This window comes from Sebastes umbrosus, chromosome 13 (assembly GCF_015220745.1).
Source record: "Sebastes umbrosus isolate fSebUmb1 chromosome 13, fSebUmb1.pri, whole genome shotgun sequence".
In the NCBI taxonomy this organism is placed as follows: Eukaryota; Metazoa; Chordata; class Actinopteri; order Perciformes; family Sebastidae; genus Sebastes; species Sebastes umbrosus.
This window is the reverse complement of record NC_051281.1, coordinates 29,165,731-29,268,279: the sequence shown is the minus strand read 5'-3', so window position 1 is coordinate 29,268,279 and position 102,549 is coordinate 29,165,731. Positions and strand designations below refer to the sequence as shown.

Genomic DNA, 102,549 nt, shown 5'->3' with positions numbered 1-102,549 from the left:
TAAAAATGAAAATGTAAACAAAAAACAGTTATTCATTTCCATTTTTAAAAATCCACAGGGAGCCACTGGAGAGGGGCTAAAGAGCTGCATGAACCTCCGGAGCCGCAGGTTGCAGACCCCTGCCTGAGACACATACAAAAAAAGAGAAAACGAGCCACCCTGTCCTGACCTCTCCCGTCACTGGGAGTTTGTTTACATACTTTGACCACGCGGCGGGCATGGCCGCTCTTCCCGAATGCAGGCGTGTAGCGGTGATCCAAAGTATTTATTCCCCTTTTAGCGCAGTCAGTATGCTGATGGAAGCAAAGATCAGGCATAATGTGAAACCTGTGCACCGAGAGTATTGTAGCGACAGAGACAGTCCACATTTCCCCTCGTTTATTTGAACCCAAACATGATCTGTTCCTAAACCTAAATAAGTACGTTTGTTGCCAAAACCTAGGAAGATTTCTGACCAGAAAGCCCTGAAGGCAAACTTCTCCCACGTGCATGCTGCACTGAGTAGTTTGGCACGTTTGTTGTTTTATGTTCCAAAATGTAAACGTTACATTTTGTTAAAGGGCCCATATCGTGCTCATTTTCAGGTTCATACTTGTATTTTGTGTTTCTACTAGAACATGTTTACATGCTGTAATGTTCAAAAAACACATTATTTCCCTCATACTGTCTGCCTGAATATACCAGTATTTACCCTCTGTCTGAAGTGCTCCGTTTTAGCGCATTTCAATGGAATTGCAATGGAATTGCGTTGCTAGGCAACAGTTTGGGTCCATGTTTACTTCCTGTCAGCTGATGTTATTTACATACACTGCAACAGGAAATAAACTGGGACACATTTAGAATGTTTACGTTTAAAACCGTGTAATGGTCTATATATTGTACATTTGTGACATCACAAATGGACAGAAATCCTAACGGCTTGTTTCAAACGTGCAATTTCTGAATACGGGCTGTGTGTATTTCTCTGTATATTGAGCGTTTTGATAGTTTAACAGTATTTATATAGCACTTCAACCTGCTTTATAATATAAAAGACATGAAAATCATTTTTTTTTACAATATGGGACATTTATTGTTGGTTTTTACTATATATTGTGGCTGTAATGTGGCTCTTCAGAACATGGTTATGTTGGTAATTGTCATTTTCGTGCTGGTTTATAGTTATGAGTGAGGTGTCTGTTACATTTCTTACTTCAGCTGTATTTTGAAATACGGTTTTTACACTTATGTTAAATGGCATTGGACTGATACAGACATCTGCTGCTTCTTTACCATATAGCAAGCACAGCTTACCTAAACATTGTTAGTCAGAGCAGAGTGTTCTCTGCTGGACAAACTATGTGAGGACACCAGTTTGATACAGATTCTTTAAAGAGTAACTACACTACCAAACAACTTTTTTTCTGAGGTGAAAACCAACGTGACATTTGAATGCAAAGTATATGAATTCTACATATTCTGTGTGTTCTGAGTGTGAATGCAGCCTTATGTTTGATTTCCGACTATTCATTCTGCTTCAGCGTTTTCATCTCTTAACTACTGATTCATACCTGAAACCTTAAAATGTTCCATATCTTGCATACATTATGAGTTTTATACAACTTTTAAACAGTATTATTCAACTTTTAAAGCCAGCAACGCAGTTTAGCGTCAGCTTTTCAACAAACCTTGAAATATTCCATATATTTCATACATTATTGGTATTATTCAACTTTAAAATCCCATGCATACTAATTAAACCATTTCCCCACTTTTCCAAATCATTCATAATAATAATAATAATAATAATAATATATTGGATTTATATAGCGCTTTACAGTAGTCTCAAAGACGCTTTAACATAGTCGGGGGGAAAACGGTGTGAGACAGACAGACAGGAGACGAACGACAAAAAGCGACATACACAGGAACAATCACATACATACACATGGACTGATGGGTAGGGGGAAGGAGGGGGCTACGGGTAAGCAGATGAGAAAAGATGTGTTTTGAGGCGGGACTGGAATGTGGTGAGGGAATCGGAGTCTCTGATGAGATTGGGGAGTGAGTTCCAGAGCTTGGGAGCTGCCCTGGAGAATGCTCTGTCCCCAAAGCTGCGGAGTTTGGACGTGGGGGTGGAGAGTAAACCAGCCGAGGTGGATCTGAGGGACCGTTGAGGTTGGTAGGGGGAGAGGAGTTCAGAGAGATAGGGGAGTGCAAGTTGGTGGAGGGCTTTGTAGGTGAGGGTCAGGATTTTGTAGGAGATCCGGTGGGAGATGGGGAGCCAATAATCCTTCAACTGAAGGAAATTGAAAAGTAGAAAAATGATATTGCACAGTGAGAATGAAATTCCACCAGAAAGCATTGCACAGTATGAATTACACCTGAGTAGTATATCTTACAGAATATATATTTTTTTTCTTCCCTCTCTCATGACTTTACATCCTCACCTGCTCACAATCCTGCGTTTGGGCGCCATCTGGTGGTTAATAGTTGTATCTTAGTGAACTCGTTGAGCGTCAATGAAGGCAGGTTGGTGAGAACATTTCAATCTGATGATAACCTTGGATCAATAAGGCGAGTCTGGGGGGCAAATCCACCATCAAGAAAGCCAAACCAATTATCATCTGAATAACCCATAAAACTGATAAAAGTAGGACGTTGTCACAGGATAATATTCTACTTTAAACGTTGCTTGATAATAACTGCTATCTAAAACCCATTAAAGTTCTGTTTCATAGATGTCTCTGATTATTTCATGTAGTGGCCTGGATGAGAAAGAGGTGCTGAGTTCTGAGAGAGAGGAGGAGAGAAGGAGGAAAGGGGAGGAGGAAAAAAAAAGCAACTTGCTGGCACCGCCTGCCAGATCCACAACAGATCTCAGCAGTTTATCGCCTCGGCGCATCTAACCCTGTAAACTGTGTTTAAACTGCTCCGGCTGCGTTTACACTGGAGCTGCAGATCTGTTGAGTTCACTTACTCACTCACACAGAGACAGAGGGAGTTGTCTCGCTGCTGATGCTGAGGAGATCAGTCCTTTATCTCCCATCTTCTTCTCTTATCGCCATCTCTTCTTCTCTCCCCCCCTCCCCTCTGCGGATCTGAGTCAACACAGACAGACCGACCGACCGACCGACCGGTGGCAGACTGGACGCGCTGGATGGCTGGAGCACTTAGAGGACCGGCGTGAATCTTTTTTTTCTTTTTATCATCATCACCATCATCATCTTCTTTCTCTGCCTTTGAAAACAAAACAGCAACAGCAACAACAATGACAGACCCGGTCAGCCAAGAGTCCTACCCTGTCCCGGACCCGACTATAGTGGATCCGTGCCCGGCTCCGCTGCGGAACGGCCAGTGCGCCCCAGATGGCTTCACCAACAACCATCACCAGCAAGCCAAAACACCCGGCCAGACCGAGACCTTCACCACGGGCCAGGAGATGAAAATCACAGACAGTGTGGAGGGAGAAGGTAGAACTTCATTCATCTCTTGTCATGATCTGTTTTTTTAAAAAGTTATGGATGGGTGTTGGGTACGTGGATATGTGTTAACTGGGGGGGCACCCTGGGGAGATGGGAGAGGTATTTTTATCCATGCGAGGTATTTTTAGTCCGCTGTCATTTGAATAATTTATCATAGCCCTACATCAGCAGGATTATTATTCAGAGTGAAGCACAAGTTGACTTCATAGCTTAAAACATTTTTTTAAACAATATTTTTTATTGAATTTGACATATATACATACATATGTACACAAACACAGACAGACTAACAATATTAATAATTCAATTATACAATGAAATGTTTAGTCCAAATTTCCACAGTAATCAAAGAAAGAGAGACATGACGTTTCATATATTTCACAGATCTAGCAAAGAAAACAAATCAAATAAAAGATAAGACAATATAAATAGCTTAAAACATTGTCAAATGGATCCAGCCATTCATTCATTAATTCTTTCAGTTTTTGCATATTGCATTGCCTCTGGGGATAAAGTTGCCTGTGAGAATTCAATTGTTCCTTAAAACATGCTTCCCCCGAGGCACACAGACTATGTCTGCTTTAAAACATTCTCATACTGGTCACATGCAAGTGTGCATTTGCTTGAGTGTGTCTGTGTGTTAGTAACCACTATTTTAATCCCTTTCATCTTCTAATATGCATAAAACCTGTGAAACATTCCACAGTGGATAATAAGAGGGCCTCAGTTAGCCTTTACAATAAACCCTCAGCCTGTTGCATATATAGTTTACATATTCACTTCATGTTAACTGGATCTCATTTCCGTGGGTAATTGACGTGTTAATTATAGCATTCAGTAGCCTAATGATACGAATATAATTGATCTCGAGTAATCAATTATTAAAATAAATGTGAAACGGTTATTATATTTAGAGTTGCGACAGCTATGTTGATTGGATTTGGCTTATTTCTAAGAGCTGGAATCACAATACAGTATATCCACATTGTATCAACCCCCAGGAAAAGATAAAGAAAAGGTCAGAATGAAGGATGATAGAAGAAAAGATGCATTTAAGTCTTTGTGTCTGCTTGTTAAATGGCTTTAAGAGACTGGTCAGCTGACAGATTTGAACTCTTAGGAAGAAGATTGAACACTTAAAGGGGTTCTCCAGTGACTTTTAGAGTTGTACTTCCATAAACTCTGGGAACTTGTGAGAGACGGAGTATAAAAAAAATGGTTGAAAATCAAAGCAGCAGAAGCTGAGATATCCGGACTTTTTCGTCCCTTGTATGGGTCAAGCTATGAAGAGGACTGGATACAGCGTTGGAGGCGGGGCCATATTCATTCCTATGAAAGTTGCTCGGTTGGCACGTGAAGACAAAATGGCTCAACTGCCGGATATAAAATTACATGGATCTTCAGCATCCATTGGGCTCGTAGAGCAGGCGCAGTACCGTTTCCTTTAACTCCACCTCCCAGCCCTCGGTCCAGCCTCGGTCTGGGTCTCATTCACATGAACGGAGGAAGGAAAATAACTCTGGATTCAGCTATTAGTGCATTTTACAACTTTTAGGACCTAATGATTTAAATAAGGGCTATTCAATGGTTCGCACTGAGAAGTTGATTTATCTCAAAAGAAAAAAAAAAAGATGTGCTGATTTACAGACGTCTCTTTCCCAATGTAAGTCTATAGGAAAAAGTATTTTTGGGCCCAATGGCATCACGTGACGTTGTAATCCAACGGTTTGGCCACTACCAAAATTGTCTTTAAAGCCTGGCGCTCTTGGGCTTGGGGGTCAAGCTCTAAAAGCACTGGATCCTACATTTCCCATAATGCAACTTCCTAGTTTGTAATGCAGAACTCTCTGTTAAAAAGTTGTAGTCTCTAAACCCAACCAAAGATAACCCTGATGATGACATCACAATGACTTAACCATAGACCGTATGTTTGAAGTGGACGTAGTCATCGTGACATCACCCAGCCTCGAGTTCGGCATTTCGTCCGTCGCCATCTTCGTTTTTGGCAACCAGAAGTGACACGAGAGGGTGGAGCTAACGCTGAATAAGACATATTTAGGCGACGGAAATGTTACAATTAACTTTCATGAACTGAAAACACATTGTGAAAGGGTTAAAGACGAAAAAAGCAGACAACTCCCAGACTGGACAGCGCCGTGGTAGCGACCTTGTCAATCACAAGGTAGCCCCACCCTAAAGCATCCCCTGCTTTATGGTCTATCTGACTCTAAATGGGACCATAATTTACTAAATGAACATCATGCTGTATTGAAGAAGACTTGAAACTAGTGATTGAGACCATAAACTCATGTTTACAATGTTTACTGAGGTAATAAATCAAGAGAGAAGTAGTCTCATTTTCTCATAGACTTCTATACAATCAGACTTCTTTTTGCAACCAGAGGATTCGCCCCCTGCTGGATATTAAAAGAACTGCAATTTTAAGGCACTTCAGGATTGGCCTCACTTTTCAGACCCGGAGGTTGCCCACTGGGTTCAACAAATCACTAGTAAAGTGATTTTTATGTGTAAAATCAGTGGAGTCTTCCTTTGAATGTAACGGCTTGAATTAATGAGGAGTCGCTCACAGAAATATTAAAGGTGACATGAGCAAGCATCAAGGAAGAAACTTTATTAGTCAAGCAATTTAAATAGCTGTTCACACACATTACTGTATATTTCTCACATTCACAGCCTCCGTGTCTACCTTCCTCCCCTGCTTTCCTCATCTCTCTCCTATTTGCATAAATGCCCCTGCTGCCATTGTTGTTAGGAAAATGCTGCCGTCTTCTTAACATGCTTATCCATGCCAGTGGATAACATTACAGTAAGACAGGTAGTGAAGGTAAGGGCCAGGCTTTCAGATTATTTAGAAAAGTAATGCAGTGATCTCTTTCAGGTCACATTCCTCTGGGATATCATCTGTTTCCTAGCAAATGTGTATGGGAAATGTGTTATGAGCCTTTTGAGCTACATCACCGATGTTAATTATTTTTAGAGAAGAAAGGTGTCACAGACAAGTGTTGAGACACACACACACACACACACACACACAAACTTGTGTGTGTGTGTGTCACGTCGAGATGCATGAGGAGACGTTGAGCACATGCCCTCGGTCTGATCCCCCAGCCGGGGATCATGTGAGCAAAGTGATTTAACCATGCTGTCTCACTTCCCCCTCTATGCCACACGCATGCAGACACAGACACATGCTCACTCATGCTGGTTTGGCTGAAATGGTCAGTTTTTCATCCAAGTATAAAACTTGGACACCCTAGTATACATATAGCTATTTTTATAGTTTTTTTTTGAGTAGCTTCTATTGGGCACTGCATGTGCAGTTTAATGAACTGTATCTGCAGCTATACATAAAAAGGTAATCTTGAATAGTGCGATCAATATTCGGATTGTGAACAACCCTGTTGAGTGTTTGTGGGAATGTTCCACTCACTTAAAGCTTCACTTGTGATCCATTTCTGGGCTGAAAACAATGCTAACATCCATAGATAATCACTAATAGTGTTATCAGAGCATGTCAAGTCAGAGGTTATAATAATAAGTAATACACAATAATGTGTTTTTTGCAGTCAGCTACACACTTTTAGTTCAGCATGCATGCTTTTGAAGTGAAAATTGAAATACAGAAAAGAAGCGATCTTATGATTGGAAGTGCGTAATTATAGCTCTAAATGCTGCGCCATGTGACTCTCACCCTCACATATACAGTATACTGTAGGCTATACACCACATGCACAATACGTGGCACACACCTTTATACTTTTATGCATGCAGTGGGACTCAAAGTAGCTTCTGACAGTTATAGATACAAATTGCCTGAACTAAATTAAAGTCAGTTGAAGTGGAACATTGCGTGGAGTGCAAGGGGTCTGGCTGTCCATCAGAAACAGTTGGCAGGGTTCACTGGTGGGAAGCTGATAAGGGATAGTATTCCTATAGCGGCACCAACTCCCTCTGGACACTGTCTGCAATGTCTCCTTCTGTCTACACCCACACACACACATACACAACAGTGGGAGTTAACAACAACACGGACTGTATGTTTGGTGAACTGGCCATCCCAGAGAAATGCAGAGATGAAAAAGAAAAAAAAACAATCACATACAGATATGAAATGGTACAAAATGTACTTAGATAAGTAGACTACATTATAACAGGGTGTACTGTACTGTACTTATCTAATTACAAGTACATTTTGTTCCGCTACAGGTACAGGTACTGCAAGCTTTTCAATACTGTGAAAACATGTCATTGATATTGAGGGTGATTTTTCAAACGTAATGCTACGATGAGTCATTTTGTGTTGATTTTGGCGGTCCCTGTGGACAAAAGCGGTAGTGGTTTCCGAGCACCAGAGTCCCTTTAGAAAACCTCTCATTTTACCGCAGCAGGGTCTGACAGTCTGCCCCGCGTAGTTCTGGTTCTCCCGTGCTTCTCCCTTCCCTCCAGCAGTGTGGTGTCGGCTCCCAGCGGGGACCGGTGGAGCAGCGAGGCGAACATCTGCTCCTGGCCAGAGGTGGAACCGCTGCTGCCGGGCGCGGAGCTCGCTTCCTCCAGCGAGGCCGGATCTGGGGGTCTGTCCGCGGTGGGCGCGTCTGAGCATGCCACAAGGAAGACCCCCGGGCTTCTAAAGCAAATTTTTTTTTTTTTCCCATAGACTTACATTGGAAAAGAGACGTCTGTAACTCAGCGGATATTTTTTTTAACGTAAATCAACTTCCCAGTACGAACACTGTAATAGCCCTTATTTAAATCATTAGGTCCTAAAAGTTGTGAAATGCACTAATAGCCGAATCCAGAATTATTTCTCTTCTTCCCTTCATGTTAATGAGACCCAGACCGAGGCTGGAGCGAGGGCTGGGAGGCGGAGCTAAAGGAAACGCTACTGCGCCTGCTCTACGGGCCCAATGGATGCGTAAGATCACCGGAAGATCTGGGTACTTCATCACTCGGCAGTCGAGCCATTTTGTCTTCACGCACCACTGAGTAACTCTCATAGGAGAAACGCTATATCCGGTTCTCTTTATACATCCATGGGTCTGAGCAGGAGTTTCTGGTGAACCTGCATGCAGTAAACCGTTCCGTCTGATTTCGCGGACAAGACGTCAAGCATTAAGAATAACTATAAAGATGTAGCCATTCTCGCCGACAGTCTCGTTTATTTATGAAGGTCATATAGAGGGATCAGCATTAAGAATGTTTTATAGCCAGTTAAAAGTTCCTCACAGTAACTTTAAAGGGGAACTCCACTGATTTTACACATAAAGGTCAGTTCTCAAGGGAGTACTCGGCTACTCAGCACAGTTGTATAATGTCTTCTGTGGCTCGGAGCTTTGTCTGAGAAAAAAAGAATTTCACAGTCAAATAAACTAAACTCAGCACAGCTTCGGCTTCCTAACAGAAAGCCTGCATAACAAACCGGACTTGTAGAGTTTGAGAGATGTGGGCATGTACCAGACAGGAAGGGACAAACGAAAATATCTGATTAATTGCATCGTGTAGACATTTTTAGACATTTTTGGAGCTCTGCCCATAAAGTCAGGATAAAATCAGCCCCTGCTGCTTTGATTTCTACCGTTCTTTAAAAATCTGTCTTTTGTGGGTTTCCCAAATTTATGGAAGTGCAATACTAAAACACCGTAGTTCTCCTTTAATTCTTAAAAAGTTTCATGTAGATGGAGTGACGTGGCACCCTGACAAATATCTACAATGAAATTTTTACAACAAAAATGATTTTGTGTCACCTTGGAGAAAGAAAATGTGGAGGTTTCTGCAACATTCAAAGAAATTCAGTTTTTTTTTTTTTAAAGGAGGGAGCAGAGAAGAGGCGAAGGTCTGCTTTGTGGAAGCTTTTTCAAGCTTTTGTGCACAATCTTGTATAATAACTCCCACTGCGATGACACCTTATCCATGCTGAAGCTTTGTTTGTCTGTGCCAGTGAGAGAAAACAGTTTGAGGGGACGACTTTATACAGTTCACGTCCTCTGTAGCTGTGAGCGCTCAGCGTGGTGGATGCTCTTGGAGTTCTATTTAACTCTGTGAAGGTCAGTAAAGAAAGTAAAACTTGACAAGCTGTCCCTGAGCAATGTTTCTCCCATGACAGAGATTTCGGATTGAGAGGACGCTGGCGTGTTTGTCGCCGCTTCTCAGTTCCGTAGCAAAACTTCGCTTTTTGTTTAAATCTGTGCCTACATTTACTGCATGTAGGAATAAGTTATCACTATAAATTATATTTACACTTCACTGTCTGGTGCTGCTAACTGTCAGAAGATTGTGCACATTTGGCTCTGTGATCAGCTGTTAGCTGTTAGCCGCCGGTCAGCTGTTAGCTCCGCCGACCAAGCGGCGCTATCAATTTACTGTGGATTATCCAACGTCACTCCGCTGCTCACGTTTGGACATCTCCATGCCACGACTCCAGGACTATCCACCTTGTGTTCTGGCTACACTGTTTGCTGCTGCTGTTCTGGCTACATTCCCTGCTGCTGCTGCGGTCCGAGGCTGGGAGCCTCCTCCACGGATTGCGGCTCCAGGATTTAGCCGGCGCTCCACTGCTGCAAACATGGTGTTCATCAAATACTCAACAACGCAACTCCTGGACCTCTTCTGTCACTTCATTCCAAACTGCATCGCTGACATTAAATCCCTCGGACTCCTACGTCGCCCCCGTTATGTCCATAGAGCCTCCCGGTGCAAGTTTGTTTACGCTGATCATGGTATTCCCTCAGTACTGTCTGATAAGCGCTCCAACACGCAGCTACGACGTCATCACAACAAACCACACGTGTGCACCCTGAACAATCTGAGGTCCCTGGTCTGTGTTGACAGTGTCGTTCCCTCTACACCGCCTGCCCCAGCATTCATTAACAACAGTGCAACATTTATGCTGCAGAATGCTCGCTCAATCAACAATAAAGCTCTACTCATCCATGATATTATCACTGACAGGAAAATTGACTTTCTCTGTCTAACAGAGACTTGGCAAAATCAGCAGGATTTCATGGCACTTAATCAAGCCACTCCCCCTGGATATGTCTACATACAAAAGCCTCGCTCCATGGGTCGTGGCGGCGGGCTGGCTGTTATACATCGAGCTGACATCCTGGTCAAAGACCTCCCAGTACCCAATGTCACCTCGTTTGAGTGTGTCATTTTCTCCCTGGTTGGGTCTACACAGCTCCAGGTTGTCCTCATCTACCGCCCCCCTAAAGCCTCCACCACCTTCATGTCTGAGCTGTCTGAGCTTCTCACCTCTGTCTGCTCCATGTCTCCATCTACACTCCTGCTTGGTGACTTTAATATTCATGTGGACTCCACCAGCTGCTCGTTTGCCACTGAATTCCTGTCACTGTTGGACTGTTTCAACTTCACACAGCACGTTAAAAGTCCCACCCACACTAAAGGCCACACGCTGGATCTGGTGTGCTCCACTGGCACAACTCCCTCCCATCTGCAGTGCCTGGACCTCGCGGCTTCAGACCATCTCGCTGTTCTCTGCACTGTTCCTGTCACCCTGCCCAGGCAGCGCACAAAACGTACCATCCAATACAGGAACATCAAGACAGTGAGTACACCAGCTCTGAACGACCTGATAGCGACCCATCTGGCCTCAGATCCACACGACAGCTCTGCTGATGGGCTGGTTGCCCACTACAACGCCACTTTATCCGGCAGCCTTGACTCCCTTGCCCCCCTCAAAACCCGGACTGTCTCCTATACCCGTCCCGCCCCCTGGTTCACCACTGAACTCCGCACCCAGAAGTCCACCGGCCGTCAACTGGAGAGGCGCTACAAAAGATCTGGCCTCACTGTCCACCTTGAGGTTTATAAAGAGCATGTGAGGGCCTACAAAGTAGCTCTCTCCCAGGCCAAAACACAGTACTACTCCACCCTCATTACCAACCAACAAAACCACCCCAGACTGCTGTTCTCCACCATCAACCGGCTCCTTCGCCCCCTCGACCCCCCCCTCCCCTCAGGTGCCCCCGACCTCTGCACTAAGTTCCTGGACTTTTTCCAGGACAAAGTCGAGTCCATCCATCAGCAGCTCCTGGTGCCTGCCCACCTCCCTCCACACACACCTCAGCCACTGGGCGTGGCTCCCTTGGATGTTCGCCTGCCTCAGTGCTCCCTCTCCTTCTTCTCCCCTGTATGTGCTCCTCAGGTCGCAAAGTTGGTCACTAAGGCCAAAGCCTCCACCTGTTCTCTGGACCCCATGCCCACAGCCTTGGTCAAGGCGTGCCTACCTGCCCTGTGCCCCATTATGGTGAACATCATCAACTCCTCCTTGGCATCTGGTCTTGTACCCGACAGCCTCAAGATGGCATCAGTCACTCCCATCCTCAAAAAGCCAGGTCTGGACCGGGATGACAGCAACAACTACCGACCGATCTCCAACCTTCCTTTCCTGAGCAAAATTCTGGAAAGAGCAGTGGCCGCCCAACTCCATCAACATATGGCCAACCATGAGCTCTACGAAACGTTTCAATCTGGCTTCAGACCACACCACAGCACAGAGACCACCCTCATCAAAATCACAAATGACCTCCTCATCGCTGCAGATTCTGGTCACATCAGCATCCTCGTCCTCCTGGACCTCTCAGCTGCCTTCGACACAGTCTCCCACACTATCCTCCTCACCCGCCTATCTGACTACCTTGGCCTCACCGGTTCAGCTCTCTCCTGGTTTCAGTCCTACCTCACAAACAGAAAACAGTTTGTCACCATCAGAGACTCCAGTTCCACCCCGGCCCCAGTCAACCATGGCGTACCTCAAGGCTCTGTGCTGGGACCCCTCCTCTTCACCATCTACATGCTCCCCCTTGGTCAGATCATCCGCCACCACGGTCTCAGCTTTCATTCATATGCTGACGACACACAACTATATCTCAGCACCAAACCATCCACCCAGCTACCCCCACAGTCACTTGTAAACTGCCTACATGCAATAAAAATCTGGATGTCATCTAACTTCCTAAAACTCAACAGCAACAAAACCGAGCTCATGGTTGTGGCTCCCAAGGCCCTGCTCCGGAAGGTTGGAGATCTCCACCTGGACGTTGACGGGTGTTCCTTCTCCCCATCCTCGGAAGTCCGCAACCTGGGTGTCATCCTGGACCCAACACTATCATTCCAGTCTCATATCAGGTTCATCACCAAATCCGCCTTCTTCCACCTCAAAAACATCTCACGTCTCCGGCAATCACTCTCTGACTCTGTGGCAGACTATTGCAATGGAGTTCTGTCCGGGGTTCCCAACAAAGCCCTGGACAGGCTCCAGTATGTGCAAAACTCGGCTGCCAGGGTTCTCACCCGCACCAAGCCCTGGCAGCACATCACCCCCACCCTCATCCACCTCCACTGGCTCCCGGTCAAGTCCCGCATCACCTACAAAATCCTCCTCCTCACCTACAAATCCCTCAATGCCCTGGCTCCTCAGTATTTATCTAACCTCCTCCACCCATACACACAGCCCCGGAACCTTAGATCCTCAGGCACGGGTCAGCTCTCCATCCCTCACACAAGAATGCAAACTTTTGGGGACAGAGCCTTCAGTGTGACAGCCCCCACACTTTGGAACTCTCTCCCCATAGAGCTCCGCAACGCACCATCTCTGGACACCTTCAAAAGACTCCTCAAAACCCACCTCTTCACCAAGGCCTATGGCCCCTAGCTTCTGTTACATTTGTTGTGTTTATTTATGTCTTTGTTAAGCGTCCTTGGGTTTCATGAAAGGCGCTATATAAATCCAAGCTATTATTATTATTATTATGACCTGTAATCCACAGTATAAAAAGAGTTCTCAGGCATTGTGTCTTGCGTCCCTCTGTGTACGTCCCAGATGGTCTGGTGCTCTCCTGGAGGGTGTGGAGAATTATCTGACAGGAAGGATGCATGGAGGGTGGAAGAAACAGCTCCATTCATGCTCGAAGCAGTTATGAATACCCATCTAGACGTCTGTTTGGCCTCTTGTAGTGGATTGATTATAGCTAGTGGTACAACAACAAAACTTTTCTATTATCTCTGCTAGAGCAGGACTTCAGACCTCACTTTGGACTGAGGATAATTGAGAGAATTTAACGTTAAATAGACTGGAAGACGGGGACCAGTCGCTGGTTCCAACAGGGTCAATACCCTTTTGAAACTTTGAACCACAACCTAAATGTTATCAGTTGCTGTAAGCGTAGTAGTTTTTATCATCTATTCACACAGGCGATCACCGTAAGAAGGAATAAAAGAAGAGGACAGCGACCTCTAGTAACCGTAGTAATTATGACAGGAGCAGAAGCGGAAGTCGGGCGCTATACAGTATATAGAGAGTGTGAAACTCCATATGGGCTGAAGGTCGGGGATGATGGATGGGACACAAAACTCAGGGTTTTCACCCAGGGGACCGGAGTTTGTATCCCGTGTGAAACCAACAATGTGTATTTGTCTTTGTGATGGTAGTTATTTGAAGCCTAAACACAATGTTTTTCCCTCAACTTAACTTTTTTTTTTTTTTTTGCCTAAACCTGAAGAAGTTGACGTTTTGTTGCCTAAACCTAAGGAAACCTTTTTGTTTGTGTTGAAAATGTAATGTTTCAGGGCGCCTGGGTTAGCTCAGTTGGTAGAGCGGGCGTCCATGTATCAAGGCTTGGTCCTGACCGCGGCGGCCCGGGTTCGAATCCGGCCTGTGGCCCTTTCCGCATCCACTCTCTCTCTCCCCCCTTTCCAAGACTCTATCCACTGTCCTCTCAATAAAATGGAAAATGCCCCCAAAAAAATAACTTAAAAAAAAAAAATGTAATGTTTCATTAAGTTTTACATGTTTGAACGTGTTGCTTTTAAGTTTCACCTTCACTTTTACAACGTAGTAGGTCCCTTTAGACCCGCCTCTATGGTGCTTACAGCGACTGATAACGCCTATTTAATGGCTAGATAACAGTCGAATCAGGTGCTCAAATGATGCTTTAACTAGAAACTATTAGCCTCGTTAGCTTGTCTTGCACATTGAAAGCTTTGCCATTATAGTCATTACCGAAACAATACACTATTGTTGTGTTGAATTTATCCAAAATCCTGAATTTAAAGGGCCAGTGTGTAGCATTTTGGTGTGATCTATTGTCCAAAATGGAATATAATATTAATAAGTATGTTTTCTTTAGTGTATAATCACCTGAAAATAAGAATCGTTGTGTTTTCTTTAGCTTAGAATGAGCCGTTTCTACATGGGTCCTCTTCAGGGAGCCGTCCGCCATGTTCCTACAGTAGCCCAGAATGGACAAACCAAACACTGGTTTTAGATAGGGACATTTGTGGTTTTGCGTCAGCCACCGTAGTTTTCCTACACGCTTGGCACACGGGAGAAGTTTCAGTTGGTTGCAATCTGCAACCTCATCACTAGATGCCGCCAAATCCTACACACCGCACCTTTAATTACTGATAAGAAATTTAAACAGCTTTTAGCATAATGAGCAGAATACTACAGAAACTACCTCTGTCTGCCATGTCTCAAGGAATTGTCCTCGTAACAGAGTTTTATGTGTCTCCCTGCAGGTCTCCTCGAGAGCAGCATGCGCCTGAAGCCCCACGAGGCTCAGAGCTACAGGAAGAAGGCACTCTATGTCTCCTGGGTCTCCATCGTGGTCACGCTCATACTGGCCGTGGCAGCTTTCAGTAAGCATTTAAAATACTTATTTATTAGGCATGCAAATGTGCTAAAGGACGATATATAGTAACTTGTTAACGGTGTATGTGTAGTAACAAGACTTACTGTGGCAGTTTGTTTCTCACTTCCCTGTTGACTAAGAGGAGATGTTGTCATTCTAAATGTCTGTTCTAGTAATGGTGCAAACCTCTGTCTTACAATGTGAGGTTGGAAAAAAACACAGTTGGCCTGACTTGCATTGTTTTACAAAAGTGTATAGTTTGCGTTCATACTATCTCTATGGTTGAGGTCAAAGGTCACAACTTTTTATTCGAACAAAACTAACCATAAATTCAAATGAAATATACACTTTCACCTGCAGGATAAAAACAGATATTTGTTAGATTGAAGGTTTTAGCACAATATTTGCTAATTTTAAATGCTATTATTTATTTGAATTTAGTGATATTCTTTTTTTTTATATACTTAATTTTTTCGAGGTTGTTTTCGTATATGCAATTTACAGTTCGTAATTACAATAGTTTATAAACCAATTTTGAAGTAGTTGAGCTTAGAGACGAGCACAATAAGTACGCTAGAGAAAACATCAGCATTCAAAATTGAAATAAAAATTAAAAAATGAATAGAATAAATAAAAATTAAAAAAATAATAATAATAATACAAAGAGAAAAAAGTAATAATAATAATAATAATAATAATAATAAATTAAATAAACAAATAAGTTAATAGAAAAAAGGGGGGAGGGGTGCAGAGATATAGCAATATCATTTACATGGGCACACACATGCGTCCGCCTTCGCATGTAAGGTCACCTCCAGGCATACTGTTTTTACTGAATTTAGTGATATTCTGAGCTTTATTTGAAGTGCAAAGACGGCCAGTGAACACGTCCAGGATATCAAACGTGTGTGTTACTAATGTAAAACCGCTGATGGAAACACACCGATCTAATTGATTCAACGGCTTACAGTGTAGTATTGTTAAAAAGAAGTCTGTCACTAATTTCAAATGTTCATTATCGTAACATGTTTTCGCACAGTTATGATGACAAAGAGCATGTGGCTTTTACCCACATGATGAAGGTCAACCGTCCAGCAAAGCAAATTAATGAATCACTGAAAAAAAAATAATTGTGAAAGCAGAGAATTTAAATCAACAGCAGCTCTACTGTTCCCTGGTGGAGCGGGGCTGCATTTCATACTTTTTTATTCCGAAAATGTGGTTTGGCGCATTTACATCTTGTGATACAAAGACGCACCATCAGTTGTGTTTGATGGAGCAATTCAAAACTATTTTAGCAAGATATAAAACTTTGCACAGTGGAGGAGCATGGGAGACACATTTCTTGTCCGTAAGTGTCAGCAAACAACAAGAGATGCTGTGAAATTGTATTGTTTACTGTCAGGAAGAGGCTTAATCACATGAGCAATAACTAACAGTAAGCCTCACAATGTGCTGCCTTAGGCTCATCATTTTAGTCACAGTCACGTCGTTGCAGCTAATTCATCCACCTCCTTAATTATTTGACTGATGATCCAACAACACCCAGGTTTATGAACCATTCTTCCCGCTCTAAAAGGTGATGGATCCATTCCTAAAATGTTCATACTTCCATCTTGAAAATGTCAAGGCTCCCTGCCATTCACGTGGCAATAACATAGAAGATAGTCTTAAGTTTGTGAGGATTCACCGGAGGAGGGCAAAGATATGTATTAAAGGGGAACTACGCAAATGTTCAAAATGCATACATGTTATTCCTATGGTATAAGACAGTCCAAAAAAATATTAGATCTACTCTCTCCCAAATCCAGAGTGCTTAAACTCAAATTTGTGATGTCATCGGGTGTGAAGTGTGGAGCTGCTCCATACACAATGAATTGGGAAAGATGTTCTAGAAGACATTGACGGCGTTTTCATATTAGGTATGATTGATTTGTCCCGTGTCCGAGTACGATTGCCACCAATCCCCACTCCCTCCGCCGCTCAGCTTTCACATTAGTAAAGTTGTTCCGTACCTGAGTACACTTGCGTCATCATCCACGTGTATTTATTTATGTTGAGATCAGCTGTTTTAGTGGCGGAGCATCGTAAAACACTTCATTCAAACTCGACAGAAACAAAATAAAGCTCACTAAAACAGTCGTCGTTAGGCTTTCCAACAATCAACAACTCTGGTTTGGTCGAAATAAACTCTTATTTCATCGAGTTTGATGTGAAAATATGCCGACTCTACACGTTGATTCCCCCCCGCTGTCTCTCTCTCTCTCTCTCTGCCAGCTGAGCGGCTCTCGTTCTTCGGAGGCAGACCATTTAATTAGCTAAATAAAATAACAAACATCGCCCGACACCAATGCCTACTATTGCTTATATTTTAAGGACCCTCTCGCTTGACTTCCTGCTTTATCTCCCATGGCCGTGCAGTTCAGAGGATGAGATTGGCGTGTGCTGTGCGCATATGATTTCAGAGGAAATCGGCGGTGTTGAAAAAAGCCTGTCCTTTCACAACTACTCGCTGACTGCTATCGTTACTCGCATTAAATAGCAGCAGTGTTTCGGTACAGTTAGCTTTCACACCTGATGCGAACCGTATCCGAGTACACATGAAACGTACTCGAGACCAACTTTTCAAGTAAACTCGAGTATGGATCGACGAACCGTGCCCGAGTACGGTACGGAGCGTTCACATTTCACATGACATCATAAGTTTGAGACTCTGGTTTCTGGCTTTGAGAGAGAGGAGCTCGTGTTCACACATATTGACTGAACTTTCTTAGGCCATGGAAATGACATATTGGAATTGTTAATATGGGTGGTGTTCCCCTTTAAAGTAAGATAAGAATGCAGACTACAGCACATTCCCAAGTGTTTTTATGCACAACAATGTCCATGACCTTTCACTGCTTTAATGTCCCTTTTAATATGTGATAAACATGCCTTTATTGTTCATGGCACCTGAATCACACAACCCTCAGATCTGTTTTTCTGTTGGAGTCTGCCTGGTGAAGCTTTTTTTGGTGTATATACTGCATATGCTGTACCTCAGTAACCCCTCTGATGTTGTGAAATGATGTGGTTTCAACATACAATATGCTGTCTTATGATATAGAGGATGTCTATGTCTGATGTGCTGCACGGTTGTGAGTGCCACCCGGGGTGTTGCTTTGTCATCCTGGCTAAGCATCAGTTGCGAGTCACGATGTGTCCCAATCTATGCAAAACGTATCTTTGATGTGCTGACGAAGCACGAACTTGCTGTTTTAAGTGATGCAACTGCATGGATTCACACAAACAAAGGGACTTAAAGGAAACTACATGGGGGAGATATGATTATTTGTAAAAGGTCTTGTACATTATGTTTAGTCAAAAGCCTCCTTTTCTGATCTAAAATAATACCCAGTTTAATTTGAAGAAATATTCATAAAATATAATGGACCAAACCATAAGGCAAACAGATTTTAATTAGCCAAAAAAGGTCCAGTCACACTCAGTATAGTTTATTCAATCGGCCACACAGGATTTGGCATTTAATTATGAATGTTTGCTTTAGTAAAAGCTGCTCTATAATTTTAAATTAATACTTGTATGTGACATTTTGGCACTCGTAGTGACGAACCCAACGCAACTCTAAAGTTCACCTTCACTTTATGGAGTTTTATAGCATCTTCTAGCTCGTTGTATGGTTTAGCTCCACGCAACTTAAAGGTCCCATATTGTAAAAAGTGAGATTTTCAGGTCTTTTATATTATAAAGCAGGTTGAAGTGCTATATAAATACTGTTAAACTATCAAAATGCTCAACATACAGAGAAATACACACAGCCCGTATTCAGAAATTGTGCGTTTAAAATAAGCCGTTAGGATTTCTGTCCATTTGTGATGTCACAAATATAAAATATTTAGATCATTACACGGTTTTAAACATAAACATTCTAAATGTGTCACATTTTATTTCCTTTGGAGTGTATGTAAATAACATCAGCTGACAGGAAGTAAACATGGACCCAAGCTGTTGCCTAGCAATGCAATTCTGTTGCAATTCCGTTGAAATGCACTAAAACAGAGCGTTTCAGACAGAGGGTTAATACAGGTATATTCAGGCAGACAGTACGAGGAAAATAATGTGTTTTTTGAACATTACAGCATGTAAACATGTTCTAGTAGAAACACAAAATACAAGTAAGAACCTGAAAATGAGCCTGATATGGAACCTTTAAAGGGGACACGTCATGAAAAACTTGTTTTTTCAGCATGTACATCCATCTGGGTATCTGGGGTGTCTACCAACTCACCAACTGTGTAATAAGACGACACAGTCAGTTTTTTGTGGGCTGCTTAGATCAGAAAACATCCAATCAGAGTAGAATGGGCTTTTTCAGAGGGGGTCTTGAAGAGATAGGCGCTAAAACAGAGCGTTTCTGACAGAGGGTGAATACAGGTATATTCAGACAGACAGTGTGAGAAAAAAGTGTTTTTTGAACATTAACTTTAACTTTAAAACTGATCCCGCTACCACCTCCGAAATATCAATTGCGTTAATGCGTTAAAGAAATTAGTGGTGTTGACACGAATTTGCGTTAACACGTTATTATCGCGTTAACTTTGACAGCCCTAATAGAAACCCAAAACACAAGTATGAACCTGAAAATGAGCATGATATGTTCCCTTTTAACTGTTTTGGTTCACTCTAATGGCTCTCATAGTGTCTTTTTTTGGCTGTAGCGAGCAGCTTCTAAAAACCCACTTTATGCTGCTTGCCAGACAGACAAAGTTAGCAACTGGTGAACATAGTGGAGCATTTTTTAGCAGTTACGGACATCTTTCTTAGAAGTTTTAGCGGAGACACAAATTGGACGAATCCAAATGAATGATAATGTTCCTCCGTCACTGCTGTATGTGTAAGCAACTGTTTGCTAACAAGTCCCCCATATCTACTTAAAAGGTCAATGTATATGTCAGTGTGTTGTGTTCACAGGCTGTTTCCATGGCCTCCAAAAAAATCCGTTATTGCAGCTTTAAAATTATATTTTGAGCTTTGTGAACGGCGTTCCTGTTGTAGATTCATATTTTTCATTCTCTTTAAGGTAAACCAGTGCAAGGAAACATGGAAACAGACTCTGCAAAGTAGAAATTTTCTGCGTGTGTGTGTGTGAACATTGTTCGACAGAGCCAAAGAGTTTCGAACAGACGGTGACCCACAAAAATGTGAACCACTGTAAGCGAGGGAGACATCCCAGCTACTGGGAGACAAAAAAGGGAAGAAAAAGAGAACGGAGGGACGGGGGTGCAGGGAACTGTAGACAGGCTCCCCTCCGCTAGTCATAACTGCAGCCTCTAGAGGATGGGGTCGGTGGCACTGGGTTAGGAAATGAATAAACGCAGCGCTTCCCTTTTCTGCCACCAAACAGCACGGAGAGGGGTTAAAAAAAAGAAAGAAAAGCCGAGAGGCTGGGCGCCGAAGAGGAGATGACTTAGTGAAAACCAGAGAGTGAGAGACAGATGGATACGGAGGTGCGGAGTGAGGCTCTGAAAGGTGCGATGGTACCACGGGGACGAGGCGGGATGAGTCCTGGCAGGCAGCGTCGGGGATTTAGTGGTTGTGATGGCTCAACTTTAAAGAACACCAGCGTGCCGTTTTCCTCCCGCCTGTGCCCTAGTTTCTCTTTTCTCCCTCACTCTCGCCATCCTCCATCTTTTATCTTTTAGTCAGCTTGTTTCCTTACCCTCTACTTTCTTTACCTCCTCTTTATGTGCTGTCTCACCATATCTCTCCCTCTTTGCCCCCTTTATTTTTTCTAAATTGGTAGAACTAATATTCTGTCAAACCTTCCAGTGTATCTTGTGTTATCGGAGTTTTTCTGAGTTTTCCTCTGGTGGACATGTTTTAGTAACGCAGGGTAAAAGTCAAAGTCCTCCTTCTACTCATATAATCTTTCATCCTGAGTCTCCAAACATTTCTTTCTCTTTTTTCCCCCTTTCTTCTTCTCTATCTCCCCTTTTCTGTCTCCAGGGAAAACTGCGAAAATCCTCTGCTCTTCTGTGACCTTTAGCAGTACTTTAACATTTAGAAGGGATAAGGGTTCAAGGCCGATCTCTTTCTGCTTTCCTTGAATGTCTCCGTCGTGAATGGCTGCCCCGCGTTAGCTCACAGCCTTTCTTGAGAAGCTGTCTTTTTGTGCTCCCTTGGCTAGCTATTCACCTATGAAAGTGGTATTAGTCTTGGAGGCTTTATCTGACATATCAGGCTCAAGAGAGTGAGCAGAGACCACACTTCAAGATGTAGGAGCAGGTACGATAGGTGTACAGTAGGTGTTATATTGGTGTGAAGATGACATCACATTCCCCTGATGTATTGGTCAGTAAGGAATGTGAACACACACACAGCAGGCTGGGCTCATACACCGTTTGTAGCTATACCTACGAAAAGTAATGAACTGTATTCTTATATATCCCATGAAATCAATTTGTGTGTAATTAATGCAATCGTGAACAAGGAAATATAAAGAGTGGATGGATGGGTAAAAAAATACCGGACTTTCGTCCCGGAGATCGGCGCTTGTGTCCCGTTTGAAACCAGGAGTCAACGTTGATTTATTTGTCACATAAATTACATATTTAAGTAACGCCACCTCTGGAGTTATTTTAAGCCAAACCACAACAAATATGCTGCTTTATGCAAATGTATGTATATATTTATTATTGAAAATCTATTAACAACACAGAACAATGACAAATATTGTCCAGAAACCCTCACAGGTACTGCATTTAACATAAAACAATATGCTCAAATCATAACGTGGCAAACTGCAGCCCAACAGGCAACAACAGCTGTCAGTGTGTCAGTGTGCTGACTTGACTATGACTTGCCCCAAACTGCATGTGATTATCATAAAGTGGGCATGTCTGTAAAGGGGAGACTCGTGGGTACCCATAGAACCCATTTTCATTCACATATCTTGAGGTCAGAGGTCAAAGGACCCCTTTGAAAATGGCTGACAGTTTTTTTCTCGCCAAAATTTAGCTAAGGTTACTTAGCCTCCTTCACTACGAGCTAGTATGACGTGGTTGGTACCAATGGATTTCTAAGGTTTTCTAGTTTCATATGATACCATCTTATCTTCACTCTAGCTTTAAAACTGAACCCGGTACAACCTTCGGTGCATTAATGTGTTAAAGAAATCTGTTGCGTTAACGCGTTATTATCATGTTAACTTTGACATCCCTACTTCACATTGCTACTAGTGGTCAAAAAATCCACAGGGTATCTTTACGTTTGTGTGTACTTTCTAACCATCCTTAAACAGTGAGTTAACTGTTCATTGTTAACATTGTATGCTACCTTGCACATGGATAGCACACTGGTGTAACTGTTGACTGGAACTACTATAGACACCTTCCAGCAAATAAGAAAAGAGGACTTTTTTGTGGCCACTGACGAGGATATAAAATTCAAAAGACACAAAGGAAAGGTCTTTTTTTTTATTGCACTTCAGCCACAATTTTGGCTTCAGTGGAAAGCAGAGGCTCAGAGAAATGAAATAGAAGAAATACATATTTCCTTCAATTTACAATTTATTTCAGTGGAGTGTCTTTGCCTGTGGAACACTTGAACTTTACCTCTGTGCTGAACTATATAAAGAAATGTTCAATTTCTTGGGTGTTTTTTCAGCCTTTGCTTCTTATTGGAAATCCCAACCCAAAGCGTGTTAAGTAACTGAATAGATATTGTTTCATTATCAGGTATAAGGGGGATTTCTGAATTGTGTTTATGTGATGCATTTGTATTGTGCTTGCTAAGCGGACACAGAAAAAAGCTGTTCCATATTCAGAGTGGGTGGGGGGGACGGACTGCACACCAACAAGGATGATTTTCAGATTGCCTTGCAGAGGCCCTCAAGGAGCAGGCTACAGGAGCTGGCCTGTGGACTAATAGGCCGCCACAAGATCAGTCAGTGGCACTGCCAACAACCGTTTAATGTTTGAGCAACGAGATGGGGCGGGAGTAAAAGAATAAAATGGGAGGGGAGTGGCAAAGGAAGGAGGAACAAGAAGTACAGTAAGAGCAGGACGGAAACTAAAGGGGAACACAGCCTAGCCGTGTGGTAATAAAAGAAGCTTGAATTTGAACATAAAAGAGGAAGAAAGCACACAAGAAAGAGAGAAAGTTAGAGGAGGAGATGGAGATAGAAATATGGAAATAAGGCCAGTGATAGACATTATTAATTGTAGTAGGACAAACGAAAGAAAGCAGAAATCACTTGGCCAAGACGTCACTCAATCTTCTCTTTTTCTGTTTTCCTCTCTTTCTCTGTCTTGTTTGCTCTCTCGTTCTTTGTGTCTCTGCAGTAGAGCTGTAATTACTCTGATTTAACCCAGATGCATAAAGTAAAAGGCCCAACATAGTTATAAATAAACCATCACTTTATAGTTATCTGTCTGCGTAGCTGCAGATGGAAGGAGCTGGGCCGAAGAACGTATTAAAAGTTTGACACGTGGTAAGAAGGGCTCAATTTAACCCTTGTTTGACTCGTAGACGCACTGTCACACTTTAAACCCTGGTCATCTCCATTCACATATAGAGTTTCCAGTTCAGCTACTACACATCCCTACTATACCACATAATAATATCAGACCTTATTAGAATGTTTCAGTAGACTTTCAAGTCATTTAAAGCGGTTATTGTAATGTTTACAGTGGAGGGGTGTCGCGTTACACCGGTATTGACAATAATCGTGATATTTGAAAATTTAAAATATTGTATTAAATATTATTGTGTTAATAATAATAAACATAGGATAATACCATAGAAATAATTCAGTGTTCAATTCTATTCTTTAAAGCAGCAGTAGGTAGAATTGGAACCAATATAATTACAAAATGATTAATAATATTAATATATAATATTTTTATAAAACGGTCACTATATCCTGACAGTAGTGAATGAGACAGGTAATCTGAAAAAATCATGTACCTCTGTGTCCTCCGGTGCTCCTAATGGCATCTTCACAGACTGGAGGAAAACAACCAATCAGAGCCGAACTGGAGCCTTGCCATCTCTGAGCAGCTGTCAATCACTTGCGAACTCTGATCAAAATCGAATGGATTGTTCATTGTGCCACACGCCACCCCTCCAAAAAATTGCATTCAAATCCATCATGAACTTCTGGAGTAATCCTGCTAACAGACAAACAAACCAACGCCGGTGAAAACATTGGCCCTTGGTAACCAGCAGAAGGACACCGGGACACCTAGTGGAGTGGAGGGGTCGTCACAGGGAGTCAGCTCCGTGCAAAGCACCAGAACAAAAACACAGACACGTCTCCGACAGTATGATAATAATGCACTTTGCGTGCCTAGTCTGGTAGTCTGTAGATATGTAGCCTATAGATAAGGTATATTTTAATAAAATACAGTTGTACCGACAGGATACAGTAGAGCACAGAGGGCGTTTCCATTCTGCGAGGCTCTCATCTACCTGTCTATTCACATAAGGAACCACAGTGAGACCCCGCGGATCCAAGCGGGACGTTAGTTGAGTAGGCGGTCCTTAATGTGGCCCAGGACACATTTGCGTACACACTGCTAAAAGAATGTGATCATATGTGGCCCAGACCACCTCAGAATGTGGTCCGAACGATCGGATCTCAATGCGTCCAAAATTAGTGCGTTCACACCTGTACTTAGAGCTGTCCACTTGTGATCGGATCACTCAGGACGCATGCTGATACCAGGTCTGAAGGGGGCTTTACAGAAAGTTTTTATTTTGCTCTTTAGAAAGACGGCTGGACCAAAACCAACAATGAGTTGATCCTCATATTATCTATGTAAGTCTGATATAGCTTATTCCATTAATGAGCCACACCATTCCACTGGGTGACCTTCATCATCATAGTTTATTTAGGGCCAAATCCCACATACAGGATGGGGTGTATGTGCCATGGTGCCACACTTTCACCAGCGCACCCAATTTATTTCAATCCGTGGGTGGAAAAAGTCCCCAAGAAATGCACTATTTACTTCTTTAAAAACGACTGTGCTCAGCTGTTTTAGGAAATTATTTAAACCCTTTAAATAATTCAACTATGCATGCGTGTCTCGTTTTAGGAGATTAATGTCCCCAAAACAAACAAATGAGCTTTCAGGCTACTGAGGAAATACTGAGAGACCACATATTTCATTGTTGGTTTTGGTCTTTTCATGGGATTTATTGACAATAAGAAAAATATGGAACAACACCAGCCTTATCCTTATAAACCTTATAAAAAGCCTTAAAAGCATTATAAATAAAATGTGACTTGAAGAGTTTTCAGAGTGACGCGACTTATTGCTTATTCACACCGTTAATCATGAAAATGAACTCATTTGTAACTAAGACAGAAGACGTCTGTAACCACGACAGGTCACATGATAATAACTGTTTTATTTATGTCAACGCGGTTCTAAAGTGCTGTGACATTATCAGGATTCATTTTGTGGTCATTAGAGATGCATGTGCTGCTGCTTCCACTATCTCATTTGCTGGATCTGAAAAGAAAAACATCGCCGGGGCAAAAAAACAAATGATGAATCACAGAAGGCAGAGTGTACACAATAGAGATGTTTGCATTTAGCTGTATACAGCGGTGTCTGCAGGCCATTCATCATATCTGGGCAGTCGCTGCAGAAACACAGTCCGTCTCTCTCCCCCTCTCCCTCTCCCTCCCTCTCCCTCCCTCTCTTGCTCCAATTCCGCCTCCCTCTGCGCTTCACTCCCCCAATCCCTCGGCCCCACCCATTTTCCCTCTTTTCTTCCTCTCCGCCCCAAACCCTCCTCCTCCTTCTTTAGCTGCCACTCTCCATCTTCTATCTCCTTCCCTCTCTCCCTCCACCGTACTCGTACACCCGACCCCACCCACTGTCTGTCTCAGGGTAGAAAACACAATCATTTATTCATTTGTTTTCCCTTCCGCCCCTGTGCAGTCTATTTTTACTGGTAAATACCAAGTTGCCAGCGGGGATGTTGCCAGGCTATAAGGTGTCAGACTTAAGAAATCGAAATAATTTACTTCCTGTTGTTTTTCTGCAATCATTTTAACTGTGCCTTTAGCTTTCTTTTTGCCTCTTTTTGTTTGCTTTGCCTGTGTACCCATTACTGTACATACAGCAGCTTTAGTAATGTTGTGTTTGTGCTTTCTCTTTGCACAGTTTCTATTTATATGTGGCTGTTATCAGTTTTGTGATGCTGTTAGGTGGACATAAATACATTTAGGTGGACATAACATACATGTAGGTGGACTTGGTGGACATTACGTACATATAGGTGGACATAACATACATGGAGGTGGACATAACATACATATAGGTGGACTTGATGGACATAACATACAGGTAGGTGGACATAAAATACATGTATGTGGACATAACATACACATAAGTGGACATAACATACATGTAGGTGGACTTGGTGGACATAATGTACATGTAGGTGGACTTGGTGGACATGTAGGTGAACTTGGTGGACATAATGTACATATAGGTGGACTTGGTGGACATAATATACATGTAGGTGGACTTGGTGGACATAATATACATGTAGGTGGACTTGGTGGACATAATGTACATATAGGTGGACTTGGTGGACATAATGTACATGTAGGTGGACTTGGTGGACTTGGTGGACATGTAGGTGAACTTGGTGGACATAACATACATATAGGTGGACTTGGTGGACATAATATACATGTAGGTGGACTTGGTGGACATAATGTACATGTAGGTGGACTTGATGGACTTGGTGGACATGTAGGTGAACTTGGTGGACATAACATACATATAGGTGGACTTGGTGGACATAATATACATGTAGGTGGACTTGGTGGACATAATATACATGTAGGTGAACTTGGTGGACATAATGTACATATAGGTGGACTTGGTGGACATAATGTACATGTAGGTGGACTTGGTGGACATAATATACTTTCTAGGTGAACTTGGTGGACATAATATACATGTAGGTGAACTTGGTGGACATAATGTACATATAGGTGGACTTGGTGGACATAATATACATGTAGGTGGACTTGGTGGACATAATATACTTTCTAGGTGAACTTGGTGGACATAATATACATGTAGGTGAACTTGGTGGACATAATGTACATATAGGTGGACTTGGTGGACATAATATACATGTAGGTGGAAGCAAAGTGTTTCAGGCGGTTCAGGAGCAGTGTTTCTGTGGGGGGGAGTAACTCCCTTTGGCGTGGACTTTAGGCTTTGTAACTTTGCAGACCTTTAACATGCACAAAAAACGATAACACATATAAATAGAATAAATATAACACACTGAAGGAAAGGGAAAAATCACAAAATAGGTCCCCTTTAAGTGTGTATAGTACACCTGTGGGCATGCAAGCATGTGTGTGTGTATAAATGTCTGGGTGTGTGTGTGAGGCAGAAAACCTGATTGAGTAAATGCGTTTTTCTATGTACTGTATGTGTGTGTGTGCAAAGAACATCAAACATCGTCTTCTCAATAATTTTGTGCTTGTTTACTTCAGTATTCTAGGTCGTGCGGCACCGACATTATTATACCAGCGGCACACATCTGTCAAATTTCAACATATGCCACTTCAACTCTCAATATAACAAAGTCGTTTCTTCCCTTTCTGTTTAGCAGATAGTTTCACATGAGGACTATTTTCACGACTTTTTCCCTGACACTCATATTTATTCAGCTGCAGCTGTCTATTTCATTATCATAATCATCTGTAACCCCTTATCCCGTTAGTGGTCGGGGGGGGTGGGGAGGGGATTGGAGCCGATCCCAGCGGGGTACACCCTGGACAGGTCACCAGACTATCACAAGGCTGACACATAGAGACAGACAACCATTCATACTCACATTCACACCTATGGGACATTTAAGGTGCTTATCATTTCCCGATTTTTTGCCTCCTCGTCTCCTCGCTCCTCGATCCTCCGGCTGTGACCCTTCACGGAAGTTTTTTACCGACCACTGATAATAACTGTGTCTTTCTTAATATTAGTACAGTTCAGACATAAGCAGCTGTTAAAGCCCACTGACAGCTGATCCAGCTGTGATCAGCTGCTGCTGTCATCAGAACGGACGTCGCTTCACGTGACGCTTCAGAGGAAAGGACGTCTCATGTCTCTAAAAACATATTTCCTCTCTTCCTCTCTCCTCGTGTCTTTTCCTCGCCTCCTCCGCTCGCATCTCCCGTGGGCGGGACTAAGACGCGAGGAGAGGAGTCGAGGAGAGGAATCGAGCCGTATAAATTCAGAAATGGGAAAGACCTTAGAGTCAACAATTAACCTTTGTACTGTGGGAGGAAGCCGAAGTACCCGGAGAAAACCCTTGCTAGCGCGGGGAGAACATGCAAACTCCGCACAGAAGGGCTCCAAGTCAGATTCAAACCTGGGACCCTCTTGCTGTGAGGCGACAGTGCTAACCACTGTGCAGCCCTGTCTATTTCATCACCATGATATACACACAACCTCCACCTGCAGTTTTTGAAGAAAAATCGTGCCAGATGCAATACACACGGCACACCACTAATTGATAGACACTTAAAGGCTTATGGTATTACTTGAAGGTGTTCCGATATTGTACGCTGTCTAATTAGAGACAATGTCACAACCCGTGACCTACCTTTTCACGAGCACTTTTGCAAATCCATTCATATCTTTCATGTTAAAAAGACAAACAGCCTAAGGGAATCATAAATCAATAGAACCAAATACATCATACTTTATTACATACATCATGCTGTACATAATAGATTAGGTTATTGACCAAAATAACCCAGTACCAAGTAGTATAGAAACTTCTCCAGTCAAACGATACCGGCATTGCATCCTTTTTGTGCCAATCTAGAATAAAATAAGACTGTTTGTCTGGTTTTGCTCACAGCCAATCACCGCAAGTGTTATTCGATTTAATGCGTGGCCCTCTACCGCAGCAGCTACAACCCATACAGCCGGGAATGCGGCCACGTCTGATGGTTATCCACAAGTTGCGAAAAGGTGCGAAAACTCTTGTGAGACTCCTTGCCCGATGACCTATTGTAACCTTAACCATTCGAGGTCACCTGCCTAACGTTGACCCAGGATGGCCTGCCTGCACATGGCTCTGAACAAGGAGATGTCAGAGCTGTCGGCTAGCAGCTAACGGTGCTAATAGCGCGTACAACGGCAACAGTGCTGGCAGAGCTGACAGTTTTAACCTGAGGGGGAACCGGAGGGTGGGCGTTATGCAGCCTCATATTAGCATCTGTGCTTTTTAGTTCATGAAAGTATACTTTGTATAATTTAACTTATAGTACTTAGCCGATGATTTATGTATTACATAAAGAGACTTGCTCCTTTTGCTATGAATTGAAGTAAATTCATATCAAAACTTCCTTTTAGAAACTCTCACACACTTTATTTATTAGGCTACTCTATCAAAAAGTAAGTACAACTACAAGCCAAGTATTCTTTTCTGTAGGTCTGTAAGGCCAGAATACTTAATTATACTTTTCTTAAGTATATCTTGATCAAAAGATTAAGTAAGTAGGCCTATAAGCCAAATATACTTAGACTTTTCTGTATACTTGTCAGTATGGGCCAAGTATACTTAAGTATACTTTCGTTAAGTATATCTCTGATAAGTACATAACAAGTAAACTGAAAGTATACTCTCTTATTTCAAGTTCAAAAGAAGTATACTAATAGCACATATGAATAAACTTCATTTTGGTAAGGGGTGTACATCAACTCCGTCAAATATGCTGAAATGCTTGAAGTGATAAGCGATAGAAAAGGGGTATTATTACCCGCCAGCTGCAGAAAGAGAAAGCCGTTATTACTTTAAAAGATGCCTATTCAAACTGAATTACTATTATCAGATGACCCAGCAATTTGCGGTGGATAATTTGCCCTGACTCTCTGCTTTCTAAACAGGAATTACAGAAATACACATTATAAATATGCAAGATCAAATCACAGATATCCTCCTGTTATGGTTGCATCCTAATACTCCACATACCTGCTCGGTGTTCAGTGACTATACCCCTGTCACTTACACTTAAACAATGGCAGACAATGTACTGAAGCAGAATGGGGCCACAGACTGTCTGCTGACTGGTATGTTAATGTTTAGTGGTTAAACGTCTCATTCTTTGCCTCATCTGAGTATTGTGTGCTGAAGAGGATAAAGCTGTCCTTTACAGCCCGTGATTTGACAACATGTGCTGAGACTGTATTTACTAGCAATAATGAATAGCAATAGGTCTGTGTAAAATTGACTGGCTTCAGCAGCACGGAGCATCACTACATAGAGACTTACTGTTGACAGAATGAGGACAAGGGTACTGTGACTTCTCAGGGCTATAGAGTGGGGTTACCGAGGTGCTGGCTGCTCTGCACACCTACCGCTCTTCATGATCCGTGCTCTCAGTGACTTAAGCACAGGTACATCACAGAGGTTCTTCATTTAAAAATATGCGATTGTAATGATTGTAAGACGACCTTTATATGTAAATATAAATTGAATGTATTGATTCCTGCATATAGACACAAATTTCTAAGTTTTTTTCGTGATGGTCAGCATAAAATCAATTTGTATGTATTCCATGTAATTGTGAACCGGAAGTCTAAAGAGCACCAAACGCTGCGCAGGGAGGAGGTCGGCGGGGATGAGTGGGTCAAAAAAACACAGGACTTTTACCCAGGAGACCGCTTTTCTTGTCTTGCTTAAAACCAGAAGTCAAAGTTGATTTATTTGTCACGTAACTTCCGTACTTAAAGCTGCAGTGATCAACCAAGTCGATCTTTTTCCTAATCCCAATTTAGTAGTTTTATTTTGAAAAGGCTGGAGCGGTGTTGAAAGTGGAGCAAGCGTCACAAAAAAAAAAATGGAAATTCGTATCTATGTACAACATTAATTAATTACATTTTGATTCAATTTGATTCAATTTCGTGACTATTTCACAAACTACCGTGAGACTGTGTTGGACACAAAGCGGTTTGAGCTGCGGTCACCAACGCACATCATTGCGTGCAGCGCCTAAAGTCGGGCTTTGCTCGACGCAGGGAAAGCCGTCGTGGTGTGGCGCAAGCCATCTGAAATAAAGAGTTTCAGAGCGCAGTGGTGCCGTTGTACATAGAGTATTAAGAGAAAGAAATACTCAAGCAAGAGCCAAAATAAATGAATGAATGAATAAAAAACAATGAATATAAGTTTATGCCAGCTCAAGTTCACATCTGAATTATTCCGTTTTCTGTCCTGAGAAGTGAAAGTAGCCTAAAATTAAAAGTAGGCCTATTTAACATAAAAATGCTGTTGCAGTGTTCTTATTATTTTCTTATTTTCATTCTTTAAAAGTCACCAGAATGCAGGAAACTAAGTCTCTGAAACTCTTTGGTGGAGGACCTTCAGACCCCCCCGCTTTGGTTTTGAAATCCTCCCTTTTGAGGTCTCAAGGTTGGCAAGTATGGTTGTGGATTAAACAACCTCTGGTCTGCTTAGGCTGATGTGAATGCTGTTGTTCAAACTCTGGTGTGAATCGAAGAGCAAGACAGCTTGAAAATGAGATTCATGATCCACATTCAAGCAAACTCTGGTGCAGATTGTTTGAGGGTGATAGCAGATATGACGTCTCTATGAATTCAAAAGCTAAACGAGTCATCTGCTGATTTTGCTTGTAATATTCCGGTATAAAATTACTTTCTTTCATCCTTATTTTAGTTGCAGTCTCGACTCATAAACTATTATTTATCTGTGAGCACTTTGTGACATCAGAGAATTAACAGCACAGTGCAGCATGACTTGTGTTGTCAGTGTCTGAAATTGGATTTCCTCGCTTGGGAGCGTGTAACACTGATGACGCAGGATGGCAGTCATCAGTTGTCCTTTGAATGAGCTACCTTTCTGTCCATAGTCCATGAGTCATAGGTTATGGCAAAGAGTATAGAAGCAAAGCGGCAAAACTCGCTGCTTTTTTGACAACAGCCACTAGATGGCGCTGCGGTAGCGCCGCCAACATTTTCTGCTGAAAATGCCAATGAGTTTGTAGCCATGGATGTATAAAGAGACGTCCAGTACGAACACTTAAAGGGACTATTTGTAACTTTGTACGCGCATAAATGTAGCGGGTTGTCACACATGCGCACTCGCATATGCGCTTTCGCGTGTAGCCGCTGTACCCTCCTCCTCTGCCTGCTCGCCTTCACTCAGACAGCTCAGCTCGCTCCACCTCTAGACGTGAACGCGCGCTCACTACACACTGCAGAAGAGTTAGTTTAGCTCTGAGAATATCTAGTGAATGCACAGGGGACGTTTGTGCAGAAATAAATGCTGCAGCTCCTCCAGACCAACAGAGGCTTTCCGTGTCTTGTGAAGTGACAGAGCTCTACAGAGATTTACGTAGTCTTCTCGTTACCGACCGGGTGCCGGTGTCTCCTCTGCTCTCTCCGGCTGCGGGCGGTAGTGTCCCGCTGCTTCAGCCTGCACTTAGGCAGGAAAAGCCAACACTAGGATCAGATCTAAATCATGTTCATGGAGAGACCTTCGTCTGGTCAGCTAACATTACTGCCAAGCAGCTGAAATATAGAGTGATATTGTGGTTTTAGCTGACGTGTGTCGCCTCACTGTTTTGAGCGATGCTCGTTCAGGTATATTGAGAGCGAGCAAGCGCGAGCCCGACACTGACTTTCGTTGATTTCACGGCCACAGGTGTCGCTGTTAAGAAGCATTTCTGAAAGTTACAAATAGTCCCCTTAAATAGCCCTCATTTAAATCATTATGTCCTTAAAAGTAAAATAATCAAATCCAGAGTTATTTTCCTCGGCATAATGAACGTGCATCAGACTCACGGGACCTCTCTGTTCCCAAACAACCGGCTATCGGCCAGTAGCTAGTAGTGCTAGTAGCATGACATCAACAGAATTTAATGGAGTTGTAGGCTATTTACTAACACGCAGGATCAAAAGCACAGGACACAACCTCTTCTACATCCATGGTTTGTGGTGTATCAGACTCCATTTTGGATCCTTGACATGAAAAAGTTTGAGATTACTCTCAAAATCTGTGTGGGGGATTTTTTCTAACTTCTATTTATGTCCATCGCTCACTTTGTGTTCCTTTGGGAAGCGGCCTAGCAAAATAGTTTAATAAATAACTAAGTAAGTAAGTAAATAGAGTTATAATAGAATGCATATTTATAATATTTTCATTGTTCAACACAACATTTCGGAAGAGACATTAAAATTATGACAACGAAATAGAAATATATATATTTTTTTACTTTTATACAAAAAAAATGTAGTTTCACTTCTTAACATACGTTCTGTGGTAATGGTGGAAATGGTCCTGAAGTAAGAGGTAACAATGTATCATTATTTTTCCGCGGTATGGACCAACTAAACCAACTCCAGTTGGGAAAGCGATGTTAATCATTGTTTTGCTGCAACCATATGTTTGTTCCGGTCCTTGTTGTTTTCCTCACTTTCTATAATTACATATAAATCCACTGCACCAGCGTTGCTGTAATATGCTAATCCACTCATCATTAATTTTGTGCGCTCTTTGCAACCAATTTGTTTAGCTCCTGGATAAAGGATGAGAGGCTCTTAAAAGTTTTTACTCATTTATTCTTGATTTATTCTAAAAGTTTTTTGTGAAAACTTTACCACGGATGTATATGTTAATGCATTATATTTGAGTAGGTTGCACTTGTGAAATGCAGTGTGGCTGTAGTCTAGGCTTATCGTCATACAGTGCGGGTGATGCCGCATTATAGCTGCATGGTTTTTCTGCAGAAGTGCCACCCTGTCACAACAAACAGATCCCCTGCTATTCACACTCTCTGAGGCTCCTCCGAGCGCAGCAGTGTGGTTATCTTCAGTGTTCTCGGTTTCTCACACCAGATGCTTCAGTCACATCTCCCCTCCTCCTCTTCTTCAGCGACAAATCTTCACACTCATACATAAGCATACACAGATGTGCCGACCTCACATGGCAGCGAACGGCGCGGATTGAAGATATGAATGCAGGTATTGCAAACATTTAGATTGAGCGATAGTAGTTTCCTGAATTTAAAAGCCAATGACAAATGTAATGGAATCTTTTGTACTACAACAGTTATTTCTTTTGCTACCGACTCCCCTTTCTTAAAGGTTCCATATTATAAAAAAGTGAGATTTTCATGTTTTTTTTATTAGAAAGTAGGCTTAAGTCCTATATAAATACTGTGAAAGTATCAAAATGTTCAATCCACAGGGAAATACACACAGCCCGTATTCAGAAACTCTGCATTTGAAACAAGCTGTTACGATTTCTGTCCATTTGTGATGTCACAAATATACAATATTTAGACCCTTTACACAGATTTAAATGTAAACATTCTAAATGTGTCCCAGTTTATTCCTGGTTGCAGTGTATGTGAATGTCATCAGCTGATAGGAAGTACACATGGACCCTAGCTGTTGCCTAGCAACGCAATTCTGTTGCAATTTCGTCGCAATTCCCTTGAAATGCGCTAAAACGGAGCGTTTCAGACAGAGGGTAAATACAGGAATATTCAGCCAGACAGTATGAGGAAAATAAAAGGTTTTTAAACATTACAGCATGTAAACATGTTCTAGTAGAAACACAAAATACAAGTATGAACCTGAAAATTAACAAGATATGGGACCTTTAATGTATTCAAGTCATCCTAATCTAAATCATTAGTGACTGATGCGTCCACTGGGTGTTTTGCTGTGTGCAAAAGTATGCAGTACATATGTATATGTATAACACTGGGTGTGTGTAAGTGTTTGCACTCAGGCCCCTTGTTCTGTAGGTCTCTGAAATCTTTATAATGCCGAGGATAATGTCAGAGTTATAAATCACAGTATTTCCCGAACATCCATTTTTCTTCTTCTCTATTAGGCTCAGTCATTCTTCTAAATCCATTTAGAGGATCATGGCCCGGCCTGGACACAGTAATGAAGTAGATTTCTGTTTTTATTGAAGTTTTTCTTGTTATTATTATTATGTACTTCCTATACAACATGGCATGTGCATTTAAATTCTGAGGCCTGAACGGAGGGAGTTATAAAATTACGAACTTTGTGAGATCGATCAGTGAGTTCACCGTTTACAGCTCAGTCACCGGGAAAAAAAGAGGTTGGCATTGCGAGCGACCGTAATTGAAAGTTACATGGTATGAAAAGTCTGTGATATAATAATGAGTATAACAAGCGCGGAAGTCTACTATGGGGGGGGGGGGCAGTAGTTACGCTAGTTACGTTGTTACGCTATGTTTTTACGTACGTTGTTGCCTGTTGAGCTGCAGTTTGCCATGTTATGATTTGAGCATATATTTTATGCTAAATGCAGTATATGTGAGGGTTTCTGGACAATATCTGTCATTGTTTTGTGTTGTTAATTGATTTCCAGTAATAAATATATTGCAGCATATTTGTCCACTTCCATGTTGATAAGAGTATTAAATACTCGACAAATCTCTTACATTTATACAGATAAAATATGTACGATTAATTTGCGATAAATCGCGATTAACTATTTCTGTTGCCTAAACTTAACCAATCTTTTCACAACGTTAACCACGAGGCATTGTGCATTTCTGCAAGCGTGATACACGGCTGATATGAAATGCATTCATGAAACGTCGTCATTCAAACGTACAGTACCAACATTTTTTTTCTGGTGACTGGATTACCATTTACATGCATGTTGCAGAGCTCAATCTAGTTCAAGACTACTGTAGTTTTAAGGCTGTGTATCATTTGAAAATGTTCTCTATTTGTGCAGATATGATACAGAGTTTTTTAGAGTTTTGTAACAGATACCAAAACAATAATTTCCTCTGATACTTCACTTTCAGTATTTGTTAAATTTGATTTGTTTTGATAAAGAGTTGAGCACAGATACATGGAGATGAAGGTTCAGGTTTAGGGAATGTCTGAGTTAAACCGATCACGGGAAATTAAATATCTCTATGACTGGAGGCCTACTCGTGTCAATGAAAATCATCTCCTTTATGATCACCGGCATCACAGCTACAGAAACCCTCTGTCGATTCCAAGATAGGATGCATACAAAACAGAAGAGTTTATCTTCATCAAAGCAGAAATTACTCAAAAATGCTCTTTCTGTGGTTGTCTGTAAATGGTTTGGGAATAATGTTGGGTTGTAGTACAAAGCCTTTGAACGAGCGTGTGTGTGTGTGTGTGTTTGCATACACCTGTGCTGTGCTGTAAACCCTTGATGTTCAGGGGATACCATGTGGTCATGCATGGCTCGTTACACAGCTTCAGACAGACACACATAGAGACACATATATGTTACACAACATGACGCTAGCTAATGTAGCTAACAGCATGAACACTTGTCCCATCTGATTCCAGACTTTTTAAAATTTGTTTGCACTAGTCCAGCTGAAATATTGCTTTGTCATTCATAGAACTTGTTTAGACAAATAAAAGTAAAAAAATCAAAACTGAAAAGCAATCTGTTGTTTTGTAATGAGACTCCAGCTTTGTTATTTACTTTGGGATTCAGGCTTTGTGCTCGCGTTGCCAAGGTGATTCTGTCCTTCTCGGCGTCGCCGCTCAGCCTTGTGCTCATGCTGAATGGATTGCTGTTCAGGTTTCACACTACATTAACTGTCTGATCCCACCTGTAGTTAGTGACAGGTGGTCAGATGTTACACCCTTGTTGCTTTGGCGTGGTTAATGGGCCAGAGTGACTCCATGGCAGCCGTTCCACTCAGGTCTAGCTTAGGTTTTATTTGAGTGACAATGATTTTAATTAGGGCTGTCAAATCGATTAAAATATTGAATTGTGATTAATCGCAATTAATCGCAAATTACTGCCACATTTTTTATCTTTTCATAATGTACCTTTAAGGGAGATTTGTCAAGTATTTAATGCTATTATCAGCATGTGAGTGGGCAAATATGCTGCTTTATGCAAATGTATGTATATATTTATTATTGAAAATCAATTAACAACACAAAACAATGACAGATATTGTCCAGAAACCCTCACAGGTACTGCATTTAGCATAAAACAATCTGCTCACATCATAACATGGCAAACTGCAGCCCAACAGGCAACAACAGTTGTCAGTGTGTCAGTGTGCTGACTTGACTATGACTTGCCCCAAACTGCATGTGATTATCATAAAGTGGGCATGTCTGTAAAGGGGAGACTTGTGGGTACCCATAGAACCCATTTACATTCACTGATCTGGAGGTCAGAGGTCAAGAGGACCCCTTTGAATATTGCCATGCCAGTTTTTCCTCGCCAAAATTTAGTGAAAGTTTGGAGCGTTATTTAACCTCCTTTGCGACAGGCTAGTATGACATGGATTTCTTATGTTTTCTAGTTTCATATGATATTAGTATCTTCACTCTAGCTTTAAAACTGAGCCTGCTACAACCTAAAAATCACAAGTTGTGTTAAGGAGTTAAATAAATTAGTGGCGTTAAAATTAATTTGCGGTAACACGTTATTATTGTGTTAACTTTGACAGCGCTAATAATTTCTCATTTATCTTTCTAGTTAAAAATGAAAAGCATAGAGAGTTGATGGACAATGAAGGTCCACAGCTGGAATAAAACACATTTTAAAATCTAAAGTTATGTGCCTTGAACCTTGGGCTGTCTCGGTTGGAAATGAAACTATCTCTTACCCTGCATCAGCCCTGCAGGGTTTCCAAAACAATTTCTCTTTGATAAAGAGGATCAATAGTGTAGTGTTACTGCAGTGAAGTAGAATATGCCTCGAAGGCTTCATCTTTAAAGCTGCAGCAGGCCACTTTGCATGTTTCCAACACCAACGGTAGCAACCTCTTGAAATTTTAAAGGTCCCATATTGTAAAAAGTGAGATTTTCATGTCTATTATATCATAAAGTAGGTTTAAGCGCTGTATAAATACTGTGAAAGTATCAAAACGCTCAATCCACAGAGAAATACCCACAGCCCGTATTCAGAAACTGTGCTTTTGAAACAAGCGTTTCTGACAGAGGGTGAAATATTCAAGTGTATAAACATGTTTTACTAGAAACCCAAAATACAAGTCTGCACCTAGAAATGAGCCTGAAACGTCCCCCTTTAATAATCATACTGTTCTGTTTGTATTCAAATGAATGACACGTTAAGGCAAATTTGTTTTAACGTCACTAATTTCTTTAACACAATCAATATTTCAGAGGTTGTAGCGGGTTTTAAGACTAGAGTGATGATACTTGTATCATATAAAACTTTAAACCTAATGAATCCATCGGTACCAACCACGTCATACTAGCTTGTCGTGAAGGAGGTTAAATAACGCTCACTAAATTTTGGCGAGGAAAATCTGTCCCTTGACCTCTGACCTCCAGATATGTGAATGTAAATGGGTTCTATGGGTACCCACGAGTCTCCCCTTTACAGACATGCCCACTTTATGATAATCACATGCAGTTTGGGGCAAGTCATAGTCAAGTCAGCACACTGACACACTGACAGCTGTTGTTGCCTGTTGGGCTGCAGTTTGCCATGTTATGATTTGAGCATATTGTTTTATGCTAAATGCAGTACCTGTGAGGGTTTCTGGACAATATCTGTCATTGTTTTGTGTTGTTAATTGATTTCCAATAATAAATATATACATATATTTGCATAAAGCAGCATATTTACCCACTCCCATGTTGACAAGACTATTAAAACTCCCTTTAAGGTACATTTTGAACAGATAAAAAATGTGTGATTGATTTGCGATTAATCATGATTTATATGGACAATCATGCGATTAATCGCGATTCGATATTTGAATAGATTTACAGCCCTAATAATATATAAAAAAATGTGTCAGATGAAAGGTATGGAAGCATGGTGGCACTGAAAATGCTCAGCAATGATGCTGTCTAGTGTTTTTTTTTAGGATGAAATCACTGCAGATATGTTTTTTTCTTTTTTTAAGTACTTCTCTCGTACACACTTCACCTTGCTGTTGATGTGTCAGGGAACTCTGTGTAGGCATTTTTTTTATCAGAAACTACGGAGTTGTTTTATCTGTGTATTTGCTTGGCTGTCAAAAAGTCTCCATCTGCAGCGTAATTATAGGACAGCCTCTCTCTAGGCAGCCTCACACCATCTTTTATCAGTCAGCAGCACTCGACTATATTTACTCCTCACTGACGAGCCAAAGAAGTGAAGGTGTGATCAGATATAAACGTCACCAGAGAATGTCTGCGTCTGAGCGACTGTGAGCGTGTGTGTGTTCAGGATACGTCTTGTTAGTCATGCAGTGTGCTTGTAATGTTCGACCTATCCCGTGTCGAGGTGTAGCGTTTCACAGCTAGTCCAAACAGCTCCATGTAGCTCACATATTCATCGCCGCTGAAACAGTATTGATGAAAAAAGAGAACTTCCCGGTGGGATCTTGACAATCTGTTTTTTTCCGTGCACATTTTCTACAATAATGTCAAATTGAAAGGACTAGGACTACTGTCACCGTGATAACCAGAGTGCAAATGCAGCTCAAACAATATAGTGTGCTGCAGGAATGAGTCCTACAACCTGGAAATGAGTAAGCATTTTTAGCACTTCCGGTTCCCTCGTCTGGAAGTCAATGGGTTTTTAGTTAGATGACTGAAATAAGGTCTGTGGTTAACACAAGCTGAAGAGATTTTAACGGTTTGTTCTTCAACATAAAATACATCAATAAATATCCTGCTCGTGAATTTTGAAGCATTTCTTATGTCTTAAAAAGGTGGTTGCCAACAAGCGGCTAAATGAGACTACTAAATGTCATCACGCTGACTCGTCCGCCGTTATGGCCTTCTTGTGTATGCTCACACTCATGTGACCATTGTGTAGTTTGTTTATAGCCTAACGTTGGCTGTTTACTTCTGCCGATTGCATTTACAATTCAAAAATCATAAAGTGGTGAAGATAATTTGTGAAGATTATCTTGCTGAACAAAACGTGTAGGTATCATAAACGTGTGTTCGCCACAGAGTTTATAATCTGCAAAAATCCAAAAGCCAATGGAAAAATCCCATTTTCTTCTTTGTCAAGGGAACCCAAGGGCGATGCTAACTTCCTGGTTGGCCTACAAAAAAACGTCATGAACACTCTATGAAGGATTTTATCTGGGAGACATGATGAATTTTTGGTCGTTATTGGTAGCTAGCTGTCTCTTAAAAATGACATTCCCATATAACTAAACCGATACACCATTCCGTTTCGAGGGAAATGTATCCAAAATATGCTCGTAATGGTCCCGCGGAAGGCCGCAGCAAGTGACTTAGCACAACAAGCGACGTGTAGAGCAGGTGACGTCGTATATCAAGCGACCGCTAACGAGAGTAATATGGAACAATGAGGTTATGTGGTATAATAATGAGTATAACAACCGAGGAATTCCACTATAGGAGGCTGGGAGGAGTGGTGGACGGGTTGAACACATGGACTTTCCCCCAGAAGACCGCTGTTCATGTCCCGTTTGAAACTAAAAGTCACCATTCAATTTCATACTAATTTTAAGCCAAACCATGATGTTTTTTTTGACGAAACATAAGAGTAGTTTTGTTGTGTTTTTGTTGTTTTGTTTTGTTTCAATTTACAACGTTAACTGCATGTTTAAAACCGTGTCCATGATTCGGGAGAAATTACGTTTCCCTCGAAATGTAATTGAGAATACAGTTTAGTTGTATGGGACCATCATTTTGGAGGAGACAGAGTTATTAATTGGTGTGATGGTGTGTATGGGCAACCCGTTCTCATCCCAACCCGTCACATTCTGACGCTTTGTCACGCCCCTTGCCGTCAGTTTAGGTTTAAGCAACAAAACCGAAGAGCTTGGTTTGGCTTGAAATTACTATGTTTTTAAAGTGAAAATGAAAACGTTCTGAACACAAAGACAAAGAACACCTTGTTGGTTTCAGTCTCCTGGATGACAGTCCTGTGTTTGTTTGACCCATCCTCCACCCCTCCCTCTTCGGTCTTTATACTATGTCACCGCAGTCCCGACGCATTTTCTATGAGCGTTTAATATCGCCACGGATGGGTTTACTATGCACCGACGCCAAAGGGTGCTTTATGCGTCAGCATCAGCTGCCTAGGGGGCGGGAAAAGCGTTGGTATTTAACGATGAGGACGGGATGGTGTGACAGTTTTTATATTCTCACCTCCTTGGTTTTATCTATCATCGCTCTGGTGCTGTTGCATGTGATCTATGAATGAAAGGAAAAGCCATGTGAATATCATTAAATACTAAAAGCAGCTCAATTAACGGGGCTGTACCAAACAAGTCTGCTGTGCTGAAGTCAACAACATGTGAGGTGCAAAAATCAAACATGTTGTTTAAGTCCACTTAGATACATAATAAAGAATAAAAGGGGCAGTCCAGTGATTTGGTTTTGCACGTGTACTTGTACGTGTACTACTCCACAGTTAAAACTCATTGTTCAGGGTATCAGGCGCATAGCGGGACTAATAACGGCCCCATATCTCTTATCGCATTCTGAATCACTGTGCAGATCAATTATGTTTTATTTTCCATCTCATAGTTATATTATGTTCTCTTAGAGCAAATTGTTCCCAGACTGTAGAAACAGTCAACAATTGTCATAATGTCTTATGGCCAGGTCAAACAGCGTGAATAATTCTTTTGTTCCCCAAGCCACCAAGCTGTTATTAGATACTCATGATGACTCAGCTGATGATTAGTTTCCCATGTAAATACTGTCGGCTGATGATGTTTTTCTTGATGGCTTAACATACTCTGGGTTTCTTGTTGTCACTTGATGTACTCATGTTTTATGTGCCTTAGTCCACCTCTCTGTGTGTTTTATGTTTTACCTGGCTGCAAGACACGTTTCCCCTCGACAGAGCTCCTTCAGATTAACTGAAGACATTATACAGCTGTTTTCAGTCTGGGACAGGTTGGTCTCAAACACTGTTCAAAACTATACCTACGAAAAGTAAATGCGCTGTAATTCGTATGTATCTCACAAAAATCAAATTGTATGTAATCCACGTAATTGTGAACAAGGAAATATAAAACACAGAACTTTCGCCCAAGAGACCACCGTTTGAGTCCTGTGTGACCAGAAGTCAACGTTCATTTATTTGTCGTGTGATTTCCGTTCTTAATTTACGGCACATCAGATGTTATTCTAACCCAAACCACGATTTTTTCCGAAATGTAACTAGGTAGTTACGCAACTTCTGGTGCGGTGTAAAGATTTCTGGTTTGCCGTTATTTAACCACAATCTTTTCCTAACCTTCACTAAGTAGTTGATGCATAATCCTAACTAAGTAGTTTTATTGCCTAAACCTAACTAAGTAGTTTTGTTGCCTAATCCTAACTAAGTAGTTTTGTTGCCTAAACCTCACTAAGTAGTTGTATTGCCTAAACCTAACTAAGTAGTTTTGATGTCTAATCCTAACTAAGTAGTCTTGATGCCTAATCTTAACTAAGTAGTTTTATTGCCTAATCCTAACTAAGTAGTTTTATTGCCTAAACCTAAATAAGTAGTTTTGTTGCCTAAACCTGAAAAAGCCGATCTTTTCCTAATCCTAACTAAGTCGTTTTCTTGCCTAAACCTAGCTAAATAGATCTTTTCATAATACTAACCAAGTAGTTTTGTTGTCTAATACTAACCAGGTTGTTTCCTGTGAAGACTGGAGCGGAAATTGACACTGGAATTCATAGGAAAACGCACAAAAAAATGAGGTATAACTTTTTGTAAGATATCATAAGAAGCGTTGTATGAGAATACGTTGTCTGTGTTGCACCAGCCATGACTAGTGAACTGATCCTGATGTGTAAAATCAGTAGAATTCCCTTTTAATGAATACCAGAAGACATTGTAAGAGGATCAGTCGAGGCCAATCGCGAGTATTGCAACCTGACAGATGATCTTTCAGGATGTTGACCACTCTAGTCACCAGCAAATCAAAGAGCTTGATGTAGCTTATTAAAAAGTCAGAAAGCAATCACATGTAATCCCACACCCAGGTTTTCTAGTAGATTTAAGAGCATCCCTTTAATTCATGAATGGTTCGAGGATCGAGCTGTTATAATGGACTCTTATTGAGCTACCGGCTTTTCTTGCCTCATGCAGTGGGGGAACACAACAGGACCGGGCGGTAGAACTCCCAGAGCAGCCAACAGCTAGTTCCAGTGATCAATGGTAAACTGATGCTTGCAATGGATCCATTACCTAGAGGCCTGGGCTTCCTCATACTGCAATTTGTTACCTTGGAATAGATTATATGGTGGTGAGGGTGGCCTCAGGGAAAAGGGACTGGGAAAGCCTAATTTTCCCCTTAATGCATTGCTTTTCTATATTGAACCCTATCCTGTTGGGATGATGGAACACGTAAATAGGATGGGGGAAGGCTAAAAGGGGGTGAGGGAAGCAAGAAAGAAAGAAAGTAATGGAAACACAATGGCGAGGAAGAGAGATGAACATGTAATTTATCTTCATTCCACGAGGTAATTTCCATGCCTTCCTTCATCTTTTTCGGAGAGCAACGATGTATACCCGGCGAAACCGATGTCAGCATCTTCCTTTTTTTCTGTCTCCCGCATGCTTACGCACAGCTTTACACCTTCTAAGGTTTTATTAACTGAGAGTAAGCAAAGACAGAGAGGCCAACGTGGGCACAGGGAGGGAGGGTAAACAGACAGGCCAGGTAGCGGAGTCAAGTAGAGAAAAAGGAAGAGAAATGAGTGATAACAGTCAGAGAGGGTAAGAGGTACAGGAGTGATTGAGTTCACAACGGCAAAGAAGAAGAAGAAGAAGAAGAAAGCAGACGGAGATCGCTCATGTTGTGGAGCAGCTGAACCAGAGCTGCAGCACGCCGCTCTGCATTTCTATACTTACATAAATGTGGATACAAGTTTGTCGATCTTGTTTTTTATATTGGAAAAATCCAGTTTGCTGTCCACACATTCAGTGGGACAATGGTGGTTCAACAGTTCTACAGTGGTTCAGTATTTCACATCATTCAGTAAATAAACAGGCTCAGATCTGATGTTAAATTGGGATATCTGAAACTACGTTCAGACTGCAGGCAAATTCGATTTGTTTCAAAAATCAGATCTTTAAGACGGACTGTCCGCACTGTTACTTGCAAGTGATCAGATCAGATTTGAGCGTCCAGACGTCATAGCGTACTGCTAGTAGCAGCGTGGAGTCTGCTCAGCCCTTCTGTCACTCTGGATTTGACATCATCGTTGTGTGTCACATTACGAGTTACGCAAAAGACACTTTAAAAATGTCACGTAACTTACGCACTTAAGTAGTTCCGATTCTTGAAACCCAATTCGATACCACGGTACAAAAAAACAACAAAAACAATAAATCCCATGTAATTCAACATGCACTCTTTTATTAAAAACATTTGAACATTACAAAAAACAGGCATGTAGCCTTTAAGTAATAAATAAAAATAATTTACCCATTTCGTTCATTTTGGTGTATCAGCGGCATGTTATCAATCGATGGTCAGACGACGAATGCTACATACTGACCGTGAATGCATCTGGTCTGTCAGCTCAGAGTAGCAGGTGTCACAAGGGACAAGAGAGAGTTCACAGACCGAGAAATGGCAGAGGATTTGTTGTCGAAGTGAAAAGCAAACGCACTTATTTGGCGATATTTCACGTTTAATCTCAATGCTATAAGGGAACCATAACATTAATGAGGTAATCGTTGCGAGGCGGATGGAACTGTCACAGCCGGTGTGCACGGAGCAGCGCCAGGTAGACCCCCGCAGCTGGAGCGCTACCGGAGAAGCCAGACACACCGTCAACCGAGGGTAAAGATCAGAGTCAGCGCTCTGCACATATTGACCATAATCTTTCTTGTAAAATGTCCGGTGTAATCGGTAACACCGGTGTTGTCTCAAGTTTATTAACCGATGGGAAATTTTCCTCACCGTCACATCACTACCAATGACCATTACAGGCATCGTACGGTACCTTCGGTACTGTAGAAAAAGAGTACCGTCACGTTTTTAGAATTTGGGCATCGACTTGGTACCGAAGTATCGATTCTCGTTACATCCCTAGTCCAAACTGTTATTTGCAAGTGAGCAGATCAGATTTGTGTGTCCAGACATCACCGACCTATCTGCATGGGCTGCTGTGGTAATAACGTAGACGTCAGTAACTATGTAGCTACACTGGTGACGTGGCTTTCCAATACAGGCAAAAGATGGAGGTCCATCATTTCGCCCTCCAAACAATCCAGTCAAGTCGTAACTCCTCCATCGCTGTCTGGTGCGACTAGTGCAAAAGACACTTTGAAATCCGATATGAGCAGTCAGCAACTAGATTGCATGTGTTTTTGTTTTTTTATGTCTGGACTTTCTAAATTCAATCCTGATACAATCCGGATGTGCCAAAAAACGAATTTGGGCTGGCAGTCTGAACAAGGCCTAAAGGTGCAGGTATTGATCTGACAACCACTTTTGAATTGCAATATGCCTTCTGTTACAGTATTTCATTCAGGAGAAAAGAAACAGCTGCAGCCTGACCTTCGATTGAATCAGTTTGACCTTCAGTTTGACCTTTACTTTTAGCTTCCATGCTCTGCCTTCATTCCTTAACAATTAATTACATTTAACACTGAAATATTTGTCTGAAAATCTGCTTCTAGTGGAGGTATTTTTTTTGTAGTTCCAACAGGGCTGGAGGGGAAAACAAAGGTTCAAATGTTACCCGCACATGCCACCTGCTAAATGTGCATTCCTTGGAGTATTCATCCACAGTTTACACAAGTTACTTTTGTCAGTTTTTGGGATCATTTGTTTCCTCCACCACTGAATCATAGTATCCCCTTGTGAGCACCCACTCATGCTAGGCTGGTATGAAAACAAACAAACCCTCCCCTGCTCTCGACCTAGTCAAAGCATCGTCTCGTGTCGATCTTCAGGGAGGCAGATGAAACAGAAGCAATCGGACAGAGTGAGTCACACGAATGACAGAGAGAGAATGTGGTTGTCAAACACAAGATCACAAGTATGCAGCAATTAGTCCTTCTGTGCAGCCGGAGTTTAGATGAGTGGCGGTCTTCCTGCTCTTTATGAACCAGTGCAGCCCTCTTTCCAGGTGATATATTATTGACCTCTTCCTGGATTACGACTTTGCTGCAATTTAAACCTGAGAAGTTACAAGTGTTTTGTCTTTATCTGTCTGTATCCCCCAAACAGCAGGCAACACATTCACGACCATGTCGGGACAACACTCACACACACACACACACTTGAGACAGAGGACTAATTTGCACTCAATTTTCAGCCACCTCTCTGTGCGACAGCCAAGGCTACTTTAGATGATGCCTCTGCGTGTGTGTGCATGTATGTGTGTTAAAAACATGATCCTAGCTGATAAGCCAGAAATAGATTTTCTTTCACAATTTCAGCAGTCTTTTAAAACAGTGACTCAGGATGTTTTACTGAATGAACAGCCTGCGGAAAAGATGTCGCGCTGCACTAAGACACCGACTGGATCATGTAATGTATGTGTGTGTGAAGTCAGAGATATGATATACTACCGTTACTTGTACCCCGCGTGAAACCAGAAGTCAATGTTGATTTATTTGTCACGTAACTTCCGTACTTAAGTCACACCACGTCCGGAGTTATTTTAACCCAAGCCACAATCTTTTCCTAACCCTACCTAAATAGTTTTGTTGCGTAAACCTAACTAAGTCAATGTTTTCCTAATCCTAACTAAGTAGTTTTGTTGCCTAAATCTAACCAAGTAGATCTTTTCCTCAACCTAACAAAGTAGTTTTGTTGCCTAATCCTAACTAAGTAGTTTTGTCGCCTAAACCTAACCATTTAGATCTTTTCCTAAACCTAACAAAGTAGTTTCGTTGCCTAATACTAACTAAGTAGTTTTGTTGCCTAAACCAACCAAGCCGATCTTTTCTTAAACCTAACCAAGTAGTTTTGTTGCCTAGACCTAACCAAGTTGATCTTTTCTTTGAACAATTTGAACTGAGAAATAACACCTCTTAACACTGCTTAGGTAGACGACTGTCTTGCATGTTTCTGACTTGTTGACGCATGTCCATACTGGATAGTGGTGGTACTACGTGTGATGCATATCACATTTTTTTAGAAAATATAATTGACTGGTTGTGAAGTGACTAATAGCACTGAATATTGTCCATGTGTGAGGCTCTCAGCTCACCTAATGCATAAAAACAGAACAGTAAAACGATCTTAGATGAAATTCAAGCTGTCACTTGTCCCCATCTGGTGCTGGGCTCCACTGCCTGCACAGCTGTAGCCCTGAAAGCACATACTGTATATACAGTAGCAGCCGCTACTGTGATATCGCAGCCAATTCAAATTTTCAAGATCAGAGCAAAAACAGCACATTGGAAGTATCATTTGCACCTCTACAGGCTTTTTTTTTTGCCTTTGCTTCTCCAGTGTGACAGGTACTGACAGGTAATGTCAGAAGTACAAGTCATTGGTCTTTTTTGCACACATGGAAAAGGGTTCGTTTTTTAATTAAATTCACAACATGGACAAAAATAGCTACTGCCCTCAACCAAGCTGGTGAACAAAATGGTTTTATTGATAGCTAGCAACTGGAAACACATTAGCAGGATGTTGGCCATGGGGGTTGTGCAATATGTCGCCATTGTCAGAAGGTGTGCATGTGCAAACTGTTACATGAAAGCTATTTTCGGTTTTGGAAAGGATCCAAACATCAACTAGATTTTGTATATTTTTATACAACCATTAATTTCAAAAACTAGAAATGTTAAAGTTATGAAAAAAACATGGTTGTGCTTTGCTCTACCGCAGGTAGGGGTATCTAAAAAACTAAAGCCTTTTTGGGGGATTGGTTCCTCTACTATATGTGTTGTTGTATGTTTTTTATCTTCTGTGGAACTGGAGGATGGAGTCCAGAACAAATTTCCCTATGGGGACATTAAAAGTATATCTTATCTTATCGTATCGTATCGCATCGCATCGCATCGCATCGCATCGCATCGCATCGCATCGCATCGCATCGCATCGCATCTTATCTTATCTTATCCTTCTACCTCTATTTACTTGTTTTCACCGGGAGAAGAAAAGAGATCATCATCATTGCTGTAACGTTAGAAAATTAATATAATAAATATATACAGTACAATATTTTTTTTAAGAATGCTGATCCCTCATTGCTGTTTGTACTTTGTATTTTGACCTAATTTCTTGCTTTTTAAGTGTAAAAATAATATCTCTGATGAGTGATCACAACATATGGTTGTTACAGCCTGTGTCTAAAAATGACTTGCTGCCCCACACGTGTCCCAAAAAAGAAGTACAAACAAGAAATATACTTAACCAACTATAATCTATTTAAACACAACTTTGATAGGATGTGGAAGTCAGCAATAAAGACCTCCATTCACTGCTTTCAACGATGAAAGCGTTGCCAAAATGGTGTCATTGTGGTGCCAAAAAAAAGGAAAGAAAGGAAGGGAAAAAATGCAGGCTGGCACCATCAAACATCTCACTAGCACATCCTTTTATTGCTTTCAACAATAAAAAAAACAACACTTGGATATGTGAGTTACAGTAGGCCTCATGTGCCAAAATGAGACGAAGGGGAAATGTAAGGGTAGATGCCAGCTAGAAAAAGTGTGAGGAAGTGAGCTATTGGCTGGTTGTATAGAAGTCTATGAGAAAATGAGCCTGCTTCTCACTTGATTTATTACCTCAGTAAACATTGTAAACATGAGTTTTCAATCGCTAGTTTCAAGTCTTCTTTAATACAGCATGATGTTCATTTAGTAAATTATGGTCCCATTTAGAGTCAAATAGAACATAAAGCAGGGGATGTTTGGGCGGGGCTACTTTATGATTGACAGGGAGCTACCACAGCGTTATCCGGTCTGAGAGTTGTCCGTGTTTTCGTCGTAGAACTTTAACCCTTTCACAGTGTGTTTTCAGTTCATGAAATTAATTATAACCTTTTTGGTCGCCTAAAAATGTCTTGTTCGGCAGTCGGTTGTACTTGGCTCCACCCTCTCGTGTCACTTCTGGTTGCAAATAACCAAGATGACGTCCAAAACGCTGAAAGGGAAGGCTTCAAAACAGCAGTCCACAAACCAATGGTTGACATCACGGTGTCCACTTCTTATATACAGTCTATGATAATACATTTATATTATGGGGGGTGGGGGGGGGAGAATTAAGCAGCAGAATTAGTCTGTATGTTGTTTTCAGGTGATGGTTCAAATATTTTAAAGGTCCCATATTATAAAAAAGTGAGATTTTCATGTTTTTTTTATTATAAAGCAGGCTTCAGTCCTATATAAATACTGTGAAAGTATCGAAACACTGCCTAGCAACGCAAAAAAAAGGCCGACAGTATGAGGAAAATAAAGTTTTTTTTGAACATTACAGCATGTTAACATGTTCTAGAAACACAAAATACAAGTATGAACCTGAAAATGAGCACAATATGGGACCTTTAATGTGTTATTTGGCATAGTATTTTCTTTGCAATTAGATGTCATACACACTGATTCATGCTTGCTTCGGTATTTAGTTACTCATAACCACTTATAGTAGTGCTAGTTAAATGTTTCCAGTAAAAGTGAATACAATGGAGTATGCTTAAAACCAACTAGTTTTCACATGTTTCGTTCTTTATATGGACGGATATGGATTAGTTGGCTCAAACAAAAATATGGCCACGTAGACCAATGTAATCTGTTGCCTGTCTTTTGCTGTTATCCCTCCCAGGAAGCAGAGATGCCGGTAATAGAAAGCGACAGCACAGAATCAAAATAGATGGAAATAGTCGCTGGTCATGACTCGCGCCTCATTCATTTTTAAGCAAGATGAAAGAAACGGTGCATCGAGTGCAGAGTTGTTTGAATGAGTGAAACTGGGCTGCAGCTGCTCTGCGTGAATGTGGGTTAGCTCGCAGTGAACACGATTCTTCAAACAGAGCTATAAAAACCACCGTCGGATAAATTCCTCAAAGCAAAGAGTATTTTCAGACGAAGTAATAGGTTGGATGTTTCAAAACAGATATAAAAAAAGATGCTCAGTCAGGACTGTGATGGGAGATGAATCAAAATCGGATTTCTTTAATGTTTGAAACATACATGAGACGGGAGCATTGTACAGAAGACTTCTGTTACCAAATTGTCATAATGTGACACACCTTCCTTGCTATATATAGCTCGATATTCAGTCCTTTTGATTTAACCACAGTTTCAGCTATAACCGCTTCAATGATTTTCCTCGGCTACCAAACACCACTGAGTCCAATACATCACACAGTGTTTTCAACTGAGAAGCCTATCAGCGCCTTCTGTGCTCGTGTTACCACGGTGAATGATGATAAGACAGGAGGCCCGTTGCCATGACAGAACTGCTTGTCACAGTTTGCATCCAGAAACTCCATACCCGCCTCCTTTTGAAGGATGCATCACCAGAAAGAAACACATACATACAAACACAAGATAGATAACTGATTTGGAGTATAGCAGCTAGAAACAGTGTTTGCCCCCTTATATCATCCACTGACATAACATGTTCTATGTTTCAAGATCAGAGGCGTAGTTTTGGTAACATACTTTACTTTCTGTCAATGATGGTTTACTGGTCTCAAACTAGCTGAAAAATCCTCCTGTGCTGTAAATAATAACATTCTTCAGTGACATAGGATTTTATATAGGATATCATTTGTGAACATGAGTGGATGGTATATACTGTACACCATAGCCACCATAGCCACATCCACGTAATTATCAACCAGGAAATATAAAGAGCACCAAACTCCGCGTACGGAGGAGGTCGGGGTGGATGGGTGGATCAAAAAATACTGGACTTTCGCCCTGGAGACCGGCATTCGTGTCCTGTAAGAAACCAGCAGTCAACGTTGATTTATTTGTCATGCAATTTACGTACTTAATATCTTAATTGTTTCCTAAACCTAATTAAGTAGTTTTGTTGCCTAACCCTAACCAAGTCCATCTTTTCCTAAACCTAACCAAGTTGATCTTTTCCAAAGCCTAACTAAGTAGTTTTGTTGCCTAAGCCTAACTACATAGTTTTGTTACCTAAACCTAACTAAGTAGTTTTGCTGCCTAATCCTAACCAAGTTGATCTTTTCCTAAACCTAACCAAGTTGATCTTTTCTTAAGCCTAACTATGTAGTTTTGTTGCCTAATCCTAACCAAGTTGATCTTTTCCTGAGCCTAACTGAGTAGGTTTGTTGCCTAATCCTAACCAAGTTTATCTTTTCCTAAACCTAAACAAGTTGATCTTTTCTTAAGCCTAACTATGTAGTTTTGTTGCCTAATCTTAACCAAGTTGATCTTTTCTTAAGCCTAACTGAGTAGTTTTGTTGCCTAATCCTAACCAAGTTGATCTTTTCCTAAGCCTAACTAGGTAGTTTTGTTGCCTGATCCTAACCAAGTTGATCTTTTCCTAAGCCTAACTAAGTAGTTTTGTTGCCTAATCCTAACCAAGTTGATCTTTTCCTAAGCCTAACTAGGTAGTTTTGTTGCCTGATCCTAACCAAGTTGATCTTTTCCTAAACCTAACTAAGTAGTTTTGTTGCCTAATCCTAACCAAGTTGATATTTTCCTAAGCCTAACTAAGTAGTTTTGTTGCCTAATCTTAACCAAGTTGATCTTTTCCTAAACCTAACCAGGTTGATCTTTTCCTAAGCCTAACTAAGTAGTTTTGTTGCCTAATCCTAACCAAATTGATATTTTCCTAAGCCTAACTAGGTAGGTTTGTTGCCTAAACCTAAGGAAGTTGTTTCCTTTGAAGATGGAAGTTCATTTTGAAAAAAAAACTGTATGAATTTAAAGAGCGAAAAATGTGACATGTTGTTGGACATTTATGGGAAAACAAAAAAAAAGAAGGAACAACTTTTTCGTAAGATACCATACCAATAGTTGTGTAAGAATACTATGCATGACATCCCACTGATGGTTCAAATTTGTATTAAATATAGTGCTCGGATAATCTTCGCAGCTGCAGCTTGTTCTCGTACAGCATAACATTGATAACACATTTCTAACGCTAAATAAATAATCCAGATATGATTTCATCAAAATATTTTATATTTATAACAATATTGTGAGCGATCCGCTGAGGTGTTTTCTTATCGCTTCAACAAACCGCCGCCATGTAACGGAGAGATGAGCTTGTTGTTTTCAAGTCTGGAAAGATTCAATTAGGCGGCAGAAAAGATATATATGAATCACTGTGACTCTGATGTCGCTAACTAGCAGCTGGCGTGTTTGATTTTCAGGTTTATTTATGTTGCACATTGTCATAATGAGACAGTAGCGGGGAGAAAGACAGAGGAAGACACTCATTTTGACACTGAGGAGGATAGAATGATGCAAAAGAAAAAAAATTAATTGCTCTCCTTCAACACAAGTCACGAGTGTGATGAATATTTACAGGATTTGTTTTTTTTCAAATTAGTATTCAGCCCATATTATTGTTGTAATCTCAGATGATGAAACTGTGATGCACTGAAGAAAATTTTGGAAAATGCTGTAATATAGATACAGTGTTAAGGTGGGGCAGGTTTGTTCCATTTCTTTTTACCAAAGTGGCTCTAAGTCAAGCAGCAACCTGTGGTGCTGAAAAATTAAGCACGTTTTCATATTAGGTACGATCGCCCCCAATTCCCACTCCCCCACCGCTCAGCTTTGACATTAGTGAAGTTCTCCGTACCCGAGTACACTTGCGTCATCATCCACGTGTATTTGTTTATGTTGAGATCAGCTGTTCCAGTGGCGGAGCATTGTAAAACACTTCATTCAAATTATATAACTCTCCTGTTTAAATTATATTAAAGGTCCCATATTGTAAAAAGTGAGATTTTCATGTCTTTTATATTATAAAGCAGGTTTAAGTGATATATAAATACTGTGAAAGTATCAAAACACTCAATCCATGGAGAAATACACACAGCCTGTATTCAGAAACTGTGCATTTGAAACAAGCCGTTAGGATTTTTGTCCATTTGTGATGTCACAAATCTACAATATTTAGACCATTTCACACTTTTAAACGTAAACATTCTAAATGTGTCCCAGTTTATTTTCTGTTGCAGTGTATGTGAATGACATCAGCTGACAGGAAGTAAACATGGACCCAAGCTGTTGCCATTCTGTTGACATGCGCTAAAACGGAGCGTATATTCGGACTGACAGTATGAGAAAAATAATGTGTTTTTTGAACATTAAAGCATGTAAACATGTTCTAGTAGAAACCCAAAATCCAAACATGAACCTGAAAATGAGCACGATATGTCCCCTTTAAGGCTTAAATTTAGGCATAATTGAGGGCGTGCTCACTTTGACGACAGGGGGGTGCCATACCAGGTTGCTCGCTGCTAGCTGTCTGCCGCGTCACCAGGGCCGCCTCAGCTCCACCGACGATCCACCTCTTTGGCTATTTGGGGATTTACAGGGAGTTAGGCTGTGTCGTCACTGCCAAGATGACGAATCTTCAAAAAAACCTATGGGTGACGTCATGGAGACTGCATCCATATTTTATACAGTCTATGGTTTAGGTTAGGGTGTGTGAGTGCAACCTCGAAACACTCTAATAGCCTTTTGCACTGCCTTTTTAGTGATGAGTTGCATTGAATTTGACTGCATTTTCTCTATTTTTGTTGATCATGATTACATGGCTTCATCAGGGAGAGAGGACTCGAGAGAAGCGCACACTTAGAGTGGATGAGAGTTTGCCCGTCTGTAAACAGAAAATGTTCAACTGCCTAATATTTATTTCAACTCATGATACAAAACATCCCAGTAATTGGTGTTTGACAGCTGAAACAATCGTTATACCTCCCACTAATAGCAGCCCACATCAGGTGTATGTGTGTGTGTACTATTGTGTGCTCACTTATGTCTCGCGCACCTCTCTCTGTCTGCGTGTCTCAATTTGATTATGCAGAACAGTCCCCACAGAGCTCATTATTAAACTGTGGTGGGAATGTGATGTGGTCATTTGGTTAGGACTGAAGCCTTCACAAACACAAACAAAACACTGTTTGCCTCTCTCTCTCGTCTTTATATACTTCACACACACACGCACGCACACACACACACACACACACACGCACACACACATGCATCCAAAATCACAGTCCCACACACTGTCTCTCACTTTCCTTTGCTTTATCCATATATGCTGAAAATGAATCCTCACTCGAGTTATGTCTGAGTCAGCACTTCTTTAAGGTCAGACCTACATACTGAATACACTTCCTCCCCCAAAAAACGCAGGTATAGGGGTGCAAGTAGCTTATTACGACCCATATATACGGTTATTGTTAGGCGGCGACCTCCAGTGGCCGAAGCGGTTATGGGGGGGCGCAAAGAAAGAAGTCAGGTGGTGTAGTATAAACGGTGCCAAAGTCTGTGTAGGACAACCCGTTCTCACTCCAAACTCGTCAAGTAACCGCCGCTTGTTAAGTGCCCCTCAGCATCGGATACAGATGCACGAAGGCACCTTTAGCGACTGTCTGTGACAAACCGGGCTTTCAACTAACTCCAATGTAAACCCACTCGCTGCAATATCCGATGGTCAGAGCAATTGACGTAGTATTGATAGCGTGAGAGTCCGCTAAAGGCGGACGGGTGAGGTGGTGGATGGGTGAAACAAAGCCAGAACTTTCAACCAGAAGACCAGTGTTCATGTCCCGTGTGAAACTAAAAATAACGGTGACATATTTTGTCACGTCAGTCGTTAGTCAGATGACTCGTTAGTATCGTGAGTCCTGTGAGTCCTGTGAGTCCTGTGAGTCGCTAGTCAATGAAGTTAACGTCACGACTGTTTCCTTACCCTACCTAAGTGGTTGTGTTGCCTAAACCTAACTTCCTGTGAAAACGGAAGTTTATTTTGAAAGGACACTATGCATGTAATGAGCATATGTTGACACGCCGTCCCTAACATGTGCAAAAGTAACGCAAGAGGGGTACCCCGTCAGTTGGTCTCCGATGCCGAGGGGCACTGACCAAGCAGCGGTATTTGGCGAGTTGGGAGTGAGAATGTGTTTTGTAGGAAGGAAGTCGGGGTGGATGGATGGATCAAATAAAGACATACTTTCACCCCCCGCCTTCTTAGTTTGGTTTAGGGAAAGATCGACTTGGTTAGGTTAGGCAACAAAATCACTTAGATTCAGGAAAAGATCGACTTGGTTAGGATTAGGCAACAAAATTACTTAGTTTTAGGAAAAGATCGATTTGGTTAGGATTAGGCAACAAAACTACTTATTTAGGTTTAGGGAAAGATCAACTTGGTTAGGATTAGGCAACGAAACTACTTAGTTAGGTTTAGGAAAAGATTGACTTGGTTAGGATAGGCAACAAAACTACTTAGTTAGGTTTAGGAAAAGATCGACTTAGTTAGGATTAGGCAACAAAACTACTTAGGTTTAGGAAGAGATTGTGGTTTGGGTTAAAATAACTCTGGAAGTGATGTTACTTAAGTACGTAAGTTACGTGACAAATCAATGTTGACTTCTGGTTTCACACGGGACACGAACGCCGGTCTCCTGGTTCACGATTATGTGAATTACACACAAATTGATTTCATAGGATAGGATATAAATTACAGTGCTTTTCTTTTCGTAGGTATAGCTACACACAGTGTATGAAACCAGTCTCCGCTAGTTCTCTCCAACGGTCATATTTGTCATTTTGGGAATCATTGGCAACGCCCTATTCTGTCGTTTAGGTATGAGGACGTCTTGTCTTTTTAACACCAATGAGTATACATGATTGTATGGTTCAGCATATTCCTGTGGCCTGATGTGTATTTAATGCCTGCCTGCAAAGCAAAATTCCTCTGGGATAGTACTAAAGTTGAAGTTGAAGGCTTTCAGTTTGTCTTGGTGTATTTCAGAGTATGGAATAACCGGCAGGGTGATGCTACGAAGACATGGTTGAATGCTTGTCATTTATGAGTCATAGTGTAAATTCTTCCCATTATTTCACATCCACAGAAAAGAGAAAGAAATATCTGAAATAGAAATTGTAAAGTTTGACGTTGCAAGAGTGTGGGCTCTATATAACCTGCCAAATAATGTTTTGAATGGACTGTAAACCAAGGTTTCTCTTTTTTTTCTTATACATAAATTCAGAATATGTGTCAGTGCATTCCACAACAACAGCCCATGTGAGCAGTTTGCTGAATTGAAAGTAAAAATAAAACTCACTTGACTAAGAAAGCACAGGCGACAAGCATCATCTTACAAGCTAAGAAATGAGAATGTGCAGTAACGTACAAACTGCTGGATAAGCAATCTGGCTGTGTAACATTTCCCCAACACATTTTGCTCTATGTCTGCAATACCAAGAGTGATCTGGACTTGCCATTTGCTTTTTCCCTGACTTGGGAACAGCCTAACTGTTCAGCCTTTTTCATTTTAACAAGGACATATTTATGCAGTTTCTGCAACATAGAAAAATAAAAATGCTCTCAGGCTGAGGCGTCGTGGGAAATTGAAAGATAGTGATACAAAGAGAGGTTGCTGAATTACAGTAGCACACAAGTTCATGTAGGATTATTGAAGATAAAGATACAGAGAACGAGAGACTGAGGTAGTGTAGTGGCTCAGGTGTCTCACAGAACTCCTCACTGCGGGGTCGAAACAGACGCAGGTGAATCCATTTTGCCATAAGTAAAAAGGTTATGTCAGGAGTACTTGTATGTGTGTGGTCATGTGTCTGTTTAGTTGGTCTCCTCAGACCTGTGTGGACCTCATGTGGTGCATGCACACTGTGTATCTGAGTTTGTGCCTCAGTAGCCAATTTGGTCCTGACAGGTCAGAGCGGTTAGGCCCTGATCAGGCAGAGTGCGTTTTGCAGGTGGAAAACATGAGGTGCACAATGGAGTGACTTTTGTTTCTTTATTATGCAATCAAACAGAATAGGTTTGAGAACAAAACCATTGACACTGCAATCCAAAAATGTTTTTATTGCAAGTAAGATAAATGTGTGATTAATAATGTATTAATGTGAATAAAACACTTTTGTTTGCAAATCTAAAAGTTTTGCTTGCTGTTGAGCTGAATCTCGTGGGCGGGACCTACGCTGAAAGATGCAAGTCACATCTCTATTGGCCAGTCTAGATTGGAGTGACCGCTTGGCATCAAATCAAATGGAAAATATTTCTTCAGGCGTCATGCAAAGTCATATGTCAATTCATCCAATTGGACAATGGGAAAAAAAACGCTAATGACGTCGGATGCCTTTCCGCTCTGAGTTGGAAGTTCTTTCAACTCGAGGCATTCAGGGCGTCTCCTGCGAAAAACGCAAGGTGCATAGAGCAGAAAAACGTGAGGCGTTCAGCAACCAAGCAAAACGCTTCACTCTGAAGAAAACATTTGAAACCAATTTACAAAAAGCTGCCCCCAGGCTGCTAAAACTCGCTCTGTCTGATCGGGGCCTTTTAAGCAGCAGTTGTTACCACCACCCACATCTCAGTGAAGCTGCTCAAACTCTCCTCACTGGTCAGAGTTAACCGCAGCAGCTGTCTAGTTTGGGATAATGAAGCTGCATGATTTCTGCTAATTATCGCTTGCTGTTTTCCTGCCAGGGAGCGCTGGAAGTCTTGAAACATATCAAAGCAAATAAATTAGTTAGGTAAAGAGTAAACAGTAGGGGGAGATTATTTTATGCTCCTGCAGGCCGTAGCTCTGATGGACCCAGAGGAATGACCCATACGTGTAGGCAGGGCCTTATTGGCTATGAGCACTCCCGAAACATCTCTCAGTGCATGACAGATCCACTGTAGATTGACGGAGGACTGCTGCTCAAATGCATATGAATCCGGAGTAGACAAGGCGTTTTGGTTGTTTTGAGTCTGATTTAGTTGCAAAGACAGTGACACAGATTAACTGGAAGGCTATAGTTGACAAACCAATCTCAACTCAAATCCCACTTGTTCCGGGGCTTTTGTTGGCATCACACAATCCTCATCAACAGAATTTGCTCAGTTGTGATAAAAGTTTAGATGCTCAAACTTTCAGTGACTTTGAACACCTCTACAGCTTCTCATCCATCTGGCCGTCACATTTCCGACTCTTTCCCCAAGGAACCAGGTGGTTAGATTTCAGTGGTGATCTGTAACTGGGATTTCTCATATTTAGTTTTGTAGTCAATTTATATTCTGCGCTCAATTGGTCCAGCTTTAGCAAAGAATGGCCAAGTTGGCAAGAAAAAACAAACAATAAGAGAGAAAAAGAACCATTCTGAAAAGTGCAGTATTGCCAGTTGGAAACTAGCTGAGTGTTGGCAGAGGTTTGGGCTCTAACAAGTGCCTTTTAGCGTGAGATTGTATCTTTGAAACACAGTGACACCCTGATTTGGAAAGGGTAGAAAAAATGTTTTGAAAGTGGACCATATTTTTTTAGTCAATGTGCAACTTTGCTCATTTAAGGACATTTTGTTTTGCCTTGGTTAAAAGAACAATGATTTTAGAACAAATATCATTTCAAACGAGATGTTTTAGTTACTAGTGTGATTTTCTCAATGAAAAACAGACATCATGAGCTGTTCATCTATGATACTGTATATAATTGTTTATGTTAAATTGTGATGAGTAGAGTAATACTTTTAGGAAGCAGTACAGCTAAAACAGTGCACAGGCATGTTGAATAGTATTAGAGTTTTATATTTTTAGGATTATTTAGATTTGCAATATTATCCTCTTCAGAAAAGCTGCTTTTGAATAAGACCAATGTATAAATTAAAGCAAGTAGGACAATTGGCCCTTGGCAAAGTCCCACTCTTCGAACGCATGCAGACTGGCCAATCGCGTAGCATCGGCCGGCTCCGATCAGGTTGGAAGGAGATATGTTTCTAAAATGTTTACATATAAACCTGTGGGGCTAACATTAGCAGAATGCGTTACCAGGTAATTAACTAGCGTTAGCACTTCTATGCTACGCTAGCCACTGAAGTTAATTTTTGTAACAGTGAATGAAGCCCTACTCAGCTTTACAGAAACCGTGTCATTCCTCACTTTCTTCTGTCTCGATCGCCAGGTGATAGCAAAGGGTCAAATACAACTTTCGATGTATGAAACTACTGGCTGTATCATATAGCCTTTCTCAGTCTGGTCTCATACATTGTTCGTACATTCTAATTTGTGTACATCCCACAAAATCGATCAGTGTTTAATTCACATAATTGTGAACCAGGAAAAATAAATAGCAGCAAATGCCACGTATGGAGGAGATAGGGATTGATGGGTGGGTCAAAAAGTACCGGACTTTCAACCAGGGGACCGGTGTATGGGTCCCGTGTGAAACCAGAAGTCAACGTTGATTTATTTGTCACGTAAGTAACACTCCTTCCAAAGTTATTTTAAGCCAAACCACAATCTTTTTTTAAGCCTAATTTAGTAGTTTTGTTGCACAAAGTTGTTTTGTTGCCTAATCCGAACCAAGTCTATATTTTCCCAAGCCTTACTAAGTAGTTTTGTAACCTAAACCTAACCAAATCAATCTTTTCCTAAGCCTAACTAAGTAGTTTTGTAACCTAAACCTAACCAAGTCAATCTTTTCCTAAGCCTAAGACACGTGTTGCCGGACATTTGTAGGAAAATGAATGAAAAAGGAGGAATAACTTTTTTGTAAGATATACAAAACATTGTATGAGAATACTTTTTCCCGTCATTAAATTAAAAGACTGGATCGTAAGTGTGTAATTTGCTATTGAAACCAGCTCAAATAAACCACAGACATTTTTATTAGATTATCCTTCATACAAATCACCCGGTCACACAGTCCATTCATCAAATTCTGATAGAAACTACAACTCTGGCTTGTCACGGTGATGTAGCTGAGAGCACTGCAGCAGCAGTGGAGACCTTCAGAGGCTATTTAGTGTGCTGCTAATGAATTCCCTCATAATAATAAGATGTCCTTTAGCCAACTACATCACACTAATTCTCCCTGCTGTGAGGACATTAACAGAAAATGAATAGTCAGTCAGTTGAAATGTCTTTTACACCGACATAACCCATTCATGACGGGTTTTTGCTGAACCATAATTCCTGCCTAATTGTGAAGAATTATTTTGAAAGTCTTATCTTATTATCACTTCAGCAAACACATTAGTGTCCACGATGACACATCTCTCTTGATATTGGAGCAGGATAGACAACTCCTTACATCGATTCTGATTTCGAAAAAAGTCCTTCAACACAACTGGAGGTTTCTTAAGCTGTTTAAAACGTTTCCAGAATGGAGCTCTTTAAAACCTGCAGGTGTCTAGGAAGCATTAGTTCAGTCAGCCGTGTGCTCGTCCTAGCTTAGTCTCCGCACCGGCCCTAGTGAGTCCCCGGTGCCAAGCTGCCCGCAGATGGTACCTCCCTTGCTGTGTGCCCATCGACTGCCCTGCTACAAATCAATACTGCTGGGCTACTGTGAGGGGGAGAGGGCTGACGGAGCAAAGGAGTGAGGGAGCCCAGGGAAGGAGGTACCACAGCAGGGGGCGGGGGGGGGGTGGGGGGGGGTTAGGAATATAGGGGCGAAGGGAAAGAAGAGGAAATAGAGAGGAGCAAAATGGAAGTGATGGAAATAGATAGGGAGGGGTAGGAGAGAGCAAAGAGAGGAAGGATGATTAACGGTAAAACAGAAGTGGGATGAAGGAGGGAGACGGATTAGAGGATGAAGACAACTGCAGCAGAGAGGACAGAGAGCCTGAGCTAGAGGGACAGAAAAGAAAGGGCATGAATCTCAGACAGAAGGGACCAAGAGGGCCATCCACAGGGGATGGAGAGGGAAAGGAGGACAGACGAAAAAATGGAGGTTAAAAAAAGGAGGAAGGAAGAGGAGGAGGAGGGGGAGGAATGGAGAGAGGAAGCATCCCAGTAGGGGTTTCCGCAGGGTGAACTCAGCCAGAGTGTGAGGCGAGGCGCGGTGCAGAGCTGAGCAGTAGGTCCTGAATTATTAAACACAATATTTTGCAGCAAACGGCCGCAGCCATGTCGGATGTGTCTGCTGAGGGGGCAAGGATTATATGTGTGTGTGTTGGTGTGGGTTATACCTCGCAGTATTTACATGTGCTCAAATGTGCGTTTTGTGATTGCATGCAATATAGTTTGTGCTTTTTCGCTTCATGGTGTTGTGTGCTTGTTGCTTTGTGTGTGTGTGTGTGTGTGTGCGTGTGTGTGTGTGTGTGTGTGTGTGTGGTCATCGGAGGCAGTGTATGCCCATTTAGAGCCACTAATTAATGAGGAAGCAACGTCCTGAGGGGCCTTTGTTTTAACTCTCTGCCCCAGTGGACAGCAACCAGCAATTTAAGACACACACACACAGTCATGTTTTCATGACTTTTGAGGACATTACATTGACCTTATATTCATTTCCTGGAGACTTACCCTAACTTTAACCTAAACCTAACCTCACCCTAACCCTAAAGTCCCAAGGGGACCCTAAGCTCCGAGTCCCCACAATGTGACTGTGTTAACAGGTTCATGTCCCCACAATGTGGGTAATACACACACACACAGACACACACACACATGCATTTGGTAATGGGTTTGTATAGACAAATACTCCCCATTTATATTCAATCGTGTCTCCTAGAAATTATGTTTAAATATTACGGAATTGTTTTCCTAATTACGTCGTGATGCAAAACGTAATTGCTCCCTGGATTACGGTCAGTGGTAACAGGTATTTTTTGAAGGCATTAAGCACGACATTTATAAACCACAGCAGAGTCACAGGGATTGGTGGATTATGGGCATACAAAGCAGGACTTTTAACACTAGAGTGCGGGGTTTGCATTGGACGTGTCTAGAAAGGGAGCCCACAAACTGCAAAATCTGATCTGAGATCTGCAAAAACTTGCAAAACTCTCGCCAGACTCGCTGCCCGAAGACCTCTCCTAACCTTAACTATTCCTTGTTCAATGCCTAACCTTAAATATTCAAGATCAATGCCTAACCTTAACCATTGGAGATCAACGCCTAACCTTAACAATCTCTTTGAAAATGGTCATGTTTTTCCTCACCAAAATTTAGCATAATTTTGGAGCGTTATTTAGCCTCCTTTGCAACAAGCTACTATGACTTGGTTCCAATGTATTCCTTATAGTTTCTAGTTTCATATGATGTCTGTATCTCCACTTTAGCTGTAAAACTGAGCCCGCTACAACCTAAAAATCACAAGTTGCATTAATGTGTTATAGAAATTAATGGCGTCAAAACAAATTTGCATAACGCGTTATCGCGTTAACTTTGACCGCCCTACAGAAAACAAATGAAAGACATAGGCAGTGAACAATTTACTGATATGTTCAGTATCAACATTTTTGCACCTTGCTAGATACATTTCTTCATTATGTTCATAGAAAACGCGAGCCAGCCAGAATTACATTTCTGAAGACTTGTAACCTACAGTGTCTTTTCTTGTGCCAATGGGACGTTCTTTTCCATTCCAACCCTGCTGCACAATTTCAGCCCCGACAGGTGTATTTGCATAAAAATCTTGTTTAGTCCGATGATGCATAATTTCTCCTCACTGTCTGCTCTCCTCCTTTCATTCCCCTTCCTCGACTCTCTGAACCTCTCCCCTCCCTTCCTCCCTCCCTCTATCCAGCTCTCTTACTCCTCTCTCTGGCCTTTTCCTTACCAGCCCTACCATCACCACATAGCGTAGAAATATAATGAACTGCTTTTGAACCACACCACTAATTCTTCAAACACTTTTGAATCCCTTGCCTCATCTTGGGACCATTAAGTGGTTTTCCTCAACTTCAATAAATGTGTCTATTGGGAGATATATTTTTTTTTCCAGAGCACTAACACAGATGAGTCGTCCTCGATTAGATTGGAAGCTCAGAGGGTCACTGATTGGCAGTGTGAGAGTGGCTCCTGCAACCTCTCTCAGGTCTTCTCTCTCTCTTTTTCTGTCTTTCTTTCTCTCACTTCATACCAACCTCTGTCTGTCCCTGCTGCCCTCTCACCCACACTGCCTCCCCGTCTCGCTCTGTTTTGTCTGTCCATCTGTTGCCCTCTCTGCCTCTTTTTATGTCTCTCTTCCTCCTCCTCATTCCCTTGTCTCCCAGGTTATTCCTTTCCTCCTTGTGATGTAATTGAATTTCACATCCCTGAATTGAGCTCTTGCCCTTGAGGAACAGAGAGGAGGACGTAATTACGTTTCTGTTTGGCTGCAAATGATTCTACTAATTCGATATGGACTTTTTTTTTTTCATACAGTCAACAGCATGGGTGTTTTGACGGGGCGGTTCTGGAAAGCAGCCAGTGTAGAGACTGTCAGAGGACAATTGGACAAAGACACAAGCTTGAGCCCAGTTTTATCAGTGTGGATTTTGGCAGCTATCCTTAGTGAGATTTAACACATTTGTACTTTCAGTGACATAACTTCTGTTTTACATCTGGAGCAGTTGTAGTTGTTGAAAAACCGTAGCTGTCTTATACCCCTTTCACACCAGTGACCAAGGCTGGACCAAGGTTATCTGATCCGGGTTTAACCCTCCTTTTGTAAATTCAAACCAAAGCAGTCAACCCGTGTTGAACCCTGGTCAGGACAATTCAGATACGACCTGGGTCACAACCCGGGAGTAAAGCATACCAGTTAGCTCAGGTGTTACAAATGGGCAGGGAGGATTACAGAGAGAGGAGATGATCGTGGCATCATCAATGTGTGCAAAAATGTAAAATGTCACAGAATGATGCATGTTTTTGGGATACAGTGTACATATAGTACACAAGGCATTTTTAGCTTTATAACATTTTCAACTATGTTGTATGTATGGAGCTGTAATGTATGCAGAAACATACAGACAACATCTACATCTATCTACAGTACTCATTTATCATATATTAGACTACATTGTGCTATCTAATATGATAATATAGGCTACATTTACAAAAGGATTAGAAACTTCTGAAGACTGAAGTGTATATTTCCCTCACTCCACCATTCCAACAAAGATTTGCTTCATATAGTAAACCTACTAAAGTTTCTAAATGTGGCAACTGTTGGATAATGTAAGAGCTTGTCCAAACATAATGAAATGAGACTATATTTCATTTAGTTTGCTAATTGCTTGATAATGTAATGAACTGGGACTGGGTAACTCTATGACAGATTGAACAGGCTACAGATGGATCTTTTAGCATATTAATTTGGAAAGATAAAAAGTAAAAAATGGTAATGTTGCAAATAGAAAACGTGCAAACAAGCTTTAAAAACAGATGGCATACAGCTGGCAGTACCGTGAGATGGTCGGCTTATTATTAACGCGGTTTGTTTCTATGTAACGTAACGGCGGATGCCTCTCTCATTCAGCAGCCTTGTTGTGTTCGTTTAACGTTACACTACGTTGTCCTTCACCGTCCCGTCATCTACAGCTTTTTTCTTCCTCTCCATGGACTGTCAGGACAATTTATAAACTAATTATTTCATATGAAACAAAACTAATAATAAAATAACATAAATTATAGTATTAGTAATAATTACTAATTACTATTAATTGTCCTTTCATTGTTTGTTCACAGTAAAATATTAACTAATTTTAATTAACTATCAATTTGCCATTTATTAATGATGGTTATTATAAAGTGTTACCAACATTGGTAGTAAAATTAACTTGATTGACAATGATTATGGTCACTTTTGAATAGCTTTTGGATTGAATTTTGGGTGACATAAGGTATTATGTCAAATATATGGGGTGTAGCCTACAATATGCACATCGTCTCAAGCAGAGGACAGACTAACTCAAGAGCTATTGATACTGATGTTGTAAGTATTAAAAATGCTGGTACGTTATCTTGCACGCAGGTCCTCAACACCCACAACGGTTCAAAGTCTGGTTAGGAATTAATGTCCGATCCGATGCTGCTTCATCTATCTTCTGCTTATAATCAGTGCCAAGTGAACACTGAGGAGAGAGACAGAGAGAGAGAGAGAGAGAGACAGAGAGAGAGAGAGACGGAGAGAGAGAGAGAGAGAGAGAGAGAGAGAGAGCGAGAGAGCTAGAGAGAGAGGATGGGTGTTAAGTGTTGGCGCTAGCCCCGGTTCTTGCATAACTCACTGATAATTAGGGTTTTACTGCTGCCAAGTCTTAACCATTGCTATGCAGGTATTTGCAGGACATTTGAGTTGGACTACGGGAACTTAGAGTAGAAGAGATTCCTAGAAATAGACCAAAAAGACACATGTTTGATGGACATAAACTGGTGTAATCGGCTTACAAGGGTTAGGATTAGTGTTTTCCTAAAGAACCACGTTATTTGGAGATACACACACAGACACACTATTCGAGTGTTTTTCACTTCATTTCTTGCTCCTCCTGTCTCTCTCCTCTACTCCTCCAACCCCTCCTTGATCATCACATTCACTTCTTTCCTCCTCTCTTCCTAGTTCTGCTTCTCCTCATCCTCATCCTTCCTCTTCCATCTCCTTTGTCTCCCGCTGCCCTCTTCTTTTTCCTCCCTCTACCACTCCCGTTTCCTCCTCCTCATCCGTCTCCTCCTCTCCCTTTCTCTACTGTTTCCCCAGTCTTGTTAGCAGTGGTCACGCACACTTGCCTCCCTGATTAACTAACAACCCAAAAGGATGTTGCGTCGAACAGTGTCTGCTCTCCCCGAGAGAGGCATCGATTTGCTGGCAGGCGGTAACCACACAGACGGCTGGCACATCGAAATGAGCCTGAGAGCACAAACTGGAAAAAATGAATGGCTGCCGGGAGAAGAAAAAAAACACTATTTTCAAATTATTAGGAAGCAAGAGAAGAACACTGTGTATTTGGCCCGATGACCACACACACACACACAAAAACTTAACTGTGATTTTTGAATACTCCGTGTTTAAATGAGGGAAGACGGTGGAAATAGGCTCAAGGTGATGAAGCTGAGGGGTCTTAAACACTTCCCTAATGAGTTTCTAGACTTATGACAGAGACACAGAGAGAGGACATCTGTTCTTTTGGGAACTGAATACATTTTGAACATTGCAGTGTGTGTGTGTGTGTGTGTGTGTGTGTGTGTATATCTGTGCACAAAGTGCTTCCTCAGTGAAAGTGTTGATTAACATTCAAGCTGACTCACTGCATCGCTTTTGAAGGTAGAGGGTCATATAGACCATTTATTACACAATGAGGAATTCAGAGGAAACAGTCTCCCATGGACAGATTTTACCCGGATTTTCTATACATTTTCTATTTTCAACTAGTCTATTTTATCTTCTTTGCCCTTTTCCGGTAAATAATTAGGGCCCGAGTACCGTCAACGTCGGGCCAGCAAAGGCCCTATTGAGACTGTAGGGATTATTATTATTATTCATGAAATTAATTGCCTTTTTGAGGGCCTTAGCATGCTCAAAAAGTTGTTAAACTTGGCACACTTATCAGACGCGGTGAAAAATTTGATATTTTATGAGTCTCAGGCTTGTGTGTTGCAAAATGACTCGCTAGCGCCCCCTAGACAGTTGGAAAATTTGAGCCCCTTGCTCCGGTTTCACCTACATGTATGAAATTTGGCAGACAGATGTAACATGTGGAGACACACAAAAAAGCCTCTGGGAGGTATGCCCAAAACTAAACAGGAAGTCAGCCATTTTGAATTTAATGTGCGATTTTTGTCCATTTTGAGCGTTTTATAGGGCGTGTACTTTAATGAACTCCTCCAATCAGATCAACTTGAAATTTGGTCAGGACCATCTTAAGACCTTAAAGGGACTGTTTGTAAGAATCAGAAATGCTTGTTAACAGCGACACCTGTGGCCGTTAAGTCAACGAAAGTCAGCATCGGGCTCGCGCTTGCTCGCTCTACATAGACATGAATGAGCATCGCTCAAAACAGTGAGGCGACACACGTCAGCTAAAACCACAATATCACTCTATATTTCACCTGCTTGGCAGTAATGTTAGCTGACCAGACGAAAGTCTCTCCATTAATCACTGCTGATCCTACAGTGTGTTCCAATCCACGTACTTCCAGAAGTACACTTCAATGTAGTGCACTTTGTGCACTCTGTACTAACTTGAGTAGTGCGTAAATTTCAGCGGGGTAGGGTCGTCTCAAATGGAATACTCTGCGGCGCACTGACCGGAAATGACGATTGCAACATTTGACCACGGCTCCCTACCCGCCAAAATATCTTCTGAAAAAAATGAAAGCAGAGTGGAAATAACGTTTCCAACGTCGTCGCCTAGGCCTACGATGTGTCCTCCTGTTGGCTGAAAATGCACCGGTATGTTTACGTATTGTATTGTTTTATTCTGTTATCTACGTATGTTCGAATAGTGGTCGTGGCTCCGCCCCTTCCGCTACGTCGCCAAGATGGCGACAGTTGAGTGTGGAAAGTGTCCAGCGTTCCACACTCAACGATTTGACCGTTTTGAGTACAACATCCGGGTACTTTGAGTGCACTGCATTTTGCTGTACTTCTCAGTGTGAACGCACTTATGCACTCAAAGTAGTAAGTGTAAGTACAGAAGTACGCGGATTGGAACACACTGCTAGTGTTGGCTTTTCCTGTTTCAGCCTCCCGACCGCGGTCGGAGGGAGACACTGGCACCCGGTCGGAGACGATAACGTTTCTCTCTGCGGAGACCCGTCATTTCACAAGACAGGGAAAACCTCTGTTGGTCTGGAGGAGCTGCAGCAGTTATTTCTGCACAAACGTCCACTGTACATTCACTAGATATTCTCAGAACTAAACTAACTCTTCTGCAGTGTGTAGTGTGCGTGAATACACGTGAGGTGGAGCGAGCTGAGTGAAGGCAGGCAGAGGAGCAGAGGAGCAGAGTACAGCAGAGACTCCGGCCCTGGAGACCAAAGCTACGGTCTCCCCAGCAAACTACGACCGTGGCCAACACTGTTTTGCAAGACGGGCTTCACTAGATAGAACTTTGTGGTTTTGGTGCTTCCGTGTAGTTTGTGTTGGAGTCTGAGTCTGAACAGCGTAGCCACACGCGAGCGCGCATGGGACACCGACCTGGGTGATTTATACGTGTAAGAAGTTACAAACAGTCCCTTTAACGGTGAAAAGTTATTCAAATGGTGAGTTTTCACTGAACGACCTGACCGTGGCGTGGTGGCCATTTTGAGCCATTCACCATGAAACAGGAAGTTGTTGTAACTCCACTGTACATAGTCCGATCTGCCCCAAATTTCTCAGGCATAATAAGGGTCCAGTCCTGAGGACATTTACATGCAAATATGTACTCTTAGGGAATATGGGGAATATGGGACCTTTAAGAATTTAGGCCATTTCTGGATTCTCTGTTTGCCATGGAGGCATGCGAGAAAAACAAAAGTTTTCTTCAAGAATTCAAGGTAACACGGGGTGAGTAATTTATATACAAATGAGGGAAGTATTCCTTTAAAGAGTTTTGCGTAATTATTCTTGTTTCTGAATATGCAACCGTTTCAGTGGGAGCTGTTTGATTTTGGAACAAATCGCTATATCTAATCACTACAACTAATTTTCTAGTAATGGTGAGTCTGTATGATAGTACGATCCACTTTAAAGTACAACAGTATTATGAGAAAATGTTACACGTGGCTTTGAAGTTGCAAAACGATGACATGGTTTTCCCTGATCACAGGCATACTGTAGTCACAAGTTTAGAACTTATAGTAAACCATGTCAAGAGTGAAATTTCTCTCAGTAAATAAAGGAAATAAATATTCTACTAACTCAACATTAGGAGTCAGATGATATCTGCCTATAATCAATATGTTAATTAGGCATAACTTGGAGTTGTATGTGTTCTTGAGGTGGGCTTTATACCGGATTAAAAAAAGCCTCACAAATCTAGACTAAACCCATGGCAGTTTATGGGTCAGTGGTGCTCAGACAGCAGGGTTGAGCTCTGAACTCAGAGGCTTTCTTGGAATGTAGATGGTCACACACACACACACACACACACACACACACGCAAACGCACACACACACACACACACACACACACACACACACACACGCACACACACACACACACACACGCACACACGCACACACACACACACACACAGAGGCTTTTAGATCCAAGAGCCAATTATCATCAAGGTCACAACCTCTATATCACTGGATATATGGGCTCAGATGTAAGCTTGAAGAAAGAAAGAAAGAAAAGAGAGACCTTTTAGTTTACTTTTCTATCACATATTATGGCTTTGAATTCAAGAAAGTATCAGTTTGACTCTTCTGACAACTAGCAATTGTTGAATTCTGAACAAAGCACTGAGCTACTTACTCTCACCAGGGTGGGATTATGGTTGTCAAAGGCAGATCTGTAGAGCATGGGTGGCCAACTAGTTACGCCTGGGACACACAGGGATCGTCAGGAGCGCGTGGCGGTTGCGTGGCGTGATGACTGCGTGATTCACGTGTTGGGTGTTCACAGCAGCAGCTGCGTTTCTGCTGCTGCAGCTGCTGCTGTCAGCCCTTTCTTTCTACATAGAGTTTGCCTTTTAATGGCCATTTAATTTCATTATAAATATAATTTATATTTATTTTAGACAGAGAAAGGTTAAGAAATGTGTGGTAATTTGTAAATAATAGTAATAATTGACAATTAAAATTCCGTACTATATTCATTCATGGAGCTCTCCAAGTCACTGCATGTTCTACATCACTGTCCAGCACATATTTCAGAATAAAAGCCTCGTGTTAACAAATGAAGGAATTCTGTCCACAGAAAAAACGCTTAAGGACTTTTAATTTGAAATGAAAGAAGGAAGTGTTGATTTAAAAAAAAGTCTTTACTTGATTTTCATCTCTGTAACATTTTCTACAGATAGACATCGAAACTGTAGTAATGTAGCTGGTATTATGTCAATATACTGTCAATAGATCACTTTCACTGTCTGTTGTTGCTGTGAAACGCGCGCGGCACGCGTCAAAAATAGGCGAGACGAGATTCTCTAGAAGAGACGGAGCTGAGACGCGCGTGTGATGTGCGTGAGACGTGCGTGAGACGTGAGACGTCACGCAGCAGTGTGGCTGCTCTAACCTGTTAACACGGACGCTGAAATAAAAAACAGCAGGTAACGCAGCCGCCACGCGCTCCTGTCGTTCCCGGTGTGTCCCAGGCTTTAGACACTGACGACAAGAAAATAGTTCGTACACCTTTTAGGAATGACAGCATCCACATATAGCCTACTCGCCTGCAGCTGCACACACACATGCACTCAAACACTCACACACATCTGTTTGCATGTGTGGGTGTGTGATTTACTTGGTCTTTCTGATTGGGTCAATACATGTCATCCGCCTAGGAGGAGGGTCAGGGGACCCTATTGGCTCCCTATTGGCCAGTACATGAAGAGCCAGTGTCTCTTTTTATGCCAGACCTGATGACTCACAATATTCAAGAGTCAAGCCCTGACGTCTGTCTACCATTTCGTATATATGTATATATATAACATACTGTGCCTCCGTTGACATGTGCAACATATCTCGAATCATGCCTGAACCATCTTGAAAAGAGGATATCTTTAACTGATGAAATGATCTCACGCAGACAGTTCACCTCAAAACTGTAAATATCCTTCCCTATGCTTGTACTCTCATGTGACTAAAGCATGGCTTTAGAGCTTTTAACTGCTCATCTTTTTTATAATTATTATATAGTCTCACGGTGCATTCATGGTATTGATAGACATATAAGCTGTTTTAGCATGTGATTTCAGCTCATCACCCTGCATTCTTGAAATCATTGTAAAAGCACTCACACTCTCAGTTTGGCTCTGGGCTCTCCAGATGGGTCGGAGGCCTGGTGCAGCATTTGGAGATCCAGCTCAACCCTGTGTGTGAGAGAGAGAGAGAGAGTTTGTACGTGAGAGAGAAGACAATTGAGAAAGAGGTGGCGTTAAGACAGAGAGGAGGGAAACTCTGCGTGACAGTCTCCGAGACAGAGCGAGACAGAGGGACAGCATATGTGTGTGAGTGTGTGTGGGCAGTCATGTGTTACACTCCCAGGCTGACTAGTACCATCTGCCTTGTATCAGGGGTCTGTCTGGGACTGCCCTCTCCACTCTTTAATTCCTCCTTTCCTACTTTCTTTTTTTTCAGCTCTTTTCCCCCTTTCTTATATCTATTGTGCTGCCCCTTTTCATGTGACTGTAGTTCAGGCTGAAGAAGTGATGCATCGTAAGAAATGAAATGTTTAAATATGTATTAATGCCTGGCAAGAATGCAACGTCACTCCATGTCTGTGGATCAGTGAGCTCTAACCAGAATGAATAAAAGAAAAAAAAGGCCACCACTCAAAGATGCGACAAGAGACTCCGAGATAGGAGGAGGAGGAAGGGAAAGAAAGAAGGAGATAAATGTGTCAAAGGAAATCAGAATCTGAGAGTTTGAGAGAAAAAGAGTGGGAAGGCGACAAAGACAAAGAAGGAAGAGGGGGGGGGGGGGGAAGAGAGGAAGAAGATGAAAGCTCTCTGTAGTTCAAACCAACTCCTAGCTTGGCCTCAAATCTCCTGTTACCATGGTGATTTAACTGCCGATATGCTGTCCCCCGAGACCCTGTCCTGAAAACACAGAGGGAGAGGGAGAAAGAGAGAGAGAGTAACACAAGGACAGACAGAAGGGCAAAAAACAGCACAGGTGTGCTAGACAAGGACTGCAATTAAATGCAGCTAAAATACCCTCCAACCCGTTCAGGAAACCTTCATGCATCCAGCCAGGCTTAAATGGAGCCTTCAAAAGGTTCTTATTTAAGGAGGACCTATTATGCTTTTATGCTTTTGCCCTTTCCTTTAGTTTTTTGTGCATGTAAAAGGTCTGCAAAGTTACAAAAGCCCAAAGTCCACGCTAAAGGGAGTTACTCTCCCCCACAGAAACACTGCTTCTGAATTGCCTGATTGAAGTCCCACCTTTTTCTTCTGTAACGTGGTGATGTCACCAAGTTACACATTTGTATAACATCTGCCTAGCAGCTAGTTTGGCACGCCCCTCAATCAAAGCTAGTTAGAGTGGAGGGAGCTGGTGCGGAGTCCGAAGAGTTTGGTTCATTTGACCAATCACAACAGTGGACCAGCTGACCAATCAGAGCAGACTGAGCTTTTCGGGAGGGGAGTCGTGCTGGAACTCAAACGGAGCGTTTCAGACAGAGGGTGAAAAGAGGTGCTGTAGCACAGACAGTATGAGAAAAATACAGTGTTTTTTTAACATTAAAAGCATGCAAACATGTTCTAGTAGAAACCCAAAATACAAGTATGCAGCTGAAAATAAGCAGAATATGTCCTCTATAACAATTGATCAAATGACTACTGTACGGGTAATGAGGAAGGTGTCCCTACTATGAACTTAAAGAGAATCATTACCCAACCCTGCAGCTCCCCTCAGCTCTATGGAGTGATTTAGCATCTTTCAGCTCATTGTTTTTTGTTTGACGGACCGCAACTTTACTATTTCGGTTCACTGCACTCATCCACCTTGTTTGTTTTTTGTTTTCAAGAAAAACTCTCTGATAAACTCACTTGCACAGCACCAAACAGCAGACAAACAAGCAACTAACGTGCGAACATGGTGGAGCATTTAGCTGCTAAAAAGGGAGTTGGTGGGGACCAAACTAGAGCTAAACAGTGAGTGAACAAAACACGAATGAACTGATGTTTCTCCGTACAGCCGATTAGATTATTATTAGGTCATTAAATGGGCGTTATCAGTGGCTATAAGCCCCATAGATGTGGGTCAGAAGGGACCTGCTACACCCACTAGTAGGTTTTATCGATTCACATGAGCAATCACCGAAAGAAGGAATAAAAGAAGATGACAGCAACGTCTAGCATTCATAATAATTATCACAGGATACAAAAGTGGAAGTCAGGCACTGTAGGGCGCTGTAGTATATACAGCCTGAAACTCCATATGAGGTGGAGAATGGGGAGGGGGGGGGGGGGGGGGGGGGGGGGGCTTTCCTGGATGAAAGTCTTGTGTTTGTTGAACACATCCACCTCCCCTCCCTCCCGCCCAACGTGAACTATCTTGCACTTTATTACGTCAGTGTTGCTCTGAGCGTCTAGCAATGCCGCGGGTGGGTTTACGTTGGAATTAAAGTGTGCCTCCGTGCGTCGGTATCAGATGCCGAGGGTCAATGACCAAGTATTTGACGAGTTGGGAGTGAGAATGGGATAAAATAAGCAGCTGTTTGCTAACACGTTACTCATATCAGCGCAAGATGATAATATGTCAATGGTGTGTTTACGGGTTGTTGTGCTGTCACCAAGTGGCCAAAATCAATGCATGCAGATTTAAATGATTATCTAGGTCATGTAAGAAAAGCAATCCTGTGCGGTATACATAAAAAAAAAAGATTTTGTTTTTTGAACGTTGATGGCATATAGCGTTACACAAGTGAACTCCCGATATGAATTATTAACCCCCCCAAAAAAGATCACATATTTAACGTTTTTTTCACCTAAAAAAAAAAACAAACAAAATATATATATATATATATATATATATATTTGCCTTGTTTGTAATACACACTGGTGTTGATATTGTTTTCTCTTGATATTCTTAAAATATCTTTTATGTATGTTCAACATTGTCATCCTGTCTATCAGAGTGGAGCAATAAAGGAACTGAAAATATAGTTGAAACACTTATAATCCTGTAATTTTTCATCATGTTATGGTTTTTTTAATTTTGCATTAACTTGTGTTTTTCTGCATACAAGACACATCGTGTTTATTAGCCTATACATGATTGCATTGTACAGTATGTGCAGGTATAATCATACAAGTATGCATGATTAATGCAACTGGGAAAACATGGCATCAATATAGTATCTTCTATTCAACTAAATGATTTTAAAATGTCACATAACTACAGCATAAAACTGACTACTGAAATAAAGATTAATCAATACTAACTGTTCTCTCTCTCTCTCTCTCTCTCTCCACAGCTGTATCATTCATGAGACACAGCCCGTCAGCCTTTGGATTTGCCGTGAGTTCCACCTCCCTTCTCCCCCTCCATTTGCATTGATCAATTAGTCATAACTTTGGTCTCTGTGATTTATTAATGAATTCTTTTGCTAAAGTGTCATTGGTCCCTTTGTCTCCAAGGTAACAGGGAGGAGAAACTCTGGTTGAATGTCAAAATGCCCTTTGTGTGTGCTACACCTGTCTGCTGGCTTTCCCCAAAATCAAGCTTCTTAAGTGTAATTACCAAGTAAAAATTAATTCATCCACACCCCTAGGCCAGTGAAGGAAAATGTGATTAGCATAATGTGATTAGAATATTATAAACCATAATCTGCAGTGTTAGCTCTCTCTCTTTATGAAAGATTGGGTTTAATTAGCATGTGCTTGGCTATCTATGGCTGTTTTATTAAAGTAGCAAGAAGACAACAAGGGGTTAGATCACAGCAGCTGATCGCCGCTAGCTTTAGCTGCTATGTTGAAAGTTGATATTTTCCTTTCTAGCTTTTACAGGTACGTTATGTGACTCGAAAGTTAAACGACAATGCAGATAAGACTTTCTTTATTAGTCTTCTCTGAGAGAGGATTACTGACTAATGCAGCACAGAGTCATGTTGATAATGGTTATCGCATCGATTCCCCTTGCGGCAATAAAACATCAGCAGTCTCTCGGTCATGCGATGCATTTTAAAGCAGTTTCTGTATGTTTCATACCATATCAAAGCATTCATTGGATCTTTTAAAACCACCGAGACATCTGAATTGATACACAACTGAAGTGCCCATAAGATCAAGTGTCTTTATATTGTTTTGTTCAAGTTAACGTTATTAAAAGGAAAATTTGCCACCTTTTATGTGGACGTTCAATCAGTGTTGATGCTAAATGTAGTCGATTGAAGCGATGGATTCCTCAGTGCTGTGCTGTATTGACCGAGTTCTCCTGCTTGTGGAGCCATGCCGGCAGTGCCTACGTGTACCAGGATGCATTGTGCATGAGCTTCTGACGTCTGGAGGTTCCTCGCCGGCCATATCCTCTTGCACGACTAATGCAGCCGCGGCCTTGGCCTCTCTTCGCTGCATTTCTTTGGCCGTATAATGATGGCCGTATAATGAGTCCTAAAACCCAGAAATGAGTTTGCATTTTTACACTTCCGGTTCCCTCGTTTCGAAATCAATGTTTTTTTTAATGAGTTTTTAGTTAGATGCCTGAAATGAGGTCTGTGTTTAATACAAATTTTAATTTTAACATTTTGTTCTATGATAATAAAATATGCGGGTACATATCCAGCCCAGTATCACGGCAAAGCATGTAACAGACCCGCCTGTCCATCGGACGAAAGCGTGTCGGTGTCACGTTTTGTGTTATGACGTGAGGGTTGTCACATGACGTTTGTCACATGTTTTTTCTGTACTCCGTACAAAGCTCCGAGCTAGTGACGTAGTATAAAAAGATTTAGAAAGACCTTATGGTGGGTGGGTCCAACAAACACAGGACTTTCAACCAGGAGGCCGGTGTTCGAGACAGGGGTTTTATAAGTTACAACGTTTTGTCACGTGTTTTGTAGTGTTTTACTTAGTTTACGTACTTATTTTAGCCCAACCATGACGGTTTTCTTTATCCTAACTAAGTGTTTTTCTTGCCTAAACATTGTTGCCCCCCGCTGGTACTGCATGTTATTACAGGCATGTAATATTCACGTCTCTGCAATGCAAAACTTGGCACCAACATGTACAGGTGGGTCTATTACACGCTTGGGCATGATATCGGATTGAAATATCCCATTCGTGAATTTTGAAGCCTTTATATGTCTTAAAAAAGGCGGTTGCTAACAAGCGGCTAAATGAGACTACAAAACGTCATCGCGCCGACTTGCAGAGAGAACAAGGAAGTCCAATTTTTTTTCCATTTTTTGCTTTATTTAAACAATGTAACTGACAACAGGTTTAGGAAGTTCTGTTTTTGAGCAGCATCTTGATCATGCATGGAACACTAGGAATCCAAGCTGAAATAGCAGCCTTACATCCAACGACATCGCTGTCACGTCAAATGACAGCGCTGGATGCAAGAAGAACTGAATATAGCACGCACTGAGGAATTTATTGCTTCAATCAACTACATTTACCATCAACACTGATTGTACATCCACATAAAAGGTGGCGACTTTTTCCTTAAAGTGTACTTTCCAAGTTATATTATATTTTTATTTTATTTTCAATTTGAGATAATCCTCATCATGCTGGTGAAATGTCACGCTGTATCTTTATTTCCAACACCACAGATAAGATTGCGATACTTCTAACATACTGTATGCCAAAACACATTTGATACATTTGAGTGTGGTGGCGCATGTATTTTCAGAAGCATGTCAGCAGCATTGATACTTGTATCATGTAATATATGCCATATTATTTTGAAAACTAATACAGAATATTGTGTGTACCGATTTTGGTTGTATATAACAACTTATGAAGCTGCTTTTTGCTTCATGCTCTTTGTCATTACAATGCTGCAGCTATTGTTATAAGTTAGACATAACCACTGTAATAACTCACAATTTAAGACCCTTTTTGTTCTCTTCCTTTGTTGCTGGGTTTCTGTTCCTGCTGAAGTTCGATGCCACGCTGGATGTCCTGTCATCTTTCATTGTCCTCTGGCGCTACAGCAATGCAGCAGCTGTGCACTCTGCACACAGAGAGTATATGTGAGTACCGAACAGCGTGCTGAGTTCAATTAACGTTTGATTAATGATGAATCTATGTGGTCTGATGCAACTTTCTCTTCTCCACCTGCATTAAAGCGACAGAGTTCATGTTTCCTACAAATCACCGATCTTTAATTATTTCTATAAAGATGCAACCAGATCTAGTTTTGCGATGTTTTCTGATGCTGTCACATGTTTACGTCAGAGATGGTATTATTTTCAGTATTGTTGGCTTTAATGCTTGGTTTCACTGGTAAAGACACCGTAGTACGGCATACCGGTGAGTCCTGGCCCACTATGAACACGGCCCAAGCCAAAGATTAAAATGTATGTTATTTAAAAAAATGTGCCACAAATCAATTAATTTCCTTTCATTTCCTGAATCAACTAAGGTTAACGCTATTCATTCCCATTAAGTCGACACTTAATTTCCAAGATCTTTTTTTTTATGATTAAGTTAAGTCATACTTGTTTTAAAAAATATTAAAAAGCATTAATGTTTTTTGTAAATGGAATATAATTTATCACTCTGTTGCTAAAATGGAATTACATTTGGAGAAGAGCACATGATGACTTGTTTAGGACTCAAAACTCAAAGTTTAGGACTTGGGACTTGACTCGGGACTTGAGGGACGTAATTGTGACTTGCAAAACAATGACTTGGTGCCACCTCTTTATTCTTCTGAGAAATAAACTACTTACCGGTTTCATTCTGAAAGCTGAGAAACAGAAAAGGTGGGGGAAAAAAAAAGGTTTTGTGTTTTCGCAAGGTCGAAGCATTGCATTGTCTACATGCCCACACTTAATCCTTGTGTTTCCATATTGTCTAATAGAAATAAAATATCTGTCATTTTAAAATAAATGAATAAATAAAAATACTCCCAGTAGAAAAGCATTTCAGGGGGCATGTTGGATGGCTGAATAACTCAGAGCTTTCAGCCATTGGGATATTGTCTTATTGCTGGTACTGCTGGTACCTTTGAGGGTGTGCAGTCTTGTCTTGTTGGGCATACCCAGCTGGGCGGATTAAATACTTTTTAAGGGAACTCTATTTCTTCATTTGAGGTTGAGAGGGAGTGGAGCAATGTATTCCTCATTGAACAAGGTCAATTACTGTACAGTATGTCACTGGCTAAACAGAAACCTGTTAATGCAGCTAAGCTGAGCCCATTGAGTGGCTGTCATGTGGCACCGAGACGTTCGTCTTACAACAGCACCTCTGCTTCACTCGGGAGTCACAGAGGATAAAAGACCAAGCTGCCACTCTACCATTCGTTAACACACACACACACACACACACACACACACACACACACACACATACACACCTGAATGTACAAAATCATGAGCACATACAAAAGATTTTCACTTCACTTCTTATTATGTACTTAATATGTAGTCAAACATTTACAAACCCACGCAACACATGTATGCATACACACTAAGAGTGGGACATTTCATATATGCGCCCTATTTGCTGTAAACAGACAGAGCGTGGATGTTTAAAGAGAACAGGTGGGTCTATTCCACGCTTTGGCGTGATATCGGGTTGAAATATCCCATTCGTGAATTTTGAAGCTTTTATGTCTTAAAAAAGGCGATTGCTAACAAGTGGCTAAATGAGACTACAAAACGTCATCACGCCGACTCGTCCTCCTTTACAGCCTTATTGTGTATACTCGCGCTCATGCAACCGTGGTGTAGTTTGTTTATAGCCTGACATTAACTTTTGACCTTTGCATTCACATGTAATGTAATTTTGAGTACAGCTCCATGTGCAGTCGTGTTGACGCACCAGTTTTCTTGTTAATGCATGCCAATTTTACCACATTTAATAGCTGGAGTGCGATTGAATCTAAACTGAGTAATTTTCTTGTGCGTCTTGTAGAAGAGCATTTCTCAAACATATGAATCGTGAATTGTGACAGTTCCGCTGTGACCGACCACCATCCGAATCAGTAAAGGATGAACACCACCTCACTGCACCTGTCAGATACTGCTTCTCTGTTCGGTAGTGAGATAGATGGGACAGAGGTATTGTGATTCGGGTCCAGCAGATGTGTCAGAGGAAGTGAGACTGTAAATCATCAAGCAATGGAGAGGTGTTGAATAACCAAATATCTTACTGTATTCCATTGCTGCCAGTGGGGAGTATGCATATGCAAGCATCCCGTAGCCCCACCCCTCAAAAAAAAAACGTATTATCCCCCGTATTGATTTAATTTAACAAACATCATAAAGGGCCGCCTCGAGCGCTCTGATGGAAGTCTGCAACTTGTTTATTCTGGTAGCACACAGTGCCCCAAATACACTGTAAACAGCCTTCTGACATCCAGAAATTGCTTGGCTTTGAGATGAGATGCATGTATTGTCACTCAAATCAGACCAAAGAGGTCTTTCAGTATTACAACAGTTTCTGCTATAACATTATCCATCATGCACTGTGTCGACACCGTGTCATGTGTATTCTCATACAACGGTTCGTATGGTATCTTCCTATCCTTTCTTTATTTGTTTTCCTACGAATGTCCAGCAACACGTTTCAATTTACGCTCCTAATATGCACACAGACTTTTCAAAAATAAACTTCTGTCATCACATGAAAATAATACCTTAGATTTAGGCAATAAAACGACTTAGGCTGAGGAGAAGATCGAGTTGGTTAGGGCTAGGCAAAAAACCCACTTAGTTTAGGAAAAGATCGTGGTTTGTTACCTTGGAGTTGTTAATGGCTGAATTTGTTTATTTTTTGTTCAACTGTTCCTTTAATATTTCATAGAGGCTGGTAAAAACCTTTCCTTGTTTGTCAGACTGCCTAAGGCCACTGCCAGTATCATTCCAAACTGTTTATGTCAGGATACTTTGAACATTTGTTTGTGTCTTCGCTGCAGCAGGAAAGAAATTACAATTTATCCTGATTCAAATGCAAGAGAGAGAACCAAGAACTGTGGAGTGTGACAGTGTGACTGCTCTCGAGGCAGCTTCTTCACCTAGCTTCCTCATGGCAGGTTTAGCAAATAGATCACGCTCGCTGAAGCTAACTCCTTAAACTCTGCTCTCCGTCTGTCTGTCCGTCTCTCTGCAGAGCATGTGTAGTTCTCGGGGTTGTGTTCGTTCTCTCCTCCTTGTGCATCGTTGGAAAGGCCATCCATGATCTGGCTACCAGGGTGCCCCCGGAAGTGGTAAGACACACACACACACACACACTCTTTGTAGGAATTTTGTTCATTTTGAAAAATATTTTAGGTAAAGGAGAGATCCAGGTCCATGCTAACACAAGAACTGTGTGATATTTATGTAGTAATTATTGGCATTGGTGTGGTGTGTCTCACTACAAAACAGAGGCTTAATACCACCAGTTTAATTGCCCGTGCCCATACTTAAAGTTATCTTAATTATTATTTGATTATTGTTTTTAGAACTTTATTGATTCATAAACAATAAATAATCTGTAATAAAACAGGTACTCTGGCAAATAATCGGCGCTCTGGCGGAAAAAAAGGATCCTTTCATTCAGGCCAAATGGGGATGCTGAACATCTGATTATGCTTGGTTCCTCCCAATAAATAATGATATATAGCCTATTTAAGTATAGTTTCAGCCAATTAATAATAATACTGTTATTGCCGTTGATGAAAAGGAAGTCATGTGCTTTCAATCAGTCTCGTTAGTGTGCGAGAATAAATCACCATGTGGACTAAGTTGCACTATCCAAATTTGCGGGACCATTGGAGCAGCATCTTGGCAACAACATTAAGCTACTGTTTCAAAGTCAAAGAATACATTTATTGATCAGAGCACTCACATACGAACGTAGCACTGGTGGAGCGCTAAATATTTTTTTGTTTCAGTACTCTGGACAGCGCCGCACCTACATACCACCCTCTACAATCAATAAACAGCGCTGTCCCCTCATGGCGGAGGGCCGGGGAAAATGGATGGAACACATCCAATAATAAAATGAATTCTTATGAAGAAGAAGAAGAAGAGCGTTTCAGCTCTTTTGTCTGGTGTGGAAAATGGAAGCAAATTTCACAAATGACAATATGAATCAATGAGCAAGAAAAAAAAAACTAAAACATGATTCAACGGTTAATCACCGATAGGCAAGACTTGACCAATCAGATTTGACTATGTAAATTCTTAGTCGGGGACACCCCTGCTATGGGTCGTCCTTCAAAAAGGCTAAATTTACACTTGCCATAATGCGACTAAATAGTACCTTCATTACACCCATTCTCCCAAATGCCCACACAATCTCCACACCTGAAGTTTTTAAAACTGGCTTTCTGTTCTAAGTTTTAAGTGTGAAGCCCCAACCAAAAACATAATATATAATATTTTTTCAAACTTTACCACACTCTTCCAGAGCATAAGTAGACCTCATACAACTGTTTTCACTGGCTGCGTAGTCCCCTTTGTGACAGGTAAACTGAATTGCATGTGTAAAATCAGTATAGTGTTAAATGTAAATTGTTTAAACTGAATATCAGACTGTAAATCACATGTATTTAAAAAGGGGGAATCCTCTGATTTCTGTTTACGTAAGTGATGCCTCATGGCTTTGGATTGCAGGGGGCAACATTTTGCGTTTGGCAGTTCTCCTCAGGGCGGCGATTATTTATTCATTAAGTGCTGTTTAATTCAAGGTTAAAACGTTGTTTTCAGGGATTGCAAATGCCGTGACAGTGCAGCAGTTTAAACCTCACCTTGGGCTTTGTGGTTTTCCACAGTATTTTATGAAAAAGAACACGCGTCATTAGCTGCTCTTATAGCTGTTCTTCCAACAATATTAAACAATGTGTTCATAAGAAAAGTGGCAAACACAGGTGCTTGTGTGTGTGGGGGAGTTTATGGCACATATAACATTATGTGAACACATGTTCACATGCATACCACACACAAGCTGGCATAATGATTGAACATTTACAAGAGTTCCATATGTGCTCAATTTGAGTCAATACATACACATACAGTACATGTACACACACAGAGCAAGCACACACATCATTCATTGTTGTGAGCGAGGTATCTTTTTATAGCCCTCTGCTGTAGCTGCTCTGACGTCAGAGTTTCTGTCTCCCTCCACCTGACTATTGTTCCCTTTCTCTCTTCGACACAGACATGCATGCACACACACACACACACACACACTTTCTTTTTAATGTCAACACTTCACTCTCCCCCCCACCTCTCTCTGGAGGTGTTAAGACTATGAATAAGGTCCCAAAAATAGTCTCATCTTTCTGTTGCTGGGGCGCGGCCCAACTCTTCCATAGTCACACTGTTTAGGGAGTGCCCATCGTATCTTTTTCCAGATTTGTGCTTTGAACCCTCCTATTTGGTTTGTAAATGATTTAACCTTCGCCATCTGTCCGTTTCACTAACCCGTGAAGCCATGAGAGATTTTTACACTCCAAAAACTCATAGTTCCCCCTTTAAGTTCCCCTAGTTTCAAAGCTCTAAGATGCACTTCTTGATTTTGTTATGGAGCCCAGCAATGCTCACAATCCCCAAAATATATTCAAATTTCACTGTTGATTTTTTTTAAACACAACACAGTTCACACTTACATTTTCAAACAGCCTTGAGCTGAGAGGAAATTTGAGACTTGAGGGACTATTGGGCCCTTTATCAAAGTCAGGGGGGCGTACCTTACCCTGTGGAGTTTCTTGTAAAGACATGAAAATGTAATATCCTTGTACTTGAGGCATAACAAATTGAAACTGTTCCTTCCTCATGAACCATATGCAAAGCTGATTTTTAAAAATATATTCAAACCTGCATTGTTTGTATCCATGTTGACATCAGCTAGCAGTCTTCCTTGTTTTCTTTAGTGTACGTTTCTTGGTGCGGTACTACCAATAGGGATGTCCCGATTCGATCTCAAAGATCGATATCGGGGCCAATCAAAGCATTTTTAACCGATCAGTATCAGTTATATTGACCTGTATTGAGTTTTGTTTTACATCATCTGTAAAATGCAGCATGAGACCATTTATTTTTGTTATTTACCTAATTTGTGTTTTTGTTAGATTAGAATGCGCCCCTTCACAACTACATGGCCGTGGTGCTCCGCCATGTTTCTACAGTAGCCCAGAACGGACAAACCAAACACTGGCTCTAGAGAGAACCTTTAGTGTTTTTTCGTTACCTGAAGGCCAATGTAGTTCTCCTACATGTGCTTGTGGAACTGCTGTAAACGCGAGAGTGCAAAACAGTGGTAGCGCCATCCCCTGTCCGACTTCCGTTGCTCTTAAAGTAGGATGGCCTCGGCGCCTCACGTTACCGCAGTCTTGGAAAGGGAAGGGTGAGCGGAGGGGTACTCAGTTGGTTGCAATCTGTAACGACACCACTAGATGCCACCAAATCCAAAATGGTTGCAGGCATTTTTTTTTTACTTAATGCTATGCATAGCTTTTTTTTTTTAAATTGTTATTCAAATTGAATAGCTTTAATGTTCTTGAAATGTGCACTGGGCAGCTGTATTATCTAGGACAGGGGTCAGCAACCTTTACTATCAAAAGAGCCATTTTGGGCCGAAAAATAAAACCCCATCTCTCTGCAGCCGCAAAACATTTGAGCATTGTGATGAAGGTAACACAGCTTAAGTATATAGTATATAAGTCTCATGCAGTAAGGGCCAAAGTGCAAATGTATGATGGAGTTTTAGGGCCACATTGAGGGAAAACAAATCTGAGATTTCCATAATAAAGTCATAAATTTACCAGAAAAAATTCGTAATGTTATGAGAATAAAGTCATAACTTTACAAGAAAAAAAGAAAATAACACGTAAAATTATTACTTTATAATATTATGACTTTATTCTCATAATACTCTGACTTTTTTTCTTGTAAACCTATGATTTTATTTCATTCACCCCGCATTCTGTCTGAACAATTGGATTCACTTAGTAAGTCAATTATCTGAATACTAAAAGCTATAATTGACACACTCATACAGCAAAAAATGATAACTGCTGTATCCAAAGAGTTTTGACAATAAATTCAACAAAGTGAGAAACTTTTAGATTAAGAGTAGATAGTGAGGAGAAAACACAAAGACAAAGAGTGTTGGCGTTTATGTGGATACAATGAGATTTAAAGGAAGGATGAATACTCTGATGTGAGACTCTATAAATATCCATACCAGACAAACCAAGTGTGTTGTTATTTTTGATCATTTTTAAGTGCATGTTTGATGGTGGGAAAAATGAGTCATCGAGGCCCCTTTGACCTAAAAATCAAAAGCCAAGAGACTGGAAGCTGGTAGAGAAGCAGGTTGAGGGCAGCGGAGATTCTGCAGACTGTGTTTGATGCTCCAGTGCCATTATGTTAATAGAAACTGGGGGGTGTGAGGTCTCAGAGGAGCTTCCTGACACAAGCAAGAGCCTATTACCACTGTCTGTCTCTTTGACACTTCCCTCTCTTTCTTCACCATCCCGCTCCCTTTTTTTGTACCGTGTCTGCTCTTTCAATCTGGGCTCCAACACACTCTGTCTTAACCTACGACTGATTGATTATCCGTTTGCTTAAGAGTAATCTGTCCTTTTATGTAGAATACTTTCACGGGCTACTAGCTTGGCAATACTTTGTAGATGCAATTGTTTTAAAGGATGGACTCACCTCACTCTCTGTCACACGTCACACGTCACACGCGCGTCTTAGCTGCGTCTCTTCTAGAGAATAGAGGTCTCGCCTATTTTTGCTGCGTGCCACGCGCGTCTCACAACAACAACAGACAGTGAAGGTGATCTATTGACAGTATATTGACATCATACCTGCTACATTACTACAGTTTCAATGTATATCGAATATGTTACGGAGATGAAAAAAAAGTAAAGACTTATTTTTAAATCAACACTTCCTGCTTTCATTTGAAATAAAAGCCCTCAAGCGTTTTTTCTGTGGACAGAATTCCTTCATTTGTTAACACAAGGCTTTTATTCTGAAATATGTGCCGGACAGTGTTCTAGAACATGCAGTGACTTGAAGAGCTCCATGAATGAATATAGTACAGAGTTTTAATTGTGGATTATTACTATTATTTACAAATTACCAAACATTTCTTAACCTTTCTCTGTCAAAAATAGATATAAATGATATTTATAATGAAATGAAATGACCATTTAAAGGCAAACTCTATGTAGAAAGAAAGGGCTGACAGCAGCAGCTGCAGCAGCAGAAACGCAGCAGACATGCAGCTAAACACCCGACGCATGAATCCCGCAGCCACCACGCCACACAGCCGCCACGCAGCCGCCACGCACTCCTGATGTTCTTGGTGTGTCCCAGGCTTAAGAATTGGACGTATGGTGCCTTCAAATGGGGTCGTGTTTATTGTGTTCACGAGACGAGTCCATATGAACTCCCCCCTTTTGTGGTATTCACAAACTCGTAAGTAGAACGTTTCTGAAAGCTCTGAGTTCACGAGTTGCGACGTGCTTGTTGATGTTGTCAGAAATGGCGGCGGCCATGGAAGTTCTTTTTTGCGGTACATAATAAGTGAATATATCGTAATTTTAGTTGTATATTGTTTTTCTTCGTAATTTTATAATATGTCTGAGGAAAATGTTGATATTCTCAATGGCCTCATCTTCTTCCTCTGTCATTATGTCTTTGCATTTCCTGCATTATGTCACCCACTTGCTAGATTTCTAAATTGCTAGCCTCTGTGGCTTCTTGATGCTGACAGTAACGTTAACATTGCCGTTGCTTAGCAGCGGTGCTCTCACCACTTAAACGCCAAGCGTATCGTGTACACAATTTCACATGTTGTAAACACGAGCGCACAAGTTTAATTTAAAGGCACCACTAGTCTATGTGACATCACCCATTGGTTTGTGGACTACAGTTTTGAAGCCTTGTGTTCAGCATTTTGGCCGTCGCCATGTTGGTCTTTGGTCGTCACCATGTTGCTTTTTTTTAGGAACAAGAAGTGACAAGAGAGGGTGGAGCTAAGTACAACCAAACACAGAATAAGACATTTTAGGCAACCAGAATTTTACAATTTACTTATATGAACTGGAAACACACTGCTTTATGGTATATTTGACTCTAAATGGGACTATAATTACTGAGGTAAAAAATCAAGTGAAAATTAGGATCATTTTCTCATAGACTTCTTTACAATTGGACTACAATTGGAGTTTACGGCGCTTCTGCATTGGCTTCACTTCTCAGAACCCGGAGGTTGCCGTCTGCTCACTACCTCATGCATTATCTTTTTTCCACCACTTTCCCTCCATATCCCCCATCGCTTTCCTTGTTTCCCATGCACCTCTTCCATCATTATATCCAGACTCTTTCTCTAACCTCACATAGTCTGTCTCCCTCCATTACCATGTCTGTCTCCACTGCTTTATTGTTTTCAGACTCTTATTTTTGTCATTCACAGCCTCTCTTTCTTTGTATCCACCTTTGGGCTTTGTTTTGTGTGTGTGTGGCCAAAACCGGCTTGTTCATTGAAGTCTTCATCAACAGAAGTCAGAGGTGATTTATCACACCAGCAGCGATCTGTTTTATGTGCTCTGTTTGTACGTGTCTGCAGGATAGTGTGTGACTGAAAGAGCCAGATAGAGATTATGAAAAGAAAAAGAAAATGGAGGGCAATCTGCTATGTCTGCTCTATAATATGATGTTTTCTGGGTTGATGGTGCCATTGACTAATTCTTCTTCTAAAAGATTTTCCTCTTCACATTTATATATAACAGTCAGAAGGTAACAGCAGCAATACAGTGTGAATACTGTAAAATGTTGCTACCTTGACGTATTGGGCTGTAAAATCGCAGAGCGGACCGAGGGTGAGGAAAATCAGGAATCCTGATTCGCATCACGTCCTGGGTCGCTGCTCTCATGGCAGGCTGTCTGTGTCTAGTGCCTGATTAAACACAGAGAGCTGAGATTGGCTCTCCCTGGATAGAGAGAGAGGGCAACACACACTGATGCAACAAATACATACGTACAGTACGTGCATCAGCTGTTCTCTGATCTTGTTCTCAGTGAGGTTTTGGTTTGTAAAGAACTGAAAGGTGGTCGCATCTTTGCCTCTTTCATCCTATTGAAAAATGTCAGTATACATAGAGTAGATAGTGGATAGAGTATTCCATAATTTTGTAAAGCAGAGAGAATACTGAACACAAGCAGCAAGCCGCCAATAAAGGATATGGATATGTGAAGGATATGTGATGTTAAATGCAAAATCCCAAACTACAATGTAGTCAGCTTTACGATATTCTGCCTCCAACCCATTCAAGTAAATGGGACTAAAAAGGGTGCAAGGGATTAACAAGTTATTAGCCGACCAGCAGCCAAGCGCTCAAACTACACGCAAGTGCATGTTGGTTTACGTGACGATATGGTATGGGCATGTGTGTGTGTGTGTCATAGAGAGAGAAATACAAAGACTAACGCCACTAATGTCCACCAGATCCGGCGAGGGCGCTAGGGGGATGGGCTCCAAACAACAGGCTGCTTCAAGCGATGACAATGCACCCGATTGGTCCCTGGTTTTCTGCTCGCCATTTGAAACAGGAAACAAACATGGCTACCTGCTCAAAAAACTGTTATTCCTTCTAAAGAATCCTCCAAAATCTACTTCTGAAAACATTTAATACAACAAACAGAAGAACAATACCAGGACCCTGAAACTGAAGCAGCTAAATGGAAATCCGCCATTGTTAACATCATCTTTATTATTTATATTCCTTATCCTGACATTTCAAATTGGCTTTGGTGAAGAAGGCCCATTCTCTTTAAAGACCTTGATCACACCCACACTCAACCACTTGCTGGCTAGATGTATGCTGGAAACACAAGGACACCAAACATCACAAACCAAAAGAAACGGTAGTAATAAGGTGTAACAAACATTAGATGTCTATCAAGCACAGTCTTTACATGCCCACACAGTCCTTGCAAAGAGTCTAATCAGGCAAATTAAGTGAAAGCACCTGCGTGGGTGGACCAAGAGCGTGTAGTGCCTTGAATAAACACGTCCTATTATGAGGTTTGATGTTAGTAATTCATGTCTACAACTTCACCATTCAGTCCAACAGATGGAAGCGATGTGACATAAACAAAGCGTTTCAGACAGAGGGTGAATAGAGGTGCTGCAGCAAAACCGGTATGAGAAAAGTAAAGCGTTTTATATATTAGTTACAGCGACACATGTGGCCATTAAGTCAACGAAAGTCAGCGTCCTGTTGCTCGTGCTCGCGCTTGTGCTCGCTCTACATAGACATGAATGAGCATCGATCAAAACAGTGAGGCGACACGCGTCAGCTAAAAGCACAATATCACTCTATATTTCAGCTGCTTGGCAGTAATGTTAGCTGACCAGACGAAGGTCTCTCCATGAATCAATGCTGATCCTAGTGTTGGCTTTTCCTGCCTCAGCCTCCCGACCGCGTCCGGAGGGAACAGGGGAGACACCGGAGTTCTGGTCGGAGACGATAACGTTTCTCTCTGTGGAGCCCCGTCACTTCACAAGACACGGGAAACCTCTGTTGGTCTGGAGTAGCTGCAGCAGTTATTTCTGCACAAACGTCCACTGAAGATTCACTAGATATTCTCAGAGCTACTAAGTTTTCTGCAGTGTGTAGTGTGCGCGCATGCACGTGAGGTGGAGCGAGTTGAGCGAGTGAGAACGAGCGCGGTGTGTGAGTGAAAGCAGGCAGGCAGAGGAGCAGAGGAGCAGAATACAGCAGAGACTCTGGTCCTGATAACCAAAGCTACGTTCTCCCCCGCGCCAATACTGTTTTGCAAGACGGGCTTCACTAGATAGAACTTTGTGGTTTTGGTACTTCCGTGTAGTTTGTATTGGAGTCTTGTCTGAACAGCGTAGCCACACGCGAGCGCGCATGAGACACCGACCCGGATTGAATTATATGTGTAAGAAGTTACAAACAGTCCCTTTAAACCAGCTCTTAAAGCACTGGACAAAAAACGGAGAACTCGTACCTCTATTACAATATTATCGACTACTTTATAAGATATTGCGGGTTTAAACTATTTATTTAAACAGCTCATAATAAAGTGAGACAAACAGGATCATCAACAAAGGGAGACGGGAAATATAAAACATTGCTTGACAAAATTTACATTACAGATAAACACAGGTTCCCGTTAATTTATAATCAACATTTGCGTTGTGATATTTACACAAACTATCCGTCAAAAAGGAAATGAAAGCCCCTCGTCTACATACCGGTTTCTTGAGAGAGCTCCAGCCAGCTCATAGCGGTCTGTGAGCGTGACCGCCCGGCTGGCGAGGTAGCGGACCTCGGCAAGCGCTATAGCTAGCTGTCATGGCAGTTTGTGGAGCTTCTCAACTCCAAAACGTTGGAGCAAATGTTCGATTCATCATCTAATATCGTCAAACTGTCCAATGTTCAAAATCTACACAGTTGATTTATCGTTCTCAAAAATGTTCAGAAGTGAATTTAGTGATGAAATAGCTGTGAGAACTGTAAAAAAAACGTGCCATTTTTGGCTGCTGTTTTTGTTGTAACTTTAGTCTGTACCATTCCAGCGCTTTGCATTGTAAGATACAGTAGGCGAGGTAGACTGGTCCAATGCATATTGGAGATTTCTTCCAAATCAGTACGACATCCCTATTTGTATACTGCATACTGCATACTACATACTAGATTTTGGCCAAAACAGTACATATAGTGTATGTATAGTATGCAGTTTTGAAAACAGCCTGACAGTAAACCTACACGCACAATACCTGGATCCTGAAATCAAAGCAGCTAAATGGAATTAAGCCATCATTAATTTCATTATTTACCCATGTGTTCCTATTGTGACATGTCAAAATGCCTTCCGTGAAAAAGGCTATTAGGCTATTAGCTACATTAGTTTCTGGGTCCTGGTATTGTGCGTGATGTGACTTATGCCGGGATCAGACTACACGATATTAGCCCGATTATAGCCCGCCACGGCTGTCGTAGGGGATCGGGAACGATAAATGAGTGTCTTGTGCGAAAATCGTTTCTCTTATCTCGTGTAGTGTGTCAAAGTACACGACAACCGACGCCACGTCTGGACGCCACCACGCCACCCCGAGGAAAAGTCTAGCCTGTCATAATTTTTCGTCTTGACACGCCTAGTGTGATATCTCCAACGATGTGTTCCTTTGCGTTGACTAATCAGGTGCTCTCTCCAGCGCACAGTCGCAGTCAGGTCACTTGGTAATAAACAAACATGGCGAAAAGGAGGAGGGATGCCGAGTTTGCTGCTGTCAGGTGGGACAACGACACTGATGAAAAATTCATTGAGTTGTGGCAACTGTACCTCTGCCTATTTGACGTTTCATCGAGGTAGTACCATGACAGAGTCAAAAAAGACAAATGTTGGCGAGAAACAGCGGAAGCACTTCACCAACCAGGTGAGTAGATATGCTGTGATATGCTAGCTGTGCCGGCATATCCCTGGTCCTAATTGCGGGAATATGCTAAATTATCAATACCCAAGCATTGACAGTTGCTTCAACCGCCTCCCCGATGACGTCTGAACTCGCGCATGATCGTGGAATACGACATGCCATGATTGGTCGTGGTCATACGTGTAGTCTTGCCAGTCACCCGACCAAGACACTGCAAGAGTTTATGGAGCTGTGATCTTTAGATCTGACATGGTGACCGCCGTCAAAGACAAAAATATCGTGTAGTCTGATCCCGGCATTAGTGGGACACTTGAATAGAGCAGAGCCATCGTTGATGTTATTGGTAACACCTGTGCTTTTCCTACTATGAGTCGGTCAAAATGTCTGACGTGGGAAAAGTCTTATTACATCTTTTTGTGTGAGTGGAGGCCCACACTAATCACCACTGTTGTGATACGCTGGTTGGTGGGCCAAATCCGTTATAAATAACCAAAAGTTTGGTGAAGCTAGGTGATGTCTGACAAAAACAATGGAGTTGGATTCTTCCCTCACGTGTCTCTTATTGTCCCAGTTTCTCTCTTCTTTCTCTCTCCTCCTTGTCTCCGTCCCCCCTCCCCCGCTCCCTCCTCCCCTGTTGGCCCAATTAACTCTGATAGAGAGACGCTCTGGGGTCAAGTGCTGTTTTTTTGCTGAGTCTGTTTGACACTTAAAAACACCAGATCCTCACATCACTTAGATGCGTCTTCTGAATGACCTTGGGTTGATGCACCGAGTCAAGCCTGTATATTTATTATTAATGGTTGAGCTGAGACAAGCTTTGTGGGTCGTTCTGTCTGACTGATGATGTTGGTGCTTTTTTAGATATTGTGTGTAGTTTTCTCTCGCTTTCTTTGTATGCTTTTTTCTTTAAGCACACATGGTTTACAACGTCCTATTATACAAATAATTTGCTCTTCTATCTTTTCTTCTCTCTGACTTTCCATAGGATGACTTCCTCTTCAGTGTGGCTATAGTGAGCGGGCTCACATGTGCTGTGCTGGCTGTGGCCAAGTTCATGCTGGGAAGAGTGCTGACTAGCCGGGCACTTATCACTGACGGTAGGGTAAACACACACACACAAACACACAGACATAGTTAATTATAAATAAATGAATAGCAAACCAATCTAAGAGGTCTCGACAAAGCTTACAAATGGCTACAGAATGGCAATAGGAAATAGTATTAGACTCACTAAATGCCCAGGAAAATGATTATTTCCATCACTCATTAGTCATTTCTTTAGCCTTTCAGCAATGTCTGTGTTTCTCTCTCCCGCTAATGAAAAGTAGTTCAAACAGAACAGTTACAAACCTGACTTTCGTGCAATAGCTCTGTTGGTTTTAAGAGAGAAAACAGGGCCTTGAAGGTCCCATATTGTAAAAAGTGACATTTTCATGGCTTTTATATTATAAAGCAGGTTTAAGTTCTATATAAATACTGTGAAAGTATCAAAACGCTCAATCCACAGAGAAATACACACAGCCCATATTCAGAAACTGAGCTTTTGAAACAAGCCATCAGGATTTCTGTCCATTTGTGATGTCACAAACATACAATATTTAGACCATTTCACAGTTTTAGATTTAAAAATTCTAAATGTTTCCCAGTTTATTTCCTGTAGCAGCGTATGTGAATGACATCAGCTGACAGGAAGCAAACATGGACCCAACATGTTGCCTAGCAATGCAATTCTGTTGCAATTCCATTGAAATGTTCTAAAACGGAGCGTTTCAGACAGAGGGTGAATACAGCTATATCCAAGCAGAGAGTATGAGGAAAATAAAGGTTTTTTTTAAACATTAAAGCATGTGAACATGTTCTAGCAGAAAACCAAAATACAAGTATGAACCTGAAAATGAGCATGATATGTCCCCTTTAAAGGGAGTTTGAGAAGAGAGTGGAATGATACTGTAGAGACAAGTAGATGGTAAACAGTGGAAGAAGATGTATTCAGATCCTTTGCAAAAGTAAAACTAGCAATATCATAGTGTAAAAGTATGGAAATGTTATTATTATCAAAAGTAAACTATTACTTCTTAAGGCCTTTACACATCGGCAGCGCTTTTTTTCGTGCGATTAATTCACACTTCATTATATTTTTCTCAAATTTTGTTTTTGTCACGAGTGCTTTCACACAGAATGCAAATATTACACAGTGAAAAAGTAACATTATTTTTTTCGGAAAGAATGTATTTTTCTGAGTTTTTGCACCGCCAATAAAGGCATCAATCAATCACGTCGTGCGGAATGGGTTGAATTGCGCACCTGAAACAATAACACGGAGGCTCCGTAGACAAAGGCGGATACCAGATCCATTCCTTCCGTCTTAACTTTCACAATAAAAGCCTAGACATATGATATTCCAACATATTCTCATGCAATGGTTCGTACCATTTCTTGGAAAAAAGTTATTCCTCCTTCTTCGTTCAAATGTCCAGCAACACATGACAATTTCCACTCGTTGCATGCATATTGCCTTTTCAAAATAATCTTTTGTCTTCACAGGAAACAGCTCCCCTTAGGTTTTGGCAATAGAACGTCTTAATTAGGCTTAGAAAAGTATCAGCTTGGTTAGTCTTAGGAAAAGAACGTGGTTTGGCTTAAAATAACTCTGGAAGTGGCGTTGCTAAGTACGTAAGTTACGTGACAATAACATCAACGTTGACTTGTGGTTCACACGGGACATGAATGCCGGTCTCCTGGGCGAAAGTCAAGACTACCATCCACTCCGACCTCCCTCCCTACGTGGCATTTTGTCTCTCTTTTATTTCCTGGTTCACGATTACGTGAATTACACATAAATTGATTTGTGGGATATACACAAATTTCAATGCATTACTTTTCGTTAAATATAGCTATGGACAGTGTATGAGACCAGCCTGAATATTCAAAGGAGAGTATTTTGCATTTTCATGTTGTTATTTGTCATGCCCCCCGGTTTGTAAAGGTCTTTATGCAGCAAAATGGCCCCTGTCATAATTATAATATTATATACCATTATTGCATTTACTTGACAGAGGCATTTCAGTGTTTTAGCCAGTCCAGAGGGAGCTCAATTTATCATTTTATATGCTGTTTGGTAGTTTTATGTACTAAATAGTTATACATCACATTTGTATTTGCTCATTATAAGCCTTCAAAGGCTTAATCTGCAAAGTACCTAGAAGCTATAACTGTCAAATAAATGTGGGGGAGTTAAAAGTACAATGTTTCCCTCTGAAATCCAATGAAGTAGAAATATAAAGTAGCATACAATTGAAATAGCTCTCCCTAACCATGAACCAAGTGTTAAAGGCCAGGGTTGTTGTTACACAAAACAAGCATGACAACCACAAAGTAAACAGAATCTAAAGCATTAATCCCTAACCACAAAACAGAGTATGTGTGTGTGCGAATGTTTCTGTGCGAGAGAAAGTTGCTCTCACAACTGGATTGAAAGACCTAATAGGTTATGACCCACTAGTTGCTCATAGACAAATGCGCATGTGAACAAAAGCACAGCACACAGAAACACACACACACACACACACACACACACACACACACACAAACAGGCGCTGCTATCCCCAGGTCTCAGAACGCGCAGGGCATCAATCCAATAAACCTGAGGTTGCTGTTCTCAGAGACTGGATTTATTTCCCACAAGACTATACACTTACTGCAGGCCAGACAATAACCCACTATGCTGCCTTTCACACAAGGAGAAATGTAATTATAAAAAAAACATCAGCCGCTATACAGGGTAACTCAAATACAGTAGATGTAGTGAAATGTAGCATTTATAGCCATTTATATTTCAGAGTTTCTTTGAATGCTGGGAAGTACGCTCATTTGCATTCTTGCCAAGAGTTCCATTCTTATGCCTGTGTGGTAAATATGAACCAATACAGCCAGTAGCTGGATAGCTAAGCTTATAGACTGGAAACAGAGGAAAAAAGAGCTAGCCTGGCTCTGTCCAAAGTTGAAAATAATCCGTCCATCAGTACCCCTAAAGCTGGATGCCCAACTTGTCATTTCTTACACTTCAGCTTTTTAACAGTTTCAACAACTGAGATATAACATGTTAAGTGGTTTGCTTTGAAAGTTTTGGTAGGACAATTTTGTTACTGACAGAGCCAGGCAAGCTGTTTCCCCATCTTTCCAATGTTAATGCTGTAAGCTAAGCTAACTCACTTCTTCGTATTTGTTGTAGCCTACAGACACAATAAATATTGTCATCTAACTCTCAGCAAGCGAACAAGTGAATCGACCAAAATATCAAACTATTCCTTTAACACCCAAAGATCTCAGAAAACAGATTCATGTTCAAATCTGTGTACCACTTTTTTTTAATAATATCTGCGTAAATTCTTTGATAGGTAATTTTCAGGATTAGTGAAGAGTATTTAAGTTTGGCAACGGGACAAGATTTTTTGTATCGGAAGCGTTCTGGTTTCTGTTTGTAGTCTGAGTAGTATTGACCAATCACTTTCGAGCAGGCTTTGGTTGAATGCAAGTAAACAGTCCGTGTGAAGAGTAAAAGAGGGGAAACACATTGGCCGAAAATGCAATCTATCGTCTGATGATGATTTAGCTTTTTATGGGTTTGAAATTAGCTTGTAAACTGGCTACTTGTGAAACAATCCGGTCGTACACGTCGTCCCTCAACTCCAACTCCAGTCTCACATCTCAAGTTGCTAATCGGATTGCAAACAATGAGCAGCGCACAGAAAAAAGGAAGTCTTGGCCCAGATATCTGCTGGCAACTCCGGAAACCCCAGAAATATAACCCATTGCTCCGAGACGCTTTTCTGTCATCAGACCGATAGCCGATGGTTTCGAGCAAATGAAACTACTCCATTACTCAGACATACAATACATAAACAGACATGACATTATCCCCATGTTTGGTCTTTCAGGGTTCAACTCTATGGTCGGTTCTGTTATGGGATTTTTCCATTCTGATCAGTGCCGAAGTCTTCAAGCACCATGCTGACGTCTGGTTCTGGACGGCACCACTCGGAGTTCTCATTGGACTCATCATTTTGGCATATGGCGTCAAGTAAGATATAAAACCAACAGTCCACCATTTGACTTGCTTGGGGTGCCGAGTGCCAAAACAGGCTGAAGCACCTTGCAGAAGTAATTTCTGCACCATTTACCTACTTCCCAATGACACCTTGTTTCTGTGTCCACAGACTCCTGAAGGACATGGTGCCCCGTGTGAGGCAGACGAGGAACTACGAACGCTTTGAGTGAGAGTGTGTGTTGACCTGGACGAGCAGGTTTCAAACACACACACCCACACACCTGGCTGCCTCTTGCCCCCCTCCCTCCTCTCTCTGTCTTTCATACACACATTAATACACATTTCATCTGCACATGCAGCACATGCAGACTCTAAACACCCATGTTCTTATACACGCAAAATATATATATATACACACACATGTTGTATATAGTATTGTACATAGTGGATTCATACATTCAGACATAAACAAACACACATGCATGGACACACAAACACAGATGTCTGAGAGACTTTGAGGGAAAAGGACGTGATTGAAGACCACATCCTGGAGAGAAAACACTTAAAGTTAAATCTTCTTTTCCACTCTTCTTCTTCACTTTTTGTTCATGAAACCACCAGTTGCAAAATGGCACCTAGAATAAAGAAAGGGCCCGAGAGCTGAGACTCCTGTCTACCAGCAGGAGCTTTGAATTTGTTTCGACCTGGAGATACAGTAGTTGCTGCTCAGATGACACCATTCTTATCATCACAGTTTTTACACTGCAAGAGACTACAGCTTATTGATCCATGTGGGTTCAGCTATTGTCATGTTGGGCATAACGAGGCTCAAAATCAAAAAGTGTGAAATGGTGTTGATTTTACTTAAAAGGAACAGTGTGTAACACTTTGGTGGATCTATTAGCAGAAATGGAAAATAATATTCATAACCATGTTTTCATTAGTGTATAATCACTTGAAACTAAGAATCTTTGTGTTTACGTTAACTTAGAATGAGCCCTTCATACCTACAATAGCCCAGAACAGACAAACCAAACACTGGCTCCAGCAAGAGCCTTTCGCGTTTTTTTACGTTATCCAAAGGCCACCGTAGTTCTCCGACACGCTTGTGAAACTGCGGTAACATGAGCCGCAGAGTGCAAAACCGTGGTACCGCGCCTAAAGTAGTGTTATTATGGTAAAGATGGCCTCTGAGCGGGGCGAACACTCTGCGGCTCACGTTGCCGACGTCTTGGGAAAGGGAGGAGTGAGCTGAGAGGTACTCAGCTGGTTGCAACGTGCAACCACACCACTAGATGCCGCCAAATCCTACACACTGTACCTTTAATGAAGCCTGCACAAACAAATGTTTCCACTCGCAATTCACTTGTGTAAAGATATGAGTTGTTTTTTTTAAGAATTTCTTAGTCTTTGTTTCTCGTATCATAATTTAGAATACAAACTCCAAGTTGAGCTGAGGTCTGAGAGCGGAGGAAAGAGGACTTAGAGAGTAAATGAGTAGCACTGAGTCAGCAAACACTGCTTTGTCCAAAAGGTGAAAAGCATCAGCGAACACGATGAGGTCAGCCTTGATCTAGCAACTCTACTACTAAAAGCAAACAGCAGTAAAGAGCACAGGAGACACTAAGGACAAACATTTGCTATACGATGGCTATAAACCTAAAGTGCACAAGTCATTTATATCCATTGCATAGCCCACTGTACTGTATGTAATGAACCCAAGCACAGATTAGCCAATTTTCCTTCATCTGCTGGTGTTTGTTGCTGACAGTTTAGCACAGTGCCCGCTTTAACACAATGGGTTATTAAAACTAAGAAATGATTTGGGGGAATTTAGCCTGTTTTGTCTTAACTACTGTATCTGACTTATTTCATTGCCATATATTGTACATATCTTTTGATTTGTTTACATACACACATGCCTGAAATCCATTCAGCATCTCTTCTAACGATAAGAATAGTAATAAAATCCAAGTTTTTTAAGGGTAAGATGGAAAAGAAATTGTAATATTTATCTTGTATTTTTGTCGTAACACCTTTAGATAATGAATAGATGTAAAAGCACTAAACTCTGCAGGAAAGTCTCTGCTACCATTTTGTTATAATCTTAATTATTTGCCATTTTCTCTATTGAATGTTGTACTCAATCCAGCTGAGATATTTACTACTTTTAATGACATTATTTTATTCATGTTGTACTCGTGTTGACTGCAAAGTTCATGTGGAATGTTGGATAAAGACAAAGTCTCAAACCTAAGATGAAACAAAGCACAATGACCAAGATAAAGCAGCCTGTGGGAATATCATTTACATTGCATATAATTTGCAGAAACAATGCATTTTCTCTTGCGTCTCATTTGTTCTGCATGTGATCATTGTTATCATCCATTATTACGTGCAATGAACTGAATGTAAATACAAAACCACACAGTCTGTAAATATGTTTATTACACTGTTCGGGTGCATCAGTAACAAAAAGTCACAAATATAGTCGTAGTACTTTATGGCCGACATAAAGGCTTTTTTTGGAGTAGACAGCATATACAGTAGTTAAAGTATACAGGATGATCAATGTTGCATATAGTTAAACATGTTTACTCTATAGTGCTTATACTGTAAATGTTGTTTTACATATTAATGTAGATTATTGGTGAAATGAAATGATAAGTCGTACTGTAAAGTTTTTGCACTGTAAGTGAAACTCTTAGACTGGATGTAGGTGGGATCTGTCCAAGGCTCCTTTATCACTTATTAGAAGCTGTCAAAAGAAGAACTGATTGCCAAGCAAATCATTATTTTAAATGTTGAAACGGGACAGTTATAATGCACTCTGTGGCACAAATCAGTATTATTTTACTGAACTTCAGAGGGTGTTATAAGCTCAGACATAAGATCACCCAGAACATTTTTAGAGAAACACTAAAGATGATTTAAAGAAGACCTATTATGCTCATTTTCAGGTGCATACTTGGATTTGGGTTTTTTACTAGAACATGTTTACAAACTTTGATGTTCAAAAAACGCTTTACTTTTCTCATACCAGCTGTGCTGCGGCACCTCTTTTCACCATCTGTCTGAAACTCTCTGTTTGAGCTCCCCCCCCTCTCCCAAAAAGCCCGGTCTGCTCTGATTGGTCAGCTGGCTCAGTTGCCACAGACCACACTTGCTCACGCTGCTTTGATGTGAATTCGGTTATTATGCTAATGTGTTACTTGGTGACATCACCACTTTAAGGAAGAAAGGGGCGTGACTTCAATCAAGGCTTTTCTGGCAGTGTTTCCGTGGGGGGAGAGTAACTCCTTTTCGGTTAGGGACTTTGGGTCTCTGTAGCTTTGCAGACCATTTACATGCACAAAAAAACGATACAACACACTACAGGAAAGAGAAAAAGCACAAAGCATAATAGGTCCTCTTTAATGAAATTGACAAAAATACCTTCATTGTCGTCCTCTTGGAGGAAGCAACAGAAACACCTCAAAATAAGCACTTAATATTATGAAGTTCAATTCTTGATTTTATACAAATGTATTGAGATTAATTAAATAAGAAATACATTTATATAAATAATTCATAGATGTTGTGTTATGCACAAATACAAACAGACATTGAATGAGCTTGCCACCCACGGCCAAAAATACATTTTCACTATCTAACCTGAGATGCATGACTGTGGCCTGGTTTCTTTTAAATGTGGATCCAGAGTGCCCCCTTGTGGTAGGACGCCACATGACAAGAGTTGTAATTAGTATTCACTGCACTGGATCCAAGGGAGAGAGTCTAAATTTATCCCTGAATACAGTGTAACAAAGCCTTGGACAGTGATTCTCAAGGCGCCTACATCCACTCTACACTGTAATTATTGACTCTCAGTTGACATACTGGGCAAGGTGCAAAATTCTTGGTATTATCTTTAGTTTCATTGTGTGAAGAATAGCTATAAACTGAAGGTGTGAGTCAGATCACACCACTTCGACTCACCAACAGCACACTGATTTGTAATGTTTCCCCTCTGATGCATAGAAGACAATCTTTACAATGACTTTTACTAGCAAAGCACAGTGTTTACATGCTGATAACCACCACATAAGGCACAGAATAAACTCATAATAACTCTTAGTAACGGTATGCTATTTTGATCTCGGCAACAAAATCCCTTTCTACCTCTCTGTTTTGCACTTTGTTTTATTTTAATGCCACTTTCTCTTGTGCACATTCGTGCCACATAAAATGTAGGCCGGGTGCTGTGATTGTGGCCCTAGCGCCCCCCTTACACTCCTTAGTAATGGGTGATCTTTGAAGCTGTTGCGCTCACTGTAAATCACTGGGTCAGTGCAGCAGCTCAATACCAAAAAAAAATTATATTTTGAATGTAACTGTAGTTCTGGGCGGCACGTTGGTGCAGTGGTTAGCACTGTCGCCTCACAGCAAGAGGGTTCCAGTGAACCCGCTGGACGGCCCCTTTTGTGTGGAGTTTGCATGTTCTCCATGTGACAGTGTGGGTTTTCTCTGGGTTCTCTGGCCGTCTCCACAGTCCAAAGACATGCCAACCGGTTAGACAGTTATCAGGTCATTAAATGGGGCGTTATCAGTGATTATAAGCCTCATAGATACTGGTTAGAAGGGGCCTGCTACACCTACTAATAGATTTCATCATTAAATCGCATGGGCGATAATCAAAAGAAGGAATAAAAGAAGAGCTCTAGAGACAGAAGTAATTATAACAGGAGAAAAAGCCAAAGGAAGTCAGGCGCTGTAATATAGATAGCATGAAACTCCATATGGGGTGAAGGTTGGGGGTGATTACACCCAGGAGATCTGGGTTTGCCACTGGTGTTGAAACGAATGACATAGCTTTGTTGCCTAAACCTAAACAAGCTGATTTGGTTGTGTTCAAAACGTAACGTTTCATTCAGTTTTAAACGTATTTGTTGCTTTTAAGGTGTTACAGGCCCCTACTAAAACCACATCTATGAGGTTAATAACGACTGATAACGCACATTCAATGAGCTGTCGAATCGGGTGCACATGCAGGTTAATTGTTGACTTTAATTTGCCAACAGGTGTGAATGTGAGCATGAATGGTTGTCTGTCTCTATGTGTCAGCCCTGTGATAGTCTGGTGACTTGGCCAGGGTGTACCCTGCATTCGCCCCAATGTCAGCTAGGATCCAACCACCCCCCAAAAAAACCTGAATAGGATAAGAGGTTACAGATTTTTTTCCACTGCCCGATGAAATGTTTGAACCCTTGCGCTCCCTGAAATACTACTCGAGGTTTGTGAAGAAACAACCTCCGAACATGTATTTGCACAAACACGAAACCTCTATTCATTTGACAGGCATTTGTATGACATCTGAATCCATTTCATTGTTCCATCGAAATTGCTCATTGAAACATGTCCGATTCTCCAGCTTGATGAACTGTGCCAAATCAGTGAAAGCATCTGTCCTCTCTTCTGACATGTGTGTTTCATTCAATTATACTTGTATGGATGAATAGACTTATTATTATTATGGCCCCCAGAAGAGCCATCAAGCCATTCATTTAACTTAATTTCACAAAATTATGATAGCAATACTAACCACTTCTCTGTTGCTAATAGGCTTTGCATGGGCGTGTCAAACCCTTACAGCTTCAGTGGTTTCAAGTGCATTGCAGCCACACACACACACACACACACACAAACACACACAAACGCACAAATATACAAAACATAACATACATGGAAAGATGTAACTGAATTTCCAATAAATCTGACTAACAGAATTGTTATTTGTCTGTTTGTACAGTAATGACATCAGTGGTATTACAGATGATGTAAACACCATTTATTTATGTAAAAGAACTATGAAGTACCTCTTTGTCAAAGAGCAAAGTTTTATTGATTAATAAAGTTTTTATCCTGCTTAATGTTTAGACATGTTTGGGTTTTTTTTTCTTGTCAACCACACACAACTGTCATGGAAGGCTTTCCTACCACTATATGTCCATTAGCACCAATCCCATCTGTACTAGCACCAAGTCATGGAGTCAGTTTATCAGAAAAAAATGAACCCATTTGTGCCTGCAACTGAAATTTTTTAATTGTCTTTGGTGGAAGTGTTCTCTTGGCTTGACTGAGCATAAATGTGAACATTTTTAAAAAATCGGACAAACTGTTTGGCTGAAAAGTGAGTTTTTCTTATCATACCATATCTAGTCTTTGGGCACATAGAACTACTGTTTTTGCAATAGACTCCATTATATTTTAGGACAAAACAGTAGTCCCATGTGCCCAAAGGAGCACAATCAAATATTTGGTATCTATGAACTCATAACAAGTTGAATATCAAATATATGCACAAATATGCAGAGTAAAAAAATATAAATATATTTCACATGGAAAATCTTTAATAAACACAATGTCATGTGATCTGAACATTTCAAAGTTGTACTGTTACATACTTGCCCATGACTATGACTGTGAATAAAAGAATCTTTGTGCACTAGTGGTGCCCCTCTCCTTAAAGGAATATTTTGACATTTTGAGAAATACGCTTTGTGGCTTTTTTACTGCGTGCTAGATGAGGAGATTGATACCACTCTCATGTCTGTACGGTAAATATGAAGCTACAGCCAGCAGCCAGTTAGCTTAGCTTAGCACAGAGACTGGAAGCTGGGGGGAAATAGCTAGCCTGGTTCTTCTTCTGTAACAAAATCCAGAAACTCTAAAGCTCAAAAACTGAAGTGTTAAAACAACATGTTGTGATTTCATGGAGTCTACGCTGGTTGCAAGGCAACCTCATGTTGACGGCAAGACTCCAGGAAGTTACTGCGCTCGACCAAGACATAGCCAGGCACATAAATCCTAATAAAATCACAAAATGGCGTCTTTAAGCTTTTTTCTGATTTTTGTTTGGATTCGTGTGATATGACATGTTAATAGAGTGGTGCAGTCCCCATCCCACGGGTTCCCTCGCCAAAAAGCCAATAGGATTGTTCCTTTGGGATAAGAAGCACTGTGGCAAACAAACGCTTATGATTCTTACACATTTGGTTCCGTAAAATAATGTCCACAAATGAACACCATTTTCCAGATTTGTGTGAAGTGTGAATGCAATCGCGAGAAACGGAAAAGCCAACGTTAGGCTATAAACAAACTACACCACTGTCGCATGAACGTGAGTATACACAATGAGGCTGTAAAGGAGGACGAGTCGGCGTGATGACGTTTAGTAGTCTCATTTAGCCACTTGTTAGCGACCACCTTTTTGAAGACATGTGACGGCTTCAAAATTCACGAGTGGGGTATTTATTGATATATTTTATATTGTAGAATAAAACGTTTAAAATTTCTTCAGCT

The 102,549-nt window shown here is 41.3% G+C and overlaps 1 long non-coding RNA gene and 1 pseudogene across 1 annotated transcript; both read left to right on the top strand.

The window, feature by feature from the left end:
• The first annotated feature begins 2,820 nt into the window (after nt 1–2,820).
• Nucleotides 2,821–95,537, top strand: LOC119499915 (annotated as a pseudogene).
• Nucleotides 45,025–61,550, top strand: LOC119499920. Its single transcript, XR_005209481.1, has 3 exons — nt 45,025–45,035; nt 59,721–59,724; nt 61,454–61,550. It is a non-coding gene; the product is annotated as an uncharacterized LOC119499920 (long non-coding RNA).
• Nucleotides 95,538–102,549: the final 7,012 nt, after the last annotated feature.